Source organism: Brienomyrus brachyistius, unplaced genomic scaffold, assembly GCF_023856365.1.
Source record: "Brienomyrus brachyistius isolate T26 unplaced genomic scaffold, BBRACH_0.4 scaffold35, whole genome shotgun sequence".
Classification (NCBI taxonomy): domain Eukaryota; kingdom Metazoa; phylum Chordata; class Actinopteri; order Osteoglossiformes; family Mormyridae; genus Brienomyrus; species Brienomyrus brachyistius.
The window spans coordinates 224757-338395 of NW_026042310.1; the positions used below are offsets into that span (position 1 = coordinate 224757).

General features: G+C 48.3%; 3 protein-coding genes and 1 non-coding gene across 13 annotated transcripts; 1 reads left to right on the top strand and 3 right to left on the bottom strand.

The window, feature by feature from the left end:
- Nucleotides 1–3451: 3451 nt before the first annotated feature.
- On the bottom strand, nucleotides 3452–79730 carry LOC125721802 (disks large homolog 4). 8 transcript variants are annotated; one of them, XM_048997897.1, is made up of 22 exons: nucleotides 79529–79730; nucleotides 40127–40288; nucleotides 38208–38264; nucleotides 19093–19146; nucleotides 17152–17202; nucleotides 16446–16570; nucleotides 14894–15063; nucleotides 13994–14130; nucleotides 13284–13428; nucleotides 13047–13185; nucleotides 12583–12739; nucleotides 11637–11739; nucleotides 10570–10684; nucleotides 9812–9988; nucleotides 9246–9288; nucleotides 8922–8955; nucleotides 8784–8831; nucleotides 8313–8414; nucleotides 7799–7971; nucleotides 7146–7258; nucleotides 6960–7051; nucleotides 3452–6768 (listed from the first exon to the last, which is right to left on the bottom strand). In XM_048997897.1, exons 1-22 carry the CDS (start codon nucleotides 79556–79558, stop codon nucleotides 6662–6664), a joined length of 2334 nt encoding a protein of 777 aa, XP_048853854.1. In that variant the 5' UTR covers nucleotides 79559–79730; the 3' UTR covers nucleotides 3452–6661. The 8 variants fall into 8 exon arrangements, with proteins under 8 accessions (XP_048853854.1, XP_048853853.1, XP_048853855.1 ...); XM_048997896.1 differs by lacking the exon at nucleotides 79529–79730 and adding an exon at nucleotides 59314–59358; XM_048997898.1 differs by lacking the exon at nucleotides 79529–79730 and adding an exon at nucleotides 50466–50753.
- Nucleotides 79731–89275: 9545 nt separating this feature from the next.
- mepcea (methylphosphate capping enzyme a) lies at nucleotides 89276–96285 on the bottom strand. 3 transcript variants are annotated; one of them, XM_048997903.1, is made up of 5 exons: nucleotides 95860–96285; nucleotides 93342–95306; nucleotides 90909–91127; nucleotides 89803–89926; nucleotides 89276–89590 (listed from the first exon to the last, which is right to left on the bottom strand). In XM_048997903.1, exons 2-5 carry the CDS (start codon nucleotides 95259–95261, stop codon nucleotides 89535–89537), a joined length of 2319 nt encoding a protein of 772 aa, XP_048853860.1. In that variant the 5' UTR covers nucleotides 95262–95306; nucleotides 95860–96285; the 3' UTR covers nucleotides 89276–89534. The 3 variants fall into 3 exon arrangements, with proteins under 3 accessions (XP_048853860.1, XP_048853859.1, XP_048853861.1); XM_048997902.1 differs by having other exon boundaries at nucleotides 95699–96285; XM_048997904.1 differs by lacking the exon at nucleotides 95860–96285 and adding an exon at nucleotides 95425–95691.
- A 2212-nt stretch (nucleotides 96286–98497) lies between these two features.
- Nucleotides 98498–98590, top strand: trnar-ucu (transfer RNA arginine (anticodon UCU)). Its single transcript has 2 exons — nucleotides 98498–98534; nucleotides 98555–98590. It is a non-coding gene; the product is annotated as a tRNA-Arg (tRNA).
- A 2773-nt stretch (nucleotides 98591–101363) lies between these two features.
- On the bottom strand, nucleotides 101364–103516 carry LOC125721666 (transcription factor HES-7-like). Its single transcript, XM_048997603.1, has 5 exons — nucleotides 103475–103516; nucleotides 102864–102959; nucleotides 102473–102566; nucleotides 101508–102038; nucleotides 101364–101410 (listed from the first exon to the last, which is right to left on the bottom strand). The coding sequence occupies exons 1-5, from the start codon at nucleotides 103514–103516 to the stop codon at nucleotides 101364–101366; spliced, it is 810 nt and encodes a 269-aa protein (XP_048853560.1).
- Between the last annotated feature and the right edge of the window lie 10123 nt (nucleotides 103517–113639).

Sequence of the window (113639 nt, forward strand, 5' to 3'; positions counted from 1 at the left end):
CGACACCCCCAGGCCCCTAGGCTCAGCCAAGTGCTGTATCGCATATCACACCGATTACAGCAGTTCCCTGTGCGCGCCTATGGCTGGGGCGACCAACTGGCCACATGGGGCCAAGCACTCAGAGTTTGTGCCATCCTGTGTGTGTGTGCGTGTGTGTGTGTGTGTGTGTGTAGCACCCCCCACCTACACATTCCCACCTCACTCTCTCGTCTCACCGCTCTTTCTCATTTTGCCTTTTGTTGCATGGCCCGCACTTTCGCCCACGACGATATCCCATAATATCCCCCCTCGCTCGCCAGCCCGCTCGCTCGCTCGCTCGCTTGCTCACGCGTGCGCCAGTCTCTCACCTCGTCCTTAGCAATTCAATTCCCTCAGATTTACTAGCATGACCGGTTTGAAATTGACAACTATTGTTCTCACAGTAACATTCACTTGGAATTCATTAAACAGCCAAATATAATTCAGTCTTATAATCCATACCCGCTACCTCCCCCCCCCACCCACCCACCCACCCACACACCTGACAAACACACACACACACAAAGTAATAAACCAAGCGCAAAAGATCTGGACATTTACACAATATTGACATGAAAGAAAATGCAAACGATATTCTATGCAATTATTTTTTGAGGGGAAAGGCCCTTAGTGGATCTAATTGATAATAATTGCTGGAATGTTACAGCCACGCATGCTGTTAACTCCCGGCTGACCCTCACCCCCCCCCCCCCCCCCCCCGAGCTTGCCGGCCTCCCCGTCACTCCAATAGATCTTCATTTGCGACACTCTGTGACGGACACAGCTGGGAGACAGGGGCGTGCAAGGCCCCCCCCATTACACGCTCGTCACGCTGGGCTGGGGACCATGCCGTCCTGCTGTGGGGATAATGGACGCGCACATGCGCGCACACACACACACACACACACACACACACACACACACACCGGAACAGACAGACACACACACACACACACACACATATATGCTCTGTTTCACATGCACACTCACGCACACCGAAACAAACAGACACAGGCACATGCACTGTGGAGACCTGAAAAATGGTCCCCACAATGTCAAAATAACAGGTTTTGGTCCCCACAATGTAATATAAACATAATCCACCGATACAAACGGACACACAAACAGACACAGAAATATGCACTGATACATACACACACACACACACACACACACACATATAGAAGCACGCACTGACACACAGACAATCCAACACATAAACACGCATTGATACACACACACACAAACGCACACTGACACACACACACACCCTTGCTCAGACACTCACTCACGCATACCTGCTGTTTTTCTCTTCACAGTTGGATATTCCTGCTGTGGTTTCAGTACCTCCAGCCTTGACCCCCCCCCCCCCCCCCCCCACCCATGTACTGGGGAAAAATGATACGCTCTATCGGATCATCGAAGAGAGGCTCACAGCAGAGAAAAGGGCCTTGGGGGGGGGGGGGGGGGGGTTCTGGGTGTGTGGGCTGGGCCAGGGGCCTGGGGGGCCCGCTTCACTGGGGTTATTGTGTCCCCCCCAGCAGTTATTTCAGCCGGAGGACTGAAGGGCACACAGTGGAAGAGGATGGCAGCTCTGCAGTACGGAAAGCTGGCCAGATTCCTAAGGGATCATGCCCATTGCAACATTTCGCCTATTTGGTGCAAAATTCCGGATCAGGAGGAGTAGGATGCAGGAAAACGGATGGGGAGTGAGAGGGGAGACAGTGGAGTATGGGGAGGAGCAGGAGGAGGCTGATTGAATTCCCAGGCCTGTGGAATGTGCTCCGAACGCTCTGCGATATACGTGTATGAGTGTGTGTGTGTGTGTGCTTGTGTGTGTTTGCAGACAGACAAGATCTAGATTAGATTAATACTGCTCTCCGCATGGGACTGAAACTGTATCAGAGACAGGGTGAGGAATCCAGCTTAAATACGGGAGCGTTTCACTGATCCACAAAACTGCTGGCTTGCATGTTTAATAAAGAAACTTAACTGGGAGTAAGAAAGTGTGAGGCAGCGACAGTGTGGATGTGTGCGTGTCGGTGCCTGAGCATGTGAAATCCAAACCTGGGTATTCTCTGCGTTTCTCTGGCTGTGACTTGTGGGAAAGAGAGACCGATAAATGCAAAGAAAAAAAAAATACAAAGGGTGAGTACAGTGCAGATATATGCCTGCCCCCACACCTTCCTCCACTGCGTCTCCCTCCAGGCCGTCAAAGCATATTTTCACCTAGGCTCTCCCATCTCTGCTCGCCTGTTGCTTTAACTGCACTGTGTCTTGTTGTAACATCTTTCTCTCGTGCTTCGGGGTGATGAAAAACGTGAGGTGGTTGGCGGGTGTTGGCGGCCCCCTGCCCTCTTATAGAACAGCAGGGCCTGCTGCATTGCAGTGACTCTGAGGCTGCATGCAGCTGTACAGTGATTCTCACTGTGACCCGTGCACTGTAATAACTGCATATGGAATCTGTCTGTGACCCCCTGGACTGCCGTGATGTTGAGACTGCTACTGCACAGTGATTCTTAGTGAACCCTGCACTGCAGCGAATGTATGTTCACTCTGACTCTTGTACTGCAGTGACTCTGGGACTGTTACTGCAGAGTGATTCTCACTGTGACCCCTGGACTGCAATGACTGCATAGTGAATCTGACTGTGACTCTTGCATTGCAGTGACTCTGAGATGGCAGCTGTACAGTGATTCTTGCTGTGACCCCCCCCACACACAATGCAGTCACTGTATGGCTGCTATGCAGTGATGGGATCACTGCAGTGACTCTGCAACTGTTGCTGTGCAGTAATTCCCATTGCATCCAATGCACTGCAATGACTCTGAGACTACCACTGTTATCTCAGCACTGCAGTGACTGTGTAGTGTCCCTCACAGAAGCAGCCAATATGCAGTGTCAATCTCACTGTTGCCATGCGCTGACTCTTTTCATTCTGAAGCTCTGTTGCTGAGTTCTGTCGGCCACCATTAGTGCCAGTGCGTGTTCCATAAACACACACGGCTGCAGACACAAAAATGGGTGCCATGCCCCCTCCCTACCACAGGTCATCAAAGGAAGAGCTTTTGTTTAACTTCCTCGGGGAAATAGGGTGCTGGAATTAAAGCAGGAGAGAGAAAGGGAGAAGGGATGAAATTAAAACTAGAAAATCTCCCTAAAGTCAGAAAAAGTTCGAATCAGCAAAAAGAAAAACGCAGAAACGGGAAATGAGAGGGAATGAGTGAGAGGGAATAGCGCCCTTTAAGTGCTTGATAAATTATAGCGAAAAATGGATTACAAAGCGTATGACTCCCCTCTGGTGGTCATGTTGTGTAACACCAACCAAATCTATGAATATTCAGCGCTCAATCTAAACCTACCTTTGCTGGCGTATTCCAGCGAGCACGAAAAGTTTCCCAGACCACGATACAAAAAAGCGATTGCAAGGATATATTTTTAAATATCATTTATTTATCTTCGTAGCTAATTTACAACAAGCGATCCGTCGAAATAAAACATTTAAGTCATCATCATTAAATCTCTTTCTTGCAGAATAAATTATTTCAAATACACTTTCTATAGGTTGTCTGCATCATATTCCTTTTTTTCTTGTAGTTTGTCAGTTTTAATTTGTTATAATAAAAACTAGTAGATACTTTTTTTACGGTCAGGAATTTGATATGATACGAACAACTGAAACGGAGATGAATAAACAACCAAATTATTGAAGTCATAAAATAAACAGGTTGCAAATTAAAATGGTTACTCCACTGTGTGAGAGTGTGTGCACAGAAGCGTCATGGAAGGAGGGGTGAAACTGTTCGTGTGAGAGATGAACAAAAATGTGTATCCCTTAAAACATTCATATAAAAGACACACACTCACACACACATACACACCAGCTCAGGTACTTGGCTATGGGCCACACAATCTACTATCTGCTCTGGTGACCGAACGCAGATCAGATGTTGCCATCTGTAAATGGAGTGAGCCTCAGCGACTGTAAACCTGTGGAAAGATCCAGAAATATGTGCTCCGGGTTTCAATTAACATCGTTTTAGTTGAGTTCAAGCCCCCAAAGTTTAGCACAGTCTTACATCTGCGTGGGCCAAATACTGTCAAGCAGCTGAGCGAATAAATAAAAACGGCTGAGAAATAAATAAGGTTTAACTGTCGCGCTGTCTGGAACCCAGCGCCGAGTAGCGTAAATTCAACGTAAATAAATAAATAGACAGATGAACAGATGAATGTAATCAGAGCAGCGTTCGATTTTCAGAGCACGTGACGATACGGCTGCGTTTCAGATGTTATTGTAGAAATTTGCTCAGTAAACGAACCGGTGCCGTCGTCCGCGAGCCATTCCGCTGAGATGAGATTCAAACGGGCGGCTTCATGTTTGTCCACGTCTCACTTTTCCTGCAGGACTTCCAGTCGTTCTCCCACAGACACCATTACTGCCGGCGATTCCCGGTGGAAGCGGGCACCCCTCCTGTCCGTATTGAGCTGTGGTTCCAGACTTGGCTTCATCATTAAGGGCACTCGATTTCTCTTCCCGCCCTACCGCCTCCTTCCGTGTCTGGAACAACCTGGTCGAGGTTTGGAGCTTGGTTCCTACGTGAAGGTGTGTGTTTGGTGTTGGGTGGGGGTACCTATGACCCTTGCTTTCTCCCTACAGGGTGTCCAGAGACACACTGCCTTCATAGTTACACGCACCAGGCGACTGGGATCCTCCTTAACAGTCTGAAACTTCGCCAAATCATGGAAGGGAAAGAGTGAGTCATCAGCCACCAGCCTAATACAGACATTGTGGCTGGAGGACTGGTGGGGGGGATGTTTTGTCTTTGATGGCATGGGAGGGGGGTGGTGGAGCTTAAATGGGGCTAAAGTGGGTGGGGGTGATGGCGATTGGGGGCGATGTTGGCCAAGGAACAGAGAGCCCCCCCCCTTTGAGGTATGGTGGTGTTCTAGTGATTGCATCCGCCCTCCCCACCAGGGTGGCACTGAGGTTTCTCTAGCCACGGCGCCGAACTGCCGACCAGCCGGTGCTGGGGGTAGAGATCTGCACCGACGCCAAGCTGGAGCCAGTACTAGGCTCATAGCTCCGCTGAGACCCTCTCCATAAATTCTTTCCTTTTTAAAACCAAGCGTTCATTAAACTTTCATAATCTGGTGCATATTGATGTGAAGACGGCTAGTAAGAGCTGGGAGCTCAGACTCATACAATCTTAATATTAAATGCTAATAAATGATAAAGGTCTCTCCTCAGGGCACTGAAGTGTGCGACCTGGCTCATTGTCATTCCGAGACGGCCATCGTCATGGCGACAGCCCGGAGCTTGGGACCGGCTCGGGACCAGAGACACCTTGGAGGAACGCCGCGGCAAACGCCGGCGTGGGTCTGATCGAGGCTCGGGCGCGATTGAAAAGAACCAAAACGAAATGATCGAATGAAGGCGATGTGATGTCGCTACACAGGACTGGGAATCCTGTGCCGGTCAGTCTCGTTAAAAATATAGATATCATTTAATTCATATATCTGTCGTTTCATCTAAATTTGTTGTCTCTACGTAGCGGTTTTTTTTTTTCTTCTTAATGTAAGGAGGGCCAGAAGAAAGAGGGAGAGAGAGAAGGTGAGAGATAAACATGGAGGATGATTTGGGGGAGCGAGGAATGGAGCCGTTACGCGCCGGTCGGCTCCGGGGCTGATCTCAGACCAGGTCCGGGATGCTGCTGGAGGGCGAGGCGGCTGGGGGATGGCGAGCCCCTAAATCACCGGGTCCATGTCCGCGTTATCAGTGCCCCCTTCCCCAGTGCTATGGACTGCCCATTGAGTCACAGATGCTCTCTAAGTGAAAAGTAAGCCATGGTCGTTTTTTTGTGTTGCAAGGAGGCCAGTGATTGGCTGGGAGGAGTAAGTCTCACCTATCGGATCTCTCCTGACTGACACACATCACTGTTTGCCCATCATTCTCCCGTTTGCCCCCCTCCCCATCTCTCCTCCTCCTCTTTTTCCCTCATTTTCTTCACCTTTGAGTCTTGGGTCCCAATCACCAGAGTTTTTAAATATTCACACATTGGGCTGAGACCAGGATCTTAAATTTTAAGAACCTCGCCCCCCACACCCCCAGGCAGTTCCCTATTTTTGTTTTCTCTTTTTTCCTGAATCCATTGCTCATCTAATGATGATAATTATTCACGGTCCACGATCGGATCCCGCGTCACCGTTTGGGGAGCTGTTCACAGAGCCTCAGGTTGTCCCGTCGCCAGGGGGTGGCGGGGAGGGTGGGGGACGCGTGATCCACTAGGTGTGGACAGACAAGATGGGGGGGGGAACAGAGGGAGGGACAGTGAAGGAGAATGAGGGCTGTCGAAGCCACCTTATGTGTCTGTCCCCGCGACGCCCTAAATGCTTATTTTCCTTCTCCTTCTCACCAGAAGGGTGTAAGATCACGACCCATTACTCTGTCGGTATCCCTTTTCTTTGGGGCGGGATCTGAGCACTGCACAGCTAGACAGTCTCTGTCAGTCTGTCTCTGTATCTGTCTGTCTGCACCTCACTCTCTCTCTCCGTCTCTCTCTCAGAGCGTGGGTGGGGATGGACAGATGGGCGAGTCATGGGTGCAGACGTCGGTTTGGGCTGGAGGGGGCAAAGCGCCGGAGTCTCAGAGTCTCTCCCGAGCTGGAACCCAGATGTAGGGACCAGACTGCTCCTCGATTACAGTCTTGACCTTGTGGTAGACCTCCTCGAAGCTGTCTCCCTCCACGATGGCTGTGAATAGGAGATAGTGACTCAGTAAGGAGTGGGATGGGGCATTTTTAATATTCCAGTGGGGAAAAATGTGCGTGCTAAGAAATTAAGTATTTTAAGTACAAATTAGAGCTACATATCGCAAAGTTTTATGGTGGTCCCGCGATAAGGGTGCAATGCACCCTCCAGGCCACAAGGTGGCGCCATCTCACCTGAAAAACATTCAATAAAGTCTTGCTCCAGCTTGATGGCACGGTCAAAGGCTTTTCGAGCTTGCTCCTCAGTCAGGCGAGGGTTGATCTCTCTGTGAGACAGTATGATGTGGGGGGGGGGTTTGTCAGAGCGGCAGAGCGGTCCATTTACAGCAGAGGGTGGCTGACGGCATACATTTTACGTACAGGACGTTCTCCAGCGACTTGGGCCGGATGAAGACGGCGATGGGGTGCAGCTGGGCGGCCTGCAGCCTCCTCACAGCGTTGGCCGACACGTCCAAGATGCAGTGCTTTCCCTGCTGCTCAGGGGGTGAGCGGACACACAGGCAAGGGAGACAACATGGGGTGTGCCACTCAGATCGGATAGTCTTGCCAGAAATGCCAGCAGCACTCCCTGAACAGGTCATGCCTGATGTCCCCCAGGCCCCACTCTCTAGCTAAGCCAGTTCCTTGTCCCCCCCGCAGCAGAAGCTGTAGCCTGCTTGAACTCACTCAACCATGAACCTGCCCCGTGCACTTGATTACCCCGCTCACATGCCCATCCTCTATGCAACCTGTCACCCCTCCCATTTCCCCCCCGCTCTTTTACCTTACCTGTTCAGCCACCTTCCGACCTCCCTGCCCACCTCTCAGCCTGCCCACCTGTCTGCCTTCAGCTCCGCCCACTTGCTTGGCCACCTGTCCGTCGGGTCCCGCCCACCTGCTCGGCCACCTGCCTGCCCCGGCCCTGCCCACCTGATTGGCCACCTGTCCGTCGGGTCCCGCCCACCTGCTTGGCCACCTGCCTGCCCCAGCCCCGCCCACCTGATTGGCCACCTGCCCGTCCCGGCCCCACCCACCTGCTCGGCCACCTCCCGCACGCTCTGCACGCTGGTGCCGTACAGGTGGCTGTTGTACTGGCCCGCCTCGATGAAGCGATGGCCCTGGATGTCCTTCTCCATCTGCTCCCGCGACGACACAAAGTGGTAGTCCCGCCCGTCCACCTCGTACTCCCGCTTGGGCCGTGTGGTGTCTGGGGGGGGGGGCAGGACCAGATGTCAGCATGTGAGCCAATTAAATCTGCACAACCGTTACGATCAAGAGATGGATGGTGCTGCACTTGAATGGAAATTATGCCCAACTAAATATAAAAAATTGGATATTTATATATGATGATTCCTTATAATGATAAAATAATTCCAGATGTTGCCCTTAGGGTGTCAAAGTGGCTCAGTGGGTCCCACTGTAGCCTCACACTTCCAGGGTTGGGGGATGAATCCCGGCAACCTCCAATGCCACCCACCCCTCCCCCGCCCTTAAATCCAGCTAACATGCTTTCAGGTGCTTTCAGTGCCTTGTCCCATGTGTACTTACGGGGGACACAGGAGCCAAACTTGTCGGGGAACTCGGATAACAGGTCGTCGTTCACTCTGTCCTTCGTGGGGCCCAGGATGATGATTGGCCGTGCATAATGAACTGGGTAAAGAGGGCGGGGCAAAGAAAGAGAAACTAAGCACTGGGACACAAGGAGGTAGGCTGAAAATAAGCCAAGCCACGCCCACTGCGCTGTGCCCAGCAACAAAGGAAACCACAAATTTGTCATCGGGCTACTTTATGCCTATAATTATCCTTTATTAGTGACATTTCAAGAAAAGGCATGATTTATAAACTAACAGCTTTATACATGACGCACTCTGTATCCAGTCAGCTGCGGCCTCAGAGTGGTGTAATTAACGCCTTTTCTGTTTAAACTTGAGAAATGAGGGGAGTAGTGAGACTTCAGGGAGGCTAGGTGGATGGGGGGGGGGGGGGGAGGCGCAAGCAGAACTGAACACTTTCGGTTACCTTCTACCTGCGTGACAGTCTCATAGCTTTTCACCGTGTCCTCTCTCCCTGAAAAAGGAAACGTCACCAAAAAAGAGCTGTCAGTGAGTGTCAGGCTGGTCGGTATGATGTCACAGCACTTTCCTGGCGGGACCTTACCTATAGAGGAGCCTATACTGTCTCGGCTGCGGTCCTGCGTCGGAGAAAGGGAGTGCAGCAGAGAGCGGGAAAGAGGGAGTGAGAGGGTGAGAGAGAGGGGGGCAGGTGCGCACACACAATCTCACTCACTCGCACACAGACACACACATTAGATAGCTGCAGGAAATAAATGAAAAAGTTGCAATGCAGAGTGAATGTTCCTTCGCCGCTTCCCGGCTGGGTGTTTCGAACGCAGAGACGCCTGCTCCTTCGCTCAGAGGTCAGGGGCCCTGGGAAGGTCATATAAGCCCTCTGGAATGTCTGAAACTCATCTGTCATGCTCACCCTTTCTTTTGTCTTCAGCCGAGACCACTCTTTCCGTTCTACCCTAAAGGGGAAAACAGAGAGGGGGTTTTTGGGACATGAGTAATTGTTTTCTGATGGTGGTGTCAGATGACATAGACTGACAAGCGGATTGATGCAATGACAGAGATAAATAGAGAGAGACAGAGGCCAAAATACTGACTGACACAGACTGAGAGGAAGATAAATAACGAGTGGTAAAAAAAAAACTGACAGACAGAAACTGAAACTGCCTGACACAAACTACCAAGCAGACAAATAAACTGGGGTACAAACTGACAGACTGAAACTGCCTGACACAGACTACCAGGAAGACAAATAAACAGTTATACACCCTGACAGGCAGACCTAGTGACTGAAACTCCCTGACGTAGACTATCAGGAAGACAAATAAACAGTCATACAAACTGACAGGTAGACAGAGACTGAAACTGCCTAACACAGACTACCAGGAAAACGCATGGGAAGACAAACTGACTCTGATAGAAAGCCCTGATCACTGACAGGCAGACTGGCAGACAAGCAGAGCACACAAGCAAAAGGCAGACCTCCTCTTGCTGGGTATGAAGCCAACTTCGTCAGCCTCCCCCTGGGCGCTGACGCGCCGTGCTTGCCACCACTCCTCGTCCCCGCAGTCGAGCACGTGCAGGATCTCGCCAAAGTGGAAGCCTACCGCCTGGCTGAGGAAGCCGCAGTCGGCCGTCTTGTCATAGTCAAACAAGGCCCTGACAGGGAGAAGGGAAGCCAACATGTGAGTCACCATATTTATACAAGCAGGAGGAGAGGGAGACGAACATTATCACTGCTTGCTACAGTGTCACATGTCCCTGGGTGACCTGTTAGGGGTGCAATAGGGGCATGGATACCCTGGCGGACCCAGGGGGCCCAACACTTAAAAGGGGCCTTTGAATATGTAAAATTATGAATTTTAATGGGCAGATGGGCCCAAGGTGACATTTTGTTAAGGGGTCTAGAATTTTTCGCTACACCCCAGGTTCATTGTGTTTTTTGGTTACAGATTTGTATCTAGAACTACTTGCATTGTGTGTGCGTGTGTGTGTGTGTGTATGTGTGTGTGTGTGCATGTGTGTGTGTGTATGTGTGTGTGTGTGTGTGTGTATGTGTTTATATGGCCAAGTACCATACCCTACTGTACAACAGCAGAGACCTTCTGAGGCTGGACTCTCCAGGTTACAAGTCTGTACTCTTAACTACTTTAATGACCTTTAATACAGCAAATTTCCTTATTGACGCTCTTGAAGGTCATATACTGGTGTGTTGGTCAAAGAGACAAACCCTCAGGTACCTGATGTAGAAGCCCCTCTTGGTGTTGCTCCTCAGCGTGGTCGTTCCTGAGCCCATCCCACTGTTCAATAGCTGTTCTCTCAGGTCATGGATCTTTGCCTCGAAGCGGCTGTACTCTGAAGAGAGGCGTTACGCGCATCCCAGTCAGGAGATGTAACAAACACAGACCACACGCATCCCAGTCAGGAGATGTAACAAACACAGACCACACGCACTCCAGTCAGGAGATGTAACAAACACAGACCACACGCACTCCAGTCAGGAGATGTAACAAACACAGACCACACGCACTCCAGTCAGGAGATGTAACAAACACAGACCACACGCATCCCAGTCAGGAGATGTAACAAACACAGACCACACGCACTCCAGTCAGGAGATGTAACAAACACAGACCACACGCACTCCAGTCAGGAGATGTAACAAACACAGACCACACGCACTCCAGTCAGGAGATGTAACAAACACAGACCACACGCATCCCAGTCAGGAGATGTAACAAACACAGACCACACCCATCCCAGTCAGGAGATGTAACAAACACAGACCACACGCATCCCAGTCAGGAGATGTAACAAGCACAGACCACACGCATCCCAGTCAGGAGATGTAACAAACACAGACCACACGCACTCCATAATCCCTGGGCTGTAAAGTACCATTTATTCTGGTGTGCACTGTACCATACGCCCTGCTCTGTACTGTACTCACCCACTACTCTGTCCTATATCACACACAGCCTTTCTGTGGTACTGCATCATACTCCCTGGTCTGTACTGTACTAAGCTTACCCACTAGTCTCTACTGTATCACAGACAGCCTCTGTGTGGTGCTGCACTGTACCCCCTGGTCTGTACTGCGACGTACCCCCTGGTCTGTACTGCACCATACTCCAAGGTCTGTACTGCACCGTGCCCCCTGGTCTGTACTGCACCATACTCCAAGGTCTGTACTGCACCGTGCCCCCTGGTCTGTACTGCACCATACTCCAAGGTCTGTACTGCACCGTGCCCCCTGGTCTGTACTGCACCATGCTCCCTGGTCTGTACTGTGCTGCACTGCACTCACCCTCCGGTCTGTATTGTGCGATGATGGTGACAGTCTGCCCGGCGTTCTTCAGTGCTGCTGCCGCCTGCTCGTGTGTGGCCGTGCGCAGGTCCACGCCATTTACCTTGGGGGGGGGGGCATATTGTAGCAGTCAGTATGACCCACACCGAGTCAGAATTACCCCGACAGGTATGGAGCGAGGATCACAGGCATCAGGGTGGATCTAATGTGTCTGCCCTCCTATCTCGGGGCCTCAACCAATCACAACAGCCATCTACCCCCACCGCTGGAACACACCTCAATCCCGCGCTGCCGCCCACCTGGGCCGTGTGTGTACTGCAGCATCCTGCAGCTGATCTCAGCCTCAGCTGCCTCTGGCTACTCTCCTATGTGCTCACTGCTGCCACCTGTGGACGCAGTGCTAATGACAGCTAGGTGTCAGTAAGCCGGGCTTGAGCAAGATATTATTTTCATGTTGCGTGCCAGTGAATTTTTGCCCTTGATTTTATGCTGGGGCCCTACTGCTATACTGATCTGGATTTCACTGGCGGGACGTCATGTTATTCTTGATGCGAACGTCAGCAGAGCGGCAGTGAGGTGAACAGGGAGACGTGGGGGCGAGAGAGAGGGAGAGAGGGAGGGAGGACTCGCAGGAAGGGACCCCTTCATGACACATCGCCCACATTAGGTCTGGGTCCCTATTGGGCCAGTGAAAGACCCCAGGATGTACGGCAGTGGGGGCGGGGGGGTAATCAAGTGGAACAAATTGAAAAAGAGATGGAGGGATAAGAGCAGACACTGGAGAATTGGGGCAAAGGAGAGAGAGAGAGAGAGAGAAAGAGGGAGAGACCGTGCAAAAGATGGAGGCCGTAGCCCAGAGGCGGGTATGGAGGTGAAGGACAGGTAATATAGCCTGAAGCTGCCAGTGAATGAGGGAGGGAGACTGGGAGGGGGGGGGCTTACTCACACTCAGGATCTGGTCCCCCTTGCGCAGCTCCCCGCTCAGGTCGGCGGGCCCCCCAGCCAGGATGAAGGAGATGAAGATGCCCTCGCCGTCCTCGCCGCCCACGATGTTGAAGCCGAGGCCGGTGGAGCCGCGGTGGATCAGCACTCTGCGGGGATCCCTGCAGGCAGACCGGGCCGGTTCAGCAGGCACGCCGGGGATTATGGGTGTGATAATGGGGGGGGGTGATGGAAACAGGTCCCCGTGGAAGGGTGTGAAATAGAGGAGGGAGTAAACTGTGGCTGACAGGTGAATCACATCCATACATCCATCCACCCAGACGCTTATTGTTAATGTTCTGATTTGTCGCAGGACGTTCATTTGTTCAGTGTGCAACACTATGGGAGTAACAACAGGAAAGGGGGATAGGATGAGGAGGAACAGGAGAGCGATGGGGGGGCGGGGGTGCGCGGCGGAGAGAGACTTGCCTGGGGATCTCGTCTTCTCCCAGCATGCTCTTCATGACAGGCGAGTACCTGCTCGGGGATGTGGGGGTCAGGGCTTGCGGGTACTCCGAGCCCAGGTAGCTGGAGTGGCCCACCTCGTTGTCCAGATGTGGGGAGTATGCTGAGAGGTGCAGGAGCAGGGGGGGGGGGAGATTAGGAGGCCGCACGCTGACACACGGGCAGGCATGCACACGCGTGAGCGGGCGGGCCGTGACTCACAGCTGGTTATGTCGGGGGGGTTGTAGGAGTTGGTCAGGTACAGCGAGCTGGGCTTGGCTATCCGCAGGTACACCACCTCCGCCGTGTTCTTCAGCGCCCCCACCGCGTCCTCGTGCATCACGTCCTCCAGGCACACATTGTTCACCTGCAGGGGGCAGCACAGAGATCCCCGAGCTTCAGGCGCGCGTCGCTCATACCTGCCTGGATACCCCTTGCTCTCAAGTCGAGATCTTCGGAATGGAAACGATATAGTCGACTCTGTCGCACAGCTGTTAGTTACAAATGGCAGCCCAGCTGCAATTCCCTACATGGACATCAGGGGGTGCTGTCGCTCCAGCAAACCGTGCACATTCTACGCAGCCAGACATTTAGTGTCTTTCAGTCCCCGCTGAGCATATTTTTGTGATGCTGGTGAAAATGCTTTTGGTCCCGGCAGATCAGACTAATCTTAATACAGCTAAGGCAGCTAGGGAAGATGTGAGGAACGGCGCCGCCCTGCTGTACGGGGGGAGGGGCATGGTGTCTTAGTGCGTACGTGTCAATTGTGTGTTTAATTTGCAGGTGGCTTTACTGTGTGCAGTGACTTTACACAGCTAAACATGTCTAATAATACTTCCTGTAAATGACACTAACCCATCCCGTCTCCTGCATGCATGTGTGGTACACGACCCATTGGCGATGTCCCTGTACGCATGGGGGAATCAACTCACGGCCAGAATCTTGTCCCCGATCTGCAGCCGGCCGTCCTTGTGCGCGGCCCCGCCCTCAATGATCTTGGTGACGTAGATGCTGTTGTCGCCGGGGATATGCTGGTTGCCCACGCCGCCTGCTATACTGAACCCCAGGCCTGCGGGCAAACCCAGATCCATCAGCGTCATCGTTGGGGACGGACAGCCCATCGATTCGTCACTGCACTGCATGACATGGTCTCTTAATGATTTACTGATTAAACGGAAGACACGCAAACTTCGCTTATTTAGTAAGCAGACACCTCTACCCAAATTTCACAAACTTCGGCAGCTGCAGGAACAAGGATACAACAGAATTGCCCTACTGTAGGAACAAAGATACAGCAGAACTGGCTGTATTGTCAGAACAAGGGTACAGCAGAAATTCTTGTAATAACAAGGGTACAACAGAAGTGCCTTCTTGTAGCAACAAGGGTACAGTAGAAATGCCCTATTGTGGGAGCAAGGGCACAACAGAAGTGCCCTTATTGTCAGAACATGGGTACAGCGAAAATGTCCTATGGCAGACACAAGGGTATGGTGGAAGTTTCCCATTGTATGAACAAGGGTACAACAGAAATGTCTTACTGTATGAACAAGGGTACAACAGAAATGTCCTACTATATGAACATGGGTACAGCGGAAATGCCTTATGGCAGGAACAAGGGTATGACGGAAGTTTCCCATTGTAGGTGGAACGGTACAACAGAAATGCCTTACTGTGTGAACAAAGGTACAACAGAAATGCCCTACTATATGAACAAGAGTACAGAGGAAATGTACTACTGCTGGAACAAGGGTATAGCAGAAATGCCCTATTGCATGAAAAAGGGTGAAACAGCCTAACCCCACTAGGGATCTGACCCCACGAGCTTCTGTTACCTTTGGGCCCCTTGATGAGCTTGATCTCGGTGACCTTCTCGGAGCACGGTTTCCTTCGCATCACGTAGAGCCTGACGATGGCGCCGGCCTCCTTCAGGGCTTCCACGGCCTGGCTGTGTGTCACCTCCCGCACGTCGGCATCGTTCACGAACAGGATGCTGTCGTTGACACTGTGGGGACAGGAGGAGGCGTGCATTTCACTGTCCCGCCTTCGGCCCGGTTGGCCATCTTGGGTTCAGCGTCTTTTCTGAGACATGTCGGTGAGTCCCAGCATTTAAAGTTGCAGTGCTGTGTAATGAAGCGCGGCGCTTTAGGGTCAGTGGGTCTGCCCCTTTAACGAAGCAGCTCTGGTTCACCTTTCAGTAAGACCCCCTCGGCTCTGAATTCGCGTATCAACAGGGGGGACCGGTCCTGTAAACGCGGCGAGCGGAGTCACTGACGTACAGAGCTGTGACCGCAGCAACGGCGCAAGCACAGTCAGGAATACCATGGCCTCGCGATTTAACATCGCGTGGCATTTTTGTTAATTGATTCTCATAACCCAGCGCCGGGGCTGTAGCTGTGTGTCAGCGTCACAGGAGTGTGGCGACATAATGGGTCCCGAAGGGCGTGTGTCACCTTCCCGGCCCGTTCAGAGGAGGTCGGGGGGAGAAAGGAGCTTTGATACCACAGTGGACAGTGCCCAGTTTACGAAAAGAGGGTGGGAAATATGTTAAGGAGGTAAATAAGAGACCGATGCCCCCCAGATCAGCTCTGAACGCACACCTCGGCTTTACAGTACCCATAATCCCCTGGGGCTATGTCACCTCTGCATCCTGTCTCAAAGAAGTCTCCGGAGATGTGAAACTCCGGAGATGTGAAAACATCTGAATTCCCGGCTGCCACCGCTCGCCCTAATGAAGGTGGGGGGTGGAGGTTCTGGAGGCCCATTCTGGCAACACAACGGGGGGGGGGGGCGGGGGGGGCAACCTCCGTTCTACCAAAACAGAAACGATCGCTGGTACTGGTTTCCCAGATTTACTCACCAGCTTTAGCCATTTACTAGTTATCACCACGGGTAACCAGGCTAAAACCTCCAGGGCTGCTAGGGCATAGAGAACAGCACCAGTGGGCCAAGCAGGGTTTATGTTCAAAACCCCACAGCGGATGCACGTCCTGACAGTCCCCTGTGCAGATGTCTGTTGGGAGGGAGCCATCAGCTCACAGCACCAATCAGAATGTGTGAAAGCCCCTTGAATAAATGATCGGATGGCATTTTACAGTGAAACATTAGTCTCACACCTGGGCAGGGGATGATCTACACATGGCAGCACACTCCGCAGATAAATGTGGCATAACGGACTCAGAGAGACACAGAAGACAGTTTTTCTGTTTAGGAGATGTTTTCGTGTGTCGTGATGTATAAAAGAGCAGGATGGGTTTCACACAGTGGGATTAAACCAATTAAAGGCTTGGCAGCTGCCTTCCTGGGCTCTGAACCAACAACCTACTGGTGCGATACAGCATGTGTTGCTATGGAGACGGGGAATGAGAGGAGGAAAATTGCACCCACCTGAGTCTGCCGTCCTGAGCGGCTGCACCCCCCGGGATGATTTTGGTGATGAAGATGCTGGGGTCGTCCCCAACATGTGGGTTATCCGTCCCCCCGGCAATGCTGAAGCCCAGGCCCGAGTTACCCTAGAAACCAACACATGTACACATGTGGAGTTCACATCATTATGGGGACTCTCCATCCATCTCTATGGGTATAACCCTAAGCTAAAAAGTATTTGGTCCCCGCAATGTGGTAAATACAAACCCACACATCATGTGCAGGCACACACACACACACACAGTTGCACATCAGGATTTAGATCCCCAAACTGCTAAAAAATCAGGTGACAAACAGACCGTGACTTAGTGCTGAGGAACGCTACTGCAGTTCCCTAGACAGCAGCGCAGCTGATGTGTACAATCATTAACCTCATTACCTACTGGTACTCTGCCTCAATCTGCCACCACTCAGCAGATAAAAATATTATCATGGTTCCGGTAGGTTCTTGGCTCTATGAAAAATGAGACGGGCCCTCGGGTTGTGCTGAGCTAAAGGGTTTCTAAATCAGGGAACCACCCATCCCCATGAGGGGTGCCTGACACCCACACCCGCAGTCCCGCAAATACACGGCTAAACGCCGGGTGGGTTTGGGTTCCATTTGTGCAAGTCATGCTACGGTGGGATTTTGAGGCACTGCCAGTACGCCTGCCATGGGCTGCCTTACCCTCTCCAGTGTGATCTCCTCATACTCCATTTCCCCATCGGTCCCGTTCACCTGGGGGCAGCATAAGATCCATGCCTTCAGACAAAGCATTTTTTGCATGTGCACAGACCTTTACATAGTGGAAACCAGCAGGAAGCCCATCGAGACCCGCGTGACCCTGCAGAGGGCGCCGATTCACCCCACTTAGCCGAAACCGTGTTCCAGTGTCACCTGTTTGTTTATATTTCATAATATTTATATTTCCTTTTATTTATGTACAAATATATGCTGTTACTAAATAAGCAATCATTAATATACTTTGGATAATAATAAGCTGTTTTAGTCATTACATTTGTTCTCCTATAAACTGGTATAACAAGACGGTATAATGTCACAATGTTTAGTGCACATTGTGCTGAAAAAGACCCTTTAAGTCTTATCAGAGATGAAAAGAAACACAAAACAGAGAGTTGTAAAGCAAAATCTACTACCAGATAAAGTGGAATATATCTTAAAAGACTTATTTAAGTAAACGTAGTATCCGTACCAAAGCTTCATTTTCAATATATTTTTTCAGAAATAAAATATTAATGAGCAAGGCGATAGTACACAGCATGTCTTATGTGCAACATATGTCTGAGCTTGTTGACACATAGAGGTTTGTGTGTACTGGAACATTCTGAGGTACAATGGTGCACTTGCTATAACATACTGCAAATCAATGGGGGAGGAGGGGGGGGGATACTGGAACATACTGGAAATCAGTGGGGGGGTATTAACGTCGGAACATGGAGAGTCAGACGCAGAACACGGGGCACTTGTGGGTATGAACAGACATGTCTCGCGTGAAGGGGGGGGGACACGACAGCATGGGGGGGCAGTGAGCAGATGGGGTGTCTGCTGGTGAGGGGAGGCAATCAAATGAGGAATTGAAATGGAATGAGAAATGAAGAGAAGAAAGAGGAGTGAGGACAGGGTGAGCAGGTAAAATGGTGGGAGTCAAGAATGCCAGGGGGGAAACAGAATACTGAGAGGGAGCGAGACCAACTACTGGGGTAACGGAACACTGAGAGGGAGAGAGACCAACGATTGGGGTAACAGAACACTGAGAGGGAGAGATACCAGCGACAGGGATAACAGAACACTGAGAGGGAGAGAGACCAGCGACAGGGGTAACAGGACACTGAGAGGGAGAGAGACCAACGATTGGGGTAACAGAACACTGAGAGGGAGAGAGACCAGCGACAGGAGTAACAGATCACTGAGAGGAAGAGAGACCAGTGACAGGAGTAACAGAACACTGAGAGGGAGACAGACCAAGACAGGGGTAACAGGACACTGAGAGGGCGAGAGACCAGCGACAGGGGTAACAGGACACTGAGAATGAGAGAGACCAGCTACAAGGGTAACAGAACATTGAGAGGGAGACAGACCAAGACAGGGGTAACAGGACACTGAGAGGGAGAGAGACCAACGACAGGGGTAACAGGATACTGAGAGGGAGAGAGACCAGCTACAAGGGTAACAGGACAATGAGAGGGAGAGAGACCAGCTACAAGGGTAACAGGACACTGAGAGGGAGAGAGACCAGCTACAAGGGTAACAGGACAATGAGAGGGAGACAGACCAGCTACAAGGGTAACAGGACAATGAGAGGGAGACAGACCAGCTACAAGGGCAACAGGACACTGAGAGGGAGAGAGACCAGCTACAAGGGTAACAGGACAATGAGAGGGAGACAGACCAGCTACAAGGGTAACAGGACAATGAGAGGGAGAGAGACCAGCTACAAGGGTAACAGGACACTAAGAGGGAGAAACCTGAGGCATAACTAAGAAAAAATACAAAACGGAGTGGGAGAGAGAGCAACAGTAACAGGGGTAACAGAACACTGAGAGGGAGAGTGACAAAGACCCCGGCAGGTTGGCTGGAGAGCTGAGATAAAACAAGCTGTTAACTTACGTAGGGGGAGCCATCGAGTGTCTCCGTGTTGACAACCACTGGAGGGGAATTGGCCTGGAGAGAGAGAAAGGTGTGGGGGGCAGGAGATATATACCGAATGAAAGCTTCAGAGAGAGGGGACCAGATCATTTTGGAGTCACGAACCTGTAATTTCAGAAATATGGGCAGAACAGACACCATGATGCATAAACGCTCCAGCGCATTATGGGAAATGTTTTAACTCTGATGGTGACACATACAGACATGCACGTAGCACATATGTCATTAATGGCACAGCCCTTAATGATGCAGTCTTGTCAGGAAACACAGGGCCATTAGAGTTCAGTCACGAAATTCTGCAGCTCATGAGGCACAGCCTGCATTCTCTGCCGTCCAGTGCAGTTTCCACGGCCACCGACATCGCGGGGCACGGAACCATAAACTGCGTGCAGCGAGGGTCTCGAATCGGGTCGGCCAGTGCAACCACGTGACACAGAGACCTGGCAGGGGATCGTGGGCCTTTTAAATAATAAACCTTTTCAAGGACAGTAGAGGAGGGGGCGTGGACAGGTGTTGGGCAGCACTCACACAATGCAAACGCAGTCACAAACAGTAAGGGTTTGACTTGGAAAGCAGGCAAAATTTAACTCTGGATCAGTGCCTCAAGGACGAAAGGAGGACAGGAGGTGGCCGAGGGTCTTGGGGCTGGTGTCAGCTGGGTCACTTACAATAAGCAAAGGCAGAACACACCAATGTGTGACACGCACTGAAAACGAGCGGCCACCAGAACCAATCAGTGCAGACAATCTTGGTCACATGGCCTGGACAAGCTCCTCCCCTCAGGATTCAAAACCCTAAATGAAGAATTTCTGTGCAATGTGGAGTGCAGGCCTGACGTGTAGCTTAAAGATGTTTCCGGTCTCCAACTCACAAAGGGCACAAAACTCCCGCTTCCGTCTGCAACCAAAGTTGCGCATGTTTTTTTTTTGCAGCAGCACCGTCTCAAACCAATGCGGCTCCTCTCAGACTCCCCCTGTCTGAATCCAACATGCTAGCCACATTACGGAGGAAGATGGCATCCATCTGTATCCATGGGCTTCCTGCTGCACTCATTCCCATTTAGTCCCCTTTCTGCCATTGGCAGAGGTAACAGAGTGTTCCCCTCCAAGGATTTTAATTGGCTGATGGGTTCAGCTCTTTGTCCACAGCGCCTCCAGCTGGCCATCACCTGTCAATAAGCCCCGGTTGGCTGCTGTCACTGGGGCCTCCCAACCCAGCTGGCTTGAATAATGCATTTCACCACCCTGCTGCCTGTCGTTTTTTTGTTTTGTTGTGTTTTATTTCTGACAAAATAAAATACAACAACCTACCTCAACTCTTCCAGCAGAGTATATAAGTATGTGCTCAACATATAAATATCATCAGCTGTCCTCATTTGGCCAGGTGTGTGTTTGTGTTGTTTATAGGTCTGTGTCACCTGGTCAGGTCTGTGTTTGTGTTGTTTACAGGTCTGTGTCACCTGGTCAGGTCTGTGTCACCGGGCCAGGTCTGTGTCACCGGGTCAGGTCTGTGTCACTTGGCCAGGTCTGTGTTTGTGTTGTTTACAGGTCTGTGTCACCTGGTCAGGTCTGTGTCACCGGGTCAGGTCTGTGTCACCTGGTCAGGTCTGTGTCACCTGGTCAGGTCTGTGTCACTTGGCCAGGTCTGTGTTTGTGTTGTTTACAGGTCTGTGTCACCTGGTCAGGTCTGTGTCACCGGGTCAGGTCTGTGTCACCGGGTCAGGTCTGTGTCACCTGGCCAGGTCTGTGTCACTTGGCCAAGTCTGTGTTTGTGTTGTTTACAGGTCTGTGTCACCTGGTCAGGTCTGTGTCACTTGGCCAGGTCTGTGTCACTTGGCCAGGTCTGTGTTTGTGTTGTTTACAGGTCTGTGTCACCTGGTCAGGTCTGTGTCACCTGGCCAGGTCTGTGTCACCTGGTCAGGTCTGTGTCACCTGGTCAGATGTGCATTTGTGTTGCTTATAAGTCACCAGCTGCAGCTCGGGGGATGTTCAGCAATGCAAATCAAATTAAACATGAGGAACAGATTACAGCATTCCTAAAAAAGAGACACAACCTAATTATCACCTTTAAAAAGTTTCCCGCTAGGAGAAATTCAATGAGCTCTTCGGCATAAAAAACCCGAGAACGCCAAGCTGTCAAGAGAACTTCGCTTTATAAAGTCTTAGGCTACAGAGAAGAGAAAAGGCAGAAATTTACTGTTTTGTCGGTGAAGCCTCATTATCTATCACTGTTTGGCACAATCCAGAACAACCCCCCCCCCCTACCCCCAAAAAAAGAGAGGCAGTCAAACAGTTCAGGCACATAGCCCTGGATCAGCTCCAGCCTAGTTATGTAATCGGCTCCCTCTCCACACACACAAACGCGCATTGCCTGTGGTGTCTTTCCAGGACACAGGGACGGTGGTTCGGGAGGTGGGGGGCAGAGGTTGCCCCCTGCTGGTACTGCAGTGTCACGGCGACTGGCAGGGGCTCACACAGAGAGAGCATGTCTTTGTATGTGTAGGAGGAGACGGAATAGAAATTACAGCAGGGGGTTTATGGGGGGGGGGGGGAGATCTATCCTCCTCCACTCATGGTCCATCGGCAGCTTCTTCGATTCCCTCCTCATTTTAACCCACTCTCCCCCCCCAGCTACATCACTACATAGACTAAACCGCACCCAAGCTGGCATCAGCTGCGTAAAACCGCTGCCCCCAACCTTCAGAGCTCTGGTTCGGGTGGGTGTGTTGCCCCCCCGCCCCCTTTTGATTAGGGGTTAGGAAGCACTTTGTGTAAAATCAAGCCAACTCCCCCAGTACCACAAGCCAAGGGCACGTCCTGCTCCCAGCTTCGGAAGGAGCCTGTCCCTAGCTGACCCTTACGTAAGTTTACATTTCTCAACTTAAAAAAAGACCTCATTTTTTTGTTTTTTTTTACTGCGGTGCGATCCGTTGTTCCCCCCCCCCCCCCCCCGCTACATTCTACTCCCCTGACTGCTCGTTGCCATGACTACTCCATAGCAACAGCTGCTAGGTTCTCTGGGGAACCTGTTTCCATGGCAACCAGGATTTCCATAGTGATTGTCAAAAGCCTACATCGTACGATACAACATCACTGAGGAGGACATTATCCAAATGGTTTGTTACTGATACATACATTACATAACCCACTGCCGTATACTGTCCATAGAACGGGACCAAATGTTGACACGTTTTATGAGTCATCCTCGGTTTCCAGGTGGACCCTTAATGTCTGTCTGGAAGATTCTATGTGTTAATCTTCTGCAGTACTGTGCCGACATTAATCCTAAGCGTACGACCAGTCGCCGGGAAGGAGGTGACCTGACGTCACCATCGCTGCCATGGGCCCCTGCCTAACACCCTGTAACACGCGTGTCGGGAGTGCCGGAGATGATGAGAGTGGGATAGAGGAGGGGAATGAGGGTGGAAGATGGAGGGAGGGAGAGGGGGGGCCCGCTAGCATGATGCCACATTGTTCTTCACCACCCCACTGCAAGAAATCCCATGATCCTTTTCATCAGGTGTTTCGGGGCTTGTTGCCACAGCGGTGTGGACCCCCCTGGCACCCCGCCCCCCCAGGGAGCCACACCAGACGCCAACCTCTTCCACATACACATCCAGGCTCATTCCTGCTTCACCAGGTCCTACGCGATCTGCTGAAGAATACACGGGAACTATCTGCAGGTCCAGAACTGAGTTCCTGCTGTGTTTCTAGGTTCACGAAGAACTTCAGAAGGTCCCACGCCATCTGGATTTCACTGACGGATGCACCTCACTGATCTGCCCGGTGCTCATTCAGTGGCGCCTTCCTTGGACCATCCCATCCAGAATGACCTCAAGGCTCCTCAGTCTTGGTTAGGAGGAACCGCAAACCTTACCCGTTTTCTAGAACGATCTACACTTCTGAGTGAATCTGACCTTTGAGAAGCTTCCCCCTCCCTCGCCCATATTGCTCCAGGTCTCCACCAGACGGAGCATCTTCCCTGATCCACTCCGCCCCACAGACGTCCTCCCTCCCCCAGGGTCCCCTACCCACCTCACAATGACATGTCTTATTTATCCCGCCAGAGGACATCGATTCAGTCTGAGAAGCCCAATAAGATCATGCTCTCCAGTCCAGATGGCGCTTACCTAACTGATTAGGACAGATTGTTAAATCACCGGCGGTATCAGGCTCAATTAGAAGCTCCAGATGTCACCAGAACCAAAGATCTCTGGCCCTGGAGGAAACACCCTCCCTCTCAATGTAATAAAAACCTGTTATTTTGACATTGCGGGGACCATTCTTGAGGTCCCCGCAAAGATCTGTGAATGAACTCAAAAAAATTAAAGATGCCAAAAGTCTCGTATTTTGTTTGGTTACTTATGGTTAAGGTTAGGGCTGGGTGGGGGGGGGGGTTAAGGTCGTCATGTTGGGTTTAGAGTTTTCCCCATAGAAATGAATGGAGAGTCCCCACAAAGACTATTACAATTACAAACCTATGTGTGCTCCACCTTCGAAATCCCTGAAATCCTCTCGAAATCAGCTGCCAACTTGCGGGGATCTTACTTCTCACAGCAACAAGGAACAAAGCGTATTCTTTTCTAATACCCATATAATTAGTGAGACAATTACTCCCACTTCGGGGGTCGTGGTCGTGTTGATGAGGCGCAGTCTCGGGGAACAGCGCGCACACATTCACGGGAAATGTTTACATGGCGAGAAAATTAGAAAATGAAGGCATTTTTAAACCGGAGAAATTGGAATAACAGATGTGATTAATGGAGCTGGTGTCCGAATATATCGCTTCCCAGAATTCTGTGTGTCGAGGGGGAAGACCAGTTCATTGACACGGGTCATGTGATCATTCACTCACGTGTGCATGACAGCACGGTAACCAAACAAATACAAGGCTTTTGGGTTGCTTTCAGTGAATGCAATGAATGCAGTCACAGATTTTTATAGAACTGAGTTTTCCCTTTGGTGGGGACTAAAAAGGTGACCCCCCACAACACCAAAATAACAGGTTTTTATCGCATTATCCCCATACTGCCCCCCCCACACACACACACTACTCATCAATCTCCTTTCCAATCACTTCCTGGGGCGGAGTGACCAAAAATAAAACCGACTTTCTCGTCACGTCACCCCACCGACTTCTCCCATGCAGCCCCTCCTCTTCCGTCGGCAGTCAGACTAATTAAAGCTGCTCGTTAAGATGGTTAATTTGTCAGTGCTGGAGAAGGGAGCGGACAAAGGATGTGGGGAGTAAAAATAGCCCAGACCCATCACGTCGGTCCGGCTCATCAGAAACAGACACACAGCATCTTTTCAGGCTTGCCTTCCCTCCATAGTCATCCTCCTATATTTAGAAACTCTATACACAGTCCCCCCCCCCCCCCCCAGGAGGACAGAACCGCATGAAGCCTCGGCTTCCTCGACTGCCAGCTTCTTTCCACCCTCATGCGTATTCAGCTAATTTTAATTACCTGTACATTCTGTTCATCAATTACATATGTATTTGGTTCATCGATCACATATGAATTTGGTTCATTCAATGGGTCTGTAGTTCATCTCAATGCACCTCTGTATGCTGCAGGCATCTTGGTCGAGATTGAACTGGTGGTGCATTCAGCCAGGGACCGACCCAAACCATGACTAAACGCAGCCTGCTGCCTCGGGACCTGCCCATCCGCCCCTGTGTGAATACCCATGTCCTGAAAATATCTCTATCCCACGCCTGTCCCCTAATCCACCTATTTCAACATCAGCTGTTGGATCACTGATATTTACTCTATAGTTATACAGATATTTTCATGTTGTGCTGTTAGCATATAGTGACGACCCAGTGGAGTTATACATGCGGAAGGAGCACTAGATGGTGAGGGCCTTAACTCTTTCCTAGTTGGTTACTAGGTCAAGTCCAGGAAATGTTGCTTAGCAGATGCTTTGTTGCAAAGCAGCATGCATTTTTGAGAACGCATGGCCAGTTGGTCTTTGGAGCAACTGGGAATTAAGGGCCTTACTTAAGGGCCCAATAACAACATAATTTTGCCAATGCAGGGATTTGAACCAGCAACCTTCTGGTCACAGACACAGCCTCCTCATGATGACTCACAAACATCACTTTTAATCAAAGCAATCACCATCACCTCCGTCTTAATGTGATGTCAGGGAAAAAAAAGCCAGCATAATTTTTCTGGCTGTTTCACTGACTGTACATGCGCGCGAGACAAACGGGTCCAGAATCCCCGGCTGGGTGTAAAGCTTGCGTTTGCCTGCGGCCGGGACCTGACCCACTTCCTGAGCATGGCACCGATGTAAACGAGGGAGTCCTTCATTCAGACGCGGTCGAAAAGTCCAGTGACACCTAAAACTCAGCATGGGCCTGGAGCAAATGGCCTTTGCGTGACAGCCGGCAGGAGAGGACCGGCCTGGACCACCGAGGGAACATTTCAGACACAGAAGCCTAATGACACCAAAGGAATGAGCTAATGGGGGTCTGGAAACAGTCCCGGGACCCCACACACCAGCTGGCATCAGCTTCTGATGTCTGATTCATAAATACTCCAGGTAATTTATCATGAACTGAATTATAATATTATTAATTCAATGTAATGGAATTAGCTTTATAATCAGGTGTAACTTGGCAGAATATGAGTAAAATATCACAGCAGTAACCTCTGAATTCTCCTGTTGGAGGTCATACATGAGTAACCAACAGGGGTCAGAAATCGCCCACCATACCTCCATCCTCAATCTACATGCTGCTCGTCACTCCAGGGAAAGTGGCAGTTCCATTACCCGAGGCAGCGGAAGGACAACAGCGCCCCCTGCCTGTGGTCCCCCACACTGCAGGTTCTCCACAGGTCGTTTCTTGTCTGTCGGGCCCCCTTCGTTTAGGCTGCGAGTGGTTGGCAAAATCACGCTGAAAATATGAATCACTCAATTCTCACCTGGGCTTCGATCCCAGGCGAAAAAACGAGATATACAGGAGCCTAATTAGGAGAAATTCATCTGGCTGTTTGTACCTGTCATTCTGTTGGGGTTTCGTTTAAAAATAATGCTTTAAAAAGAAGGAAAAGGTTGAAGGGGTTACACGCGTTGTAAGAATGATCACGCCGACTGATGGCCAGGAGTGCGTGAGTAAGGGGGATTCGCCGAGATGTCAGACGATGGCAGGTATCCAATCAGAAAGAGACGGATTAGGTCACATGGTATGTAAATGACATCTAAATCATATTCGGGAGTAAGTCCTCTTCAGGAACCAGAGAAAGATGCTGTGACTTAGTAAAGACGATCAATTAGACACCACCGTCACCGTCTTCCGTTTCAGAATTCGGATCTCGTCTGAAACGCTGCCTTCCGCTGAACACCGTCCTACATCTCCAAGTCGATCCCGGGCGGAATCCCACCGAGTCATCAAAATTGTAGAGGAAAGTGCTTTTAATCATTAAGCATGAGTTCAGAGACAGCCAGAAGGTGTTTGTGTGTGTGTGTGTGTGTGTGTGGGGGGGGGGTTGGTTAAATGAAGTAAGAAAGAAGCAGACTAGGGTAGTTTGCAGGTCACAGCACTCAGAAGTGCGGCACAGATGGAGCGCTGTTATGAATGCATCATTATTAATTATTCATCCAGGAGGAACCTTCAGTAGCAGGTTGGCAGGTGGGGCTGTTGCACAAGAAGACAGGGCCTGCTACAGGGCCGACTCTGCCCGGTGGAATTATGTTAGATGGTAACCTGAGAACAGGGGTGGAGAAGAGGCGGAGGTGGGCTGTGACCAGATTAATCGACAAGACACCAGTTTGTGGGGGCAGCATGCTCTCAGGATAAAGGCCTTTTCCAGGGAATCCGCGGTGGAAGCTTGTGACGACGCACCAGCGAGCGGTTATAATTAGCGCGTAGGCGTGAGATGGGATGTCCTACAGTGACCGCATCCAAGGCGCTGAGGGACGCGCGCCAGCGTGGTCCCCGCTCGCCGTCAAGCAGACGCATCCCGGTCGTTAGGGCCGATGCGGGCGCAGGGGATCTGCAGGGTTCCGCCCGCTACCCCGGAGGAAGATTCACGCTCTCGCTCGTTCATCTGGCGGCAACGAGTGGCGAAGGGACGGCGAGAGGCGACGCGTGACGAGCATCGCGAAACCGAGGCACGAGCCCTTCCAGCGCACGCACATGCCAGCCCCCGCCGATGGCTGAGCCAATAGTACCGCCGCCCCTCAGAGAGGGCCAATTAAAAGGGGGGGGGGGGGGATGGAAAGAGGAGGAAGAGGGAGGTGTGGAGGTGGGAGCTGATATGGATCCACTTGCACATCACCGCTGAGTTCAAGAGTAGTTACGTAACCTGCAGAGGTGGTGGTGGTTGAAAGTGTACATGTGATTGTAGCATGTATAATGCACACGTGTGAGTCTTATACACATGGCTGAGTCCTTTTCCGAGTCACAGTGCATAGCGTAAGGGTACAAAGAACACTGTGTTAGTGTAAACCTCGCACGCTTTCTCTTCCCTCTCTCTTTCTCTGGCCCTCCACTGACTCCTCTCTTCCCTGGATTAATTAAAAAAAACAAGAGTGTCACTAGACATCCCTCTCCATCGCTGCTAGTCATCCACAGGCCATATGCAATTCCTCCCGTGACCACCAGGTGGGAGTATACCCCACATGTATATGCATAAGAGGGCACTGACTGGTACAGCTTGTAAGAACATCCTCGCATTTCGCTATAATTAACGATCTGTAACCCTGAGCCAGTATAAATGAATAGAAATAAAAAAAGACGTTGTTGCACTTTTAGGCTTGTTGGGGACATCGATGGCCGCAGTGACTGGTTATGCAGGTTTTAGCGCCTCGTGGGGACAAACACAATCAGACACATGCAGAAAGACTCAGCTGGGCCTTATCGAGCTCTTGAAATAGAGCAGAAAATGGTAAATTCCACATTTTCAGCAGGATGTGTGGTGGGGGGGGGGTGAATATAAGCAGATTTAGCCCACCCACACTCTGCACGCTGTTCCTTTAACAGCCCATTTTGCTGCATTCTGGTTTTAACACACTCCTCCCCATCCCAGTACAGCCACATTATGCTGGAGAGAGGAGACAGGCTGTCTTCTGCCTTAGCGACATTCCAGGGATCCTGGCAGCAATCCCCCCCCTCCCTCACAGAAGCTTGCCGTTCAGGCATCTAGAGGCTGGGCAGCCTCAGGATCGACTTTAACACTGGCATCCACACTTACACTACAGAAGAACTCCTAGGTGTGAGAATGGATCTAAAACTGGTCTAAACAAAACAGCGATGCCTTATTAAGCCCCGTGGGGAAATTCTCGTGTTCGCCGACCCCATCATGCTTTTAGATGAGACGCGCAGACAGGTGAGAGCAAGCTTGGGGATCACAGTGCAAGGCGCCGGTGTGCAGCACCTCTGGGGCTGGGGGGTTAAGGGCCTTGCTCGGGGTGGGATCGATCTGCCTGCCCTGGGATTTGAACCAATGACCTTCAGGGTCCTAACCCGATAAGCCAAAAACAGTCCCCCAGACATGTGTCACATGTAAACATCTTACTATGGTTAACATTTATCAAATGACTGTAGGGAAGCAGAAGATTATAAAACTGCATTTATTGAAGGCTAAGAACGTGGCTCAAAGGTATCAGAGCATAACCCTCTGCTTACGGTTCCATACTGCCTGCTTTCCCAGGTCCGGCATTCATGGGGAACGTGGGTGTGAAGCTCGTTTGGATGCAAAGAGTCAGTGGACAGTCCAAGTCGACCCCCATCCCTCCGCTACACCCTCTTATTTACCACTGCTTGTTGGTTCCCCTCGTGAGGCTGGGGTGCGAACATGGGGGGGTATCACGTGCAAGAGAGGGAGCGTGAGGGACAGATGGGTGAGAATGAGGCAGAAAGCAGAGGGATGATGAAAATAAACAAGGCCGAGGGCCGTTACTGAACACACACAGAGCAGCTTGGTGAGCAGGTGTGGCTGCACTCACAGCTGCACACTTAAACCTGGTCTTTAAAACATCTGGCGTTCCCAGGCACGCACATGCCTCTCCAGCATCAGTCCACCATTGGGAAAGGATCCCCCATTATACCACGTGAAGTTCTGGAATCGGACAAAGGGCTGAGAGGACACCACTTAGATTTCCGGTTTCCGCCCCCACGGCCCTGAGGACACCCAGCCTGGGTGCCTTCATTTTCGCCCTCATGCCTTCGGAGTCGGGGTGAGACAGGTGGGGGAGGAGTTGGACGAGGAAGGAGGAAATCGACGAGCTCCGTTTCTCAAACAAAATGTTATCTTTGTCTGTCCTTCATTCCCCCAATTTCAATTTGCCTCCCCCTCCCCCCAGCCCCCCCGCCGTATCTCCCAGAATGCTCTGCCTCTTCTCACTGAGGCACTTTCCCAAACATCTGCCTCTCCCCCTCACACCTCCTCTCCTGTTGGAATTCGCCGGCGTGAACCCGGAACCAGCGGCCTCGGACGCGGTGACCGGACAAGCCGGATGCGTACGACTTCTCTTGAAACGGGTCGCCGGCTTCAGTGCCGACGGGCGACGGCATTAAGCTCCCCACGGCGTGCTCCCGCACGAACCCTCACCGAGTGTGAAGCTGCCCTCTTCACACGCTAGAAACAAACGCCACACTTCCCGGTGAGCAAAAAAAAACGGATTGAAATTCTCACCGTCTTCTCAAATGTGAACGAAAAACCACAGTAATGCATCGGACACACCGTATGGCCTTAAAAAAAAAAATAAATAAATAAATAAATCAAGCCAAAAAAAAAAAAATGGAATCAATTATGGAGATTAATACGTATATTGATTCATGGTCGTCAGGCCAGTAGGCTTTTAAAAGCTGGCAGACAGCAGAAGGCCTTGGACGAGAGGACAGAAATACGTCGCTACCTCCTCATCTCCCACCGACATAGGAGTGACACTGCTTGGGACGGCTGCATCTCTTGACCGATGGAAGCGTGAATCTGTCTGCCTTTTAGAGTGGAGCAGTCTTCAAAAACTGCATCCCTGGCTGTCCCTGCCTGCGTAGAGGATTTCCTTAGATGCTGATGCCAGCTATTACAAAGATGTACTTGGACGGCTCTCCGTTCATCAGTCTCACTTAATGGGGTCCCAGTTCTGCATTTGGACATCTTCAGGGTAGCTTTTACGAGTCGCTGGGGTCACTGATGAACGCGCATTTATTTTCCCAGAATTCCGCAGCGGCGCAAAGGCTTATGTCACTATCAGTCGAACTGACTGAACCGACGAGGCTTCCCTCCGAAATCCAGGCGAACCCTCATGTCCCAGAAACTGGGGTAACCTCCTTGTTTGTTTATATATAAAAAAAGACATCAAAACCAACAACACGTGGCAGCAAGGCAGTGGACCGGAAAGTAACAAAATGACGGCCAGACCGAGGAACGGGCTACTTCACCATCCGTCTATCTGTCGGCTAGGCTCCTGATACCAGAACATTCTGTGCCACCCTCACAAAAAAGGGATCAGTGTGATACTGGTGCGTGCCCCAAGGTTTGGCGGCAAGGCACAGAGAAAGCAGTGGGTGAGGGAAGATTTTCCCTTCAGGTAATTTGTAGCACATAACTGCCGGATAATTTTTACAGTTCTGATACTAACATTCTCATGCCGTAAAACCATCTACGGTTTGGCAGCTGAAGATTAATCTGCTCGCATCGACGTTGTGATAACAGTCAGAATTTTATCTATGATGACAGAAGAAATGTGGGAGCTACAGGGAAAAAGAAACAGAGAGAGAGAGAGAGAGAGAGAGAGAGAGAAAGGCAGCGGAAGAAAACACTGCTGTGTCTTTTCAAGAAAAAAAAAAGTCACTCAGAGGCTCATGGAAAGCTTTAACACACACCTACTCATTTGTATAATGTGTGTGTGTGTGTGTGTGTGTCCAACAGGACAAGAAGAACATCCAGAAAATGCAGAGAAACTGACATCCTGCTGCATGGTTTCATTCACTCTCTCTCTCACACACACACACACACATGTTGATGTACATATCTAAATGGGGACCATCCATTCATTTTTATGGAAAAAGACGTAATCCCAATCACGACACCCTTAACTTCTATCCGTCCTTAACTGTAACCATAAGCAACCAACCAAAATACAAGACTTTTGGCATTTTTACTTTTTTGATTGCATTCACAGATTTTTATAAAACTCAAAATATGTCCCAAAAGTAGGGAAATTTCAGTATTTACTGCACTTTGGGGACAATTTGGTCCTCAAATGTGATCTATGCAACCCCACCCCCCCAACACATACACACACACACACACACACACACACGTGCGCGCGCAAGAAATACACTACTGTTTACTACCAAGTGCTCACAGATACTCATGCTTGACAAAAAGCACACATAAACACCCCCACTAACATATTAATATTCCCACACGCACTATATAAGCAAACACCTGAACCACTACAGAACTTCCTTCTAAGACAAACAGCAGATGGAGGAGTGGGTGGATCTGAGCAAAGCAGACTAATCAATGCTACTTTAAGATGTGTCCGTAATATCACAGTTCCCCCGGTGACCGCCTAGGGTCGGACACACATCTGATTGCACCCTGCCTCCTACGTCTATCCCTGCGTACCGAGGCGTTCGCATTAAACGCAAGAAAACGCTCGCTAAGAAAATATCTTGGTTCAAAGGCCACCGGTAAAACACAGCTCTCCAAGCCGTCTGCGCCATGAGCACCAGAAGCTTGAAAAGACACAAGGCAACCCCCACACTGGCGACCGCAAACGAGCATGAACGCCGATGGGCGCGCAGGGCGCCACGGGGCACGCGGGAGCATTGCGCGGAAGCTCGGGCGCGCGGAAATCACACGCGCGCACCGTCCCCGTGACACCGCGTGCTGTTAGCGCGCGCCCACTCAACTCACGCGGGCCTCGGCTCTGACTCCTCGGCGTTTAAATGCAATTAAAGAATAAGGACAGAAAAATCGATGGGTGTTGGTGGCGAAATGCCCTGCTGTCAATGCGTTTTATGTACCTGGCTCTCTGGGGGTGGGGTGGGAGGTTATTACGTTCAGTGGATGTTTTTGTTTTGGGTTACAGTAGCAGAAAGACTATCCACGATTCATTACTAATTCGTATCTAAAAACGGAACACTATAATATTCCATCGCTTCATAATGGTTATTGTTTAGTATTATATACGCTATTTATCTCGTTCAGATCATGCGGTACCGATATCACACATTTACCATGCATAATTATGACTGATGATGCGTTTCTCTGTTTCTAAACCGGTTCTGACACCGCGCGACTCCAGAACCCACTCAGCCCGCAGGCTCAGACGCACACCTCCGCGCGAGCTGAAACCTGCGCTTCTTAATGCGCTGCCAGTGATACAGCCGAGACTGAATGAATGAATGACGTGGCCTACCATCATCCGATGCCGTTGTTTCTTAGCCTTCCGGACGTTGTTGATAAAACGTCGGCCCATTTTCTTGGCGTACCACACCGACACGAACATCCCGAGCGGCCGGCGCTGAGCAACTCGTGGCGGGGAACCTAATGGGCGCCGGTCGGTTCGGCAAACGGTGAACGGAACGATGGAGAGGAGAGGAGCGGTGAAGGGGCGGCTTTACTTAAAACATTCACAGAAATATCAGATATCAAATTAATAACCAAACAAATAACTCAGCGCCTCAACGACCAAAATAGATACTACTTCACTTTTCCTCTGAAAATTTATTTTTCCCAAATCCACATGCTTACTTGTTTGTTCGATGAAGACGAAGTGCAGTAAGACTTATAAAACGAGCCTCTATACCGTCCGTATTTCCCAATTCCTTTTTGTCTGCATCTAAATCTGCGTTTAAAAAGCTTCAAAACGCCGCTCAACCAGCGTGTAAATTTAGTCGATATCTTTAAAGGTCAATATTTCAGATGTCGGCGCTACGTTACTTTAATCGACAAGCCGGTCCGCAATTACGCGATTCTGAGACAGATCGATACAAATGAGCGGCGAGGTGTTTCCGCTGGTCCACCTCAGTATGCCTGCTTTCCAGCTTGCGAAGTTCCGCCGCTTCCCATCCCTCTCCCGACGGCAGCACCAGAATACTGCTTCCGCCAAGTCGCCTTGGTCTAAGTCTCATATCTCTCCATTTGTCTCGTCCTAGATCAGCGGGCGCATCTGAGGTGGAAATTCCCTCCGAAAAACGTGATGCGCTTCCCTTCTGTCCTGCTCTCCTCTTTTTGCTCCGTCACACGCTGCTATCGCTCCTGCCTGTAGCTCTCTCTCTTTCTCTCTCTCTTCCCCCGTCTCTCTTCTTTCGTGCTCTCTCTCTCTCTCTGTCCCCTCTCATTCTTTCCTTATCACCAGTCCACTCTGTCATTCCTCCCTGGCGATCCTCTGGTTTACCTCTCTGTTATTATTTAATCTCAGCGTTATTTCCAGAGCCAAGTCTCTCCATCCTTCATGTAAATCTAATAGAAATAATTTGGGACGTGGGAGGAATTTGGGATGGAGCAGGTAATAAATAACGTGTCAAAGCTAAAGTATAGAAAAGAAAAGAGCAATACTGTTTGAATCCAAATCTGCACGGATGGAGTTAAAGAGACAGCACAGAATTACCTGGGTACTACCTGTAATGTATCTACCTCAGTGACCAAAGAAAGCGAAGTCTAGATGAAGTCTGCTAAATGATTAAAAGTAAATGTGATTCTGTGGTCCTCCTGAAACATGCATGACTCTCTGATACCCTCTTCACCGCCCCCCCCCCCCCATGTTGCTTGTGACCCAGGTCCATCCAAGGGAGCTTCCACCACTTGACACCACAAGGGGGCGCTCTGGTACCTGGGACAAACACAGACAAAGAATGGCAGCCTAATCTCTATCCTGCTCCTACAGTAGCAGATAAATCAGAAGACGGGCCCAAATACGTGCCCTTCCCACTGCCTGCCCTGTGCTCTCGGGACCGCGGACGCTACCAGAACCGCAGAGGGGATAAGCTGGGGAGGGGGCTGTGGCCGTGAGGAGCCTTGCTAACTTGGATGTAGTATTTTACTGTATCGATTGGCCCCCGGCGCCGTTTCCAGCTGGACCTGTGTGCTACCTCTGTGTTCTGAAAAGCCTTTGGCAGCAAGCTGTGGTACCGGTGAAGGACGGGCTGAGATGTGCCCACACCGTGCATTAGGAAGAGCGAGGAGAATGGAGCATGACATGAATATGCATGAATGTCCAGGCTACACACACGGTTTTGCAGATGCACGGCATGCAGACACATAGTATGCAGACACGCACAACACACAGACATCCGGCATGCAGACACGCAGCACACAGACACAGCATGCAGACACACAGCACGCAGACACAGCATGCAGACACACACAAACACACTCAGCCCTGCACATATCCAATATGCAGACACAGCGCACAGACAGCATCGCTTCCCCACTCCCCCCCACATACACACACACACTCAAAAATACATGGAAACTAGTCATCACCTCTGAAGCTTTGATAATTCTTGCATTTGTTTTTAACCAGATAAAGAGAGACAAGAGGAGCATCTTCCACAGTAACTATTGGGAGCACAATTTCTCCAGGAGTTATTCTAGGATTTTTTTTTTTGGGGGTGGGGGGGTGGGCATAAGAGGAGTCATAATTCATACAGAGGTGCCAACCTTATCATTAGCTAATGATATTTTTTTGAATCGCTGAGTGATAGGGGAAGGGGCACTCTGACGGCAAATCAGCTTTCAGCTGGGGGCAGTGGCCCCGCCCTGTACAAGCTCCCGATTTCCTCCCCATGAAAAACTGGAAGTTGGTGACACGACGGACACTTGCACACAAGCGGGTCCCGGTTCCTCGGCTTACACAGCAGGAGGGCAGCATTATGTAAGGTCAGGCCAGGTTGACATGTTTGCTTTGGAAAATAAGACTTCATCCTGTCAGCTCTTTGTACCTCTCCCCCACTCTCCCGCCTTCTGCTGATCCTCATTCTCTGTTTCCCTGAGCAATTCTCACTCTCCTCCCTCTTGCTTCCCTCGCTCACCCCCACATCCCTACCTCCTCCTATTCCCAGATATCATCCTCGCTGCCAAAACATGTCTTACTCCACTATCCAGTGGCCTTAGCTGTTTGCAGTAGAGGACCCCGGAAACGCCACCGTTCACAAACAAAGAAGCGGCTCGAAGAGATTGCAAAAAGGGAGAGAAAACGAGGGAAGAAAGATGGAGATGAAGATGGAAGAGAGTCGGGAGCCAGAAGGTAAAGTGGTTTAAGGGATTAACCCGAAAACGGAATGCGACTGTGTCCATGCATTGAATTCCTGCATGGTTGCAACCAAAAGGGAAGTGAGATGCTGGTGCTCTGTGAATCCACAGAACCTGACAATGCAGAGCAGAGAGGACGCCCGTGGAGGGCTACAAAAAGTTTGTCTCAGGATGCGTCTCTGAGAGCCAAAATAATCACACGATAAAGCATTTTCAGCTCTCCGAATCCAATTTACTTGAAGTTATGAGGCAGGGCAGGGAATATATGATGTGAGGGGTTTGGTTTTTATTAAACTACGTAAGCAGAAACTGGCGATGGACACTGGGAGTCATACCACTAAGGGTACAGTCATATTTTTGTAATGCAATTAAAATTGGGATGTTGCAAAGCATTGTGGGTACTATGAGGAAATCTCACAGAATGTCTGTTATGAATTAAGGTGATCTCTCTCTCTCTCACACACACACACATTATGTAAACAGAGTTTGGGGGGGGGGTGCTCCAGCAAGAGCACTGCTATTAGTATCATTGATGCCCCCCTCAGGACATAAGACAGATCATCTTGGGGGGAGTCAGTATGGGGCTTATTTGAAAGTCACACGATACCTCAGAGCAAATGCACGGCAGGGCAGCAGCCTAGAGGGCCACAGTAGGTTGTAGGTTCAGATCCCCAGTGAGGTATGGAGGTTAGGAAGGGCCCGTGACGGCGGGCGGCATGTTGAAGGGTGTGCAGATGTGGGCTGGCCCCCAGAGCCTGTCAGCAGCGGCAATAGCGTTAGCATTCTCAGAGTAGTGCAGTGCCGTCTTTTACGGCCACTGGCAGATAGGGACAAGCGGAGATGGGGTGCAAGGAGTAGCGAGGGGCAGACGGAGTGGGAACGGGGCTGCTGCTGAGTGCTGTTGAAGCCCCACGGCCACCACGGCTGATTGGACACCCCGTTTACCCCACCCAGGCTAGTCACTCTCCTTCCATCTCTACCAGTCATTTAACAGTCTTATCCTCAAGTATCATCCCACAGTCGCACTTCCCTGTGAGTCACTCCTCCCTGTCTGTGTGTGACATTAGAAGATCGCACCACGTCAAGGCAATTCAACGGTAATTTTACGGCGAACGACTATTCTGTGCCATGTCAGTAACTTCAGTTATAGATTCTGGTCGCATGTATCAGTAATAGTCTCGGGGTCTGGTCCCTGACCTCTGTCACCCTCGTAAACAGAGATTCAAATCAGAAGGTCACCGGGAGTCATTTTAATTCAACGTAATGGACTACATTTATAAAAGGTTTGCCATTTAAATGGTCAGAACTGCTTGCCCTCTGTATGAATAAATCCATCCTTTATTAGTATATTAAAGTCTCTGCTGAAACCACAACGTGGGGCACTTGTGCACGCAGCATAATAAAAAGCTCCGTTTGTGCGGGATGCTCTATACAAATAGATCAAGAGGTAAAATACTGTCACCTGCTGGCCAGACTCTGGTGGTGCGGTGAATGCTCGTGCTGGTTAGATTTTACAAGGTAGTTTCCATACTCCCTGCGCAGCCGTTACGCAGAAACACACAGTCAACCATTTAAATGGGGGCCATTAGCCAATTGTGCCATTGAGCCCAGAATCAGACAAGGGTCATGACTCCTGTCCTTATTTTGCACATTTAAACAAAATAGAAGAAATCGCTAGACGCTGCGTTATCAGCTATTTTAAAACAAAAAACCGAAGTCATTCAGGTTAAGCTAAAAGGTACAACAGGAAGCCAGGTAAGAAAGAGGCCAAGGTGGAGGTACGAGTGCACTGCCGACACACAGCCAGACGACGGGACCCTGGAATTCGATATGCTTACAGCTGCTCTTCACAGAAGGTCATAAGGTCAAGGTTACGGATTTATTGCTGGGCAGTAGCTGTATGCGGATAAGTCACAGGTAATCAGAATTCCTGCTGGTTACAGGGTAATCCTCAACCATACGGATCATCTGTGACAACGTCTCAACTTGATCAGACTCCACGGCTGCCAGCCCCACCTACATTACACTCAGTCGGTATGTATAAACACCGATTTAATGACTGCTTTTACCTTCACGCTCAAGTGACTTACCTGGAGGAATCTTCATACCTGACCGTCAATGACGTAATCTTTGCCCAAGATACCGCAGGATTTTACTCGCGAAGCATGAAAAAGTTCAAGTCTAAATAATTGACTAATGAGGCTAATTGAGCCCCACGGGAAATGAACGGAAGAAGAAAATACACATCATCACGTCAATGTGAACGGAGCAGTCAGGATTGTCTCAGTTCGCTGCGATGTTCAGATGTTAATCCCTAACGTGGCCATTAGCACTACTGTCTATGACACCAATCAGTAAGAGCGTCGAATATTCTTTTGATGTGCGCACACACACTAGCGCCAGTCCGCTGAGATGAACTTCGCAGCGTAGACACCATGTGACAGCTTGCGCACAGTTACATTCCTACATTGTGTTTATACAGAAGGGACACCGTTATAGAAGCCCTGGAGTGATTGGCAGCATCACGCACATTTATTCAGATCAAGGACGCTGACAAACATCAGAAATTACGGCACAATGTTAATAACGTTGTACGATGTGAAGATGGAGGCGTGAGAGCCGTCAGCGCGGCCGACAATGAAAGAAGAGACCGGAATGGACAAGACGGCAGCAGCTCTCTCTGCAGCGCTGCATTGACAGTCCCGCGGACTGGAAACGATCGTGACGACAATGAGGAAAACGACGGCAGCACTGATGACACCGGCGGAAAGTAATGGAATGTCAGAAGTTGACGTTGGCGCGGTTTGATGATGTCACAGAGGGCCGCCCGTAGGCAGACACACAATCTTACCAGGGTGGAGGTGGCAGAAGTGTAGAGGGGGGTATGCCCGGCCGACATCAACACTGGCTGCAAGATAACACAGGAGGGAGGGGGTGATTTCACAGGGCGACACCAGAGGAGTTTCGGAGCAGGACTAAAGGATGGAACCTTCCAAAGGAACATTCACAGCGATAAAATGCCGCAATATCAGGAATATTTCAGGGAAAGAATAATTACCAATGGAAGAAAGAACTCTGGGGAGGAAGAAAAGGATGCAGTAATAGTCAGAAAACTTGCATATGAACTGCCATCAGACTGCCATCATCGTCGCAACGTTCTGAATACCAGTGATGCAGATGTAGGGTGTAACGTAAATATCATACAATGAACTGTCCATTGTGCTGAAATAGTCGGTGGTTCCGCTTCCTAACCACAAGGGGGAGCCAAATCGCCACACAGTGCGTAGAATTACTAGTGAGTTTGGATTTAAATTTCTCCCGAACGTGGAGACAACGAAGTAGGACAGCGTTCCAAAAATAATTGTAACTCCAGACAATAAAGTATCACATCAAAAGACCTCAGAGCGACCTTCCTTCCCTCAATCAACATTCTCTTTTTCTTTTAACATTTCTACCGGCATATTAGCAGGGAGGCCAGGGGAACCCCTCAGACTTTCTGAAGATTCTAGAGACCAATATTGTAATTAAATCCAATCAGTGCCTGGGGATTGTTACGCTAAAATGGGACCAATTCCCTGTCTCAGAGCTTGATTTGATTTCATGTCTTAATAAATGCTTTTTATGTAAGTAATTTATATCACTCACACCCATTTGGAGGGATTTACACAACAGTCTTGCAGACAGAGGTGCCAACCTTACCATTAGCCAATAATATGTTTTGAATTGATGAGTGACAGAAGGGCAAACCAATCAGCTTTTGGCTGGGGTCAGTGCCCCACGTGGGCCCGCCCCTGTATACACTTGCTAGTGTCCAGAGAAACTTGAAGCCTTGATTGTCGATGATTGCATTGCCCATAAAGCAAAGGGACAAGACCAGCTGCTGGGGCAGAAGCCAGGCAGAGATGGCAGCCCCGAAATCTGTCCCCCTGCAGAAAACCTTGGCGGCTTTTGCCTGGATGACTGGTTCAGTTTCAGAGACACAAAAACAGGCAACAGAGAGGACACCCCTGAGCCCGTCTCTGATGTCATAAGTGAAGGCTGACTGATGTCAGGACCCTCAGGCGACTCCTACCTCACATACTCCCATCTCCGTCTGTACACCGTGGGGCATCCCGGGGATAGAAACACTGTATGGGGAAATGGGCCCCCAATGGGAAAGAGAGCATCCCTATTGGTGGGGAGGGGAGACATGATGGGAAAGCGAGCATCCTGATTGGTCAGGAGCAGAGAGCTGATGAGAAACATGGGAACATGGTAAATGCTAAATGGCCCTGCTGATCACCATGATAGGGACTTATGAGTAAAAGACCTTATTTGTATTGAACATGCCGGGCCTATTATACACGAATCGCCAGCACACATCAACATTTCAATATGACTGGGAGAGGGAGCAAAACAGCGGTCCAGGTTGGGCTGGATAATGCAGAGCCGTTAAAAGGCAGCTGGACTCCCACTCTTTTACTCCACCAGGATGGACAGATGGTCCTGCACGCCCCAGAGGGAAAGCAAGGAATGAGCGAGGCAGGGGGGCGGGGGTCTCAGAGTGGTTGTGAATGAGTAAGTGGGCGTATACCACTCAGGGGTCATAATTCATACAGAGGGGCCAACCTTACCATGAGCCAATAATATGTTTCAAATTGATAAGTGACAGGTACAGCAGCCAATCAGCTGGGGTCAGTGCCCCATGTGGCTGTGCCCCTGTATAAACCACTGATGCCATTGTGTAGCTCTTCTGTATCCCCAACCCAAAGCTCCGCCCCCCGGACTCACCTTGATAGGGGATAGGTGTGCGTGGGGGGTGTATCCGTGTACATTATCCATGGCCGCCAGGTTCTTGTCGCTCATGTGCAGCAGCTCACCGCTCTTCCCCTGGGCCAGGTGGGCAGGGCTGTGCTCCAAGGGGGGGGTCTCTTCATCCTGGTACCTGTATTTCTGTAGGTGGAGGTGGGGGGGGGGGGGGAGGAACGGAGTCAGTGGCATGTCATAATGGGGTAGGCATGAGAGGCTGAAGTAATTGAACGCCTGGAAAGATGCTCTTTACGCCTAAATCGGCTGTTACGCAAATTCAGTCCTTTTCGAATTTAAAATTTTCTGAAAGATCGATGATGAGACTAATTCTGGTTTTTGCCGAAAGCCCCAGTTTGGTGGCTGGGCCCCCAGAGCGAGCTCATTAGCGAACCGCGCAGGCATCAATTCCGGACGAGAAGGCCATCAACCAACCGGGACGTGATCGGCTGCCTCGTCTTCCCAGCCGAACCGGAGCCTACGGTCGGAGAGGAGGACGAGGCCGTTTGTTTATGGATTTTCCCTCCAATTAAAACAGTGGCGGAGAGCAAAGTGCGTGATATGAACTTTTTTCCCCCTGAAGCAGCACTTTTAAATTACGCTTTTATTCAGCCAGGCCGGCTGTGCGAGATCCTCTCATTTACAATAATAACCTGGCCAGAATTAAAGGGGGGAAGCAAAACATTACAAACATTCATCACAGGATATGGACTGCATGCAGCCACATTGCTAATAAATGGTAGGGGTGCGGATTTACATAAACAGACTCATAAAAACAGTGAAGGTAAGATATGTTTGCCAACTTCAGAGCGTCGCGCAGCGCAATGCAGGGACGCTCTAGGCTTCAGAGAGAGAGAGAGACAACAAGATAGAGAGAGAGAGAAAGACCAGGGGAACTAGCAGAGAACTGGCGCCTCTTTGTGACTGCAGTGTGTAAACAAAAGGTGAGCTTGTTGGACGATGAATTAGGATGCCAGTTCATCACGGGGCACACACACACACACACACACACACACATACACACACACACACACAGGTTTGTAATTATATCTTTACAGGGGCGGTCCATCCATTTCTATGGGGCAAACGCAAACCCACCCAGCCCGAACCTTAACCATAAGTAACCAAACAAAATGCAAGACTTTTGGCAAAAGATGGTTCCCGCAACATCAAAATAACAGGTTTTTATCACGATGTCACAGAGATATGGTCCCCATAATGTAATATATACATCACCACAAACACACACACACACACACCCTCACATGCAAACACACACAAACACACATCACAGGCGATTCAGAGTCGCCGATTCTCCAAAAACATACTGGTCAAGTGGTTGTTGGATAGATGGAAGGGCCTACAGATGGACAGATGGATGGATGGTATAAAATGGGTACTGAACCCAGCTCCTTTCATTTTAAGCAGTAAGAAGCCTGGTGATACCCCCCCCCCCCCCAATGCTGGTCGCTCCCGCAGCTGACTGCAGGGCAGGGGATTGTTATTTTTGGACAGTGATCCCTGTAACTGGTACCATCCTCACAGGGGCGTGAAACGTGCAGCGACACACGTCCAGCCGACATCGTTGCTTTCCAGTGTGAGGAACAGCCTTTGCTGCTAGCGGCCTGCTCCCCAGACGTCCACAAGCACGAGCACTTACACGCAGACGTGGTACCTTCTCTCCCCCCCCCCTCCCCCCCCACCCGTTCTGCACGCAGAGAGGGCAGCTGCCGGCTTTGTTCCTGTGGGCCTCATCTCTTTTATCTGGCTGCACGGGGCTGCACTCCACACACACTCCCACACACACACAGCTCTGTATTGCTCTCGTAAAGAAGCTGCACCCCTGAGTGAAGTTAAGTGATGTGAGACAATCGGGGATAAATAAATAAGCAAATAAATAATACATAGCGAAGGCTAAGCCGGATCTGAAACTCTTTCGTATCTCCAGCCTGGCAGATTTTACAATGAACTGGCAGTGGAGATGGCTACAACATTGTCCCCGTGCTGTAGACTGGCTGCAGTTGTTCCTCCAACCAAGTGGAAGCAGGTCGGCTGGGATGGGGCTCTCCGGGGCAGCATGCTGCCAGGTGCTAAGGGCTGATTGTGCAGAACGACATTGCGAAGCACCAAGAATCCTGGACCAGGGAAACTGACGGAGCAGACCGCAGAAACCTTCTGTAAGTCAGAGCAGATGCACGGATTCCGTAGACGAGGGGCAAACTTGACCGCGTGCCAGCTGAGAAACATGAGATCCGACGCACAGTGTTAATGTGTGATAGCTACCCTGTCACATCTGGTCACGGCCACGAGGACCTGGAGCCGGGTCTGGGAAGCACAGGGAGCTGACGGAGAACAACAGCATGCTGAGAGGCAACTGCAGGAACCTGAACATCAGCAAGCTAAGGGGTGTTTAAAGGACCCTGAACATCAGCACACTGAGAGCTGCCCAGTGGAACCTGATCATCAGCCCACTGAGAGACATTTAGAGGAACTTGAACATCAGCAAGGTGAGAGCTGCTCAGAAGAACCTAAACACCAGCACACAGAAAAATGCCTAGAGTAACCTGAACATCAGCGTGCTGAGAGCCATTTAGAGAAACCTGAACGAATGTTCTTAGGTTTCGAGAGGTACCTGAGCCACCAGCATAGGAGACCCAGAGCAGAGGCTGGAATCGAACCAGCAGTCCTGAGCCTCCATCGCTACCTACTTAGTCTCTGTACCCAGAGCCAATGTACCCATAAAAATGTGCCGTCTGCAACCAGCACAACCAGCAACTCATAGCATATACAATATAACCAGCACAGTCAGCGACATTGAGCAACTACTAGCAATCACAATCAATACAGCCTGCAGCAACTGAGAAGCTGAACTCTGACATCACAAACGACCACAGACACACAGTCACAGACACACATTCAGTCACAGACACGCACAGTCAAAGACAATCAAAAAGACACAAATACACACACAGACACACAGTCACAGAGACACACACAGACACACATACAGTCACAGACACACACACAGTCACAGACACACACACAGTCACAGACAATCAAAAAGACACAAATACACACAGAGACACAGTCACAGACACACACACAAACACACATACAGTCACAGACACACACACAGACACACATACAGTCACAGACACACATACAGTCACAGACACACACGCAGTCACAGACACACATACAGTCACAGACACACACACAGTCACAGACAATCAAAAAGACACAAATACACACACAGTCACAGACACAGTCACAGACAATCAAAAAGACACAAATACACAAAGAGACACAGTCACAGACACACATAGAGTCACAGACACACACGCAGTCACAGACAATCAAAAAGACACAAATACACACAGAGACACAGTCACAGACACAGTCACAGACAATCAAAAAGACACAAATACACACACAGTCACAGACACACACACAGTCACAGACAATCAAAAATACACAAATACACACAGAGACACAGTCACAGACACACACACAGTCACAGACACACACACAAACACACATACAGTCACAGACACACACTCACATACATAGACACGCACATAGACACACAGACACATATACAGTCACAGACACACACACACACACCGTTGCAGACACTTACACACACAGACACTCTGCCGCACCATAAGGCTGCAGCTTTAGAGGAAGCAGAAGAAACTGATACAGAGCAGAGCAGTACCTGTGTGGGGGGGGGGGGGGGGGGGGGGGGGGGGCGGCGCTCCTACGATATCACATTACACCGAGACAGCAAGGCCCCGAGACACCCAGCAACGGGGAGTGAATTGGCACCGGGAAGCGGAGATGGCGCAATCGCGTTCAGGGGGATCCTGCACACAGCGGCGTCCGGTCGCGGCCCTCACCTGAGCACGGCCTACTTACACGCGCTCCGGCGCCGCCCCCACACACTACTGCTCTACTTCGCTGCAGAGACGATGCCTTTTCCTGGTTTCAGCATCAACACCCATCAGGCGTGCCCCAGATTTTTGCTTCGATAAACATTTTCACTTCCCCAAAGAGGATTTCTAGGATATTTACACATAGTATTTTTCAGCGTACGATGGAGACGTCTACAAGCAGACCACGACCGAGCGTACCAGCGGACATGGCAAAGCGGAACAACTTAAATGCTGACAGTTTAGAAAGTTTAGGCATGACAAGGTTTCCTACACAAGGCTGGGAATTCAAAATACAGAGATGGGGAGGGGAGGAGAGGGACGGGGTCAGGGGGAGGGGCTTTGTGAGGATGCTGAGGGAACTAGACAGGCGGAGCAGTGTACAGAGGGACAGTGGTGCTGCTAATGCTGTTGTCAGGAGTATTTAAGAGATTAAGGGGGAGAGACAGACTGTCCTTTATGCTGCAGTGTGACAGCGCCCCCACACTGCCACAGAGGGGAACACCGACCTGCACGAGCACAGAATACAAACACACAGATACATATAAACATACACAGAAAAACACTGAGCAATAATACAGACAGACAAACACACATCATCACTCTCCCCATTAGTCATTACATCATTTCAAATGTCGTCAAAATAGGCTTAGCTGGGGGGGACTTGGATGGAGCAGTTGGGGGGGGGGGGGGGGACGCCTGCTGTACCCTTGAGTTAAACCCCATTTGAGCTAAGCGGGGGCACCCCAGGAAATGAGGCAGGGTTTCGGGGTGTGAACCTTAGCGAAAAAGAACGAATGCTGGTGGTGTCAGGGATCCTTAAATAAAGATCAAAAACACCCCCCCCCTTCCCCCAGAATCCAAAACTGGTGGCCTGGGCCCCCGGAACACTGATCAGAATCAAACCACAGCACCCATCCATAGGAGATGCTGCCCCGAGGAATAAAGAGGCCACTTCCGCCACAGCGAAAGAGAGAGCGATCTCAGCCTTCCTGGGCGGGGTGGACGATATGAGCCGATTGGGGTGGGTTTATTCCTCTGGAGCCCTGGTCATTTTACACCCCCTAACCTCGCTCCGTACCTGACACACTGCCAACTGCTGGTTCTCCAGCCACGTGTCAGTCCCTTAGCCATACTGGCTACTCCCAAGAGCTGACCTTTGACCTGATAAAATAACCACTGCAGACAGAGCGTGGCTGGTTCACTCCTAACCTGCGGTACGAGGCCTGGCGTGAGAGCGCACCAGGGCGCATCATCACAGGGGGCGGAGCTTAGGGCTCCTCCACCATGTACATACGCATTCGCTTCCATGCAAAATGGATTTCTGAGTACGGCTTGTTACTGAGAGCCGACAAGGCTGGCAAACGCAGAGAGCTATTTCCTGTCCCAGATGACGGATTGATCCAAAACACAGTTCAACCACACGCCATACAGGAAACAGATAAATATTAATAACCTCTCAATAATTTAATACCTCTGATCATAAGATACCTGCAGTCGATATAATTGATGCCGTCATTATATTCCGTGAACAGCTGGACCTGAAGCTAAAAATGTTATGTTACTCAACAGGTCAGAACTTGGGGATTCGGACCCCTGCCTTTCTGGTTTCGATATTCTGTCCAGATGTTTCCGGATGCCTTAGCCGTTAAGGATGCGAGGGAGAGGACATTCTTCCTACCGACTAAATGGTGACTCAGTTTTCTGAATCCGTACAAGCATGCCGTGTGCTGAGTATCGATCAGGATCAAGCCGAAACGAAGGCGACTCCTGCTGTCAGCAAATCTCGAGGGTTTCGCCGGATTGCATTCGGACAGAGGACGTGCGTTTGTTTGCACGTGATGTGTACGTGGAGATGAGGCAGCCATGTAAAAGTGGAAGCTATATCCAAGGTTAGATCTACGCTGACACACTGGCGAGCGACGGAAGTGGCCCCGGAGGACGGTCATGTGACAGGAAGTGAGGCCCCGGAGGACGGTCATGTGACAGGAAGTGAGGCCCCGGAGGACGGTCATGTGACAGGAAGTGAGGCCGCGGAGGTGCCACCCGACTTCAGCTTGCTCCCATCAAATGTAAAACAAGGTATCGGGTTTATCGAATGACCTGGGGAGTCGAGGATGTAATGTGAGCCTCCCCCCCCCCCACCCCGCCCGAAAAACCAGAGACACTCCCAGCCAAGCCAGCAGACATGAACTTACAGGCACACCCAGACTTATTGGACCCTTTGGGAAAAGAGAGGAAACCCACGCTAATGTAGTGAGGGATGACATCATTGAAGTAAAGCCCAATAACGGTATACTGACTCACACCCTGGACTGATTACTGGAAGCCTATGGGGTTTGAAGCCCGGAAGGCCCGCTATACACCCCAAATTCTTCAGGTGTGAGATTTGGTTGCTTGCACGGTAGATAGCAAATACCATGAGGCTCACATCGGATTCCTCGTAGACCTGTGTGGACCAAGGGGGATCTGCGCTTCCAGCTTGGGTTCCGTTCGCACACCCCCAAAAGTCCTTGGCGGGCTGCGTTATCGATCAGCCTGATCGGCTAGCAGGCGGTGGCCTGGGTCTTGACAGTACAGGCCAAGACCCGTGGTCGGCTTCCCTTCCCGTAAGATATAGCTAACGAGTCCCCCGAGGGCTGCTCCATCGATCCCATGCAGCGACATCCAGACCCCTCCCCCGTGGCCAGCCCCTTATCCTGTCCCCCCAGTGATTTTAACGTCTGACACCCCCCCCAATAAGCACTCACAGAATCTCTGTGCTTTGTTGTTAGGGAGAAAAACCGAGGCAGCTTGTGATGTAAAACTGAATGTGACGTGGACATCGCGGAAGATGCGTGTTTCTATGAGAATTTCCCATAATCCCCCACAGGGATGTCTGCCGCACTCATTAAGTTGCTTTGCAGACATATAATGTGCCCTTTTGTATTTTTTACTGAACCTGCTCTGGGTAAGTGCCAGGGTACAACAGTAATTGTCCCACGTGGGAACTGACCTTGCGACCTTCAGGTGCCGGGGCTGTAGTGTGGCACCTTTAAACTGCAGCTGCGTTGAGGCTAGAGCTTCGGTACATTTAATACACGTAGCTGAGGCTTAAAAAACGAACATGTGATGTGATTAAAAACAAGAACAAAACTGCAAGTCTGAATCCCATGGAGACACTGATTGGTAACAGTCTGCTTGCTAAATGTTTGCTCAAACGTCGAGTCTACATACATGTTTGGCGCCACGCCCCCCCACCCCTGTAACTGCGCTGCCCAGTGCAGTATTGATTTGTGCGACAAGGACAGCGCATGGGCGCTCACAGGCTTTGGCCGTACCGCTCCCTGGCCAGACAGGGCCGTCAATCTCCCTCTTACTCTGTGACACACTCACACTCACATGGCTTTTCATACTCCCATTCTGGTCATTCAAACGTTCGCTGTGTCCCACCCGTGCAGTGAGGATGGAGGGAGCTGGACCTCACTGGCAGAAAAAAAAAGAGCTTTAAGCCAAAGTTCTGATTGTAAGTGTGAAACGCAGCAGCGTGCCCCAACTCTAAGTATTCTGCAGACATGAGACGACAGAACCATGCCATCGAACTGGGCAGGGTGGACAAACGGAGCACACAGGTAAAACCGTGGTTATAGGAAAGAACCGGCCCGAAGACAAGGAGTAACAACCTTCTCAGTCCCAACTGGGATACGACGGTAGTACCCTTGAGCAAGGCACTTAGCATGAATTACAGCCAGTGGATGCAGCGAACGTACCAGGAGTGCATACCCGTAAAATCTGTAGGTCCTTTTGGGAAAATGCATCAGCAAACGGGCATGTGCGAGAATAACAGGAATAAAATGTGAATGAGAGTTTGACAGATATTTTATTTGTGAGGCCCAATATGTTACCGCTTGCTCATATGGCAGATTTGCTCTGTTCTCCGGAAGTCCTACATAGTGTGTGAATCGCAATAATTGTCGGGGGGAGGGGCGTTGTTTAAAAGGAAGAATTTGCAAAGTTTGGCCACATACTGGTTTGGAAATTTACACAGGAACTTATTTCAATCACCCTCAGTATCCTAAACAGTCTGATGGCGATATTTGACTAATTATTGAATTCCTGTTTCACCGAACGTTGTATTATGGTCTACTGAGAGGGGGCGGGGACTCGTTACATTTATACTACATTTTTGTATAAAAGCCTTTTAGCTGTACATTAACAAGCAGGCTTTGATTATACCTATTGTACATTAAATTATGGTAGTTTATGCTGTAAAAATCACGGTTAAAGACAGCCTCATTAGAATTCCGAGGCAAATAATATTTTAAGGGCGTGTCAAGATAAATGTCAAACGAACAATTATAACACATCAAATGCGTAATACATTTCCGATCCAATACATTCATCATTCACAATTGTATTGCACTATTAGTAGATATTTAACTTTCCCCTTGTGGAATTGTCGCACACCACTTTCACTTAAAGTAAACAAACATTTGCGTATATAAACTGCCAGTGAAACTGCCACTGAAAGATAAAAACACATCATTTAAAATATGACGTTATAGGCTGTTTCCGTATTACTGTATTACGGTAAGCGGCATAAAAATCAATCACCACACCCTTGTGAGCAGAAGCCAAATGAGAAGTGTCATTTAACTGTGCCCATCGTCTCTCCAGTGGCACAGTCGGGGGGGAGGGGGTGCAATATCCATTAATATTAATAGTTCAATTATTATACATCATGCGTAATAATTATTATGCATGCTGTAACGTAACTACAGCACCATCGACAAATCTAAAAATGTGTAAGAAAAAAAAACACAGCAATATGCGGAATAAGCGCGCGTTTAATTCTGGCACATTACAGCCCAATTTGTCCTATAGGGAGAAGTTTGACTTAGAACGTCAAAGTAATTGCGTACTCAAAAACCCGTGAAACAGGCCGCGTTGTGTAATTTAAACAGCTTATTGAAATCCAGGAATACACGCGTCCGAAGTTTAAACCCAAGAAAGCGTGTCCAGTGCCTAGTTTCCATCAACACTATATAATTTGGCACATGGCTTTATTAACCCGCACCGCGACACTGAATTACCGGAACGGATTTGGAAGTTAAACCGCAGAAAAGGGACAAATGCCGACAAGTTAAAATCAGATTATACTGAGCTAGTACAATTGTGCTGCAGCGGACAGGAATTTCATTCCAGCACAGAAGTGTCAAAAAGCGCAGTCAGCAGCAGCTCCAAAATATCGCGTTCGGATGTGAAGCGTTTCATAAGCGGCAATTAACTCTGATATGCCTTATCTGCCGGCTTTTGTCACCTCCCGCCCGACTCGCATTTCACTTACTCATGCCGTTTTTCAGGCCCCGGGTTCATTCATCGCTTATTCCTCTCGGAGCGCATCGGAGATACGCGTCGGAGGGAGCGGGGACCGGGGAGAAAGCAGCCCGGCCGCGGTGTCGCCTTACCTTGCAGCCGAACATCATGGACAGGGTCCGGCTACTACAGACGACCTTACACTGACACATCACCGGCGAAAAGCACTTCAGGTTCCTCACAGGCGGAGACATCAGCTCGACACCCATAGACCCGAACTACTGTCCACCGCCGGCGATTCAAAGCAGGCTATGGAGCAAACGGGTAACGGGGATGGCTTCAAAGGCGGCTCAGTCGTATCCTAAGACGCTTGTTATCCCGGTGGCAGTCGGCATGCGTGTTTCCGAGCGCTATTGTACTTATTGCTTTAATTACGGGATGGCACCGACACAATGTTACCAAACAATCAGTTCCCGGAGTTCATTTAAATGTTGCATGGTTAACAACGTATAAAATAGTGTCAGACTCTCCATCCATTCCCTATTCAGTTCTCTCTCGCAATCTCCACCTTCTACTCTCTCTCTCTCTCTCTCTCTGTATGGGTGTGTGTGTCTCTCTCTCTCCTTAGAGAGAAACTAAAAAGCAAGGGGGAGCAAGGGAGGGGGTCTGATCGACCGTAAAGATTGGAATGCGAGCGCAGTGTTACTTAAAGATGTCCGGAAAAAAAGCAAGGATGAACAAAGAGGAACACCGCGATTAAGAATACAATTACGCCGAGCGACAGCGATAAAATCGGCCAACGGGAAACATAAAAATACGGATAGCCACCGTTTGTATTATGGACGTAGGCCTCTATACATCACCGAATGAAACAGCTCGAGAGGGACTGATAATAATGTGGGGTTAAGATGCGTTGTTTAAATTTAACACGCAACCTAAGTGAAAGGTAACCTTAGAGGGAGTTCACAGGACGAGGCGCTTCTCACAAGGATGAAAACGGTTTACGCACGAATAAAACGGCATCGGGACAGCTACAGACAGAAGTGAACACACGTGGACACAAACCCGTGGACACACGTAACACACGGCCCGGCCACCTTTGCTCTGATTTTCCTTTTCCTCCTCTGCGAAATGAAGGTCGTCAGCTGCCGAAGCAGGCTGTCCCAGCTCCCACGGCTTCCGCGCTAACCTTTCGGCGTCTTCCCTCCTCCGCCGCGGAAAGCGCCCCTGCGATTACAGATCCTTATACTAGCAAACAGGGTCTCTCTGTTACCAACACAAGAACCACTTTCACACTAAACTAATTATTTGTCGGGTTGTTCTTGCAGCTGACTATTAAATGGGTCGGGGCAACTCTGTGAGAGAACGTGCGAACAGCGTTCTCTGGCGGCCGCAGATTCGCATAGCCACTGCCCGCTGTCCGTGGTCCTGAACTGCGTAACTTCAACGTGACTGCTTGGTGTCCGGCGAACATTATTGTGATGCGGAATTGATGACATTGGGGACATACCGATGTTTAAAACTGTTAAATAACTGAAAATGACTGACAACCAGACCATCACGCATATAAAACAACGCATAAATAATTAAGCACAGCGGAATGAAGAACTGACAAAATATAGGCATGCATTTTTTTCCAAGATCTATTCCAGAAACCCTACTGGTATTACTTATTGAATGTATCATGCGCGCTGTTGAGCACGCCGCCTCCTGTCTGTTCGGGCCGACCCCCCTCCCCAATGCGTTCGCAGTAACTAGCAGCCCCCCAGTAACTTTCACACCGACCAAGGTGACCTCCTCTCCCTGGTCTTTACCCACAATCCCCGCTTTGGTGTTGGCTCTGCAATATGTATTACACCCGGCAGGGTGACAGGGAGTCGCAGCGGTGTCAGAGTCAAGCAGAGACAAGATAGAAATAGATATCGGTGCATATTTTCCCGTGATACTTCCTTTACCAGTAACATAACCAGCGTGCATACCAATATGACCCTATGACACTGCACAATATTCTAAATAAGTGCCTCGCAGTTTTAAGCACAAAGAAAAATACAGGTTTGAGGGTCAAAAAGGTATTAATTCTCTATAAAGGGAGAAAAAAATTAAACAACTTTTAAAAGAATCATAGGGATGACTAATACTTTCCGGGTGTTTTGGACTAAAAACGGTTTTTTTTTTTTTTTGCATTGTGTTTGTGTTCAGTCGATAATTAAACTGCTGTGTTTGGGAAACAGTGGCCTCTGCAAAGCACAGAGGCTCATTATCATTAATTAGGTTTATTCTTCGGTGGCTAAGTGGGAGATTTCACCCACAGCAAACTCACACGGCGTATGGTTTCGTATTTCATACTTCCATTCATTTTTCATTTGCGGCATAAGTTTTGCTCAAGGACGCAAGTGCACAATCCCTGATTGAAATCAGTAAACCGATTACTTGAAATGAAGACTGGGCCGTAAAGTTAAGCGGTACAGGGACGCAGTAAAACAAAAGAATGACTTGCATGAACATGGGACACCCAGTGTAAAGATGACAGGTACCTCCAAACAATTGTTTTTGCTGAGGTAAATGAGAACTTAAAAGCCTATAACCCGCTTAGGGATCATAAACTGATATTCTGAGCCGGCCCGGATGTACATTATTTTGGCTAACACAGCTAAGAGATTTTAATGACTCTAAGATTGCAGAGATATAGTTAAGGTATACTTCCCATTCTGACGGGAAATTCTACAGTCTCACCAGACCGGTTTCCACCCCTGTCAATCAAGCACTAAAATGAGGAATTTCTTGTGGAAGAGTGCATTCGGTACTTTTTGTGTCGTATTTCTGCACTTATGCAAATTATGCCAACGTGAAAGGTGGGCCAGTGTCCTACTGGGGCACTTCATTTTGTTCTCTATTTTTACAGGATCGGGCCGTTTTATTTAATATCAATGCTAATTGAATCAATAACCACAATACTTTGCTTGTTTTTTCACCCTTTCACAATGTAGAAATTACCCCATACAGTATATAGAGGCTTACTGAGATGGTTCAGGTGAAAGACGATTCTCAGAGGTACTGCTGCACACATGTGGTACCACACCTCAGATTTGAACCCATAACACGCGTCATCAACGTCCAGTTCCTGAACCGTCTCATTCCGGGAACCTTCTAAACAAATAAAGCTCTGCTTTAGATAAACAGAGGCTCCCCAGCATCGTCGCAGGAGACAGAGCAAGTTCATCAGCTGCATGGAGTGAGATGCTGGTTTACGGGGCTGGACAATGCAGTGCGCAAATAACATGCCAGCAGGGAAACGGCAGTGTGTGTTTGGCTTCCACTCAATAAACCACTAAGTCCCATCCCAGCATAAAGTGGTGCTAGGGCATGTCAGACCTGCTGTTGCGATGCACTCGGGTAATTTTCTGGCATCTAAGTACTGCACAAATCTATCTCACTTTCTGCAGAAAAGCATAAGGCAATTAGATGTATCCGCCTAGGTTCAATATCAGATAATAACTAATTACTAATGCCGGGCATTGAACCATATTTACTTCGTGGCAAATTACTGATAAGGCAAAACATGACTTAGGTTCACTGTGGGAGATTGTCACATATATTCATAAACAGATTTATCGTATTAAACGAGGGCAGAGTTTTTATTTATCGTTTGCACATTTGCTCACTGGCCGTCAGACCGCTGGTTAAAGCGCTTTGCATTTGCTGTCGTGGCAGCCCTCATCCACAAGGCGGTGCTAGCGCGCCAGGTGGCCGCGCTATTGTGCATTCATCTCAGGAGCGACTGCGGAGCGGAGCTCCTCGCTCGCCTTGACGTCAGCAAGATGAGAGAGGACACGCCACCGTGGGGTAGGCGGCGAGGACGGCAGCAAGCACGCTCGCCAGTACGCTATGTGTACCGGGGATCACACATCCTCCCCCCACCAATTTCGGCTGGATGGACCTGGACGTCATTCAGCGACCGGTGCACTGCCATCCCTAAAAGACCGTGCTACATAAAAGTTTCAGAACCTATGTGGTTATATAACGCTTGTGTTTCACACCGATCGGTTAATTTGCTTTGTTTTCCAGTGAGACCGAAGCAGCAAGCATGTATGTACACATATCGATTGAGCACACAGCAAAGTAACCCCATCTTTCTATTCGATCAATAACTTCATAAATATACGACTCTCGTTTCAAGATCTCCCGCCCCGGTGCCGGCCTATTCCAACACGCATGAACAAATATGTTAAACAAGCAATAAAGTGGTGCAATACCCCGTGCGCACGAGCAATCAAACAACAACGGCCATCCGTATAACTACATGTGCCGGTCGTATCCGAAACCGGAGGATTTAACAGCACGGCAGAGCTGGTAAATCTTTACATTAACCGAAAATGTCCCGCTAGTATTGCAGAAATATCGCGAAGATGTTAACAGATATACATTAGTTTTCTGTAGACCCCATACCACCCGTCCGCATTGCAAATCGACATTAGTACCTATATTAATAATTTAAAACTTATTTTATTGTTGCTATATATCAGGAGTGCTCTTTGTCGCTGCACTAAAGTGTGACGGTGCGTGAAAAATTGATCTGCAATTAATCATTCCTTCTGAAATGTTTACTATCTTTGATACCCTATGCTCATTTTCAGACGTTATTTTGTACTGGTACCCCGCATCTCATAAATAAACTGCACACAATAAGACCGATGGTTTGCCATTTGTATTGAGGGGCCTTCCTTCCCTCTAAACACCCCCCACCCCATTCCAGGATACTATGTATCCCTGTTGACAAGTGTCTCTGCCCTGTGACGATACGCGTCGAAATTTCCACACTCCTACTCAGACGCGTGTGTGATTCACGGCCCCGTTTCTAAATATACCGGCACTTGAGCTGACTCCACTCTACTACAGCCACGGAGTGATTCACATACGCGGCCACAGGTAAGCAACGGAAGCCAAACAGTCGCTCATCCTCCTTTATCTCTCCGTCGTTTCTCTTCTTTCACACACACAAACACGCAATAAAAGTGACGCTAACAGACCCCGTTATCCGCGTGCGCCGGCGTCTCCGCCCGCGTGCGGGCGCACGCCATTGTCTGTACAAAGCGTTCTCTCGTGCACCCGATTATTCAAGGTTTCCATGGATATAAAACATGACTTAAAGCGGAGGGTCGACCTTGACCGCCTGTAAATGTCACACAGCTAGAGGAATCTGAAATAAAGGATGAAAACGGTCGGTGAAGTAATGCGGGGTTTAGAACAGAATATAAAAGGTTCAAATTCAGTTTTAATGCCCCCCCCCCACACCTTACTGCACACAGGCTGAGACTCATTCACGTGGACATAAGGATGGAGAGGCTAGTAAAGGGAAAGTAGGATGTAATCACAGGAATGATTCAGCTGTTGTAACTCTGAGCTGGTACGTCATGCGAATGCTTACATGAAATATCTTACACACAATGAGTAACCTTATTCCTGCAGTGAGCTTCCTTGCGGAAAGGTGACGTGCTCATTAGCAATCGAAAGAAAGTCTGCAAACACTTAGCTTGGCAGGCCGCAAAACAGCCCAGTTATGAGTTCTAGTGTAAAATCAGTATTCTTGTGCTGAAAGTGCAAAAATGAAATAACACGACTGGGAAGGTCCTGACTTTGGAGACACATACATTAGCATTAATAATGAGAGTTGTGATATAATCCAAGTTGAAGCACTGCGGTAGGGAGTATTGGAAAAGGCCAGTGCTCCACCCACAGGAGAGACCCCTTAAAGTACCCTGCAGGGCCTGTAATGGCAGAGGTGGGGGCGGCTTCACCCCCTCCCCTCAGCTGGCTTTCCTTAGACTGGAAGTAAAATAGATCAGACCCCAGGAAAGCAGTATGTCCCCAGCTAAGCTGTGTTTAAACTGCTTCCCTAACACCACACAGTATCTACTGACACTGTCAATTACAGTAGCTTTACAGCCAATACTGTCTGGTAGTGATGGCCAAATGAAACCTCATGAACCATTTGCTGTATTTCCTGACACCACTAGGTGGTACTTCCTGTTTAAAAAAAAAAAAAACTGATAGCACGCCCAAAAGCAAACCAAGAGCACCACCTAGTGGGGTTAGAAAATACAGCAAATGGTTCGAATGGCTTCATTTGGCCATCACTACTGTCTGATAATTGGGGGACTTCAGGGGTGAGGGGGGTGTGGTAATTTAACATGCCTCACAGGGGAATATTTATAGGATGTTCCACACGCAACAAGTGACCGATGCAGAACAGGCCCTACTCCACAATACTCTTACCCTGCTATGGGCGTGCACAGAGGTGGGGCCAAGGTGAAGTAACCCCAGCTGAAAGCTGATTGGCCCTCGGAGTGCCCCCTTCCCTGTCACTCGCCAATTCACCACATATCATTGGCTAACAGTATGGTTAGCCCCTCTGTATGAATTATGGTCTTATACCCTCCACCTTAAAAAAATCCTAGAATTGCCCCAATACCCTGCCCAGCATCCGAATCCATAGAGGGGAAGCGGGGATGGTTCAGAGAGGACTGGAGGGGTGGAACAAGGTCTTGTGGAGACTCCAGTTCCTGTGAACCCTGCTCTCCACACAAACCCTGTTCTCCAAGATGCCCATTAGCTGACAAAATAGCCCCATCACAGCCTGTGCAATAGCCTGCTGTGTGATGTGGCCCAGCTGCGTCTCAAAGCAACACCAGTCTCCACCCGGTTACCACATCATATGATACAAACAGCAGCACACAGCCAAAGCACCACTCCCAAGAGCCAGCGTGTTTCCATGACGACATCCACAGGAGGTGGGGAGACCTCATTGGTCGGTCTGTTCCACATGTTTCACGTGGAAAGAGCCGGCACACATCCAGTTTGAAACAGACTGAAACGCTCATGAATTTGTTCAGTGTCCTCGCCAGCAAAACAAACTTTTGTTTATTTTATTGGTTTAGAGGCATCTTTTTCTCTTCTTCTATTTTTATTCCAGGTACCAATTTTCGATACTGTTCCTAAAATTTAGAAGCTTAAAGAGGTCTTCAATCTGCCTGCTCTGCTTCAGACTCAGATCACAAGATATAACAAGAGTTATAATCTCACACACAAGATTATATGTACGAACTAAATTTATATACTATTTCACTGCTCACAGAAGTAAATACTACATTAATAAAACAACGCATTACTTAGAGTTACACCCTTAGCTTCAGACACTGACGAATGACAGATATCTGTGGCATACGTCATGATATGGTCAGTTACAGTCATCCTCTTCCTTGTCTGTGGTCTAATACGGTGTTTCTGAATCCGGGCCTTAGGGATTCCCAGACAGTCCACATTTTTGCTCCCTCCCAGCTTCTGGTAGAGCATTATCACATCGAGGACCTTTAGAGGAACCTGAGCATCAGGATGCTGGGAGGGAGCAAAAACGTGGACCATTCTCAAACTATGGGTTCTTAAATAAAAACAGAACAGACTGGGACTCCTTACCACTAATGCAAGATCACAAAACTAAGAACCTAGTACCAGGCTGGGCTTTTTTACTTCTTTATCCAGGAGGGGCTGCTCTAGACCCCTAGGTTGAAGGCATAAGCAAACTAAGAGGCTGCCTAGGGCCTAGCAGCCACCAGGGGGCGCCCCATCCAATCAGCCTGTCAGAATGGGAAAGAAGATGACAAATGACAACTACGTTGATCAAATTTCGCTTCAGGCCCTAAAAAGGGCTGGGGAGGCCTTGGTTGACATGCAGAGGCCCCATCAGGGCCCTCAGCATTTCTGGCCCCTGGAGACCGCTGCGCTCATATAATTAAATGTCTATTAAACATTACTCGTTAATTGTCTCCTTCAGTCTGATCGCATCAATATAACAGCAGGATGTAGAACATGCTTTTGGAATGATGCTGAGGAATCCACTTTTACATCCTGGACCTCAATATCACTCAGCTTCTGGCCCAACGTTGCCAGAAAACCGCTCCGTCCTATTTGACGATCACTATTAGCCTGCATAATCATCCAACCAATCATTCTTCATGAATGATCCATGATAAGGCTGCCAGTTCACCCAGCCTTTCTTAATGAAACAAGCCATTAATCGATCTCACTGGCCTTGTGATTCCATCGAGAGAATCAGAGTGGAGATGGTCACTGAAAAACAAATGCGCCAGGACATGGGAGAGGTAATAGAAAATCAGAAGCAGGGTTCCCAGAGGCAATATGTGGCTTGGAGGGCTAGGAAGCTGTGCTTGGGATCAGAAGGTCGGTAGTTCAAATCCCAGTTTTGACAGAGTGATTCTACTATTGCACCCCTGAGTGAGGGCCTTAACCCCCAAACGCTCCAGGGTCTGGCTGGCCCTGTTCTCTAAATTGCATGTCGCTTCAGATAAAAGCATCTGTTAAATGAAATGTCAGCCATATCCCCACAGGGACCATAACTAGCCTTGGGTCACACCATAAAGACCTGCAAAGGGGAAACTAAAGGGTCTTGCTTTGTATTTAGATTAACTACCAGGAACTCGGTTCAGGAACTCAGCTGCCGATACAGCTTTTAGTTTTCAGGGTATGTGTGTTTTCCATGGTATGATCCAGGTCAGACACCTTCACCAAAGGGTAAAAGGACTTCAGCGGGACTTGAACCAAAAGCCTTCTGGTGCAGAATACAGCCCCCTTACCAGGGTTTCTGTCTACCATAATAATGCTTGTTGCAGAGGGTTTAAGCCCCTCAAAGCTCTCAATGCTGCCTCAGCCACATTATCATATCGTCCATGTGCAATAGATTATGATTTCCACCTTTGATCATACTCATCTGCTCCCAAGTGTCCTCAAAGAAAGACCAGCCTTCCCAGCAGCATGAGGTGTGGAACCGTAAAGTGAGGATGACCATCCTATTGGAGTCTCATCCTCACAGTCATGTGGTCATGGAGCGCCCCCCCCCCCCTCCCCCTCCTCCACACCTCTGTCTGCAGGAGGCAAATGAATATTATATATTGTCCACTAAACATTTCACTTCATCACAACAGCCTGGCCAAGAGCGGGCATTGGAGGGGGGGCAAGGAAGGGCATGAAAAGTGAAAACCTCCCTCCCCCCGTTTGCTGCATCCCATAAAAAACAGATACCCCCCCCCCCCCCCCCCCCCCCCCCCCCCCCCTACTGGCACCCGTCAGGGCCTCGTCACACAGGCCGCCTCATTAGTCCTGCTCCGATTGGGAAACGGACCGTGAAGCGTGAGGACAACTGCTCCCCCCCCCCCCCAACCAACACTAGGCTCTGATCAATCGCCCCCCCCGGGGTCCAGACACCTGGACACGACCACACCTTCAACCACCGCCCAGCAACAAGTCCGCCAGGTCGGCCAGGCAGCGCCACCGCTGACGCCATCGTGTTCCGGCCACCCATCGCATTTGTAACACGGCACCAATTAAACGCACGCGATATGACACGCCGCACGCACTCACGCGGACATGCACACACATCGGAGATCTGCATCACGGCCTGCAGTCAAACAGGTATCAATACGGGCGGACGTACCGGTGGGGAGGAGGGACAAACAGAATATGGGGGGGGGGAGCGGTCACACAGAAAAACATGGTATACATGCACACGCACGGTGACATGCCAAGTATGCGGCCAGCAACACAAACACAAACACGCAGTGACTCACAGCTGGCGAGCGCAGAACTACACTGGTGACTGACTAGAGCTCTCTCTGCGAAATCCGGCATGACGGCAAGTAGACAGACACCCCACGCCGTCCCCCCCCCCCCCACCAACACTCCGCAGAACACAGCCTCTGCTGCTATCGACTGAAAAACCATCCATGGCAATATTGACACTTCGAGTTAGCACGGCATGGCAAGGAATGGTCGGGGAGGGGTGGGGGGGGGGGGGGGGGAGGGAGGAGAGGGAGAGAGAGAGAGGGGGATGAGACGGAGGAGGGATGCTTCTCCTGAGAGATAAATTGTACCTACCACACAAGAACAGAGCAAGGGGAGCTTAGTGCGTCCCTTCATCAGAGAAAGACAGGAAACAGCAGAGTCTGAGACGCTGGCAGAGAGGGGAGAGAGGGAGCGAGGGATAGGGGGAGGAGGAGGAGGGAGGGGGAGACGAAAAGGAAAGAGGGAGGAGGGGGGGCGCCGAGCGAAGGGAGGGGAGGGGGGCGATCGCAGAGGATGAGGAGGGTGGAATTTCCTGGAAGCCGGAGATGTGTGACGGCTCTGTGCCCCCCGCCCGCCCCGCCAGTGTCGGAGCGGAGATCCCCGGCGGACTGCGTGTTTTACGCGACGTGCTCCTGACACGCCAGCGGGAGGGAGGGAACGAGGTTGAGACGGCAAGAAGAAGTGAGAAAGAGACCGAGTGAGGGAGAGAGAGAGAGAGAGAGAGTGCAAGTCTCAGCCGCTCCGGCCTCGAACCCGACGCGCAGACACACGGCGCCCTCTGCCTTCCACTTCCATTCACATCCGTCCTTTACAACTCAGTTTTGATGAAGCAGGTGTACGGCCTCCCTGGTAACTGTGGCGACGGGGGCACTGGATGGACGACTGACCCTATGTTCGGACGCCAAGCATCACTGTGTGTTCGCTTTAAAGGGAGAGCGTGACGGCGTATGTACAAAGAAACACATTCCAAGGTTCTTGTAGTCGCACAAATGGGAGACAAAGCATCATGTCTTGGTGAGTCAGGATCCCCCTGAAAGCTCAGGCAGGGCATGAGGCAAGAGTACTCCCCCCCCCCCCCCCCACTCCGACCCACCAATAACTGGGATGCCAGTTGAGAACACTACTACCAACAACCAAATGACGCCAAAACGAATGCCGCACGTTCTTACATCATCCTGGTGTAACACTACATTACCGCTGTGTGCAGATCACTGCAGAAAAGCAGTCTGTGTATCAGTGTTGGGTATCTCTGTATTGGTAAGACCCTGGATCAGGTGGGGGGGGGGGTCACGATACATTGGTTCAACCCCCCCAGCCCCTTTTTTACCCCCTCCCTCCATCCCCCAAGACGGCGGTAAGTAGGTGGTAAACCACAGAGTAAACAGACACCCACAGACTCTCTGGGGAAGACAGGCTCTGGACATCGGACTGGACCGGATTCAGGGGCTCGGTGGGCCGTGGTTGGGCCCGGGGAAGGGCTGCTGAAGGAGGCCATTCAGGGACTGGATCTCATACTCCTACTGGACTGAACCATCACACAGCATCATTACACTGCACGGATCTTGGAATTGCTAAGAAAAAACACTAAGTTAAGTAAGGTCAAGGGTACAACAGCAGTTCCCTCGAGAATGTGAATCCTGAGACGTGGAGTAAACAGGGCCATGATGACACTCTGACAGGCAGACACAGAGACCACCTCCATGTCCAGGCACTGTAACTAGGGACCGGGGGGGGCGGTGGAGGTGACACTTTGCAAACAGACCGATAACAGAAATATCACTGATTGTTTGTGTATTTATCGACGGTAATTGTAAATGGAAGTTATGCTGAAGGGCACAGGGTGGGACCAGCCGGTCTGTGTGAGGAGATGCTGCTTCAGACAGGTCATAACTCTTTTAGGGAACTTCCAGAATGTAGAAAATTTGCTCCCCCCCCCCCAAGCCTTACATCATACTGCAGGTCAGAAATGCAGAAAATTACAGCTCAGGAGGAGATGAACCTACTCTACCTCTCACAGTCCATCTGCTCAGCCCCCCCCCCCCCCACCTCAGCGCACCTCCTTCACCTCTTACTCTTCATCCTCTCTCTTCCTCCGGTACCCCCTTCCACTCATTTCTCCCGTCTCTATTCTATCCTGTGATAGCCCTGGCATATCGTCATGGCAACAATCAGGCCTTGATAGCTCGGTTGCTGGGCAACTGACATCACCGGTAAGAGGAAGTCAAACAAATATGGTAGAAGATGGAAGAAGCGTGTGGTGCCGGACCTTGGGCGTGTCCGCGTTCGTCGGGGTGTATCCAAGCACCTCTGCTTTTGCATCTGTCTGCGTGTGTTTGGGTCCATCTGCGCACGTTTTGGTCCGTCTGCACACATCTGCATTCGTTGACTTCTCATCCGCGTCGAATCTTTTCTAAGGCGCTACCACTTTTCCCCGAGTCACTTAATCTTCACGGCTCTATGGATCATGAACTGACAACAAGGTATCCCTGGGAATCTGTGATTTAGACACACGCATCCGGCTCATTATGAGAATAAGTATCGAGGTAGAAAGGCACACCGCATTAAAAACAGTAACCACCCCCCAGGCCCCCACCCTCCATAAGATCAGAGAGATGAAAGCACTGGTCTGCCCACAAAAAGGTCAGTGCTCGCCTCTCTGCTGTGAAAAGACACACTTTCCACATTCCACAAATGCACCGGATTACATAAGAGAATGGAGAGATCAGCAAAGGACCAGGAGCAGGATCTACAGCACATGCATGCTAAATATCAGCTACGCATTAAAACCTTGCTGCATTAGTTACATGGTTTTATTTTTTTACCCTAAAAAACAATGACACCTATCTGTCTGTCCCCCCTCGTATCCAGCAGAGGGCCACGTTGAGCCTGGAGCCAATACCAGGAAGCACAGGATGCACTCACACTCACGCGCTAATGGTGATGTATGGACAGTGATTTACGTGGCTGCAGGTTTTTGGACTAGGGAAGAAAATCTGGACAAGCGTGGGGTAGATGTGCAAAACCACATAGGGGGCAGGAACTAAACCCACAACGGGGGGGGGGGTGGAGGAAGGGAGGGGTTAAGCCCCAGTGAGACGCACCAAGTTGTCATACTGCCCTTCAGAAATATTACACTTCACAGAAGACACCAACATTAGGTACTTTGTTCAAAGGTACAACAGCATCTCCCCCAAAGATCAGAATCCTGAAACCTTCTGGCTGACACATGTGAAGCACTACAAAAGCCTGCTGCCACTGTCTGCTTGAATAATTCATGTGTTGTTCTAATGGGCATCATTTCAGCATCCTGTGCCATGTCAAGCATCAGGGTAATGCTAACGCATGCTAACCAAAGCTAGCACGTGCTAAGCGCTAACCAATGCTGACATACATAGATTACCAACAATGCTTTGTCAAGTAAGACATCTAGACATAGAACCAGAACCAACAATGGGGGTCATTTTCCCCATTAGAGGCTTGGCCTGTCAAACACTGGCCCATCTGCTGAAGCAATCTAGTTACCAACATTTTCAAATAGATCTACATTGTCAAATACAAGGAGCTTCTGTATGACGCAATGCCGTCGAGGCACCTCGACCAACCAACCAATTAACGTACATGCTTAAAGATTTAAAGCAAAGCTCTGTTTTTCGCAGGGAATCGAATAAACGAAGAAGCCAGTCTGTTAGCGCAGGGAAAAAAAAAAATCCCCAGAAAGATCCTCCCACCCCCCACCGGCAGCCTTATGGGAAGCTGTCCCACCACCCTTGACGGCTTGGAGGGCGTCCTTCAGGCTGAGCACAATGACAGCCAGCCAGTCCGTCTCCGGGGCGACCACTCGCCGACAGCAGATTGGACGAGTGCGACCGATAAGCGCTGCCCTAATTGGATTTTTGTTCTTGCTTCTTTTGGGATATCGGGCTGTAATTTGTTTGTCAAATCCAGGCACTTCCTCTAGTTACATCTGCATGGACGATTGCTCGGCCTCTTGCGACCTGGTACATGGTAAGCGGTCACACACACACACACACACAGTATAACAAACATTTAAAGGCAAAAGGTACTGTAATTCATGTTCCCTATAGGGGCCTGTTACTACACGTAATGTCGATAGAGGTATGCAATGCAGATATCATCCTGTTCAAGGTGTCCCCTGCCTTGTGTTCTCCGCTTCCTGGGATTCAGTCTCGGCTCACTGCTTCCCTGTACCATATAAGGTGGTTATGGATGGATGGATGGATGGACTGCACGTAATGTCTAATATAAACCCATCAACTGAGACCCACATGCAGTGATGCTGTGGTTCAGTGTGACTGATCGTCTTCTGGGTCCACGCCGATAACATTCATTCTGGAGCGAAGACCTTGAGCACGTGGGAGTTTTATGCCTCTGCAGGAAGTCACCATAGCAGGGGCCATGAGGCTCGATGGAGCCTCTCTCCTAGTGGCACGTCGGGGGGGCCATCCGAACGATGGCGGCGTATCGCGGTTGTCAGGGAGTCAGATCCCTTTGCATACGAGTAGCTGTGAGTCAGAGTTTCAGAAACAATAGCTGTAAAACGGAGAGTGAGCTCATCATTAATGACGGTGGGGGGGCAGGCGTGAAACCACCCCTATCAGAGCCTGAGACACACTGGTTCATACTTGCTACCCTTAACATCATTATTCATTTGCTCAACCCTTTCGCCCCAGAATAGAACAGTCTGGAGCCCCTCCTCCCTGCTGATTCTGAGTGATGCAATCTGGATAATAGGGTGTCACTCAAAAGATGTTTGTTGTAACTTTGCTATGGTGATGGTGGTGAATGTGCAACATGAGCGAAATGCTGCAAAACCTCATAAGGAACCCTGCAGCTTATTCACACGTCAAAGTTTATAACGTAACAGAAATCTAATAAAAACTTTATGGAAGCCAAAGAAAATGGGATGTAGTGGCAACTGTAGGACATGTTCTGGGTGAAGTCACCGTGCTCCTGATTATTATAAACAATGAAAGTGGGTTTTTGAAATGAAACTTGCTTGGGGGACTCAAACCCACAAAATCTGAAGATATCTGGTTAGTGCTAGCACACCAGCACTGGCTGTCTGACCAATTGCTGATCTCGGTATAGGCCCTTCCACTCTGGTAGCTCATAAATGCCTTGATACTTATCCAGAAAGTTATCAGTTCGAATCCCAGAATGCTGCTTCCATAGAGTCACTTCACGTGAATTATAAGAGTAAACTGTAATACCGGGGATAACAACATCACTTATGGTAGTAAAGGTTAAGGTAATTAATCAGATTTGCAGGAAAAAATTAACACACGACACTGGATGTTTCACTACATCGCCAGTGCCCTGGGGGCAGGGAGACCCCTGTACTGACACAGCCTGCGGTGGGTTAGTGCAGCAATTAAGCATTGGGGTACGTCAGCAGCGGAACTGCTAAGACCACCATATCCAATCCAGGGGCCTGGTGAAGATGGAAGAAAAGACAGATATGTTCCAGACGAGGATCGTCTAGATTGAGGATCTCTCCCTGGGTAACGTCACTGTTCTCTCGCTATTACGGGGGCCTAATGGCAACCACTTTGGGGAGCTGATCAACACACTACAGCACAGTGCATGGCCTACTCCCGGGTGACCTATGTGAGACCAGACCGTGCTCACACACGCCCCAGCACAGCGCTCCAGCTCACATAAAGAAGATTGGAAGCTTAAACACTGAAAACTAAACTCACCCTGACATGCTGAATATCAAGGAGGAATGGCTGCTCACCCAGAAACTACTGACAGTTACAAATGGTCCATCCACTTACATTTTTATAATATTTGAAGGAACAGATCATATATGTATTTAGTAGAAGCTTTTATCCAAAGTGACATACATTGGGAACACAGGGTCAGCCAGGTCCTGGAGCAACTGGAAGTTAAGGGCCTTGCTGCATGCAACGCCACTATAAAACTATTCTGCTGAACTCTGGGATTCAAAACAGCAAGGTTCTGATCACAATCGCAATGTCCTAATTCACTGCCTCCCAAACGCCCGTGACTCCAGTGGGACTCAAACCCACAACCTTTAAATGGCTTCACCCAGTCAAAGTCTAAAAGGCAAACATGCTATCCATTGTGCCACAGAGCCAGACCGCCTCCACAAGCCTCCCAGAACTTGAACCCAAAATCAATTCCTGATGCGGCACCTAAAATAAATAAATAAAATGTAAATATGACATATTACTGTAAACAAGAGAGCAAACCACAAAATCAGCAGTCACAAAACCACAATGGAAAAGGTCAATTGTTCTTACACAGAATTTCCACTTCAAAATTTCTAACCGGATATTAAGTCATAAATGAGTCATGCATTTAATACTAACGCCCGTTACCGCTGAAATAAAACTGTACTTCCCGAAAGTTCCACTGGGTGTCAGTATTTACCAGGGACCAAATCGGTGCGGTTAAAACCAAACAGCGGTTACAGTTACACAAAAAAAATGCTTCATCTGGTACAAACCCTGCAATTTCCACTGACAGAAACCAATTCCCCAAAGATCATGTTGCACCTACCTTGCACAACTCATTTCCCATATAACAATTTAATATATTACCTTCAATTCCAGCTTTTATTGCCGTTCATTGTGGACATTACTGATGAGATCAAACCAAAATGTTTGCAGAGGGACACGGTAATTTTTCCCTCGATGGTGCATAATATGACGATGACGGGCATTTAAGCTTGTCTCCTTGCTGCATTCTGACACTCTGAGAGTGTCAGTTTGCCACAATTCGCCAGGAAATGAGGATAAGGAGGAAGTTGGTCCGAAATCAGGCCTGGGCGCATTACACCTCTCTGCACCCAGACGCCGTCGTGTCTCAGACAGGCTCGTGTTACCAGCGACGACAGAAACGGGAAAGAAGGATGCCGGCTGGGCTCCAGTTCCTGGCTGTCGTTTGCCTCCCTTTTAATGCCCCTGCTGTTGTCCATCTCCCATGTCGCCCCTTTCCTCTGCCTCATCCTGCCTCTGAGGTCAAGGCCCCCTCCTGTCCCGTTAGAGACGTGATCCTTGTACCCTCCCCCTTACCCTCATCACCCACCCCCCGCAGTCACCATCTACCTCATCTCTCTCTCCATGTCTTCCTTGTCATTGGGGGGGGGGGGGGGGGGGGGGGGGGGGGGTCATGATAGGGCTGGAGAGAGAGCGGTACAGAGGTGGAGAGGAGTAAGAATCAGCCAGAATAGAGGAAAGTGGGAGATGAAAAACACGCCCATGGGGAGTGATACTTACACAGAAATGTTCTGAGGGCGGAGCAAAAAAAAAAAAAAAGATTGGTTTAGGGAGATAACCAATCAGATTGTAGAGGAGATGGCTCCGTAAGATACTCTGCTCCCACCCGGATCCTTACAGACTGTGTTCAGTCTCCTGCCCCTGAATCCAGGTGCTCATAATTTCCCAGAGCGGACCGATAAACCGATAAGCACAAACTCACCTATAAAACAATGCCGGAACTTTGCCGTAGACGGTAACACGAGGACATTTCATCAGCGCGGTGAGAAAAGCTGGCAGGGTACGAGGGCAACTCATCACGCTGGGAGAGATGGAGGATTAAAGGGAAGGAGAGGTGCCACACACTGCCGGCGAGCGAGAGGTTGAGAAAACGCACCCCTCCCGCTCCCTGGCATCAGAGTCTTTCATCTAGCAGACCTCCTCTAACATACATATAATACGTTACACAGCTGTACACAGCTGCTCGCTCCCTGCTGACACTGCTGCAGCGTGTGACGTCACAATACAGATGATGTCACAACCGAGGTGAGTGGGGGATTTACAGGCCTCTGAAATCCAAGCCTTTAAACCAGTTTGGCCCTTTTAGGTTACTTGATTTCTTATTCTTTATCCATCTGGCACCTCTTCCAAGGCAGCGCCGACCTGGTTTCCCCAGCGCTGCATAAAGGTCGCCGGTAGGAGATGGGGTCCAAACCTGGCCGACCGTGGCAGTTTTGTTGCGGTGGAAGGGGAGTTGCTCAGTGTGTTGGCGGGTTAGTCAGGGTGCCTGTTGGCGTTCCCTCCTCTGCCTCCTCACACGGAGTCACACTGACTGCCGCAGGCGGACAGACCCAGCTACCACGACCCATCTGCCGTTCTGACAGGGCTCGCCGTCAGCCTGCCGAAGCCTGTTACCGTAATAATAAACCCTCACCATCTGGCTGACCTGGGGTTCAGAATGCATATGTGTGTGTGTGTGTGTGTGTGTGTGGGGGGGGGGGGGGGTCCACAACAACAGGCTGAGGGAAAGGCATCACTGACTAACCGGCAATGCCAGCGCCTGACCAACAGAGGGTGAAAATGTTGGTACATTCAGCTGTATCCATGGCACTCACAAAAGTCAAAGGGCCTGACGTGAGGGATTGGAACCCCCAACATACTGGTGTCGATTCCGTGCCACTGCGCCTGGTCGATCTGGCGAAACGAGACCTGCTTTACTGAGTCTCAAGGTGGGGGCGGCAGGGGCACCTATACTGAACCACAGACGTAATGTGGTGAGGATGCCCCCCCCACCACAATTCTCAGAAGGCGTCGCACGCGCGGCGACCACCTGTTCAAACGAGCAAAATAACAGCACGCTGACTCTGGCAGCTGGGGGTGGGTACGGATGGGGATCCGACTAGGGCGTGCACACGTGTCCCCACGCACATATGCGTATGTGTGCTCATTCACACGCCCCTGCATGTTCCCTGCTTTACATGCTAAAAGAGTTTAAGGGCATTTTTAAAAGAAGCACCACTTTCTGTGGCTGACATGTGTCTGCATGTGTGTGTGTGTGTGTAAGCAAACATAGATGCACCAACGTGGTTCAAGGGGGTTCAAGCCCCCCCCACAATCTCTCCTTCCCGCCAGCACTTGGCACATCCCTGCTGCAGCTGGCGTTGTTGCACAAGGGGTGTGTGTGTGTCTGTGTGTGAGTTTGCGAGCCTGTGTTACTAATCTCAGCCGGTCTCGCCGCAACATGCACGTTGGCTGAAGGTCAAATCTCTGTGCAAGTTGTTGGGGGGGGGGGGGGGGTAAGTGGCAGAGAAGTTGGGGGGGGCGGAAATGAGGGAAGAGGGAAAGAGGAAGGATGAACTGAAGTGAATGAATGGAAGCGGGAGGGGGACACACTCATGGCAGATGTTCTATACAGCATCTATAGTAGTTAAACCACCATGTTTCAAGAGCCTGCTGGCATATGCCTTTATATAAGCCTTTATAGTGCTGAATAATCTGTGCTTTTAAATGCTATAGTACATGACACTAGTACATGTCATGTGGACATCCACTCCACATCAAAAGTACACACAGGAGGTTGTTGGTTCAAATGCCGGCCAGGTATGCTTCTATTTTTCAATTAGGCAAACATACAGTAGATATAAAAGCCATCTCTGGTGGGGGAATAACAAAGTATTTATATTTCAATTAACAAAGGAGAACCACACTCCAGTGATGTAATGATGAAATATGGGGGGGGGGGGGAAGACCATGAGGTCTTAAAGAGACAGAGCAGAAGAAATAAAGAGAGTCATTCTGTGGCGATCAGCTGGCCGGACTGTTCCGGCATGCTCCCACGCAGCTCAGATGCACTTAGGCACCAACGCGCATGGCTCTCTGCCAAACAGAAACCACGTAGGTCTTACATTTGAGAAGGATGTAGGGAGGGAAGGCAGGAAGGAATGGAGGATATGGGCAGAATGGAGGCCAGAGGAACAGAAAAGGCATGGGAAGGCATAGGACGAAAGGCAACAATGGACATGACAAGGCTGACAGAGAGGGGGCACGGATGGCAAGAGAGAAGTGAAACGACTGAAGGTGACAATGGAGTACAGGGAGAATAGATACAGGCTATAGATACAGGTGGAGGCTGTGTGACAGTTTAAAGGTGGAGTGGGGAGTAACACTACCGACGGAAGAGGACAATAGGCCTCGGATGCAGAACCCTCCATCATCTCTGTCTCTGTGAGGGTGGGGCTTCTAAAGAGCACAGGTGGATGTTCTCCCCGGTGCATCCTGTTAGCATCAACGTTCCTCTGTTAGCGTGATTGCTGCCTCAGGTTGCCCTAAATGCGGCGGCGGGAGCCCAACCTGCCCAGGCCATTAGAGACATCGCTGCCCAATTGGGCCATTGGACAACCTGTTCCAACCTGGGATATGACAGACCCTGCTCCTGCCCGGAACGTTAGAGACTCTGCTCCTACCCAGAACGTTAGAAACTCTGCTCTTGCCCAGAACATTAGAGACCCTGCTCCTAACCAGAACATTAGAGACGCTGCTCCTGCCTGGAACGTTAGAAACTCTGCTCCTACCCGGGACATTGGAGACCCTGCTCCTGCCCAGAACATAAGAAACTCTGTTCCTGCCTGGAACGTTAGAGACCCTGCTCCCGCCCAGAACGTTAGAAACTCTGCTCCTGCCCGGAACATTGGAGACCCTGCTCCTGCCCAGAACATTAGAAACTCTGCTCCTGCCCGGGACATTGGAGACCCTGCTCCTGCCCAGAACATTAGAAAACTCTGCTCCTGCCCGGGACATTGGAGACCCTGCTCCTGCCCAGAACATTAGAAACTCTGCTCCTGCCCGGGACATTGGAGACCCTGCTCCTGCCCAGAACATTAGAAACTCTGCTCCTGCCCGGGACATTGGAGACCCTGCTCCTGCCCAGAACATTAGAAACTCTGCTCCTGCCCGGGACATTGGAGACCCTGCTCCTGCCCAGAACATTAGAAACTCTGCTCCTACCCGGACATTGGAGACCCTGCTCCTGCCCAGAACATTAGAAACTCTGCTCCTGCCCGGGACATTGGAGACCCTGCTCCTGCCCAGAACATTAGAAACTCTGCTCCTGCCCGGGACATTGGAGACCCTGCTCCCGCCCAGAACATTAGAAACTCTGCTCCTGCCCGGGACATTGGAGACCCTGCTCCTACCCAGAACGTTAGAGACTCTGCTCCCACCCAGGCCGTTACAGATGCTGCTTCAGCCTGGGAGTGAAAGCCTCAGTGCTCCCAAAAGTAGTTTGCTGTGTGTGACACTTTCACTGCATGAGTATCACACAAACAAACAGTATATCTGTGTATTATTATATATGTACGTATATACAAAAACATGCATGTGTGTGTGTGCTCAAAACTGGAGCGCACACACTGTGAGGTTTGACCATTCATTTTTTTTGGGGGTTGGTGAGGTTTTAATACATGTGATGTCAGCGTGTGAGGTGTTAACATGTGTGTCTCTTGTGTGTGAGGTATGAACAAGTGATCAAGCAAGCAGGCAATTGAACGGACAGGCGGATGAACACTGAGTGGCGCTGTGGCTCTGGCACCCAGTGGCTTCGTGACAGGCTCGGCAGTGTGGGGGGGGGGGAGGATGTGCGCCGCCCGCGCAGCGATCCATTCTGGGAAGAACTGGGGGGGGGGGGCGTGCGCTGAGGTGTCGGCGATGGCCGGCTGTGGGGGGTGGGGGTGGCTGTGGGTGGCTACAGGTTATAGTCATGAGAAACGGTGGGAATGGGCTTGCTGCCCCCCCCCCCCCACTGAGGCTGTGTTGAATGGGCACTGCAGAGCTGCGGCCGGATGAATAATTGAGGCGACCGGTGGGCGGGAGGGACGGCTGACTCCATCTCACTGGCGTCACGCCTGCCTTGCGTGTATGTGAGGCGTGTGTGTGTGTGTGTGTGTGTGTGTGTGTGTGTGTGTGTGGGGTGTGGGAGGGGGCCCATGAAGCTGCCCACACCCCCCCCACACCTCCCACCTCACCTGCCCGAGTACGCCGCTGTCCCAAGACAGCGCGAATGCTGATTGCCTATGGGACTGACTGTGAACACGTGAACACCTGTGTCGTATCCCATTGCCCCCCGCAGTTGACAGTGATGCAGAGGGGTTGAGGAGGAGGAGGGGGAGGAGAGCACGGGCTGGGGTCATGCTCTCTATTTGAGAGTAGGAGCAGAGCCAAACACTTAGGAACAGGAGGTGGGAAATGTGTAAAGACCACGGCTGGAACTGTGCAAAGTCCACAGCTGGAACTGTGTAAGGACCGCGGCCGGAACCGGGTAAAGACCCTGACTGGAAAGGCGTAAAGAACACAGCCAGAACTGTGTAAAGACCATAGCCGAAAAGTCACAAAGAACATAGCTGTGATGTGTAAAGTCCATGGGTGTAACCGCTAAAGACCATGGCCAGAACATGTAAAGACCGCGGCCGGAAATGTGTAAAATCTGCTGCCAGCAGCCACCACCAGGATGCCTAAAGACTATGACTATGCCCGGAACACGTGAAGACTGGGCCTGAAAAAGGTGTAAAGACCATGACTGGAAAGGTGTAAAGACCATGGCCAGACCCATGTAAAGATCATGGACAGAATGTGTAAAGACGACAGCTGGAACCATGTAAAGGCTGCTACTGGGACCCACGTAAAAACCACTGCCAGAAACATGTAAAGACTGTCGAGCCACATAAAGACCACGGACACAATGTGTAAAAATCACAGCTAGAAACGTTTACAGACTGGGACATGTAAAGATCATGGCTGGGACACGGGCTTTTATATCTACTCTAAAGGCCGCAGTCAAAAAGACAGAAAAACCACTACAGGACAGAAGACAGAATCATGGTAGAAATCAAAACAAATTATATTCGAAGGCATAATTCACATTCTTATTTCATGCCTGAGATACCATCACATTTCCGCTTAAATTCCGCCACATTCACTGTGCGATTTTTACCACAAAAGGTGGCATTTCAGTTTGCTGCCTCTCCTCTGTCACTCCGCTTTCTGATTCACCGTGAGCTCCTTACTTCCTGCAGGTTGCTGCGGTGCGAGGAGCCACCTCAGAGTTGAAGACGAGCAGACAGGAAGTAAGACGAGCAGGACCTCAATCATCGAGCAGACAAACGTTATACAGAGTCATCAAATTACACATATTGATTTTAATATGACAGCCCAGACAATGGCGTGCAAATGACCAAAGCAACCTTGCATTAGCATTTATCTAGAACGTTCTCCTTAAACAGGTGTGACCGTTATAATCCACCCCCACGCTGCCCGTCGGCTACACAATTAAACCACCGAGTGTAATTAAATTGACAGCAACACGCCATTACTGCGGCAGTTTGTAATTGACTGCTGGAGGAGGGGAGACCTTTGTGCAATACACTCGATTCACACTTTAGAAATGCCTCTTGATTAGCATCAGCCCAGCAAAGCTAACCATTTTCCAGGTGGATCCAGGAGGATGGGCTACCCCACAGTGACACATCGCTGACTGGGACCAGAACCAGAACCAGGCCCGACTCCAGCTCTGAATTGCCGCAGAGGGGGCCGGGGGTAAAGCTCATCAAGCTGGGGGGGGGGTAGATTGGGGGTAAAACTTGCCACAGAAGGTTCTGGAAACACATTGTGAGACGGAACCAGAGAATACTGAATATAATTTCAGGCTATAAAGAAACCCGGTCAGATTGACCATGTACATGGTCACACTGAACCAGACGCTAACCGAACCCCACCCGGCCTGTCCTTTGCTGGGCCCATCCTTCCAGGTGTCATGTGATAGTGCACATGCATCAGAGGCGTGCCGCTGGGCAGGAGCACAGATGGAGGCATGTGATGTCACCGGGCCGCGGGGGCAGCGACACTGCAAGGCTAAGGTTGCCACATGCTGGCCACACCCTCTCTGGCTCTCGGCAATGTTACTCCCCAGATATTAGTAAGGATAAATCAAAATACGACCAGGAGCATGACCGTGCAGAAGAATATCTCAAAAGGAGGGAAAACACCTTTTACATTATGGGGACCGTGTTCTGAGTGGCACGGCTCTAATTAGAGGGAGGGATGAAGCTGGAGTGCAGAAAGGAAGATGGATTGAAGGGGCAGGATTGTAAAAGACAAGGGGATCCTCCTCTGTTTTCACTGGAGTTCCTTTCATTTCTTTTCATAACATCCCCCCACACTGAACTGAAATTAAAATAGCAAAAATTAAAATTAAAATAAATAAATTAAAAGCTGTGGGGGGTAAATTTGTGCGGGGCCCCTCTGGAAAGGGGGCCCACGTTTTAATGGAGCCCACAATCGAGCTGTGAGTCAAGGGTAGACAAGAGCAGCACTAGGGCCAGAGCGTCCTCGCAGAACAGGGGCTGAAATTATCCGGCTATGCCCACTGTGGCATTAACACATCAAAGTCGTACGTCCCGGCTGAAATATCCACTCAATTTTATATTTAGTTCCTCTGTGTAGACGGTTTTTAACGCTGGGTCTTACCGATCAAGTCGAAAAAAGGGGGAGAAAACAGCCTTTACAAGTTATCACCTCTCCCCAGTTAAAAAAAAAAAAAGCAAAACAACAAAAGTTGAGCAGGGCTTTGAAGCTCAGAGTAAACTCTAAAAATACCCCGGAGCACCTGAGGTGTCGAAACATTTACTGGATATGAATTCGTAACAAAAAAAAAATCACCAAGACAATCAAAACACTATTTCTGTCTCTGAATCTGCGTGAGCATTACTGGAGAGCAGTGTTTTTATGTTTTTAAATAGACCGACTGATGTATGTGATCTGAAAATTCTAAATATACATTGGTTTCCACTTTAGCTCTGTTGCTGGAGTTCCCTGCGTGTTCCTCTGGGCAAATCTGATTTCCTACCACAATCCGCCAGACATGTTGTGGCAGGTGAAGTGTGAACCTCAGAAATGCCTATACCGCACTTTGTGTGTGTGGGGGGGGGGGCAGCAGTGGCCTGAAAACCTCCTGCCCTGGTCTTCCTGGGACCTGCAGGCTCCCGGTGAATCTGCATCGGATGAGCGATCCCGGAAATGAAAAGGACGGATGGAGTATTTCACTCAGCCTGTCATAAACCGCAACGGCACCAACATCCAACCCTTTTCAGTGTGGTGATCCAGCATTTACTTGATTTTTATTGAGCGCGCGCCTTTATCCAAAGCAATGAACGTTTTTGTTTTCAAAGCAGGACCAGCCAGTCCCAAAACCACCGGGGGGGGGGCGGGTTAAACTCACTCTGCTGGCAGCAGGATGCGAACCAATGACCTCTGATCATAGACACAGCAACCTAACCCACTGAACCACACTCCGCCCCCCCGAAACACATTCACAGAGCTCTGCTGCACTCAAGCCAACAGCGCCAGAGCCGCGAGGCAGTAACAGAAACCACTAAACTCCCAAGACACTGCCCCCCCTCCCAGGGGAGTCATGTCTACCTATGAGATAACATTAACTGCACTGGCCATTGGCCTATTAGAAAATAAGGGTGATAAACATAAAAATATTTAGTGAAAGCAAACAGCATCCTATGACTTAATTATTGCCTGTTTATATAATTTTTATGATTGCTATAACAGTTAAAAAATGCCATGAATCTGTATTACAGGACTAAGGTGCTCCCCAGTGTGTTCTGCAGTGTTTATTATGGTCTGCGCGGTGATAAAAGCCCACTGCGATGCCTGTCGTGTGATGACGTCACACGAGAACGACGTTGCCATAGCACCCAGCTACCCCTATGGTCTGTCATCACGCCACATTAACTGGACAATAAAGCACGCTAAGTTACTTACTCCGGACGGGAGCAACCGACACAATACGGTGTGGGGGCTTAAATTCCAAAGTGCAGCCTAATTAACAGATTAAAATGTATAATACAATTTACATGTTTATTTGCACTCACTATATGTAAATTTGACTCTTAACTGATCATTAATCATAATACATAATTACATAAATCAGCATATTCATACTTGTTATGTGACTATGGAAATCATGGGGGCCCAAGACACCCTCCCTGTCATCCTCTGTGCCTGCCCTGCCGGGCCCGAATCAGACAGAATATGAGGCTGCCCCCCCCCCCCAAGTGTGTTTAGGATCTAATCTGCACCCCCGGATTTCGACCGACCCTGTGATACTCCCTGGGCACCATTGCGGCTCACAGAAGATTTGATATTGACTTTGAAGACTTCTATCCGACATGCAGATTCAGGGATACAGGAAAAACACTTGATGACAGAGGCCAGGGGACAGGTTAGGACACTGGGTACGCAATCAGAAGGTTGTCGGTTGAAATTCCAGAGCCAAAAGAGAGATTTTACCACTGAGCCCTTGAGCAAGATCCTTAACCCCGCCCCCAATCCCAAATTGCTTCATGGACTGTCTCACCCTGCTTTCTTGAGAAAAAAAAAAAAAGTATGCCACTTTTGATAAGAGTACCTGTTAAATAAATAAAATGTAAATATTATTCTGGATGTGTTTCAATGCAGCGGCCTGCTTTTCTGTTTTTTTTCAAAAATACACTCATTATTGCCACATGTGGGAGAAATATGTAAATGAAAAGCTAACCGTAGGTTCACAAGATGCTCAAAACCCCCCCCCCCCCCCCCCCCCCCCCAGTGGAGCGTACTGCATTATAGAGGATCGCACCTTTCCCAGCACCTCGGTGCGTAAGAAGCACCCGTCGGGCTAGCGGTTTCCGGTGACTTCCATTGCAATCCAGTTCCTCTGTCTCTCTGACTGGACAGGAAGTCGTGGCGGCGGAAAGGTGGGCAGCAAATGACGGCCTGCCGCTGGGGGATGCTGACAATCGTGGCTGGAGCTATGGAAACGTGAGGCGCAGCTTCTCGTGTTGCTAATCGCGAATACAATGCATTTAACCAGTGTGGCGGGGGTGCTGCTCATAGCAGCAATAACACTTTCATGTTAGCAAGTCTTTTTTTAACTCAGAAATGCTGCTTGCGTTTTTCACAAATAAGCGGTCAGCTCATAGTCAGCTAACATAGTGTGGGAGGGAAGGATCTGGGTCGAAACAGGAGCGTGTGATTGGTCTGTCATACAGGAAGTGAAGCATCCTCACCTTAACCGCGGCTAACATGACAGCTGATGAATGTGGGGTGTCTCCAATGACCAACATTTTTTTTTTAACTATCTGCTCCATCCAAAGCTCCTTCAGTCTCTTTCATCTTCAAGCCCAGCACAAGCAGTTATCTTAAAGCTCCAACGTGCAATTTGACCAAAAATACAGTGGTGGGCACATTTCAGGCATGGCCTTTCTCTTGCCTAGTATCCTAAGAGCCGAGCTCTTCTACCGATGAAGCATGGCACGGAGAGAGGCTTAAAGCGTCCTCGGGCTTGCTCAAGTCGATCCAAGGTCTTCTTCGACATCGGACCTCAGGGGAGGCATCATTTTTCCAGTGCCCGCGTTGCCAAAATCCACCCTCTGTCTCGTTCATCCCGGGAAGCTTGCAGACTTGCTGTAAGTTAAACTGGCTGGGGGGTACTTCTTGTTCCCCTGTCACAGATGGGGCCAGGTTGAACTCCAGACCGGCTCTGGGAACACACCACGTTGTCGGGACACCCGCAATAGGACCAAAAGCAGAATAGAGCAATAATCACACTATTTAGAGCTGAGGAGGTACGGTTGTCCTGGGCAACCATTTTCCAATTTATATGACGATTAAAGCAGCTTTCTTTTGGGTACACCAGCACAGTTTCTGGGACTTAAACAAACAACCTTCTGAGCCTTCTGTGCCATGGTACCAGCTGTCCTACTGGAACAATATAAAGCCTGAAATAGGGAAATAGATAACTGCAATGGCAACAAGAAACAATGGCGGCATTATAAAAAAAATTAGGGAAGAAATTGATTAGTCAGAGGTATTTGATTTATTGTAGCTCCTGGGAGGTCAGAGTGATGTTGGGACCTCCACCTGAGTCACACCGGTAGGCACTCAGCTCCGTGTGCTGAATAAGCTGCATCTGTTAGTGATAATGAATGGAGTCCTTGTGAAAAATGCTCTATTAATGATGCCTGGATGGCTGAAATGTCTTCCAGATATAAAAAGAGCCAACCGGGCTGAAAAGGGAGATTTTGGAAGTGAAGGGAAAGAAACGGTGTCCAATCAGCAGCAGAGATTCTCCACAAAAAGCGGCAGCTTTTCAGCACTTAGATTTCCTTTCTTTTTTCGCTAATAAATGACTTGCAGTTTCCTGTTCTGTCCAGCTTGCTATGTCCTTCCAGTTCCTTAGCAATATGGCACCATCCATGTTTATGGCCCATGTGCCACGACTGCAGGCCCCCAAGGGCCCTCGAGCAGGCCCCCGAGCAGAGGCTCCAGAGCAGCTTTACCAAATGGGACAAGGCAAAATGTACTTCCAGCAATGCTAGGAAATGGGACAGGGAAACTGCACTTCCAACAACACTAGTAAATGCGGTACGGCAAAGTGCACTTTCAGCCACACTAGGAAATGGGACAGGGCAAAGTGCATTCCCATGAACCGTAAGAAATGTGACAGGGCAAGGTGCACTTCCAGCAGCACTAGGAAATGGGACAGGGCAAAGTGCACTCCCATGAGCACCAGTAAATGTAACAGGGCAAAGTGCACTCCCATGAACACCAGTAAATGTAACAGGGCAAAGCCCGCTCCCAAATCCCCCACCAAATCACCGCCCGATTCATCTCAATGCATCCTTCCAAAGCGAAATCCTCACAAAGCAACAATCGCCCATGTCCGTAACTCTGTCTAACAAAATGCTACCCACTGACTCATCTTTCTGTGGTCCAGCCTCGCGGCTCGGTAATAAAGAGAATGCCTTCCATGCCACAATAGAGTCGGCGGAGGCACACTCGACACGGACACCATGCTTTTCACCACGGGGCGAGCTCTTACCATCTCCTATTCTCCTTTTGTACTTTCGTTAGGTCTTTTCATAGCTTCATCTTCTCGGTTAGCGGTACAGCACTAATACACCAATGACAGCCACGGTTCAGACCTACATTACTGGTGATAATTCTCATATTTCTTCCATGGTTCATTCACCAAAGGTTACTGAGAGTCTTCCTGTGAGCCCAAGACATTCAGGGGGTCTATATGTAATAGCTGGAGCTCTTCACGTCACTACTTTCACCACTTGACCTCTAGTGCTCATCTACACATGTTCCTCCTACCCCCACACACACCACACACATATAAGCACACGCCTCTCACAGGCATGTAAACCCAGACCACACACACACAGTCCACATATTAATATCTTTATGGGGAACCAAACTAGTTCTTCGATTACATTCACAGATTTATGTAAAATTGAGATTATCCATGTGGAGACCAAAAAAATGTATCCCACAAGGTAAAAAATTGCAGTTCCCCACAATGTAAAAATTACAAAACACACATACACGCGCACACACACACACACGCACGTTTTTTCATAGCAGTCACTGATTTTTAGAAAATAGAGTTTTCCCTTATGGGGACAAAGAAACCGGTCCCCATAAGGGAAAAAAAACTGATATTTATCACGTTATGGGGACATTGTGTCCCCATAAGGACAGGTATACCCGCTCATGCGCACACACACACTCACACACACACACACAGACCCGGAGGATCCCCGAGACGCAGCTCGCCACCTCCAGGATGAGGAGGCAGACTTTTCACACCCACACGGCAGGCTGGTGTCCACGTTTTGTGATTAACTGAGAAGCTAAACGGCAATTTGCTCAAAAGGGAGCGAAAGCGGACACGCTTCTAGCTGATAAATGCTGTACTTCATTACGGCGAAGAGTCTCACTGGCATACGCGAGTAAGTTTCTTAATCGCCGCCCTGACAACTTCCAGCGAAGCGCGGTCACACCAAGGGTCCAGACCTTGGGTCGTCCCCATGTTTTCCTCCACCGGGGAGCGTGTGGCTCCGTCCCCCCCGCAACCAAAGATCCACATGCTTCTTGCACAAGCCGGTACAGGACGTCACACTGAAAGCCACCAGCCGCACATCAGAATGCATAAATAAATATACAAATAAATAAGCAAATAAATAAACAGCCAAATGCATATGAGCCTCGGGGGATGTGTGAGTGAGAGAGAGAGAGAGAGAGAGAGAGAGAAGATAGATAGATAGATAGATCAGTGACCACGGCAAGAGAGAGAAACAGTCACCACCTTACGTAAACGCTCCCTGCAACGGCGCCACCATACCGGGCTGCCCCGGGACCGCTTACCTGAGCCCCCCACCCAGATCCCACCCCTGATCACCAAAGCCTAAATCCAGCTAAACTCACTAAAAAGCAGCTTTGCCCATGCATACTCCCTTCACAATCTAGCTACCTCTAAGTTTGGAGACACCCGGAGCTCCATGGCGACCGCTCCACGCGATGCTCACCCCCGGTACCACGCTGGGCCGGGCCACGGTTCCACCCGGACCCGACCACGTCCCCCCACCGAGTCGGAACCCAGACAGAACACTGGTGTTGTCTGGGGGGTACGGAACGGGGGTACGGACGGAGGGACAGACTCCTCAAACGGATGACCGTCGCACAGCCACATGCGTGAGGGAGAAAGCAGGGGGGGAGAAGCCGCTGGAGTGCGAGCCCCCCCATCGGGGTAGGATTAATGAAGGAAGGCAGGCAGGAAGGGAAAACGCCGGTGTGCAGCCGAAGAGAGGGGCACAGTCACCCCGTTCCCCCCGATTCACAAACACACAGACACACGCGCACGCGTGCACACACAGCGTAATAGCGGCTCCACTCACCTTTGTAGTTACGATGCAGAGGCAGTCCATGGTACCGACCTGACAGGGGTCCGCTTCAGCTCAACCCTCCAAATAAGAGGGCTGGACCCCACACCCTCCCCGGCCTTCCCCTCTCCTCCCGTCTTCCTGCCGGTCCCTTCTCTTCTCTCCGTTTCGCCGTGTTTTTTTTTTTTATGTCGGACTGACAACTGGTGAAGGAGAGAGGAGGGAGGGAAGGGGGGGTGTTGGTGGCGGTGACGGGGGGGGGGTGGGGAGGAGGAGGAGGAGGGGGGATGAATGCAAAGTGGGAGAGGGAGGGATGGAATGAGAGAGAGAGGGAGAGAGTGAAAGGGAGAGAGAGAGGGAGAACGAGAGAGGAATAGCGGACAGGGAGGAATGGAAAGAGAGAGAGAGAGAGAGAGAGAGAGAGAGGGAGAGAGGAGGGGGAAGAAAAGGAGGGGTGGGCTCAGGGCCGGTGCGCGAGGAGGAGAGAGAGGGAGTGGGAGCGTGTCCACATCGCCACCTAGGACAGCAAGACGGCAAGCGCGACACTAATGACTCCAGTGACGGCGGTGGCACCAGAAGAGAAGCAGGGCGAGTAGAAGCGTGAGGGGCGAAGCGGGGGGGGGGGGGGGGGGTGGAGAATAAAAGAGGGGATGACGGGAGGTCTGTCAGAGAGAGAGAAAGAGAGAGAGAGAGAGAGAGAGAGAGAGAGAGCAAAGGAAAGAAGAGGCGATAGGGACGCGGTAGCAAACGGCAGCAAAACCGCAGCGGGGGAGAGTGAGGGGGGTGGGGCGGGGGGGGTGTGTAAGGAGGAAGAGGAGGGAGCTTGTGAATGCAGATGTAGCCAGAGCAGGCACCCTGGGGGAGAGAGTTTATTGGGGGGGTGTGTGTGTGTTAAAGTGGCGATCGGGGCCGATAAATGGCAAGACAGCCATGCAGGAGAGAGCCGGGCTGAATGAGGCGGGCAGGAGTGCGCGGTGCGAGGGGGCGGCTGGGAGGGAGCCGGCGCCAGCACCGTGCAGCTGTTGCCTTAGCGATGGAGCGCTCGTCGCCATGGCGACACAGAGGGTCGCCGCCATGTGGACATTCCTGCGGTTACACGCGCGGGCGAGTCCATGTGTGAGAGTGTGCGGGAGCCCGCCACAACCCCCATGAACCACCAGCCAGGCACGTGTGTATGTGTGTGTGTGTGTAGGGGGGGACGCATGGAGATACCTGGGGGGGGGGGGCGTGTGAGAGAGAGGCAGAGAGAGAGAGAGAGAGCGAGCACCTCTGCTCCAGCCATTCCCCTCCATCTTCTCTTCCACAAGGGGATGCTCAGCCTTTAAGACTGTGGGCCACAGCACTGACTGTGACCACGACAGGAGCACATCAGGCCCCTGCTTGCCACCCGCAACCCCTCTGCCCCCAAGTGAACTCCCCCCCTCCCCAAGAAATTAAGCACATGAACACATCCCTACTCCCTGGGGTGGTAGGGGGGGGTCCAGAGCTGGGGCTCCTGCATGCGCCGATGGCGTGTTTACAGAGGCAGGCACACCGACGCAGCCTGAAAACTGGAAATAACTAACATAACTGGGTAAGCAGTTATGGAAGACAGGTGGATGGATGGAATATTATTATCATTAGCGATTCTGACTGCCTGTTTAACTATTCATTAAGTCCAAACAGGTTTTTACATGCACATTTCCACGTAAATGATTTGCTATCATGGTGTACTGCTTTTAAAGAGGGAAATATCTGGATCGGTTTTAGGATTTGGCCCTGCAGCATTTTAACCGCAAGGCCCAAGGGCTTAACTGCTTTGCTTTTTCCTTGCTGTGCATCGTAAGCAACACTGCCCCCTCATGGGGGGGGCAGAGGGGTACTGCTGGTCGGATGCTTAGCCCCAATTAATCCAGCATGAATCTATATGTGAAACGGCGCAAAAGCCTCATGAAAGTCAGCCAGAATGAAAAAGCATCTGCTGAATAGCATAAAACACCGACCACACTGGCGTTGCCTCACTGCCATCGCAGCGCACGCTCCTCTGGTGTCCTCTGCTGGCGAATATTTGCCAGTACAAAGGAGAGTGAACCACATGTGAATCAGGTATTGCTTTAGCCGGTAATACATAAACGGCAAGTACGAAATGCTAAGGCTTATGCTGAAATCGTCATTCTTAGCCGAAGATCAGCCTCCATACAGCTTTGCGTTAACATGGGCTAATTCCGCTAACAGCCTCTACGCATGCGGCAGTTATTGCGGCTCATGATCTCGTCAATATGTCAATAGGAGTAGACAAAGCACAGACAATTTATCACAAAGCATGGATGGACAGGCATCCTAAGACGCCCCCCCCAAAAAAAAAGAAAAAAAAAAAGATGCTAACCTCATCATTGCTGAGTGTGGCTGCTCCTACTGACAGGCCACATCCTCAGCATGCTGGGAAGACAGTTCTGGGGGGGGTTTTACGCATGACATTTAGCATTTAGCTTTTTAGGAGGCCAGTAATAAAACCTAAAGGTCCTTTCAAGATTTCTTCCTCGATGAAAAACCAGAACAGATTAATTAGGAACGGGGACAATTAGCTGCACTCTCAGGCCTGCCATTCACTCTCCACTCCAGGCTGAAAACCTGATCGCCTCTGGCCACCGAATACTGTCTGCTTCCCTGGCAGGGGATGCTGTATCAGGTTTGTTTTTATTGCAAATGGTTGCTGTTACATGGCAACAGTGAATGGAAGCTGAGCCCAAATCACCACAAATCAAACCTCATCAGTGACGGCCACTAAAGGGGATCTGCTGTGAGGTACAGCGTTAGGGTGTGAGATGCTGGTCAGTCCAATTTGCTTCCAGGTCCAAAGAGGGTCACTGGGTTATTTTCTCTTAAACGGTGCCATGTTTTTTTTTTCTTTCTCATATTCGCCTACCAGGCTTTGAGTCGCCGATACGTCACACCATCCCTGGGTGTCGCTCACAGTCACCTCGTGGACTTCCTGGATGTCTGCAGCACGGGGGAGGGAGACAGGGGGCGGGGTTGGTATTTGAATAGCCTGTCATGCATTTCAGGGAGGTTATGTTTCAAACGTCAGAGCTCAAAACAATCAAGTAAAACACAATCCCTTTGGCAGCCTCCACGCACGCAGAAGTTCCAAAAGCACAAACTAAACCACACTATATTAAAAACTACCATTTTAACATGGATCAAATCAGCCTCTAGTTCTTTTGCTAAATCTTTGCAAGAACTTTAGGGAAGAGATGGCATTTAAAATTCACCTGGACTGGCCTGAATAGTGTGTGCCTGGATGAGTGTGGGTCTCTCTATGAATCCTTCCCTCCAGTCAGAATCCTTTGAGATGCTTTACAGCAGCAAGTCCTGCCCCCACAGATCCACAAGTATAGTCTCACAGCTGCGGTTTCAAATGAACTGGTTACTGCATCTGAAATGCGCGAGTTGGCAGGACTTCAACCCTAAATCCCACAGAAACAGGAAGGGTAAGCTAATCTCTTTAACCATACTCGCTAATAGCACTCTGCTGGTCGTCCTCCATCTCGCTTTTCCGGCAGTATGCTTGAGTGCCAGCGAACGGTCCCCATTGCCCCCCCCCACCTCCCCATATTAAATACCAGGAACAAACACATACCCTACCAGTTGAACCCCTTACAGGGGTATATACAGAGGCGAGGCTATCGGGGCACTGGCCTCCAGGCGAAACCTGATTGGCTGACTGCCCCATCCCCTGACACTCACCAAGTCAAAACATATCATTAATTAGGTTGGCCCCTTTAATGCCTCCACCTTAAAAAAATATCCTAGGACTTCCCCTGATCCCTTAATGGATGCACTTAATCCATTCCAGTGGAATATCTATCTGTATAAATGGGTAAAACTATAATATCCACACAGTACACAGTAAAAATCAGAGTAAAAACAGCAGCACTAAATTAGTGACCACAGAGCAGCGGTGACCTGTGCTTCCATTCCAGATGATGTAGAGGGGGGGACTGGGGTGGATTGAGGTTTTCCTGCAACAACTGGGGAAGCCTGCACAACATCAACATCAAGCACCGCAGTGCAGGAAGATTAGCGCCAACTTGCCATCTGTTACAGCCAGTTACAGCAGGGGCCTGGATGCAGTCCTACCTTTTCAGGTGTGTCTCTCCGCATTTGCACTGTTTCTACAAAGATTATAATACTGATCCATCAAGAACAGCGTGGCTATTTTTTTCCCTATACAACCCAAGGCTTAAATACCAAGAGTTTCCTGAAGTGTATGAATTCTCAGGACAGTTGAAGAGAATCTTGTAACATTTATCTGAGACAGGGCCACCTTGAGCATGGAATCCATCCCAGAATGCAAAGGGCATGGGGGGGGGGGGGGATGCGTCCAGGATGGAATTTGAATCTTAGAGAACATGCTCACAATCACACACTATGGACTAATTTACAGACACCAGTTCACCTAAACTAAATGCTTTTTAGACTGTGGGAGGAAACTGGTGGACAAGAAGGAACCCCACACAAACACCGGGAAAGAAAAGAAAACATTTTGTTTGCTGGAGGCCGAACCCTCCCTCATTCCCATTCTCCATCCCAGAACATGACATGGGCCGCAAAATCTGTGTGTATGCTGAAATCTGTGTGGCAACGCGTGTGCGGACCCTCACTAGGTGTAAATTGTAAAGGTGGCTATTTTTAAATGAAAAAAATCAGGCAAATATAAGCGAAAGGGTTGGGTTACCATAAAAAGAACAACCTTGAGACGCTTTTTGATTGGAAGCCATGTTGTCTGTTCTCACGTGTTTCATAAACCAAAAAGGTGTGACTTCACCCGATTACAGTCCTTTCTCCCCCCCCATTGCTAGCATGCACGCGGCGCTCTAAACATAGGTCACACTGCACGACGGTGCGGACGGCGACTCACCGGGGCGAGGCTACACCCACCCGGCCACGCCGCGTCGAACCACCCCGGGGAGCCGCCGAGTCTGCTGCTCGGATTTACTCGGCGGGGCGAGCCGGCGCTCGGCATCGCAAATCCGGGGGATTAGCGGAGTGCCGAGCCCTCCCTCTTACCCGGAGAGGTGGGAATGAAGTCACGGAGCGGTGAAAATTGCATTGGAAAGGGACATTACTGCTTTTTCCAGACCGTGTTGGAAGACCCATCCGGAGTATTTATACCCCTTTGGGTGTGAGACAGCGATTGGGCTTTAATCAAAAACATGTAGAAATGCAATCAGCCCCCTCCCTCACACTAGCTGTGCCACTATTTTAATGATTTTCAGGCAATTTATTTTGTTATCGGATTCAGGTCTAATAATCACCTTGTAGATAATTATTAAATATAGCCTAATTGTTTTCATAATAACCCAAATGACAGCTATCTTTTCAATGCCTACCGTTTTACTTTTGGAGGTAAATATTTACATCCCTGTTGAAATGGCTTATATTTAAGGTAGCCTGGATGAACCAAATCATGAATCAGCAGCAGATTTAATAGTTAGTGTGTCTGAATTAGATCACACTGCCGGCAAGTGCCAAAAGCAGAATGACCGTCTGTCTGTGAGGCTGGGGGAAAGCGGGAGAGTTCATTATAGGCTGCCATCCAAGTATTTGCCTTACGCTTGATTGATCTAATCAAGACGGCTAGACCTAATCGGCTCAAAGTTTTGCGTTAAAGGGTCTTTAAGCATCCGGACTGTGGATAAAAAAGCACAGATGTCTCTGCAGGGACATTTGCTACGATCCGTAAGACACCACCTCCCTGTCGGTCAGGAACTTGAAGGTAAAAAATAAAATTATTTTGTGGGAATTTACAAGCAATGCAAATTGTTTTATTGTATTCTACAATCTATTTCAATAGTATTTCTATGTGTGATGCTTGCACTAATTCGTATACGCTACCCAATTTATTGTATAATTGTGATGTTTAGTGCTTAAAGAAGTGGCCCTCAGCTAGGAGTGCCTGGAACAAGTCACTCTGAAAGATCTGCAGGAGCTTCTTAGCTCGCGCCTTGAACTTCTCTTCACCCTCGGACTGACAGGTCTCCATTGCATGCAGAACCTTCTCCGTGTCTGCTGGGGAAAACGCACAAAACCGGAGCGTTCACGGTATCTGTCAGGCCTATATAGCAGTATCTCTCAACCCGCTCCTCACGGGCCCCGGGATGGTCCACATTTTTGCTCCCTCCCAGGTCCCAGTAGGAAGCAAAAATGTGGAGCGCCTGGGGGGTCCCCGAGGACCGGTTTGAGAAACACTGCTATACAGAGTTAGAAAGCATGTGGTAAATGGTTTACCATAACTTTGTATCAAAATAAACCACATCGACCATCAGTGACCCCGTCCTGGGGCCTTTCAAGACAAAAATAATGACACATACTCTAAATATGTAACTTTGAGTATTTTTTTATGTATATATTACGCATTTAACTATATAGGCATATTACATATATAAAATTCACATATTTCAAGATGTCGGAGTGCGGGTTACTTTTTTAACGCAGTCACCATGGTAGGCATGGGCGTAAATAAAGGGGGGATTGTAAACCCCCCCCCCTCCAATAATCAAAGCCAGTCAATACAATCCCCTAGACACGCGGGGAGGATACCTCATCTACCACCCCCCATGCCCAACCCAAAGTTATGACCTTGACAGTAGGGCATATTTGTGTACCAAAAACACTCTCAAGCAAAATCACCGTTTCTGCCTGCCTGATGAATACTAACCAAAGATATGAAACTGAGTGCTGATAATTATATACACGCGAAAAGTTGATCACACCTTGTCGTTTAATGGGTATCTCTCTGACTTTTTACCTAACATTTTTCTTTGGTCGGTTGTGACAGCTTACCTTTAAACCGCTTTAAAGATTGTGAGGTAATTAAGGCATTCACTTAAAATCGAGGTGTTCGTCTAATTTATGCCGGGACACAGCCTTTAAGTTGATAAAAGCAACCTGCCGTGAGAAATGTTAAAAATCTAATGGTGAATAAGTCATTATATAAAAGGGTGTTACCTAAACGCTTACCATAAAACCGCAGTCAGACATCAACCGACAACGCAGACGTACGCCACATCCAAATCTTAGCGTAAAGTGCCGTGCTTTTAAAGAGAATAAATGTGTGGTGATTGACCCAATCACACATTTATTCTTTTCACTGCAAAATTATGTTAATTTCACCACGAATACTGAAAGAAAAATTCATGCTATAGTGATACAAATTAAAATGAACGAACTATTCTGAGGGCTGAATGTATTGAATATACAAAGAACGTACGGTAGCTTTCAATAGCCAATCAGATGTTTAAATAAAAAAGGCGGGCTTTTCGTAATGCGTGGTGGACTTTACTCCTGCATCGATCCGTTTATTTTGAATTATTTTTTTCCTAAGTCTAATAAAGTATAAATAATTTGAAATTGACGTAGACAATGACAGTATCTTTTATTATTATTATTATAATTTCCGGTAATATGATTAAAAATGCCCAGGCGCAAGGACACTATGAAAATGGTAAAGAATGATAGGACACAATACAGATATCAGCTTTCATGCTAATAAATATAAATTGCTGCTACAATAGAAGCTGTTCATTTCTTTAATTAAACTATAATCCATACGAGGTTATATAGCCTGTATAGTACAAAAGATAACTTCCGGTGCTGATGACCTTTAGCATTCGGCTTTCTGAACGGTTACTCCACGGTTATTAAAAAGCAATTATTAATCATCAATAATTTTTAGTTTGTCGTCCATTTTGTACGAAGAAAACCCGCCTTGAATAATAATTACCATCTATTGCCCTGTATTCTCTGTGAGGGTAATTTAAATTGGCGTAGGTTTCGTACTCAATAAATCTTCCTGCAGCGCCTGCCCAGCGTCAGCGATCAATTGTTTAATAAAGACGTTAAATGGTGGCGAAAAACAAACAAACACAACAAGGGTTGCACATTAAAACGTAATTTTTCTGCTGGCTGTGCTTCAAGATCCGCAAGCAGCAAATGGCACCGTTATCCGGAAGATTTTTTTGCAGCGCCTTAGACCAGCATCTCCCATTACGGTCCTCAGGGACCCACGTTCGGTCCACATTTTTGTTCCCGCCCAGGTGGCTACCGCAAAAAAAATATGGATTGTGTGTAGGTCTCCCGAGGGCCGGACTGGGAAACACTGCCTTATACTAATTACCATTGTCAGTTTATGTCGTTAGGTATTCATGGCTGCTATCAAGATTTGGACAAGCACCTTTCGTCATTGGTCATGTCAATTTTTGCCGGTAGGCAGTCCATCAATTACTGGTCTTGTTGGTCATACTGAATGACCGCTCATTGCAAAGAAGAAAAACTGACCCGACTAGGGAAAAAATTTATTTTTTTTCTTCCATCACTTTGTAAAACATTGAAAAGCTGCAGAACAGTGAGTGTCAGTTTTTGAAAACATTTCTAGCAGGTTAAAAGGGAAACAACCAGAACCACCTCCAAACCAGAACCAAATGCAAAAAAAAAAAATAAAATAGCAGCCCCCCCCCCTCCCAAATGTACTGTTTATAGTGGTGTCAGCAGTAACTACTGGCAGCTGTTCTTCTGGACAACAGACAACAGGGCAAGTTCTCTCATCGCAACAGTGCAATTTTATAAAACATAAAAAAGCTACTGAACAGCAAAGATCCTAAATGATCCTAGCACTGAGTTCTGAAAATAATCCTGTGTTACTGTGTGCTCGGGCATACTGAAGACTTTGGGGGCCTGTATGAAGATTTTCTTTTGACAAAAAAAAAAATAATGGCAGGTAAGAGATTTTTTTCAAAAGACGGCATCGTGAGTTAAGGTTGAGAGATCTAAAGATCTTCCACCAGCTCTGAGCGAATGTTTGCTAGCAGAACACAACTCCCAGAGCTGAACTATGTATGTGTACATGTGACAAGTCCTGAAAGCAAGGTAGGTGAACGCCACAGCACAGAGCATTCCTGCCTCGCCCCCAATCCTTGGGCCCTGTGCACTCACAAAAATCTAATCTTGCAAAACACAGTCTTTCATAAGCACACGATGAGCTGAACAAGGAATCTATGGACAGGGGCCACCCTGCTGCTCTCACACCAGAACACATAATCAATGTCTTCTCCCTCCTGAGCTGGGGGGGGGGGGGGGGTGTCCATCAGAATACCAGGATATGATTGTGTGTGTGAGAGAGAGAGAGAGAGAGAGAGAGAGATGAGATGAGAACACAGACCCTCCCTCCCATCGGAAGGTCAAGATCGGAAAGGATCTCTGATATCGGAATCCCAAACGAAGTCCTACAAAAGGTGCAAGATAAGAATCAGACGTCTGATGAGGATCTGACACGGCACTGACTGCCCCCAAGTCTCTCTCACATGGGCGTTTGCGTCCAAATCAACTGAATGTGGCGTGAAGGGATCTGGGCGAGGTCCGGAATCAGCTGCAGCTGGGAATTCACGCGGCGGCCGTCCGTACTACAGACAGTATGGTGAAGGTCGGGGGCTATTATCTTGATATCCAAATCAAGTCTTATCCCTAGTGCCGACCTAGCTGAACATTCCCTGAGGCCTTACACCTCAGACGGCAGGCAAGGAGCATGTGGACACCGCTGGCACTCCGCTTGGAAAGCGTCCTACAACTGAGAGTCTTTGGCACCACATGCAGGTGCCAGTCGGCAGCAGACGGAAGGAAGAGACCAAATGGCTGCTCCCCCCCACCAGGAAAAAAAAAAAAGACTCTTAGCTGCACTTTTGACACAGGAACAGTTGAATGGGAGCAAAACACTATATCACACTATTCTGTGTTTTTTTTTTTTTTAGTGCATGTGTGTGTCTACGCATGTTTTAAGTTCAGTGTGCAGTTGGCGTAAACAGCTTGTCCGTTTCCTTGACGATCTCCCTGCTCAAAAACACCCCTGCCCACCCCACGTGTTTGCATGACGGTAATGTCGACGCAGCTCCAAATGCGTGTCCCCAAGCGAAGGTCAGGCCGCTTCCGTCGTATCCAGGCAGAAGGAATCTTCACCGTCTGCCCGCCAGTCACTACAGAAACAGGGTCACTTCCTGGGAGGCGACGGTCCTTTGCGAAACAGGTAAATTGGTCTCTGAAATCCTGTGGGACGAACAGACGGAGTTATTGACAGGGGATGTGCGTGCGTGCGTGTGCATGGAAGATGAGACGTAGGATGAGATTAATCTATGTGTGGTTTTGAACTGTTTATAGCAATAAAAATCAAGTGGGCCCTGAGTGCTACAGTAAGAACGTTATGCTGCTGGTAGAAGGATTGGGATTGGGGCAAATGCGGACGGGGGGGTAGGGCTAACCTCTGGAGGAGCTCTTGGGCGTCCCAATGAGCTCGTAACTGGAGAAGCCCACTTCCGACGTCAGATACGTGCTGAACTGATCGGGCTTGAAGCGGATACTGTGGTAATTCTTAAAGATGGCGTCCTGGAAAAGAAGAGGGGGAGAGAACATTCAAGAATGATTTCCCACAAATATTACAATAAGGAATCTGACTGGATTCTAAGGGGGGGGGGGGGTACTTCAGCCACTGGCTGCCCTGCCTATGTACCTATGAACCTGCCTATGCCGGATAAATGGTTCCACCCCTCAAATTCCCACCTCCAAAACACCACATTTCAGTTCCCCAACACCAACTTCTCTGACTGAACTCGATCTCTTGCTGGTTGAGTTAGAGGCATTGTGGCAGATGTAGTCCGTTCCCACCTTACCACCACCTCCCCAAGCAGCAGGGAAATTACAGCAGCTCCCTTCAAGAGGATCCGTGACACAAAATCCCTGGCATGAGGGCCATTTGCTCAGGCTGCAGTGAGGCCCTGGGACTATTTGCCTCTTGGATCAGGTAAGTCTTCAGCAACTGAAGCCTGTTCTCTGATTATCTGTGCATCCCTTCATCTCTCTCCACCGCCATCGACTCTCACATGCTCCCATTGATTGTGACTGATAACATAGGGTTGCAAAGGGGCCAGAAACTTAAGTTAAACTGCGGAATTTGGAAATATTCCAAGTTGGAATTCCATGGGAGTTAACGGGAATGAACTGGAAATTTTGCATAATTTATACAAACTATCATATACAAACATAAATATAAACATTTTGTTTTGTCATAGACATACAAGCAATTTTCTAATATATGGTCTTTAAAAAATTACAGTTTTGACTGATTAATTTGTGAGTATAACTTTAATCAGTTCTCTCATTGAACAACAAAAAGGTTGAATTAAATTCCTACGATTAAGTTCCCAGTTATAGACTAAATTTCCAGTTTATTTCCATTAATTCCCATGGAAAGTTTCCAACTTTGAAAATTCCCTGAATTCTGCAACCCTGCCTAGTGAAACTACCCCCCAACCCCCCACTCTGCCAGCCCCTCCAGCCCTCTTATTTCCCCTGCCACCTCCTCACTCACAGTCAGTTTCTTCCTCTTGCCATAGGAGCCCCACGGCTGCGGCTCAAGAATGAAGAGTCCGCCGGGTCGCAGGTGCCGGAAGACCCTGTGGAAGAGGCGCTGTAGGCCGCTGTCTCCCCAGTTCAGGTGGACCCACTTGGTCACGCTTAGGCACAGGATGACATCATACTCCGGCTTCTGGACATGCAGCAACATGTCGTTGTCGAGCACGTAGTTCCCCTGCGGGCAGGAGACCGGAGTCCCGGTTAGCTTCTGCCTGACATTAAGAGACCCCGCTTGATACATAGCGTAGGATGTCCACTTCATTGCTGCTTTGGTCATTTTTAGATGGCAGGTCACATTATATGAGGATTTACATACAGTCACATGATTTTAGAACAAACTGACCTCTGGCATCTAATGTGGGTTTTGGGCACAAAAAAATGTTAAGTAACCAGCTCAAATTAAATACAACATTATCCCTCATGTCATGAGCATGCATGTTGCCAACAAGCCTGGTTGGTCTGATTCAGTAAGCAGCGCACCTCCAAGCATATTTTTCTTCCATCCATCCATTTTCTGTACCCGCTTGTCCTATTCAGGGTTAAGAGGTGAAATTTCAGCCATAACCTGGACATCGGTCAGGCAGCTATGCAAATACCACCACATGGTTGACCCCTTATTAGTTTTTTATCTCTGCTGTGGAGTGTCAGTGTGGCTTGATGCTGCCAGCTAGTGACCGGAGTATGGAGAGCACCATGACATTTTTATTTGTAACTGGGAATTGTTCAGTCGCCATGTACATTAAGCAATGTACTGATTGTATCCCAGAAGATGTTGGTGTGTGTACCTTCAGCAAAATACTGAACCCACACTGCAAGATTTCCAGCTGCATGAAGAGATACAGAATCGGACCATTAGCAACAACAGCATAGCAGGAGAAGAAAAACTAAAGCTGACTGTACACACATAGTCATTGCACAAAAAAAAAAAAAAAAAAAATTATATATATATATATATATATAAATAAATAAATAAATAAATAAAAATATTTATAATTTCATATTGTTTTATTGTGTTGCAATTTAGATAGGCAGGATGTGATTTTCAAATTTTGGGCTGGCTGCCAGTTACAAATAAAAATTTTATGTTGCACTCCACACTCCGGTCACTAGCTGGCAGCACCAAGCCACACTGACACTCCACAGCAGAAATAAAAACAAAGCTAATAAGGCGTTAACCATGCAGTGGTATTTGCAGAGCTGCCTGAACGATGTCCAAGTTGTGGCTGGAATTTCAGCTCCAGTAAGCCTCTCCTCGTCTTCCTTTCATATTTTCTGAGCTATTTGTTAGATGAACCAGTCTAAAGGAATTACGTTCCCCTTAAATGGACACAAAACACACCTAGAGCAACACACCTACGCAGAAGTCACCTGACAGCCCAAAACAAAGATATTTCCACACACACATGGTTGCAAGCTCTTGCCGTGTTTAGACAAAGACAAGGAAGGAAGAGAGCAGTAGTGCAAGGGATCCAAGAGAAAACACAGCACAATCAAACTGGATCGACACAATACCCGCTCTCTCTTTCACAGACACACTCACACCTCAGTACAACCCCACGGAACCAGCCCTCAACAGGAGCACTGGCTACAATTCTACTCATATTTGGGGGTGGAGGCAAACTGCAATGTCTACTCATGAACTTCCCAACATCATGCAGAGGCACAAAACAAAAAGTGGGTAAACAGCACAGACGCAGAGACACTGCTCCCTTGTTCCGGGATTCCCACTCTGTACGGACCCAGCTGTCATGGGGAGGCACAAGTGAGCTCCAGGCAGACACTGGGCCCCACAGCTGTACTCTGGGCCCAGGGGGAGTATGGGGAGAGGAGGGTGGTTTAATCCACATACTACGCTGCTCCACAGAGAAAACGAACAGACAAACATGTGTATGAACATGATACAAAAAGAAAAGTAGGTAAATTGACAGGAAGTGTTACACAGGGGATAATGAAAAACGGCCCTCTATGAACAAAACAACACAACAAGAACACGCTTCGCTCCACATTTATGAATCCAACGCACACATTGGCACATACATCACACTAGCTACTAAGAAAAAAAGAAAGAAAAAAAAAAACAAGACAACCAAAATTTATAAGCGACAGCCCCCGGTATGGGTTCAGTGGCAGCCACACGAGTCCTTGTGAACGAGGCGGTGTTCACAAACAGGAAGAGGCAGGCAGATGACACTGGCACCAAAGCACCGCTTTGTCAAACCATGAGCTAAACGACGACCTCCGAGACAGCAGAACAGACTGATTGTGGTGGCCCAAACCTCCACAATTCACCCGGCTCAAAAAGGGGGGTTTTACAGCATCAGTGATGAGAAGCATAACAATGAAACACAGGTACCCGCCAAACACACCCGCTCACAGGGGGAACACTTACCCTCACAAAGGAGACATTAGCAGGAAAGTCACCAGGGACCGCTGGAGGAGTGTCTGGGAGAGGGGGGGCAGCGATGGGGCCCCTGGAGATCTTCAGGGAGACAGGGAAAGGATGGTCCACATCCAAGGGAGAGGTGCACGGGGGCTCAGGTTCCATGGTGCCTTCTACCCCTTCCATTTCCTCTGAACACCCTGCCCCAGTGTCTCCACTCTCCGCGGACACTGGCGGCTCAGGCAGTTTCGTCAAACCATCCGGCACCGACATCACGTCCAGTCCAGCCTTAGTCTTTTTATCACCCTCGTCAGGTCTGTCCATTTTCTGGACGTTGTTTGCTGCTCCGCCACTAGGGGACTCCGGCAAGGCATCCCGTCGGCCCGTGGGGCAACCGTGGCTACCGGCAGCATCCTCCTGAACTGCCCTGCGGGCCTGCTGGGCCTGCACCTCAGACAGGTAGTGCCGGATGTTCTGCCGAGCAGCATGCACCAGCGCGTTATCAATGTCCAGCCCGACGATGCGTGCCGGCCGCCAGTTTTTTGCGATCGCCAATGTCAGGTGGCCTGTGTTGCAGCCCAGGTCCAGCACGATTTTGCCCTGGAACCACTCCGGGTGAAGAACGCGCATGCGTGGGTCCTCACTCCAGCCCGGGTTGCGATAACCATAATACTTGTTGTAATTGCCGTACTGGAACTTCTGCTGCTGCCTCGGCTTCCGGTGACTCTGACCCGGTGTCGATCCACTCTGTCCGCCCCCCGTGCTGGTGCATGGGGTGTGAAAGGTCTGAGGAGCACCTTGACCAGGCCGTCGCCCCTTCTCACTGCCACTCTTCTTAGCCGAGGAGTTGGGAGTGACTGCAGCTGGGCGTGATTCACACTTACTGGAGGCTCGCCTGCGTTTACGTTGGCGGGAGCTGAGCTGCTGGGAAGGAGGTGCGGGCAATTTCGCCGTCTCAGGTCCACAGCTGGCTGTGCCGCGGGGCAAGATAGGCGGTACTACCGTATCCCTACAGTTGATGGCAGTGTTGAGCTCGTAAGGCCGCGGAGACTCCAGCAAGGGCATTGAGCTGAGTAAAACAGCGTCCTCCCTGGGGGCCTCCAGGACTACGCCTTCTGCTGCGCATGCCCCGCCAGCAGTTGTGACAGTGCACCTCTCGCTACTCTTTGTGCTCTCCAGCTCAGAGGGTTCAGGGTGGGCGGTGGTGGCGGGGTTACCCCCTCCCCCATGGTGCCGATTGCGATGCCTCTTTCGGCCCCCACTCTTGAGGGGCGATGCCAGGATGCCGGCATCCCCCCCGGTGCTGTTGAGATTGAGCGGGTCGGTGATGTCGCGCGGGATGAGGATCTCAACGGGGTCGCGGCTCTTCGCTGGAAGCGGCGAAGACTTGGGCGTCTCTGCATTGATGGCCCGGTTCACCTCCTCGTCCAGCAAGCTGTTGAGGTTAAGCGGGTCAAAAATATTCCCACCGAGCAGGAAGTTGGTAGGTAGGACCGGGTCACTCTCAGAATTGGCCCGTCGGCGTCTCTTGCCAACACCAGGATGCTTAAATCCCACGTTCATGGTGTTGCGCCGTTTGTTCAGCTTCGGTGGCTGAGGCTGCCGTTGCGGTACTGGTTGCTGCAGGCCATTTTTAGGCTTAAACGGGGAGCCGGCCATCTTGGCCTCAAGCTCCACCCGTTCAGCCCGACCGCAACTGTTGGTCGAGTCGCTCTCCGTCAGGATGCCACTCCCAGAGAGGTCCACCACGGCACATGTGGACGCCGAATCTGAATTTCCGGAAGTCGCCACATCAGCCTCCGCTACTGTGCGACCCTGGTCACAGAGCTCATCTCTTTCTGCTACTTGCTGTGGCTGCAGGTGAGCTGCAGGGTCCACTCTTACATCACCTGGCAAAACAGTCTCTTTGTCCACTGACATTTCTATCATCTTCTGCTGGACGGTGCGTAGACACGTGAAAGGGCTGGCATTTACCTTAAAAACAAAAATTGAACAACAAACAAAATGTTGTGATCAGACTAAATATTTACATCTAGTTCCCCCATTTTACACATACACATGATAGACAAACAATAAGTGCAGGCATACTCACTGCTCACTACCTGGAACTTTCACGTTTCACACCGCTTTTCTAAACAGTTGCAAGTTGGTATATTGTATATAATATTATTTATGGATCAGTAAACACCCATATATCGGTATATAAAGCACACTAGCGACCAAAGAGACTGATAGTTCTTCAGTGTCTAACTGTAGTCTTGACACCCGATTGCCATGCACCAAGGCATACACATGAGCTTTGGCCAGAAAGCAAAGCAAGTTGACGAAGAAATAACGTTCGTGCGTCGTACGTCGTAAAAACCCACCTCTTCCCTGCGTACCGTACGTGAACGTGCCTCCTGTATTATGCAAGTATCTGTGGGCTTATTTGCATAACCCCGCCTCCTGTCGGGACACTCTTCTTGAAGTCATGAATTATTCATAAGCAATACAAGCTCGACGGAGGAAAAAAAAAAAAGGCACTCACTCACGAACGTAGCGGTAGGCTCACAGATAAACACACAACTGCCTGGTCGCCGCCTCCTCTTTCGGTGAGCAGCCCCAACCTCCCTCCCACCTCAGCTATTTTCCACGACAAGAGAAGAAAAAAAAAACAAATATAGCGTACAGCTGAGCTGGCGACAGATTCACATCGTGCCCCTAAGTTTACTGGTTAGCAAGCTAATTTAATAGCTATCAACCAAACGTTATGACACGAATAAAAATTGTGAAAAAAGGGAAGACACACCCCTAAGAAAAAAACGATATCATTTAATTAAAAAAGACTGATTGAATCGCGCCAGTCTGTGTGTAAGTGTGTATGTCTGTGAGCGGGTTCGCTCTGAACTCCTAGCTATTTAAGTGGATGAACAAGTTTGCCACCATCCGCTCGCTCTCGCGCACCGTTCTGGCGTTTCAGTGCTCTTTATATGTTCTTTCTGGACCGCCGCACACACTGATTGACATTCCAAAACACCAATCATGTGGCTTTTTCAAAGCGTACGCTCCTAAAACTAACCAATGGCATACACGTATTGGTGTTCAAGAAAGCCCCCGGTTTTTATTCATTAGGCATCCGAAACTCTGCCCGTATAGATATCACAATTTTTGGCAAATACCACTAAAACATTAAAAACGAATGAATATATTTACTGAAGAATTATTCATTCCGTTCGAAAATGTTTTAGTGTCAAAATGCTTGAAGTTAAGAATTAGGAGGCCGTGATCTAACGCGGGCAAACAGGAACCGGGCAAGACTACCTCTTGACTCGTGTAAACAACCTTCACGGTTTTGGGACATTTTCTGATGACACATTGGGCTCAATACTGTATTTATAGCAACATTTTTCTCAGAATGATAAAATAGTAACTAAGCTGCATATCTGGACGTTAAGGAGAAAGCTAAAGGAATTATATAAAGTAACTTTCGCCCCTCCCCCACCGACAAGCGCCTTCAACATGTGGTAGCATGGGGGCCTGACGAACAGAGCTGCGCTAATGGGATATGCAGTTTTCAAGTTAACAATAGTTTTAAAAAATCTCTTCCAATCTTTATACCGATTCTTTTTGATACTTCCAGTTTAAATCGTTATGCATTTCGACTATATATTGTTTTAAGCGGGTGGAGGAGATGGATGTATAACTAGATAAGATTTTATGTTTGTGCGTCCAGAATTGGAAATATGCAGTATGCTATCTGGTGATAAATGGCAAAGGGATATTACATGCATGCATTCTTGTATATATGTAAATATATCAGGAACACGGAAGCTGCCTCCCAGAACCTAATACTAGATTAGAATAACAGAAATTCATAACAGGTTGCTCTTATATGTTATTTGAAATATATTTTTTGTTGCCAGTTTTTCTTGAGCTACCTCCATCTTTTGATGTTTATATCATTATGCTTTCTACCTGCAGTCTAAAAATTCAGAGTTCTACTTTGGATTCGAAAGTCAGTAACCCAACTATCAAACGGCTCTGATGGCGCCCTCTAGAGGTCATATGACCTTAACAAGGCTCGGGTGCCTGATATACGTTATTTAACTCGGTAGGAGGTTGTGTATTCGCAAATAATAATGACTATGAAGCATAAAAAGCACCGCAACCATCACTGGGATAGGCAGACAAAAGATAAATTAAAGATTGATAGACAGACTACACTTTGACTGGGGAGTAGCTCAAAGGTTGTGTGGATTGCCATCTCAGAGTCATAGGGTGCATCTGTAGTGAAATCCCTTTACTGTTCAGTTCCACGCTATCTCTGATTTCAGATTTAAACATACAAACAAGCCGGGTGTGATTATCTCTTTCGAAGAATCCTTCTGAGAGGCTGATTGGTTGGCCCTTGGTTGTGAAAGCTGGCATTCTGTGCATCTGCATTGAAATCACTTTAGTAGGTTAATGCTATGAATTAAGGTGTCTTTTAATTTGAGGTCCACTCTGCCTCAGGTATCAGGGACCTATATCTTGATGCGGGATTTGTAAGTTAGCTAAATAACTTGAAAATTTAAGATAGACTGGGCTACATGTAAATGAACGAACATAAAGTCATTTTAAACTGGTTTATCTTAAATTCGTTATCTAACTAACCGACAAATTGCGCTTTGTGATACTGGACTTGCATGCAGAAATAAGCCAACTCAGGTGTGCAATCAGGGACGGATTATGGGTTGTGTGGGCCCCTGGGCAAAACATTCGCGAGGGCCCCCCACCACCAGCACCACCACCACAACCACCACAATTCAAGGGCCCTTGGCAGCCAAACGCCCTCCCTATAGGGTCAGGGGCCCTTGTAGGCAGAGGATCAAAGAATGTAGGCCCTCTAAAATAGACAAACGGAAATACATTGTTGATAAGTGTTGCAAATTGTTTTGGGCTAGGGGCCCCACGGGCCCCCTGCACCCCAAGGGCCCCTGGGCAGCGGCCCCGCTGGCCCGGTCTGTAATCCGTTCCTGTGTGCAATATCTGTCAAAGAATCTGTCTCAGAGTCAGATTGGTTGGCGCTTGGTTGTGAAAGCTGCTGTTCTGTTGTATTAATGTAACCGATACTGCAGCGAAATCACATTTCTGGGTTAATATTATAAATCACATGCATCTTTGATCTGAAACGGCTGTTTTCATCTGACTCTGTGGCGCAATGGATAGCGCGTTGGACTTCTAGATGTTGATCGGTTGTAGTTATTCAAAGGCTGTGGGTTCGAGTCCCGCCAGAGTCGTGGGATTTTGTCATTACAATCGATCAGTTTCTTTTTGCCTCAGATATCAGATCCAGGAAAAACTAACCCAGGTATGAAATATCTGTCAAGGAATCCTACTGAAGGGCAGGTTGATTGTGAAAGCTTGCTTTCTGTTATATCAAAGGAAATGTATCTGCAGAGAAGTCTTTGTAGGTCGATGGCATAAATCGTAGGCATGTTTTATTTGATCTGGCACAATGGGTAGTGTGTTGGACTTCTAGAGATCATCCAAAAGTTGTGGGTTTGAATCTCATCCAAGCTGTTGGCCTTTGTCGTTAGCGTCATTTAGTTCGACTTTGCCTCAGATATGTGATTCAGGAATAAACCAACACTTTTATGATGTTTCTAGCGAAGTTAATGCTGTAAATCACAGGCGCATTTTATTTGAATCGGGCTGGTTTTACACACTGCAATGTACAGCGTGTTGGACTCCTAAACTTAGAATAGGTGAAGCCGTTCAATGTTTCTGGGTTTGAGTCCCACCACAGTCGTAGCCTTTTGTCATTAGTATTGTTCAGTTCTGCGCTGCCTCAGATATCAGATGCAGAAGTAAGCGAACCCAGGCGTGTCGTACCTGTCAAAGTATCCTTCTGAAAGGCAGATTGGTTTTGGAACCTGGCTTTCTGTTACATCAGAGCAACCGCATGTAGAGTGGAATCACCATTCTGGGTTAATGCCATAAATCACGGGCATGTTCGATTTGAATCAAGAGGTCGTTGTTGGTTCTGTGGTGTAATGGATGGGCTGTTGGATCTTTAGACTTCAGCTAGGTGAGGCCATGCAAAGGATGTGAGGTTGAGTCCCACCAAAGTCACGGGGTCTAGTTGTTAGCATCATTTGGTTCTGTGCTGCCTCTGATGCAGAAGTAAATTGATGCTGCTCTGATATCTCTGTTGAAGAATCCTTGTGAGAGGTTAGTTGTAAAAGATGACCTTCTGTTTTATTGAGCAGTGCGTCTGCATTGAACTCTAAGTTAATACTATGAATCATGGGCAGGTTTAGTTTAAATCAGGTTGCTTCTGTAGGCTCTGTGGCACAATGGAGAGTATGTCGGACTTCTAGACTGTGATTGGGTAAAGACTTTTAGAGGTTCTGGATTTGCCGCCCACTGGAGTCATGTGGTTTTGTCATTAGCATTGTTTAATCCTGCTCTCTCGGGTACGAGATGCAGAAGCAGACTAATCCATGCGTGATATTTATGTTTAAGAATCCATCTTAGGAGCAGATTGTTCCTTGAAGGTTGGCTTTTTGTTATATCAAAGCATCTGCACCTTTGTAGGACAACGCTACGAACCACAAGCATGTTTGATTTGGATCAAGCAATTTTTGTAGGATCTGTGGCACGGTGGATAGTGTGTTGGGTTTCTGGCGATCATTCAACAGTTGTGGGTTTGAGTCTCGTCCAAGCTCTGGGCCTTTGTCATTAGCATCGTTTAGTTCTACTCTGCCTCAGGTATATGATTCAAAAATGGGGCAGCGTGTGGCTCAGTGAGCTAAGCCTGTGTCCTTGTAATCAGAAGGTTGCACCCAGGTCCGAACCCAGCCTCAGCACCCTACGGGTGGCAGCCCTTCGCGGTCAATTTACTCCACAAAGAGCAAGTTGAGGGAGGCGTAAAGATAATTTTCTCTGTCAATACTGGCTTCCTGTGAGTCACAGGCATGTTTGATTTGACTCAGTGTTTTTCCTGTTGACTTGTACCTTCAGGGTTGATGGTTTAGATTAGCAGAGATAGTTCAGGTCCATTCCCAGTAAAATTCCATACCCAGATTTTATTTGAAGCCAATCATTTGAGTTTAACGTGCCACAGTCACAAAGTACTCAACTGGTTGGTCGAAACAAAATCTTGGTCTGGATTCTCACTTTCTGGACCTGGATTATCCACCTCTGCCCATTTGTGAGGAGTTTGCATGTTTTCCTGTTTCCATTCAGCTTCTACATGCAGACTGAAGGCCTGTAGTAATGCTGATTCGGAATCTCTGTTGTCCATCACGAGTTTGCACCAGTGTGTCTGTAGATGGACAGGCATCATCTTTGGGGTTTATCCCAGCCATGTGCCATGTGCTGCAAGGAATAGGTTCCAGTCCCCCCCCCCCCCCTAACCCCGAACAGAATAAGCAGTCGGAGTGTGATGCAATCGGAGTCAGAGTGCAAACTAATGATCTTGTATTTATGACATTTTGATCACTATTAACTGTCTTTTTTTATGCAGATGTCTACAAAACCCAATTATGCCTGGTGCATAAATCACGCTGAAAGGAGAGAAAAGGCAATCTTAAAATATAGACCTTTACTTAATTAAAATATTGCAATATATTTACAGGTCACTTTGAGGAAAAAAATAAATAGCTATATTTATATAAACATAGTAACATATTTACATGGCGTGAGCAGTGACACAAAAGATGCGTATGTGAAGTGAAATGACTGATGACACAATACATTAAAAAAACACTGTGACTACATATTTTTAAAAATGCTGGTCTGATTGCACATTCAGTCTATTAGTTTGGCTGCCTTTGTTGGCTAAATACTGAGGCCTGGGTTTCCTGTTTTATGCTTTCTTCTCATGAATGTTCCAGTTTTGAAGAGTCCACTTGGTTTTCGTGAATATTATTCTGTTTCAAGACCAAGGTCTCCATATTGTTTGCGTTGGACTGGGGAACAACTGTCGTCTCTGAGCACTCCTGTGCCCCCTCCTGGTTGGAGGGGGAATTGCAGGAAGAGGGCGGCCGATAGGGGTATGATGGGCTGTTATAGGGGGAGGGCAAACTGTCTCCACAGGAACCAGAGGGTACAAGCTGGGGGGGAGAGGGATGGGGGGAGGTGACGTAGAGAGAGATGTCGGGGAGCAATCAGAGGAAGGAGGAGAGAGGGAAGAAGGAAAGGTGAAATGACTGGGAAGAGAGTGAAATGGAGGAGGGGTGGTGAGAGAAGGGGAGGAGCTGGAGTAACAGGGTGAGGGAGGAGGAGAAAGGGAATAGGGAGGGGATGGAAATGGAAGAATAGAGGCTAGACTCTGAGGCTGCTGGAGTGTGGAGAAGTTGGGGTATATCAGTAAGGTGGGTGAAGAGGAGGAGAACAATTCCGATTGGCCACAGCTGAGGCAGAGCATTGCTGGCGTTAAGCCCTTTGCAGGGCACAGGGCATCTGTAGCGCTGAACCACAGCGGAGGGTCATTTGGCAGGCTCTGGCCTCTCCAGAAGTCTGAGGGGCTCCGGGGCTCGGGGCACTGTCTCATACCTGAGATACAGCCCTCCTGCTTGGGGGCTTGCACAGAGTCAACAAAGGTGGAGAGGCGGGAGTCAAACTGCCTGTACCCGTCTGAGCAAGGGCATGCAGGGCCGGTCTGGAGTTTGGCACGCTCCGCTCCAACTGAGGTATCGGTCACAGTCCGGGCCAGAACATCCAGGGCTTTGTCTGCTGGATCTGTGATATAGGGAAGTGGTAGTAAGCGGGAGAGAGAGAGAGAGAGAGAGTATGAAAGGAAGCACCAATTATTAGGATGTAGAAAACCAAAAAATGCAGGACAGTGAGACAGGAAAGGTGAAAATACGCGGTGGATTAAGTGTGTAGAGGAAGATATGCGAATGATCCAATGAATGGCAAGAAAATGGTTTCAAAGTGGATATGCAAGAAGAAACGATATATTATCAAGCCAGTCAATGTGGTTTGGGACAGGAAGATGAAAGCGAGTGAAGGAGAAAAGCAGATGTCGTTAATTAACAACAGAAATTATTAATTAATTAACTTGCATAGTTGTTCCGGTAAATTTAAAGAATGCTGCTCTTATTAGATAAACAGATTATCTTTAGTTGAATAGAACTGTACACGGTTCAGAAAGCGCACTCTGTAAACATTACCTGTACTTCTATCCCCGTGGCTCGTCCTCTTCCTTAAGTATTCAACTGCTAGTTCTAAAATCTCTGCTTTCTCAAGCTTCGGGTTCCGCAAACGCTGAAATTAAAGCGGATTAGACATGTCGTTACGAAGCGTTGCGGTTACGCCGGGTAGAAGCGCATTCTGGTAAATAAAATGCGCACAGGTCTTGCAATTCTACACAAATTGCTTAACTGCAATCTATAAATCTTTTTTTATAGCCCCACTGAAAGAAAACAGATGCATGTTTACATGTGAATGAATATGTTTGTTGCAATAAACTCTATACAACACATTTTGTAAAAAATAATGGCAAACGTGTAGCAGCGGGAACGGGCGCCCCCAGCCGTTGAGAGAAAGTTATGGCAGATGTACCGTATCCAACGTGTGCCTTAATAGGAGCGTCCGGAGCTCATCCAGGCTGTGGTTCATTCGGTCTCTCCTCTTCTTTTCTATCAGAGGTTTCATTACCTGGAGATGGGGACGCAATAACTTAGGCAGGCATTCTGCTTTGTAGCTGTTGGGTGTAGTTGGGTGTAGTTTTATTGTTGGGTGTTTGACAGAACTGACAGTAAAATTACAACCTAAAATTCTACCATAACTATAAAAACTATGCATTTTAAACGAAAAAAACTCCTTTATATGTGATAAACGTGTTTTTTGGCGGATTAAAATGACTAGACGTAATGAATACGATAGCCAGGTTTTGATAAATTATTCGATTTGACGCGGCATATATTCCCCATTTCAATGTCACAAATTTATTCTAAATTTCTCACTTCCTCTGCAAATCATATATTGTTATATTACAAACGTAAATGGTCTAATCGTTAGGATGCTCCTTTTATGAACAATAACAGTAAATTCAATAGAAAAATAATTACATTATTCCACTGAAAAATGATTGTTTTGTAGTACAAATTGTATATTTATTGTTATTTCGCTGAGGAAAACACTGGGAAGATATCTCATTGTTAAGAACTCACCCTTTTAACTGTCTTGAACGTACTCCTACTAGAATTCCTCATTTTGTCTTCGGGTAGACAGTTCGGGAAAACGTCGAAGTAAAACGTCGATGAGTGTATTAGACCCTCGAGTTCGCAATCATCAACCAAGAAAACGCACTTCAGAAAACTCTTACACGACCAGACCTTAGTCCCATATATATACTCGGTGACAAGTGGTCTGAAAGGTGACAGTGACGTCGCCGGCAACACCTTCTTTTCAGTGAGCAAAGTGACACCCCTGAGCGGAGTCTGCGTAGTTTGAAGACCTAATTATAATGTTTTGAAAGTTATCATGGGGCTGAATTGAAAAATCTCCGCAATTTGAAGGCCAACCAAATAACAGCGTTGCTTATCGTGAAGTAATGAGGCTTCATCAAGAATACTTCAAAAGAAAATCCAAGTATCGAAAATTCTTCTTGACGATAATCCTGACAAAAATATTAGACTGTATTTGGAGGTTTGATATTAATGCGAAATTTGAATCTAAATGAACTTTTAATGGCTGTTATTAGGTCCCTACACTCACAGAAAAAAAGGCTACAAATTTGTACCTTTGCTTGTCACTTGGACTTTTCCCTTGTAATTGTACTTTTTAAGGTACAGAAATGGACTCTGAGGAACATCCCAAAGGTACAATCAGTATTAATGTAACATCAATGGTACAGAAATGTCCATCAGATTCCATTTCTGTACCTTAAAAGGTATATACAAGTCCCTACAGCTAAGGGTACAATTGGCAGGCCCAGCCCCAGTGACAAGCAAAGGTACACATTTTTAGCCCTTGTTATGAGAGGGATATGCTAGGAATGACTGACTTTGAGGGTTTTGCTTCAAGGTCATTTTAACCCTAAATCCCCCATAAGACTGAACTTTTATTGGGAGGCAGGAACGACTAACACAAACAATCATGCCCCTTATCTAAATTTAGGGTCCTGTTTGCTACTGAGTGGATGAAATAGCGTAACACCTCGCAGTCACGAGCTCAATCTGGCACTTAAAGGTGATTTCAGTTTGGCTACACGCATTTGGCGTTCTCTTGTGAGAATCATGACTGCAGTCAACATCAACATCAATAAAACTCCCATATGACTATAGTTCGTTGTTTATTTATTTTTTGGTTTATTTTGTAGAGGCATTTGAATATTCTGCAGTAAAATTTTATTTTTGCGATTCCGTTTTAGCCAGTTCAGTGTTAGAACGGTTAGGTGCATGATGTGTGCAATACACACCGTTTATGTCCAATTCACCAGCAAAACAAACAACAAAAACCCACCCAAAAGGCATGGTAATGTGTACTGGTTGTACAGTTTTGTCTTAAGTTATTTAAATGCTACATTGTGCCCGACTGTGTCATAGACGCTTCTTATGAGTTTAAAAAGATTAGTTCAATCGGGCGATTAATTCTGTTGTATTATTTGACTCGACAAGTATGTGGGAAAAATCGCGAGGGTGCGTTATTTTCCTTTAAAATCGTCTGCAAGTGAAGCACTGGGAACAGCAAAATTTCCCGTGGGAACAGCAACGTGGTGTTGCAAAGAAGTGACAGAAAACACACGATCACAGCTTCAGCAGCTCAATGTCAGGCCACATGCTTTTATGACATGTATGGACCATCATTCCCGCAGGCAGGACGCTCGAATATAGGCTAGTTGCTGCGACTTTTCCAACTACCAAGTCTGCGCAGAGACCGGCATTCCAAGAAAAGTCAAATAAAGTGTAGTTTATCGTCATACCATCCGTATACAGGTATGAAGCAGGGCTAGACCCAAGGGTTAGATGATGGATGGATGTATGTATGTATGGATGGATGGATGGGTACTTAACCCACGGAGGAAAATTCGGGGTTGATGTACATTTCAACTACGTTTTCATTCTGAAGCCTCGCCAAATGTATACAACAAATTTGATATAAAATGCGGTTCAGATGTCCAAAAATCCTATTCCCTGCAAAATGTAAATAATAAAACTGCAGCTGGAGCTGAACGTTTGTGCCCACGTGCGAAACAGTGGGGGGGGGGGGGGGGGGGCGGTGAGTGTGCCGCTAAAGGCAGGCAGGAAAACATTTCGTGTCATCGTTAAGCGTGCCGCGGCTGTGTATTTGGTCCTTGGGCACAGAGTTCGGGAAGTGGTTTTACACATAGGTGTCAAGTCTAGAGCAGTTACGCGTGGGAAGCAAACTGTGGTCCGTGCAACGAGAATGCAACTGGACAAATGCACTAGATCATATAAAACGCTGAAACATAAACAATATAACTTTGGCAGGGCAAATATTGCTTTATCGACAGGCGAAAGAATATTAGACATTAGACTATTTGTCAGCCATTCTAATTACCTGATTTGTTGATTTAAGTGACCTGTTTAAGTGTCCGTTTTTTAAATTAATAAATTAATTAACTTTGGTTTGACGTTTATTTGTTTAAAAGTACTCTGGATACAGGTACAAGCATAGCAATAATACATTTTCCTCATTACATTCTACGAGGGGACTGTATTGGGCCTGGTAATCCGGAATAAGTGATTCGGAGCCAATGCAGATTGTTTACTGCTAAAACCATAATGCACAACAACCCCAATGGCTATTACCTTAACTATTCACATTCTCCTTAATGTATGTATCAAGCATTTTCTTCCCTTTACAATACAGCGAATCGACTTTTCATGCTGTGCAGTAAGTAGCGCGCTGTGCTGGCGACGTCAAAATCATGCGTTCGAATCCCCGCGCGCGCTGAAAGGTTGCCGTTCTCCCCGCTCTCTTCGAAAAAGCGAATTAATGTAAACTTAACGCTGTGCAGAAGGCAGCGTCGTTTTTTGAGAACTGCCTTCTTAGTTACTGAAAACCGACCCATATCCTGACTTTGTTAAATCTTTCAGAAAAGTTAAGTATTCAACTGGAGTATCGAATGACAAACTAAATGGAAATAAATTTTGCCCAAGGCAAGAGATCTGCTGGCTAACATATTCTAAGCGTAACCAGGCTGACTTTTCAAATAAAGAGAAGAAATTAATCATTTCTGAATTTTCCGAAGAGACGTATTATACATATTTGCTTGATCTGATGAAAAATGGTTCACAAAAGGGTTGAGAAAAAGGAATTTCACAGCTAAGCCAGGGGAGCCGTGGGAAGCTACATATAGCCGGTCGATAGTGTTCGCATACACACATCGGGCCATATTTCTGTTATCATTACTATTTCTTTGACACGTGGGATGTTTATTGTCACGTGCTGCCACTTGGTCGAATCCATTCTTAGGCCAGCTTCTGCTGTTATTGTTGTCAAACGAATTACCGTTTTTTTCCCTCGCCGTGAACCTGGAAGAGCATATTAGTGGAGAATTGTTCTCGTTTCCCCAAACACCCTGGGTTAACACCAACACGAGAAATCTGGAGGTGGCAAAAAGTGTGTCTGTAGTTAGATTGGAGAAGGGGGTGGGAAGTTTGGCGTAGTTTATTTAGGATGACCAAAACGAAAAGGTCAATGAGGGGTTGTCCCCATATGTGTTTTCTCGTTACTATAAAACAATAAATCTATAATTACGGAACGTAGCTGGTAGGAAATTAGCTACATATTTTAAACGCACGAAGCTTGCACAGAATGGCACCTTTCAGTAGACCATTCTACTCAGCTACATTTAGAGTTGTAACTTAACTCAGCAGCTCAGTCATGGTGTTAAGACCATCTTGTCCCAAATGCTCACCCTTTGATAAATTCAAGTGCCCTTTTCCTCATATTTTTCTTGATGGCTGGGCTTTTGTGCTGCTTTGTCGTGCGTAATAAGGAGAGATGAGAGGACGATTACTTAGCTCGGCCTACTGTAGGGATGGGAGAATAAGCCTACGTATATTCCTCAGGCGTTTCTTTTTTATTATTCATTTAGTTGCCGTTATTCTACGTATAATATGCATAATATGTGCTGTTACCCTCGGTTAATTAACGATTGCGAATCTTGGTCGAAGTTGTAGCGATTATATGAAATCTATTAAATTTTTTAAGATTTTCTTGAATGACATCTCCAAATGTCTATTAAGCCTTTACATTTCAGTGGCTCTATTGCTTACATTGGAATCAATATTTTATTTCACTGTAAGGTAATCAAATTATATTGCCCTGGTAATTAAAATTGAATTCAGTCGCATTGCGTTGCGTTCAAGGCCGTGGCCAATCAGAGTCGACATCTATCTGTGCCTATGGCTAACAGGGAGGGGCGAGACTTGCATCAACAAGCGAAGGATTGGGCGTGGTCTCCGAGACTTACAAGAGAGCTCACTCTACCGCCGCGATCTGACTAAGAGGTCGGCGCCGCTTTCGGATATCAATTATAGGACATTGTCTGATACCGCCATGAAAACAATGGCCAAGGAAAACGCAGACCCCAAAGATCTGAAAAGAGTAAGAATATGCTATACCCTTCCTAGTACTTACTTGTTAAACTTGATATACACTATAGCAGCTGATTAATATGTTTTTTTCTTCTTTCAAAATAGCATTAAATATTTTAAAATTTTGGCGCTGTAAATTTACATTTGTGTCGTTTAAAATGATTGTGCCACGACTCGGTCATTTAAAATTTGTTGTTATTTGTTATTATTATTGAACATAGCAATTAAGTATATTTTTTCTTGTTACACTTGGGTAGGTCCCAAAACCGCAGATGGAGAAACGAAGACGGGACCGCATCAATCAAAGTCTGGAAACGTTAAGGCTGTTGTTACTAGAAAATACGAAAAATGAGGTCAGTAAAAGCTAATGTTAATTTCTCTCAGTGCTGTTCTGCTCAAATGTTCCATTACTTTACATCCGTCATATACGTAGTCAGAAAAAGTACCAATTTGAACTTTTGAAGGTACAATTTCTTGTCCCTGGGGCTGTACCCTCAAGGGTCTGCCAGTTGTTCCCTAGATGTAGGTAATTGTACGTTTTAAGATACAGAAAAGGAACATTTTTGTACAATTGATGGTACCTTAATGTTGTTTGTACCTTGGGGGAAAAACCTGTACCAGGGTTGTATAATTTTTTTGTAACAATGTAACAAGAGTTGAGAAGTTCTGGCATGTTCATAACAGCATACTTCATGTATGGTTTGTTTTAACACATATCTGCACTGGATTCATTTCTGGATTGGACTTCGGCCGCTTCAGAAGTTACGAAATCCCAAGGTGGAAAAGGCAGCGATCCTGGAGAGTGTGGTGCAGTTCCTGAAAGCGGACCAGAGCACGGGCGAGACGGCGCCCCAGGCACAGCCAACCGGAAGTGGGACCCATAATCCGCTGAGGGAGGAGGGGGCGACGTCTCTGCCCGCCGAGTGCAACCTGAACTATCGTGAGGGGATGCGTATGTGCCTGAGGAGAGTGGGTCACTTCATTGCGGCCAAGAGTCGGGAGCTGGAGGAGAGCATGGATGGTGCTGGGGGCCATCAGAGCCCCCTAGAGCATGTCGGCCCCCTCCCCCAATCTGTGATTCCCCTTCCGTTGTCGAAGCACCCCAGCAACACCCGGATTCCTGCCACACATAGCCACCTGCCCTGGTGTGGACCACAGCCAGCCCCGGAGCAAGTCCTCGGACATGGGGTTCTGGACCCGTCTGCCCACGTCCCCCCACAGAGGCTGAGCCCCTGTCCGCTCCCCTCATACCCACTAGAAGTCCTCCCAAAGACAGGGGGCTCCACAGAAGACGCAGTGTGGAGACCATGGCCGCAGTAGAGACGTGCGTCTGCCACCAAGATGGAGGAGATCAGTGACCTGAATGACATGACAATGGTCCGAACGTTGTCATTGAGATCCAGTCTATTGGCTTCTAATTGCTGTGTCTGGCAGATCGTGGTGAACAGAATGGCATCAATTGGTGATTCAAGGAGCAGCTGAAGACTTTCAGGGACACTGTAAAGCTGTAATATGTGTAAATATCTGTAGATATCTATATATCTATTTGTATATATGGACTATCTTGGGATGGACGATGAACTGTTTTTTTTTTTTTCAAAATCGTTGCGCATAATCTACCTACATGTCATGTTCAATGCACACGTGCTCATGTGACATGCGTATATTTTACATGTATATCATCTACGTATCCCCTGTACGTGTTTTATATGCTCCTGCTATGAAGCTCGTAAGTTATGTTGAACCGCAACACATCAATAAAAAGCGGTGGTAAGATGTACTGGGTATCAGCAAATGAATCCAAGGTTACAATGGAAGTTCATGAATTCAGCCGCAAAAAAACAACTGAAATAAGAAAAAAAAACACGACGATGCATTTAATTAGTTATATCATATAATCATATACATGACCCCCATCAGCATTTTAGCTTTTCGATAGCTAACGACGGTCTTGAGATATTAACGTGCTGTCAGTTCGTAATATCAGCAACTCTTTAATTAAGTTTTATTGTTATCTGTTTAGGGGTGTTGCTGATGTGGGTCTCAGCTGTTTGCTATGCGTACTCTTTCGTGTTACGACGAGAAATAACAGACAAGTAGGATCAGTATGAAGGGATATATTATTTCCGGACAAAATGCCCCCAACACTACAGTAAAAAAAATGCGAACCTTCTGCGACAAACAGGAAATAAAGCGAATGACATTGTTTACCAACCGGCGAGGACGATGGCTGCCACCGCTATATGAATAATAAAAATAATATTAAAGATACACAATTCAGTGAGACGGACTCGTCCAACGCCAATCAACCGGCATACAAGATAATGAATATATCTGAGGGAAAAAATATAAAAGATCTACACTATCAACTATTTTAAAATATTTTTTTTCATTCTCTAACCGGCTTACTCGTGAAGGTTTACAGGAAAACGGGGTTTTAACGGATCTCATTTATTATCTTCTTGTCATCCCATCTAGATTATTAACTCATTCTTAACTCGTCGCTTGGCAAAACTTTTCATAATTTGATCTCCTCATACCCGCCGCTTGGCGAATTCATCGCGGAGTCCATGGTTATTACCAGTGCAGTCTGCAAATGATTCTTCACAAAAAAAAATGCCAACATTAATATAGTTTGTAGTTGGGTTAAAAGGCTTCGGGCTGATTATTAACTTGCCGATGCTTCAAAGAAGTATTCTCAACGCCGAAATTCTTGGAAAGCGTTGGGAACAAGAAGTCAGAGGGGAGCTCGCGACACCTTCTGGCGAGCGTTTGTTTTAGGCACTGGCCTTTCAGTCAGGGGTGTAATTTCATTGTTAGTTAATCAACTTGCGTTTAAGACAATGCCAAATGCATTTAAGTGCGAGCTGCCGTAGCCCAAACAGTGAAAACGTATAGAGATCATATATTAAGAGAGTTTTGGAAGATTTTGTGTTACTTGTGTTATTTAGGAGATCAACTGGTTTGAATTAAAACGGTATTTGTACTGTTGTGCGAAAATTATATTTATATCAATCGAGAAGGTTTTGATGATAAAATTATGTTTTTCCCGGGTATTTAAATATACAGACCTATGCTATTGTTTAATTAAATGCTAGTTATGTGAGGGGAACACGATGAAGTTAAACCCTACGTTGGACCTCGTGGAGCCAAATGGCAAGTGGAAACAAGCAACACCCACGCGTGTGTTGCTCGAGGCGTGAACTCGGCACACGCCAGATTTTTTGACCCCCCCACACGTGTCCCCTCACACCTCACCAAGCAAATGGCTAGGCATTTAAAATCAAGTTACCTATTTTTATTGCGTTTATAGACTAGAACCACAGCCTCTATATATTATATGCATCCACGTGCATCAATAAACACATCTATCCATAACTTTCTTTTAGCAATGTTATGATCGCATTTTCTTACTCACAATCACGTCATAATTCATGCTATTCGCTATAGGCCTATATATTATAAGGCAAATGTGATGCAATATATAATTAATATATGAGTTTGAACTCAAACACCCATTTCTAATGAAAGTACGCGTTTCAAAAAGGGTCAGCGCGCGCAAGGGAAAGTGTCACTATGGGATTCGCTTCAGGATTTCATCCCAGAGCCGTAGCGAATACGCACCTCGTCATTATAGCCTGCTAGCATTTGTATGTCATTTCATATCAAACGAGTAACACAAAAAAAACCCTCGCCACTCGTTACATTATAACACCCGCGTGGTTTGTTCTCTGCTGCTCATGTTGACTTCTTGACCTTGTGACATGGGACTAACCAAATAAAATGTTCTGGGAAATTATTAATTTCTTTTCAAGCAAAGTATTTCGAGCGGTCTAGTGGATATACATGATTACAGGAAATGCCTTTATTTCCAGATCATTTTTCCCATTTCTGTATACACGGGGATCCATATAACTGGTACGCAAGTAGCGTACTGTACTCGTTTTTACGTACGAAGGAATACTGAACTGAAACCTGGAGTGAGACAAAATCGTATCTATGGGGATGCACGTTACTGTTTCTCTAGTACGCATTTGCGTACTTGTGAATTAGTTACCTGCATCTCTGTGGATACGATTTTTTTTACTTGTGTCACTCCAGGTTTCAGTTCGGTGATGACGTAAAAAAAAAGTTCATGTTCATATTTGAGAGGTTCAGTTCAGCGCGGTCTACACATAAAAAATCCTACACAATGCAATGAGTGACCATTTGTCCGCAGCGCTTCCCACAGCCGTGTCACACTGAGGTGTGATTCGCAGATCTAAGGACGCTCAGGCGACAAGTCGGTTTTATGACGGTAGCAGCCACAGGTGAATTGGTCGATGGCAATAAGAGATTAGGAGACAAAGCAATCAAAGTAGCCTAATTGTAATTCAGAGCGGAGACTGAAAGGCAACCAAAATGGGACTATTGATGACCATTCTCTTGTAACAATAACGTGGCTTCTTATACATATATTTGGACTTGGCGGCCTATTTACAAGCACGCAAGCTATACGCTCTTATTTAAATCAGACACCTGGTTAGAAGAGCAGTCTGGCGGACCTTGGAGGTGAGAGCCATTCTCACGCTGTGGGGTTCTGGGAACGAGGTAATTTTGTCGATGAGAACCGAAGACACTTCACATTCTCACACTAACTAAAAAGTAATTTCTCACTGTTAGGTATGTCCGAAAACGCACGAGATTGCACTATATATAACAGTTTAAACGCATCGAAGCTGATTTCAGATTAAGGGCAAATTAACGGCAAATAATCAAACAATTCTAAAGTACTTTTCGTCCACATTCAAAAGAAGCAATACTTTAAAACATTTGTGGGTATATATTTGCGATCTTTTCCAGAGAATCCAATGTACAAATGTTCAGGCACGCTGACATTTAGATGGCAAACATTTAATTGAAATTCAGGTAAATGTGAATAATGAGGAGGGACTTCGTACAAGGTACAGCATCATCTACCAGGACATAAATGATGGACTATGATTTATTTAGGACAAGGAACAAGCCTGTTTTTTTACATGGTAAAACTTCTTACTCGATAAAGGGTTTGTGTATATTGCTGTTGGATTTAAATGTATCGGGAGATTTCTTAATAAACGTCATAATATAATTTAAACCCGTAATACACCATTTTTGTTCAAATCTCAGTTTAGAGACACGCGTGTGTGACGTCATTCTGAGTGACGCTCGACTTTTCACAAGTCGGCCCAAAGGCACGAGAGGCCTCACACCTCAAGGGACGCGTGCCCCCAGCTTTTGTCACGCTAATCGCTTCAAGATGTACATTACACTCGCCAAGAACTCGGAAAATGATTTTTAAAATAATATAAATAAATAAATAAAATATCTTTATGTCTTAAATTAATCTATGTTCAGTTACAGTTTTCGGTAGTTTTTTCCAGTGTTGGGTGTGATCATGCTTTTTTTTTTACATAAACTTGTTTTCGGTTTTAACTGCCACAGTGTGAAGAAATCTTATTTTTTACTACAGACGCTACCTACTATGTAATGTGTTTACTTACATAATTCCAACGAATGTGAAATAAGGTGGGTTTTAGGTCTTCCAAGAAATTTTAATGTTACATTAACTTTTCACATCTATTCTTGTCAAATTTTCCCTCGTCTTGCCCTGTGCTGCATAATTTGAAGGTGTGGAAAAGGCACGCGCTATCACCTGTTTTGTCACTTTATTTGTATGCGAAGAGGATCAAAGCAAGTAACTTCCGTGGGGAACGGGCCAGAGAGCAGTATGTGTTGCCAAATGTCA

Bases quoted from the DNA above. Each gene is read 5' to 3' on its own strand.
- LOC125721802 (XM_048997894.1), bottom strand. From the start codon at position 49,637: ATGGGTGTCGAGCTGATGTCTCCGCCTGTGAGGAACCTGAAGTGCTTT. The intron at 7,052-7,145 runs GTACGTAAAATG...ACTGTCTCACAG, and splicing joins AAGTCGCTGGAGAACGTCCT to AGAGATCAACCCTCGCCTGA. The intron at 6,769-6,959 runs GTGAGATGGCGC...TCCTATTCACAG, and splicing joins CTTTATTGAATGTTTTTCAG to CCATCGTGGAGGGAGACAGC.
- mepcea (XM_048997903.1), bottom strand. From the start codon at position 95,261: ATGATAGAAATGTCAGTGGACAAAGAGACTGTTTTGCCAGGTGATGTA. The intron at 91,128-93,341 runs GTAAGTGTTCCC...TCCTGCCCGCAG, and splicing joins CTAATGTCTCCTTTGTGAGG to GGGAACTACGTGCTCGACAA. The intron at 89,927-90,908 runs GTGAGTGAGGAG...CTTCTTTTCCAG, and splicing joins GCAAGAGGAAGAAACTGACT to GACGCCATCTTTAAGAATTA.
- LOC125721666 (XM_048997603.1), bottom strand. From the start codon at position 103,516: ATGAGGAATTCTAGTAGGAGTACGTTCAAGACAGTTAAAAGG. The intron at 102,567-102,863 runs GTACATCTGCCA...CTTTAATTTCAG, and splicing joins TAAGGCACACGTTGGATACG to CGTTTGCGGAACCCGAAGCT. The intron at 102,039-102,472 runs GTAATGTTTACA...CCTATATCACAG, and splicing joins CCACGGGGATAGAAGTACAG to ATCCAGCAGACAAAGCCCTG.